This window comes from Primulina tabacum, chromosome 1 (assembly GCF_025594145.1).
Source record: "Primulina tabacum isolate GXHZ01 chromosome 1, ASM2559414v2, whole genome shotgun sequence".
NCBI lineage: Eukaryota > Viridiplantae > Streptophyta > Magnoliopsida > Lamiales > Gesneriaceae > Primulina > Primulina tabacum.
In genome coordinates, this window is record NC_134550.1 from 55,219,637 (window position 1) to 55,359,751 (window position 140,115).

Genomic DNA, 140,115 nt, shown 5'->3' on the forward strand with positions numbered 1-140,115 from the left:
TGGTTTGATTGTTCAGTTAAGCTATTCACTATATTGTTTTCAGCAGCGCCCTTAGCTGCTCCCCCCATATATCATCCTCAGTCTCTGACTTGAGCGTCGGAGGGGCTACGCCAGGACACCCTCCTGGCCCCCTCCTAACGGTCTTATTTGTGATTTCAGGCCCAGGGTAATTTTTAAACCCGTGTCTGGATTAGTGACGCTTGCGTGGATCGGACCCTAAATTTCTCGTGAGTATCATCTATGATATATATCGTACTCGGAATACAACGATAAATTAAAATCTTAATTTTCTTAATAATAACGTCAGCATCCGCCTTTTCGTTTTCAAAAATCGCCATATTCCTCTAGTTCCAAACACGGTATATCATTTTCTTGTTTCCTCGCTCAACTTCTCATCATGCATCCAACGACATTAATCGAATTCTACAACACATCAGCAAAAGTTCCGGAAGTAAATCCAACTTCTCCGACGATTTATCGACGACATTTTAAACAAAAATTGGCCAAGTAATAAGCGCCATCAGTTTTTCTAGTGTTTTATTGTACGATTTCTGTGTGGATGGGTTTTTGTTCGATTTATGTGTTTTCTATTTAATTAAGAGATCTAAAAATTGGGTTGGTGACGATTGTCCAATGCTTAACCGGTGGTTTTTAGAACACTGTGAGTAAATGTACACACAGATGGATGAGAATTGATTTGTCTGATTACAAAATTGCAACTACACTTTACAAAAATAAAATTTTACTTTATATAAAATTTAATTAATAGAAAACGGGAACGGTGCATGAAGCAAGACTTTATTTTGATTTGGTTCATGAAAACGAACTTGTAATCAACAGCTATTCCCTTCACGAATCTGCGGTCTGCAGCCCTCCCTTCTGAGAACGCCCTATTTCACACACACGAAGCACAGAGAAACACTCTCGAATTCGTATAACAATGGTGGGCGAAGAGAAGCGGCATCAGATGATGCAAAACCTGTTCGGTGACCAGTCAGAAGAAGAGGAAGAAGAGGAGGAGATCGAATCCGAGCACGAATCTAATCGACAGCCTGATTATGCTTCCGTGAGGATTTTATTGTATTTTTTTTTTGTCTAATTTACTCAATTGTTTTCTTTTCTTTGCTGTTAAACTGAAAAAAAGTTTCAATTTTACAATAATTAAAACGCGAAAGTGTCTTTGGCTGATGAAATTACTTTATTTTACTGAAATTGTTTTGTCAATGCTATTATGGGATGCGAGAATCGGCCTTCCTCGTGTATGGGGGTCTGAAAGTTTAAACCTAATTCCCTATTTATTTACGGCGAACCGATACCTGGATGCCGACTACTGTCTGCTTGTTGCCGCACAGGGTGGGCCTAACACTGGAAGGTAGGGCAGTAGACCTGTATGGTAAAACTCAAGGCGTAAATAATGAAAACACAAGTTTTTCCTGCAAAAGTTCCATAGTTTGTGATTTTATGATAAAAATTGCATATTGTAGCCTAGTTTTGCCTTTCACTATTATTTTAGTTCTGGCCCTGCTTGCAAGAGTGTCCATTTTTTGGTGTGGAATGATTATTCTTTTCGAAAATCCACTTGCGAACATTTATGTAACTTTTCTGCATCTTTTATATCAGCTGTTGATTCAAAAGATGTTAGTTTTGGATGTACATGTATGAGATTAAGCATGTACGATTTGTAATGTTATGGTTGAATTTCAGGTGAGTTTTTCTAACATATATATTGAGGATGCTATTCATGCAAGAATCTAAGTTATATTTTTGCTAATCAAATTCAATCTACAGTTTCCTTTTTTTCCATCTCCAAAATTCTGCTCCCACTCTGTCCATGTCCTGATTAAACCTTATGCAAATCTGTTACAACTCCATATAAGAAATCGTGCATAGATAGTTATCTTTATTTTACTCTCTGTTGGTCTGTGTTAATTGAGATTTCCTTGAATATAGAATTTCTTTAACATTTTTAATCCATAAATTGATGACACAAATGTATGTTGCTATTTCCCATATGTAAATGAGTTTTCTAATCTGACTGCATTGGAAGATGTGTAAATAATTGAACTTCAATGTTTGTTCTTTTTAAAAATTATTGTAGTAAATGTTTGGGGCCATTAATAAAGAACTCTCGAAGAAGATCTCAGAATTATGTCTGTTTCATAATTGATTAATATAATTTATGAAATATAATATTATTTATCAATTTCTATTTCTCAGTATATCATATTACTTTAATAGTCACAACATAACATACTGTTTGATAATTCTATCATACATACCACACAACCATATACCATTACTTGTAATGGTCAAAAGGTAAAATTATAATTCATCTTGTACTTGTAATTTTAATCCAAATCTGAATTTGTCAAATCAAACATATTATTCCATCAGTTATTATTTCATATCCGATCTAGTTATTTCAATAGTCCCAGAATACTTTATTCTTATATAGTCGTATCTCTTGAACCGAATGCAACATATTGTGATATTAGTTTAATTTTTAGGATGAAGTAGACGGAAGACCTAAAGGCGGAGGTGAAGGCCAGGGGGAAGCAGAAATTGAGAGTGAGGGTGAACCTCAAGATCTTGATCGTTTACATACAGAAAGTGAGGGCGAGAGAGACCAGAGCTCTCAAGAAGTTGAACCAGGCAATCAAAGGGAAGAAAGTGAAGATCGGTATTCGGAGAGCGATGAAAAGGAGCAATATGGCCAACGAGGTGTAACAAGCAGAAGACGTGATGCAGTTGACAGTGGATCAGAAAGATCTGCAGAGAATCATTTTGCTGCTAATGAGGACGATGAAGAGAATATGGCCCAGAGTCCCAGGTCTCTTGCTCATTGTCTACAAGCTCACTACTTTACAATTTTTTGTCGTTTATTATTTGGTTTTCCTTTCTGCATAAACTGGATTATAAACAATGCATTTCCTCTCATCTGCTTTGAGTGTTTCGAAACTGAGTTATCGTATCATTTCTTCAGTGCGATATTTTATATGGATGTATTCAAGGGTCTGAATTTAATGGCTTGGTGCAGATCACTTGGTGACGAGAAAAGTGATCAATTTTTACACTCTGCACCAGAGATACGGGATGTTTTTGGGGACTCTGAAGACGAAGAACAAGCAGAATATGAAGTTCGGAATCAGATTGAAGAAGGAAATGTTAGTATGAGAACTCATTTTGAAACTGTATTCTTTGTTCATATATAAAAAGGCACTTTAATTATAAATAATATACAGATGAAATGATTCATGCACTTTCCCTTGATATAGCTATCACCTGTGGACGAAGAGGAAAATTATGAGGGAGAGCTTAGGCCGGAGGATATGATACCTGATGAAGATGCACCATATGATTCTGAAGAGGATCATACCGATGCTAAACCTAAGGAAAAACCGGTTGGCCCCGCACTGGAGTTGGAGATTCCTCTACGCCATCCTCCAGCTGAGTCAGACAAGGTTTACTTATTGTTTTCTTTCCACTGGAAGCTGCTACAATTTGGAATCAACCAAATTATTTTTAGAAATCATGATTGGGATCTAATATTATTGACGTTACACTTACGGAGTCCAGTATTTCTGTCTGTCCGCATTACCAGTTGGTTTATATATTGATAGTTCGAATCATTTCATGGGGCATCTACTTCTTCGAGAACAACCAAAGACATTTTGGTGAATTTGTGTTGAAAAAGATGTGATGAGTCATATAGATTCTTCTGAAGCATTTACTCGAGCTATAGGATTCAATCAGCGTGTAAATTATTCAATTTGTGCATTCTTTCATAACTTAGGCTGGATGTCTCCTTGAAGTTATGTAGAACTTAACGAAGACATTGATGTAACTGAAATGACATATCGAGAACTGTGGAACTTTTGATACTAGTATGAAGGTAGGAAAGATAAATCCCTTTCAGCACTGCTATGATTTATGTCAAGTCCTCAAGATATGATCTGCTGAAAGTTGGCTTTTCTCCCGGTCTTCCCAATAATGAAGAACCTAAACTTGTTCACATTGCCCCCATGCAAACCCAAACTATATTTTGGTACTTGGTGGTTCATTGTACGTTTTGGTCTATTTGGCTAGAAAGAAATAACAGAATCTTCAAAGATGAGTACGAGAATGGTGAGCAGGTGTGGGAGAAGATCAGGTTCAGGGTGGCTATTTGGACGACCAATATTAAAGAATTCAGTCATTTGTCTGTTTCAGATTTGATTAGGGACTGAAATTTTGTTTTTGCATGAGATTAATATTGTGATGTTTTTCATCGGGTTGATAAACCCATTGTGCGGAATTCTCATCCGCTTATTATGTAAAACTACTTCTATCAATAAATAAAAGTTTCTTCTCAAAAAAAAAAAAAGTTTTGAATTAAGTATATTGTCTCTTTTCATTAGAAATTGGATAGCATTCTCATACAAAATTTATGGTTATGTTGGTTTCACTTTGATTTTTATTTCTGTAATTACTGATCTGGAGGTGATGTTGGTTCTAGTTTACCTGGACAATAGTAATAAACTCGAGGTATTAAATACATAGTTGCAGAAATAGTAATGAGTCTAATGACGATTCTACTATTGCAGATGAATATGATCAAAGTTTCAAATATTATGGGCATAGATTATAAACCTTTTGATCCCAAAACATTTGTTGAAGAAGATTTTTATGAGACTGATGAATCAGGATCGAGAAAGAGGATACGTTTGGAAAATAATGTTGTTCGTTGGAGGAAGTTCAAAAAACCTGATGGCTCCTTATCTGTAAGTAAATCCTTCAACGCTTTTTAGTTGTTCCCATTTGAAACATGTGCACATTGAATTGATGTTGTCAATGGTCGATACTCAAATATAAGTTCATCTGAGGAAAAAAAATAGTAACTCTGAATCCTATGAAATTGAAATTCCTTTTCTTTCTTTTAAACTTGCTTATAAATCAGTATAATTGATTTTAAATTCTTGCTAGATGAAAGCATTTGAGATTCATCTATCAAATTAGAACACTTATCAAAACACAACCTGACTATATCCACTCATTTTATTTATTTTATGGTAGTTTCGGGCAATGCATCACTGTTTACTTGGCTTTTGTAAATGAGACTCATACTACGATTGAATATGTCCACTGTTTTTTTTAGATTTACATTGACTTTATAGCTTCTAATTTAGTCCCCTATAATTGAAGTGTATATAGAAAGAGAACATTGTTGCAGATGATGTGTAAATCTTTTGCATGAATACTACAAGACACAAAATTGATTGCTTAGGTGCATGATGGTCATATGATCATGGAATGAATAGCAGACAACAAATTGGGATGCAAATTTAATTCAAATATATCCCACTAAAATTCATATTTTCATCGAGAGAGCCATTTTATACCATTCTGATATGCCATTATAAAGTTGTGATGGGATTGAATATTTGAATGTTGGTTAAAAGTCCTTATAATTATTGGAGAACAATACAAAAGTAACAAGTACAAAAATTAGTGAAAAATAAAGGTACCTACTTTTTTTTATGGTTCACATTTTGCCTGATGTAAAGAAGAAACACAAAATGCATAATATTCAAAATACTAAGAGGCTACAAGGCCCGAGCACCTGGCAGTGAAATAAGCATGTTGATAAGAAGTGTAGAAAAAAAACATAGTTTTTCTATTCTGATTAGTAATATCTTCTTTTTAAAAGAAAAAATGTGTACGTGTGTGAGTTCTGTTTTTTATTTCACAATGGAGAATGTACAAATATTTTTCAAGACTTACAAGTTGAAGGCCAAGGAGATTAGTTGGAAGGCAGAGCCTGCAAATTAAAACAAAATATAAATCAAGTAAATCTCCATAGTTTGTTGATTACTTGAATAAATTAGAGTCGGGTGGCTTTATTTTTTAACGTAAGCATAGACTTGTGAATTGGTGATTTAGTAATTGACAAATCTACACAGGATACCTTCACAAATAATTTTGAACAGCAATATTGCAAATATGTGAGCTCTGTTCATTATTTTATCTTGGATATGAATGTTTTTCGTATTTGAATTGCATTAACAATAATGTTGCTATATGTTTGAATTCAGTTTATTGTTGTTATGATTTCATGATAGAGTGATTATCTGTGTAGATGGAAAGCAATGCTAGATTTGTGGAGTGGTCAGATGGCAGCCTACAGTTGCTTATTGGAAATGAAGTGCTCGATATATCTAAGCAGGATGCTCAACACGAACAAGCACATCTTTTCCTTAGGCATGGAAAGGCAAGATTTTCATTTCTCTTGGCTTATTGTGCGTTGTCTCTTTATTATACCAATAATGTAATAATGGCGAAGCTATCGACAAAAACTTTAATAGGTGCACAGGTCCAGATGGATGGTATCTTATTTTCATTAGATATATTAATTTTTTTTAAGCATAATGCTGAGCCTTCTGTTGATTGACAATTCTTTTTCAGGGCATTCTCCAATCCCAGGGGAGTATTTCATCAAAAATGAGGTTTATGCCTTCATCGTTATCCTCTAATTCTCATCGTTTATTGACTGCTCTCGTTGATTCAAGACACAAAAAGGTTTACAAAGTCAAGAACTGCATCACTGATATTGATCCAGAGAGGGAGAAGGAGCAAAAAGAGAAGGTATATTTAAATAAACATCTGATGTACTTAGCTTTCAGCGTCAGATGAATGGCAAATATTAAGTATTACTTTGTTGTGTGGGTCTTTTTAGGCTGTTAGTCAATCAATCAAAGCTAGTGAACTTCTTAACCGGAAGAAGGAGAAGGTGAATCGTAAATATACACAACCTGTCCGCAGGGAACGACAACTTTCACCTGGTTTTCTGGAGGATGCACTGGATGAGGTTAGAATTTAGAGCATCTTTTCTGGACATGAGCTTACTTTTGTTGTTTTGCCATATCATGAATGCCTAATCAAACCTACCTCCCAATCTTATTGTGAAACAATTCTCTTTTCTGAAATTAGTTTCTATATCATTCTTTCCGTCATTAGGAGGATGGACGAGATTATTATGATTCAAGGAAACACCGTCGCTTTGAGGAAGACCTTGAATTGGAAGCACATGCAGAGAAGCGCATTATAAATGCTAAGAAGGTTAGCCAATCTGACATGAGTAATATGAGCAGTCCGGTCCCTTTACCTTTAATCACTCTATTTAATGTTATCATTTAATCTTGATTTTAACACTATTACATTCAGGGCCCAAAAGGTATACCTCATAAGTCGGCATTTCCAGCTGCTAAATCATCTCGACGACCAGTGGATTTCTCTGAAAGTGAGAAGGAGGAGTCTGAGTATGAGACTGAAGGGGAAGAAGATGAAGATTCTCCATTACATAGAAGGGGTGAAGAAGCAGAACAGGATTATGCCAAAGAAGAGGAAGAACATGAACAAGGAGAGGAGGAAGAGACTTACGTTGAATCCGAAGAAGAGGCTGAGGTAAGGGAAAGTTCTTTTCATGATAATTTTTTTTGCTTTAGCCTTCATATGTGGATGCAATATGGCACAAAATTTGAAATAGTTTTTGTTTCTCTTTTAGGGCTCTTCACCAAGTTGGCCCATAGTAAATTTATTTACACGTATGATATCCCGAGGATAAACTCATATCTGTGGTATCTGCTAATTTGTGAGGGTTGCTTCAATATTGATTAGACATACATGCCATCTATAAGTTCGGTCTTTCATATTAATTGTATGGCTGTTTCATCTAGTATTTTTTAAAGAACATAATATAAAGTTCTGTAGTACGATACAAGACTGTCTATTGCTTTCTAGAATTTGACAGTGGAATTCAGGTTCTTAAAAAGTCCGTAATCGGATATATTGTTATTTTCATGAGGCATATCTCATGGGTTTGGAAAATTCATGGAATTTGTAAACCAGCCGACCAATTTCACAGAGGATCCTGACTAAATTTATGGTTAGAGTTGGACCTGTTTGAAAATACTAATGGTGAAGAAACTCCATGTATCAACCGTTAAAATATTCTTTTTCTCGGAGATCTTAGGTGATGCAGTGACAAAGGACTGTTTGGATTTAAAAAACAGGCTATCTGTTTCATGTCGTGAACTATGAGCTAAATTGGTTGAACTTGAATAAAATAATTAATCTTGAGCTGCTAACTAATATATCACCTAAATTTCTTTTAATTCGTAAATAACCAACATGTAGCGGTACAGTGGTACTTCTTCAAAATGGATCAAGCTTGAAATTAAACACTGTTACTCTTAAGTCAGTAATTTATTTCCTAGTTTTTAATATTAAGATACTTGACCCTAATAATTGTTGTAGTTGAAACAGTGTAAATTCTTCATAGTGTGACAATAGCATTCCGTTATACCATTATAAATTTCCATTTGTCATCATGATACACCTTACCCATCCATTGTTACCGCGGTGATACTCATACCTGATATTAGTTGTTGTGAGCCTGATTTTTGAAATTTCCATTTTGTGACTTACATAGTTGTCAAAAGAGCGCCTCAGGAATGAGGTGCATCAGGTGCAGCCCTCTGTGAGTGCATACATCCTACGCGCACTGTCATGACCAGAGGGGTGTGCCAAGGGAAGAGGCGCATGCCTCTGAGAGTAGGCCCAAGGCAAGGCCTGGGTCTGTGAGACTGCTATATTTTTTATTTGGGCTGAAATATTTTATTATTATGATTTATTTATACAATAATATATTTTGGACGTTTACCATATTACTACAACAGATGGCCGGGAATGGCAACTTCAGCTAGTTGTATTTTGCAATCTCTAGGTATTTTAGTTTAATTTGTACTCTTTTATTTCATTCTCTTGTATATGTTAGTAAATGTTTACCATTTACATTTAAATCTAATAGTCCGAAAATTTGTTGTTTTTTAACTACCCTTTTTGCAAATCATTTTGGTTTTATCGGAGATTGATCTTAAGGGTAAAAGTCTTATAGATTATTTTTTTGTGTGAAATATGTAGCTTCTTTGATATATGTAATTTTTATTTTCATTTTTAATCCTGCTGCACCTCACATTTAAAAGGTATGTGCCTTGCTTCATACCTGGAGCTCCAAGACCTTACGGCACCTTGGTGCATGTCGTGCGATTAATAGTTATGGCGACTTATAAATTTGTAGTTTTTCTATTTTAGACAAGTCAAAGTAGATTAGATCTTTACAAAATAAATTTTTTTACACTATTAAAAATATTTTGGTAACCATTTACAGAAAAATTAAGCAGAAAGTTTAACTTTACACCAGAGTTTTACTGTTTGTGGTAGGAGGAAGATGGTGACTAATTGAAGTCGTTTTCTGTTGAATTTTTTTTAAAAAGCTTTTATACGCACTGATACATTGTTTTTGTTGATATCCATGGGATATCGCTTGGTTAAGATTATGCTGCACCTGGTAAGAACCCACTGTTTTGTACTAGGTGCATACGCTTTGCCACATTGCTTACAGTTTTTGATTGGGCCACCCACCCCTGTAGTGATAGGTCATTATCTTTCTTGTTTGACATTATTATTTACCAGGAGGTGGAGCAGGTCAATGGTTCTGGAGGCAGCCTTAAAAGGAAGGACATTGAGTCTGACGAAGACTCTCCTCCAAGGAAGGCTGCAACCCATCGGCGCATGAAAATGGTTTACGACAGCGATGAGGAATAATACGAGTTTAAATTCTGCAAGAAAAGACAACACGGTTAGTTTTTTCTGCTAGACGTGGTCTTACTATTTTAAAAAGGCTTTCTTTAGTGCGACACTTAGATGTTATCTTTTTCATTTCGACGAGTTTCTGGGACCTGCTGATTAGATTTGATTGTGCTCATTCAACAATTTACTATTTATGAATTTTGCAGAAAATATATACAGTGCAATATATAGTTGCATGAGGAAATGCACTCTCAAAACACTTACATATGCTTGAACGCATAATTGATGAGCAATTTTATGCTGGTTTGGTTTTTTCTTTCGAGATGCATCGAAACTATTAATGTGTCTGATATAAACACCACGAAATTAGAAGTTAAACTAGGACACTGGTAGTTATAGATGTCCTACACTTATAACAGATGTTGCCTTCTACTGTAATTTCTAAATTAAGAGTGGATTAGTTCTGAATTTCAATTGTTCTTTAACTTTTTTATTTTATTTTATTTCTACTTTTAGTGCCTTTTTCATGGTCTAAAATTTTCATTCTACTGCAGATAAGACAGTCCTCAATTGTCCCATGGAAAATTGCGTGCCGATGTTCTGTACCACCATCCATGTAATCCTTGATGAATATCAGTAATTATCAAGTTTCTTAAAATTTCTTCAAATTTTGCTTGTAGTTGGGGTAATATGTATATGATCCGCGGCATAAACAGTTCATCATTTTATGAGTTCCCGTTGATAAACATTCTGCAATATGATTCGGATCTGAAAAAAAAAATAGCCTGATGAATCACGTCGCCAAATTTATTTCTGTAGGATCTTAATTTGGATATCATGTCATGACGTAAATGCGCTTCTACGGATTGATTTTGCCTGTGAAGGGAGCGGTGTTCGACACCATTAATTTGAAAATCTTTGTTGATGAGGGAAGTCTGTTCTGGGCTTACCACCTTTGGGATAACTCCAGGTTGAAAATGTATCTACATCACACAATAACTTGGTTGTGTTAAAACTGTGCTACTTTTAAACTCGATAACACCTAGAGTTCAGTTCCTGTTTTCAACCCATGACCAATATGAGAAATGACAAGAGGTAAGGACCATATGGTTGGTAAACAAGTCCGAATATAGAATTGTGTTTCTATACCGTGAGGCACAGCAGAGACCAACGTATATTTTCGTTTTTCTAAAAAAAATCGAGCTAGCCGAAATGTTTTTCGTTAAAATCAAGTAAATATAAGATTAAAATGATTGAAATGAAAATGATCATGATAATTGCTTTAACTCGATAAGAACATACGTGAAAGGCAACTCTCCTAAGTCTGGTCCATTTTATTTTGTTGTGTCCGGTTTATTTATGTTAAAATGACGGTTTGCAAAACAATTAACCGGAACACGTTACCGAGTTGACTTGATTCGGTCAATTGGTTTGGTAGGATCACAAATTTTGATATCAAACATGCTCGACCTCTCAAATGTCATCTTGCTAGTGATAATTGATATGATATTTTTAGGTTGTCTTTAGATTTATGTATTTTGGAACGCACAGGTAGAGATAAATATCACCTTTAAATATTTGTGATATTGTTGTAAAGATATCATGAAATTTGAGTTCAAAAGAAAAATTATCGTGAAATTTTCTAATAACTAGACATAGCTGATAGAGGATCCACGTATGTTAATATCATAAAAAAGACGGAGAGTTGGTCGTGATAACTAGCTCTGCACCTCTGGCTGACATATACTTCTCCCCCAAACAATAGCATATCGACTTTGAAAAATATTTGTTCTATAAATTTTGGAAATCTAAATTAAACCTTTAATCTATCATGTACCATTCACGTTCTATTTGCTATGATTTAATCGATGGAAATCCCCAAGTGTGCAAAAAAGTGAATAGACTAGTAATTATTCTCTCTTTATCGACCTCAACTCAATCTATCACATTTTAGAAAATGTTTTGATCTTGAAACTGAGCTCGAATAATTTGACTTAATAGCCATTTTGATCATAGAAATATTGATTTTATTATATGTTTGATAGAGACGGACATTCAAACCAAACCAAACCAAACCAATCACACTCAAAATTTTGATCTTCAATACATACAAGATAAATTTGAGAAAAAATAGGTCGTCTTTCAAATTGCAAATGGAATTTGGGAATGACAATGATTTTTTCACCTAGTGACAAGAGTGACCTAAAACTAAAAATACTTAGATTTAAATATCACTTTTGTGGATAATATAGACTTTAGATAGGAATTCTCCCACCTCATACATAATTCATTGTATAAAAAAATTGGAATTTGAAAATAGCTTAGAAATGAGAAAACGATTCCATCTGCTTGCACCATACGCCCAAAAATATAACTCATAATTTTGCAAGTCACATGTATGATGGAAAAAGCAGTTGTAAAACGTCCCAACTAGTTTGCATCAGAATAAATATAACACGAGATATTAAAAGAAATGAAATTGCCCAGAACAGAAGTTCACAACAATTCTTCACTGGGCTCTTAAGGAGAATCCCAGCATATGACATCATCATACCTTTCACACCAGTACAAACAAAACGATTCATGACCATCATCCAAGAACACAAAAGGCAAAATATAAACCGTCACCGAACATTCACAAATGCAGAGACGATTGTTGACACAATAATGTCTCAAATATATAATAATACGATATAGAATAGAAATTCCTCACGGGACTAACTTCATGCCTTTTCTTTAGACTGATTTGAATTCAAGTAGATGTTGAGCACATTTTGGTTCAATCTTGAATCCTTCAATCCTGTAAAAAGTCCAGAGTCAAGAATTGCAAGGAAAAATATGACAGAAAAAATGACAGATTTTACTAGTCATGATGGACCAGGTATTCAGGCAACATTCCTCTTTGCACTATAATCAACAATTTGCTATGCAGTAGTTGGACTACTGAAAAATACACCTGTTAAATGAGCAGCATGAGGCAAGAGGAAATTCACAGAAGTGATGAAAGAAAAAGACCAAGGATCAACTAAGTGGACTAGTTTACCTCATGACTGTGACAACTGACAAGGCCAAATTATCAAACTAATGGCAGTTATTGACGATGACATACAGGCATGAATACATGTAAATATTTCCATAAGAATTAAGATCGCCTATGTCACATAAATAAAACAAATACTCTTGTTAGGTTCAGTCCCCTTCTTAAATTTTTAAACAGTACATTTCGATGGTGTATATGATGAACTAGAATGGCTATCTTCTAATTTTGCAAGTTGCAACCCCTTTGGTGAAATGCATGAACTTTCTACCCAGAGGAAGCTAGCAGGTTTATGGCTCCACAATTTCACAGATACAGTATACGTGCACTTTAAACAGGATGATCATTAAAGACATTTAAGAAATATGTAAGGGAATAGAAACGGACGAGACATACAGACAAGTAACTTAAACAGTAAGAGGCAGAAGACATTTTGCAAGGGAAGTTCTGGCGGAATTTGATACGTATCATATCTTGAAAAAAATCAGGTCATATATAACAGAGTATGTGTTTAGGTGCATGTTCCTTTCAATTTAGGGGTGACTTTCAACTATCTATGCACCAACAATGGATAACATTAAGGAATACCCAAAGAACAACACACGAATTTCCTTTCCGGTAAAAAGAATGCAACAAAATTACGTTTTCTGAGTGTTCAAGTTAAAATAACAAACGAGGAACCAAAATCTAATGCAAAGGGACATATATCATGACTGCAGCAGCAGTCACAACCCAGGAAACAGTGAAATGATTTGGTTGTAATGCTCTTAAGAACAAATAACAATTTTAGCCCCTTTGATTGTAATGCAACTCTTGACCCTTTTTTTATTAGAATGTATCATTTAGAACACCTCCAGTCTCCATCAACCACAAATAGCTGCAGCTCATGCAGGCATTGCTCATTGCACACTCAAATATATGATAAAGCCATCCGAACATGTCAGTACAGAACTTGTTGATGTCATATCACATGCATTTAAACTGAAATGTAGAGACCAGTTAATACAAATATAACACTGACCACATCTTATTCCTCACTGCTATCATACACCATTGCCATCTGGCGTCGGGTGGCAATTCTCCTTTTAGGGGATTCCTCGTCTGATTCAATGTACTTTTTTAGGCTACTTCTTGACTTCTTACCTTCTGCCTTTGGCTCCTGACGATACATTAATTTTGACAAGAAAAACACGAATTAAAATCGTAATTAGGTGCAGCAGAGAACTTTAAATTGTTATAACTTTACATGGTCATTGGCATATCAAATCATCAACCAATCAATGTTGGAGACACCAAGAAGCAAAGTTGAGCTCTCGTACATCCAGAAACGTGCTATAAAAATAAAAGATTTGACTTTTACAACCCTGGCTAGTGGGCTTCACAAAATTTAAAAAGAACGATGCTTTTATATCTATCAATTTTCCAAGTCTTGCTGCCAAAGGATGGCCGAAATCTACCCAGGCAAGAACCAAATTCACTAGTTTTGCTGGACAGAATGAGAAATTGCTAACCATCTGTAAGCCTTACATCTCTCACAAGGAGGATCCATTAACAGGCTCCTTGACTCTTTCGTTCGGACTTTCAATTCAGTAACATGCTTTTTAACGAGAACAGTAAGTCTAAATCATTGTCTCTTAAGTTGTCAATCAACTAATGAGAACAGTAAGTCTAAATCATTCACCATCATATGCGGCATAGTAAAATTAGTTGTCATCTCTTAGAAATATTGGAGGTTTGCACTTCTCATCAACTGTGTTTCAAGTTACTACATCTCATCTGTTTTCTTAGAGTCCAATACATGTGTCTTCTTTCACTTCCTCACAAGTGCCTCCAATCGTCTCTGAAAGTATTCAAATCAACGTAATGATCAAGGTTTAATCATATTTTCGATCTCTCAGATCCAAAGCTTTTCCACTAGTGGCCTCATTTGTAACTCAATTTATTATGTGTCATCAAACTTAATTTTGAAACTAAGAGAACTCGAGGAAACTATTTCTTCTACCACATTGATACAACAAGAAACTTATACACGGGTCATTTCCTGAGTTGGAGTAGACCACGATGACTAATAGCAAACAGCACTAACGGGATTTCTATTTAATTAAAAGCCTGGTCCGGGCCTCAAATCTGGTATTTGTAATAGTCCCCAAATAATATTCTGTAATAAAATAGACAATCTTCTCATCGTTATTTTGGAAGCAGGTCCGATAATCAGCCAAAATTCTTGGTATGATCTTTGTCTTCCACGTGCACTTTGAGGTGAGACATAGCACAATATAATGTTTCCATCTTCAATTGTCGAATTTCTGAGATTTAATTTTGGAAGTTAGGGAATGATTTCTCAGGTAAACTCCGGGATTGTGTTGGCTATAATAGGTGATTCAATTAGTTGCTTTATTGGGTTTTAGTTTCATTTACTACATTGACAAATCGCTGGAGGAATATTAGCTGTATTCCTAGATGAAGATCTAATTTTCTGGTTCCTAGTCCTACGTATACTTTAAACATACAATTGAACATAATATATGAAGAAAAAAAACTTCAGTTTCTCATATTTGGAAAAAAAAATTCCCATATTATTCAGAAATAAAAATTCAAAGCATTTTCAATGTGAAGTGCATATGTTTTCAAAACAGGTTAGAAATTCACATCCCGATCTTCCATCTAAAAAATCACATCCTTTCTTAATAATTCACATTGATATTTGGGGACCTTCTTGAATAGAAAATATAGAAGGGAGACATTGGTTCATTTCATTTGTTGATGAGCATACTAGAATCATTAACTTCATTCTCAAGAAGGAAAAATCTGGTGCATGTCAAATCTTTAAAAGCTTCAATGCTGTAATTCAAACCCAACTCAAATGAAAATCCAAGTGTTGGATCAGCTATGTAGCACGGATACCTTAATTTTTTTTTGAAGTATCGGATACGGATACGGATACGACACGCGGATACACGTGTCGGATACCTCAAAATCCGATATCGTTGACTTTGTTTAGGGTTGACCAGCCGGATGCATTTTGGACACGGCGAGGACACGCCATGGATACGGCGTGGATACGTTTTTCGGATACGTTTGGGCAAAATTGCAAATATTTAAAAGTTTTAGGGGTTAATTAAAAAAAAACTAAAATTTCTAGGGACTAAAAGGAAAATAATTTAAAATAAATTGGGCTGAGCTTTTAAATCCCTAAATACATTTGTCCATCTCTTTCATTCCATTTCTGTACAAGCGGCTCTCAACTCAACCGATATAGATGTTTGATTTCTTTTTACTTGCTTAAATGGATTTTGCATTTAATATTTTGTACTTAAGATATTATGATTAATGAAATATTACATCCATCTCTATAATTTTTACTTTTCAATACTAAATTTATATAAATATAAATATAAATAATATTTATATATATTTTAATGATTGTCGTATCCTAGGCGTATCGTGTCTTATATTTTCAAAATTTGACGTGTCGCCGTATCCGTATCATATTCGATACGATACTCGTACCCGTATCCATGCAACATACTTGGATGCTAGGAAAAACATGGTTCAATCCTTAGTTATTACATGTCAAGTCACAGGATTATCCACTAAGCACTTGTGTTTGTTGTCACGTCTCAACAAAACAAGGTGCCTGAAAAAAATAGGAGAGTTATCATGCTCATCACTCATATACCTAAACATTTTTGGGGAAAGTTAACCTTCTACAACATATATTATCAAATAGAATGCCATCTCGAGTACTAAATTTCCGAACACATATAATTAGCATTCTTGAAACATATGCACCTAGAATTTTGTCATACGATCCATTGAAAGAATTTGGGTGTTCTGCTTTTGTCTATGACGTGTGTATCATAGAGGTAAACTTGATCCCAAAGTCATCAAATGCATATTCTTAGGCTGCGTTTGGTTGCCTTGATTAGGTGGGTTTATTTTTTTTAACCTACCTAATCTCATGTTTGGTACGTTTTTTATTTAACCAAGTCAATCCCTCCTATGAATGATTAGGTTGTATTATGTGTGATTAAATAATACCTCTTTCCTCCACAGGATTATTAATCTTTCATCTATCCCTACTCTCTTTCCAATTTTATCCCTTCCTCCTTCACCGTTGTTGAACCACCTTGGCAGTCGGAACGCCGCCGTCGCCGCCGCCGTCGTCATCGTCAGACCGCCGCCGCAACCGGACCTTCGTCGGATCGCCACCGCACCGCCGTCGCCGGACAGTCGACGCCTCCTCGGTTGCCGGATCTACCGCCGGACCATCGCCGTCGCCGCACCGCCACGCGCCGCAGTCGCCGCCACCTCGGCTGCCGGATCTGCCGCCGGAGTGGAAAAAAAAAGGGAAAGGGCAATTTTGTCCTTTCATCAAAAAATTCAAAATTATCCTATACTTAAAAATCTTACCAAACATAATACTATTTTATACCATATATTACATTTCTACGACAATCATTTTCTTTATCATTTACATACTAATCATTAGTTTATTTTATCCTTCAACCAAACGCAGCCTTAAGAGTACTCACTAAACAGAAAGGATACAGATGTTTCTCTCCATCACAAGACATTCTACAATACAATGGATCTCACTTTTCATGAACAATATCTGTAATCCCTAACCTTCCATTTAGAGAGAAAACATAGGCAATGAATACCAGCTCTGGAATATCATTCCCGTTCAGTTACCCTTTTCATTTGAACCTTCAGTGATTCTAACAAATTCTATCTGAAACCATAGCCGTCAAATTCTTGAGAATAAATTAATAGGTGTTTAAAACAGAACCTTGGTTACATCCGTTATTCCACTGAACCGTCACATTCTCAAAATTCACTTGTCCCAAACTATGATCTTCATATTTATCCTAGGAGGAGAAAAAGCCAAGAAATAATGGAAAATCAAGCATAATCCAATCTAGAAGTCCAGGTAAAAAACAAGTAACCCTGAAAATTTTCAAGGTAACATCTTCGAACTTCCTATTAGTGAATTGCCTCTCGATGATTTAAACTTTCGATTACTTGAAGAAATGGTGTAAGATATTGTACAAACCACCCCGTCTAGCTTTTGTTTCCTATAAAAGTCTCTCACCAAGATATAATGCCTTTATTGGTAGCCTTGATCAGATCCAGGCTCCCAACTCCATTCATGAAGTTATTATTATTTTTTTATCGATTTACAAACCAAGATTGTTCTTGAATTATTATGAGATGTTTATTCAGTTCATGACAATCAAATTAACGGTAACATTTCAATTGAACATAAGGATGTTTAGGGTTTGAAATAATAAGTTTCAGTCAACATTGCACAACAAATATTTTTCATATAAACTGAGCTCTACAGAAGATTTCTAACATTTAAAGCCAATCCTTTCAACTTTAGTTAGCACAATGCTTTCATACTTGGACTACCTATTCTTTGGCCAATAACTCTCAAATCTAATAATTTCTCAACAAAACAAATTGATACAAAAGCTAGACATTCTAAGGTTCTAAATCCTTGGTCATCAGCCAAATTCGACAATGTATTAAAATTTTGGTCATTGAAAACTTCTTTGAGCATGAATGCCATCAACTACTTCAAGAAATTTTTTAAAAAATGAATCACCAAACTCCAAAGCCATCAGACGGGGGAACAAATATGGTAGCTTCATAAAAGATCCAAAAGTTCCATATTTCGGTAGTGTTTTAAATATCGTGGTAAAAATATTAAAAACTGGCCAGAGTAAATGTGGAGACATTAAAATTTAACAAATTTATAAACTCCGTGATGAGTTTATATTTAGGTATATTTATTTGAGTTAATTGATTGTGATTTTGTGAATTCAATGATTTGTTATTTATAGTTCCTCATATTAGTTTTTTATTAAATACAAGCTGAAAGTGATGAACTCGAGTTAAAATGGCGGAAAAAGAGACGCATTTGCATTGGTTCGGCATGCCGGAGTCACGCCGAAGAAAAATTACAATATAGAGTTATGGATTAAGCTATAGCCGAGTGGTAAAATGAAATAAAAACAGAGATTATGCTGAAACATGCTGTGAAGAAAACATCATGCAGTGTTAAGTCTTAAAAAGAAGAATTCCTATGCCTGTTATCAAATGCTATTTGAAGAGCCCAAGAAAGAAGAAAGACTTGCCCAGGAGAAAATTAAAAAGAAGAAAGTACCAAGTTTTGGGGCACCAACTTCTAGTCACACTATAGTTTCTTTCTTGGGAGCAAGACTTTCATTTTTTCGGAAAACTTCTTGCACGAAAATCTCTCTTCCCTTAGGTAGCTAGTTGTTTTTTTTATTTTCTTGTTCTTTGCTTTGATATTCATCAGATTAAATTTTTTTTGACAAATTTCATGACCTTGCGTGGCTAAATTTTATTTTCTTGGATGAGAAAGACAAAACCTTAGAAAAAAAAATATAACTTGTGAGATTTGATAATTGCACATAGTTTTGATTGGTTTATATTTTACTATCAATTGTTATTTTGTTTTTCATAATTTAAGATCATTCGTTGGAACCAACTAGTTTTCATTCATATAATCTACTGTTGAATTAGATATTAAAATTCATAATCGTTTGATCCCTCTAATTTGTTTGAATTTATTAACTCATAGGCAAAAAAAATTGACTAAATTAAATACAATTGCTTGTGTTTGTATTATTTAACTTCATCATTCTTGTTAGTTTTTAATGCTAGCGTTGAATTATATCTTTATCCTTTGCATGAGATTATTTAATTGGTAAGGATTAATTAGAGCCCGTATTTCTATTCAACTGATATAAAGGCCAGATATAAATTAAATTTCCAATGGCGATCTAATTAGTTTATTGTTGGAATTCAATTTTTATGAAACCTCATTTATTTTATTTTTATTGTTTCAAATGTTTTGCACATAAAGTTCACACCTCCTCATGGAATCCCTACTCATGCTACTACGTATTAATTAACTTGATTTGATTGGGCTATGTTAGGTGAGACACCTAATCGCTCAACTCCATCAGCTAATACCATTAAACGAGAATTTTTCTTATGTGAAACGATATTATATTAGAATAATAAAAGATAATAGTTACAAGGGAGAGACTAGATATCCGCAGGTACGTCAAAGATAGTTGAAACTCTTATTACATCAACAACATATAAAACTACCAATCCTTAACTAGACCTGATATCAAGAAATTCTTAAATCCTGAATGTTTCTTAATCCAAACTGAAGCCCTGAATCTGATTTTTTCTCAACATTCTTCAGTAGATTCTTCTGTATCATTGAAAATCATGTTGTTTCGCTCCAGCCAGATTGACCAAAAGATACAATGGACTGCCACACTAAAAAAATATTGCCTCTCTTTCCAATACCGCGACCAATGTCTAAAACAAACAATTCACGTCCTGATCTTGGGGCAACCCACACCAGACCCAACTCTTCCAAAGCTTTGGACCAAATAATAGTCGTGAATGGACAATGAATAAGCATATGTAATTCAATAATTGTGAAATATATTCTCAATCACCACCCACAAGGATGATCAAGCATTCTGGAGCCAATCAGAAGATCATGGAATAGCTTGTTCGACACATGACAAACTATCATCCATTAACATGGACGCTAGAATATAAATTCACCTCCAATTAGAGCACTTATTGATGATAAAACATAGTAAATACCTTGTTTCTGCCACTCTCTCATCGTTGACTAGAACATATTAGCCACTCATTAAACATAATTCTGTTTAGTATTAAGATATTTTCCTTTCTAAAACCCATTAGACTAGTTCATTAAACCAAAAAAACATTTCATGGTCCCTAACCAATGTTTTTCAATGATGAAATTTCATCATGGACGTCCAACAAATATGTTCCAATATATCATCATATATAAATAAAGAAATTCACCAACTAATAGCTATTAATTCGCTTAGATTTCCATCAATAATTGCTAAAAAAGCGTTAAGATAAATTTTTATTTAGTATACTAGAATTACTTTTCCTTTTTTAGTATTGCTAAATTTATTGCGCTTTGAATCTATCCAATCATTTTCCATTTCTTGCGGTTTTATTAAGGCTCGATTCATCCAAATTAACCATCTTAAATGTCTCAGAACATTGTGATTGAATTTTCAAATAAGACAAACATTCCTTTGATATTTTTGGGACAAAAGATGTTCTTTCCATTTTCCTGTGCAAAACTAATGCTCATGCGGAATTTTGGCATCCTAAACTTGAGTACGATATGTAGTGTTGCTATACTTGTCAGCATATTTTTCAGAAGGGAACTTTTCCGCAAACTTCCTCGCAACCTCACTTGTGACACTTTTCTCTATGATTTCTCTTAGCTCCAAAATTTCCTTCACGAGCTTCGGGGAATTATCAAAGCCAAAACATTGTCCACTATCTTGCATTTTTTTGGTTCCTAGTAATGTGATCTGGATCTAAAAATAAAATATATATTCATATTCTAGAGTTTATTTTTTCTTTTGGTTTACATTATCGTGTTTCTTTGCCTTGCCTCATGTTTTTATCCTTCCCTTCATTTTTCCACTTTCCTCAGTTGCGTTTAAATAGAAAATGAGGTTGGTTGTTTATCTTTTCTCGCCTTCCTTTTTTTTTAAGAAACGATATTTTATTAATAATATGGTAAGAAGAAATTACATTAGTGGACTAGTGGTCCATTATATCATGAAGTACATAACACGGAAATTTTTAACGATACACAAAAGCCTAATCTCGCAATATATCAAATATCGAGACATTCTTGAAGTCTTCATGAGTGCCGATCCACATAGCTACTGAGATCTTGATTTTTTCCCAACATTGATCTCTAGTTTCTTCCTTGTCATAAAAAATTCTTCTATTTCTTTCCAGTCATTCTATCCAGCATATGCATCGAACCGCGACTAGCCAAAAAGTTCTTCCCCTCTTACCAGTTAGTTGTCCTAAGTCCATAGCAAATAAATCCTTTGTTGACTCCGGCATGACCCAAACCAATCCAACTTTTCATCTTGTTTAAGAGACGGGCAACTTCAAGTTCCATGAATCTGTTCAGAGTCATAATGTTCCGAGCCATCCTCTGGGTCTTGCTTGCTTCATGATCTTATTTTATCTCGGTAATGACTGATTTTTTGGGGTTGATTGATGTGATTAGAATAATATCGGGTATCAATCATACCCCTATATCAACCATTCCAACCTTGAGATGTATTTGTCTCGTGAAGCCATTTGTTGATATATATACACCTTCCAGGCACCTAACTATCGGACAAAGGCAAATATTTTGAAAAAGAGATCGACGGCGATATTTCATAACAAACCAGCTTTAGGGCATTAGACACTTTAATTCTCAGGATTGCTTTCCTTTTCTTTTTTCTTGTAATCACCTTGAAGTTGGGGTATAATTTAATTCTAAATATTCACATTTTCATTTATTGCCGATTTAGGAAAATCATGTAATAATATGTCCCACCTTGATTGTGGATGAAATGATTAAATAACTAAAAGCTAAGACGAAATCCATCCCAAGACATGGAACTAACTAGTTTGGCATTCCATTTATTCTTTCCTTCGTTGTAATCTAAATACTATTGATGATAGATTTGATTTATCAGTTTCTTCAAAATCGATGTCTTCCTAAAGTACAGGCCTGTAAATCCAGAACAAATTTTCTTCATTGAAAATCGATGATATTTATTATTGCTTTCATTGCTCTTTTAACAAAGTAACAGAGCCGTGATGTTCTAAAAACAAAACAAGACAATTGGTGGATAGAGACCTAATTTCTGCCACTCCGGCCCTTATCTATTCATGGAGCATTATTCGATGGCAAAATTTCAATAGGAAGATGGTTTCTACACCCTTCTACGCTTTTGTTAAGACACTAGATTTAGATTTGTGCTTCCCATTTCCATTTATCTTCTTCCCCAACATCCAAACATTACTTATTACAAAAAATTTAGGAAGGAGAGGAAAAATATAAGTTCGTGCTTCATATTTCATTCCACTGTGTATGGATTTCGTGAGGAAGTTGAAAGAGGAGAAATTTAGAAGAGATTTCAATATTTCACAAACTATGGTTTTTTAGCCAACTCTGCCGGATCAAATTCCCTTTTTGTACCATCATAACTCCTTTAATGCTCATGAGTCATTTATTTCTTATTCATTTAGCATACAAGTCAAGATGAGCAGCACGAATCATCAACACGTGATCCTAAAGAGAACTTACTAAAGAAGAAAAGCACCAGTTAGCACTGATCTGTGAAGGAGAGTGGAATGTTTTATGACCAAGTGGCATGGAACACTACTCAACCAATTACAGAATAATGGAAGCCATGCAGAATTTTTGTGCAAGCTTGAAGCATGTGATGCTATAGCTTTAGGGGAAGCGCTTTGAAAATTAGAATTTCGTTCCTAACTAATGGCACTAAATTAGTTCGAGATTTTATTTATGCTTAGTTGAATTATAATTTCGTTCCCGACCAATGCCACTAAATTAGTTTGAGATTGTATTTATGCTTAGTTACAGAATATTATCGATAAAATATTTGATATACTAGTTCCATTTGTTGTAGAATGTCTTCTTAAATTACACGAAGAAAGCCCATGATTCATTCACAATTTCATCAATAAAATAGATGATGTTTATTATTCTTTTGATATTTTCACATGAGCCAATTAGGCTACACCTTAACCGAGAAAGGATAAAGTAAGATGATACAAATGAAGCTTCAGTCGGTGAGATTGGTGGTTAATGGGGGAGATAAGATTAGGTTTTGGGAAGATAGATGGTGGCAGAATTCCTCTTTTCAGAATCTTTACCCGTCTCTATTTCATATTTCGACGGTTCATAATCATCTTATTTCTTTCTTTGCACAATTCAATTCTTCATCCAACCCATCTACTATTTCTTGAAGTTTTTATTTTCCGCGGGATCTCAAAGATGAAGAGGCAATTGAGTTAGGTTCTTTGATCGAATCTTTAAATATGGTTAGATTGATCGAAGGTGCAAAAGACAAGGGGGAGTGGGTTTGGGATTATTCGGGGTTGTTATCAGTAAAATCTTTCTTTTAGTCCTTTTTTTTCAGATTCCAGTTATCCGTTTTTTTCTCTTTATCAAGCAAATTGGAAGGTGTCTATCCATCCAAGGTGTAAGTATTCTCGAGGATTGCAGTGCTTGGGAAATTACCATCGTCTGAGATGTTGCAGAAAATATTTCATTCTTGTTCTCTTTGTCCAAATTGGTGTGTATCATGTAGGCAAGAGGTGAAGACTCAGGATCATTTGATCATACATTGTCCTTTTTCAAGTTGCTTTGGTTTAAACCTTTGGCGGAGTTTGGCTTTGATTTGGGTATTGCTGAGATCAACTTGAGATCTATTCAAGGCGGTCTTGGACTGGGATTTGGGGATGAGGGACATAATTTTTTGGAATATGGTGGTTCACTGTTTGAGTTGGTCTGTGTGAATGGAGAGGATGAGGAGGATCTTTGAAGATAAAAAAGATTCGATTGAGCAGTGCTGGGACAAATTAAATTCAGGGTTTCATGTTGGAGTTCGAAGATTGAAAAGTTCAAATCGTTGTCGGTCTCAGATTTGTATAGGAATTGGGGTCTAGTACTCTGTTAATCTATTTGGACCGTGGATTTCAGTTCGTTTTATGTGGACCTTCGCTTTTTGTAATTCTTTTATTAATCAATATAATACTATTTCTTATCAAAAATTAAAAAAAAAATGAAGCTTCTGTTGTAAAGATGAAAAGTCTGCTACATTGATGTGCCTGCAAATGAAAAGTATTGCCGATAGCATTTCAATTCTTTTGCATCTTGACGTGTAGGATATTAAGTTCCGCATATAGTTTCTCACAGTCATATCCGTCAAGATCCAAGTTAGACATATGTCGTGGATGTGACAGTCTAGCTCATCTCTATGTGTTTCTACTTTTGATAATCCATGGACTCTTTATTTGCAAACACATATGGAAACTTGTCATGGTAATCATACTGGAAGCTAAGAATAAATAAACCCCCATAGTGAATAAAAAACAGAATGCATTTACTTACAAGCAAAGAGTGTACACAGAGACAGAGTAAGAGACAGTAGGCATTATAGAAGAGACTAAAAAGGAAAGTAAATTCATTTACGCAGAAATAGTAAACATTCAAAAAGTGTTCCAAGAATTTCCAGAAAGTTACCAATAAAGAAGCTATCGACCAGCCAATAAATTAATTTATCATCTTGCTGTGTCAATTTCATAGCTTTTACCAAGTTACCAAGTTCCACCATGCTCTATCCGAGGATAATTTCCTTTTTTAGGAGTTTAATAGACCTATTCACCGATAGTGATAACCGATTTGTTTCAGGTGGAGTTTCACATTTGACAACTCCCATGCAATAAAGATGTCAATTCAATACATAGCTACCAAAACCGAAAAAGTTCCACCACAGCAGTAGCAAAGCTTACGGACAATGTGACAATATCAATGTCATATGCTAATATTTCTAATTATTATTTAAATTCCATTTTACAAGCTTTTAAGTTTTAAAATGTATTATTCTTTCTGTTTTTGCTGTATAACCGCGTTCAAAATTTTAAAATGCAAATTTCATGTGTTGGGGAACTATCATACCCATTACTTGACTATTATATACCAACAAAAGTTTGCAACTGCCTGCGTATTCAAGTAACAGCAACAGCAAACTCAATAAAGGCAAGGACACTCCACATGCAAGGAAGCTAGCAATCAACGAGTTAAAAAATAAGGAATATCCGTAAAATAAATACGATGACAATAAACATATCTCGATTCCTGAGTTCTTAAAACCGACAGGTACTACACAGGAGAACTTGCACGAATATTTGTGTACCCATAGATGAGAGAACACTTTTAAAGAGATTCAGTCCTTACCGTAGCATCATCTTCTGAATCTTCAAAGATTTCTTCATGTTCCTCCTGGACTTCTTTGATCATCCAGTGTGGTATGGAACCTTCAGCCATTCCTCCTTTAAGTCCATCTTTTAACTCTGGCATTTCCCTTAAAAGATCATTTGGCCCCTAAATGAAGTTCAGTTAGATAGTATTCATGAAAGTGATCTCAATTTTAAGAACACGGAAGAGTTAGGAGCTATGAAGTAAATGAAATGCCTTTTTTGCAATCAATAGGCGCTTCTCTGCTGCAGCTTCCTTCTCTTGGTCCATCTCAAAATGGTGAAGAGCATCAGAGAGTTCAGGTTCATAATGATTCTGAACAAAAAAACACGGTGAACCAATAAGTATAAAGAGAAAACAAATAATTGAGCTCTATTTTAAATTTGTGCGTAAAACATAAATTTCCCCCCTTTTGCAGCTATGCATGGTAAGGGGCAAGGAAATGCCATGAATAAACACCATTTGAAGAGCTCGTTCGGCTAAAAGAAAATGGGATTTGGATTTGGATTTGGAATTGGAACTGGATTTGGATTTGGAAATCCATTGATTTACAATTCATTTTGTTGTTTGGTAAAATAATAAAATGTTACTTAAAAATTGCATTGACAGTTAAAATATTATTATTTGACATCAACAAAATTCTATATCACTTATTTTTTTAAAATATCTTGTTTGCTAATAAAATTTATGTAATTATACCTATATTATTTATGATGATATAGAAGAAATTTTTATTTTTGAAAAATAACAAGAAAAAACCATATTATTATTAAATAATTTTTTTATAAATTTAAAAATATATATAAAGTTCGCCACGAGGAATCAAGACCAAAATTTGATGAATTAGACTTTTAGTATAAAAATAATTGAGATTTTAAGAGGAATAAATAACTTATGTTGCATTTGGATTGATGGATTTCAAATCCATGAATTTCAAATATATTTTTATAGTTTTAGATAAGCAAAATCATAAATTTCAAATTCACCGATTGCATATTTATTTAGTATTTCATGTTAATTAGGATGAATTTCAAATTGGCATTTGAAATTTATTCAATTTAGTGTAATTAATGTGTAAATAAGTAAAAAATTTAAGAATTTGTTTATTATTAAGATTTTATAATTGAAATTCATAGATTTCAAATTATCTTTCCAAATGTAACCTTATAGAATTTTTCAAGAATAAAAATATTTTCATTTGATTTTAACATAGTTTTCTCAAAATATATAATAAAGAGCATGTGAATTTATTAGAACATATTTTTAGGAATATGATTTTTATAAAGTTCGAAAAATGGACTAAAAGTTTATGAGAAAAATATACAAAGTTAATATTGAAAATAATTTTTATTTTTTCCATAGTTCTAATCCAATGAAATCTCAACAATTTTGTTAGAATTTCATTTATTTTAATCAAATCCGATCAAGTATTCATTTTGAAGCTCCGTCTTCAAATACTTACAATGGTTTTTCTAATTCCAAATTCCAAGGAATTTTATTTGTTTCCATGTTACCTCACATAGGTCAAGGATCTTAGACTCTTTTAGAGTGCATAAGATTTTTCAATTAACAGCACAAAGAGTGACATACACGGGAGAGGGACTCAACTAAACCTCCAAACTGACACAACTACATGAAAGAAAAAGAAAAAGAAAATCAAAAGAACTAGAGGAAAAAAAAAATTGGGATCGAAAACTATGATTTTATTATAATAATAAAGAAGTATACAAGGAAAGCGAATGAGCAATCCGCAAGATACCTCACAATTTAGGGAAGAAACATGACAACTACACTACCGTCAGGAGCAAATAAATTTTCAATCCCTAATAGATCAGAGATGAGCAAGTGATTAAACTCTGGCATCTTTGTCGTCAAAGTCGCAACTCTGAATTTGATCTTTTCCGAAACGTCGTCCACCGACTCTGATTTGTCTGTGAATATTCTATTGTTGCACTCCAACCAAATTGACCAAAAAATGCAATGAACTACAAAGTACCAAAAGCTCATAATTCTTCTTCCGGTAAAAAATCCTGCCTCCATAAGAAACAAGTCATATCACTGTCTTGGAAAAATCCATTCAAAACCCAACTCTTGCAGAACTTTGATCCAAATACCACTCATGAAGGAACAATGCAACAATACATGGTCTTGATTCTCCTCTTGTTTCTGACATAAGCTTCGCCATTGTTGGCATAAGGTGTAGTCAGGCATCACAAGTCGGCAGTTTCCCCAAAGCCACGATCCACGAGAAAACTTGAACCTTATGCGGGATAGGTACTTTCCATATGTTAGAGTAGTACATGAATAAAGAAAAGTTGGAAACCCGACAGAAAGAGACGTAGAAAGAACTAAAAGAAAAATACTGGAAGAATCCCCCAACCATACCCGAACATCCTCTGTGCCCAAACTCAACCTAACTCTATCTAAGAGCCCTAAGAGAGTGCTGAACTCACCCAATTCGACGTCCTTTAACGCTCTTCTGAAACGCACATCCCATTGAATGATGGAATTACCCTGAAGATCGACGAACAGAGAAGAAGTGGCTAATCGGTTTGTTAATAGAAGAGGAAATCTGAAATAAAGATGGAAAACGCTCTTTGATCGACAAAGTCCCCTCCAACTATTCTCCCAAAAACAAATGAGATTCCCCCCTTTAAGCACCGCCATAATCAACTGATGACAAGCCATGTAAGAACGAGAGATAAATTTCCAAGGACTTCTAAAGGTCGAGTTCCTTGCCAGCCCCACATCCCACCCATTATCTTGAAGACCATAAATGCTTACAATTATTTTTTTCCACAAAGAACCTCTTTCTACTGAGCAACTCCACCACCATTTCCCTAGAAGTGCCTTATTCCTCTAAGGAATATTCCCCAAGCCCAGACCTCCCATGTCTTTAGGTTTACAAACTTGTTCCCAAGCAACGACATGGCAATGTGCCTCCCCATCGGCTCCGCCCCACAGAAAATCTGTCACGGCCCAGCCTACTTGTGATATTGTCTGCTTTGGCCCAAGGGCCTCACGGCTTTAAAACGCGTCACATCGTGCGGCGCCACTCACACTGGCTCTGATACCAAATGTCACGGCCCAGCCCACTTGTGATATTGTTCGCTTTGGCCCGAGGCTTCACGGCTTTAAAACGCGTCACAACGTGCGGCTGCCCCAGTGGAATTGGGAGCACATTGCTATGGATTTTGTGACACACCTACCTCGTTCTAATCGTGGTTGTGATGCGATTTGGGTGATTGTTGATAGATTGTCTAAATCAGCCCATTTTATTCCTTATGATCGTACTTGTACTTATAAGAAAATGGCAAAAATGTACATCGATCATGTAGTGAGATTGCATGGTGTGCCTGTAACCATAGTATCAGATCGTGATCCCAGGTTTGCTTCGAAGTTTTGGGGTAGTTTGCAATCAGCACTGGGTTCAAAGTTGGCGATGAGTACTGCATATCACCCACAGACAGATGGTCAGTCTGATAGGACCATTCAGACACTCGAGGACATGTTGCGAGCAGTCGTTATGGATTTTATTGGTGGTTGGCATGAATTATTGTCACTTGTTGAATTCTCTTACAATAACAGCTTCCAAGCAACCATCGGGATGGCACCATTTGAAGCTCTATACGGCAGAAAGTGTAGATCCCCGATATGCTGGGAAGATGTAGGGGAACGACAGATGTCAATACCAGAATTTGTTCAAGAAATGAAAGAAAAGGTTGAAATGATCAGGAAAAGAATGAAAGCAGCGCAAGATCGTCAAGCCAGTTATGCTAATAAAAGGCGCAGGCCTTTAGAATTTCAGGTTGGCGATCAGGTTTTCCTGAAAGTATCACCGTTTCGTGGTACTATGAGATTTGGGCGCAAAGGGAAGCTAGCTCCGCGTTATATTGGTCCATATAGCTTACGTCGAGAGCTTTCCAATCGTATATTCGCTTTCTCTCTCCCCGTAGCCGATCTTCTCCATTCTTCTTCAACATTTCGAAATTTATTTCGTCGATTGTTGCCGCACCGGTGATCGAAAAATTCAAGTAAATATACGATTGGAAAGATCTCGACGTAAGCTTTCCATTGATACCACTCTTGCTAGGTGAAATCGTGATTTCTGAAAACCCGTCTAAAAACGCCGCCGGCTTCGCCGTTGAAATCGTTGTATTCCGCCGCTCAAAACTAAAAATTAATTGAGGGGTTTTGTTCCTTATGTCGTAAGCTTCCTTTTGGTACCACTTTTGCAAATTTTCGAGAACAACCCATCGGCTCCGTTTTTCTGCGTGATTCCGGTCATCTTATCCAGCGAGTTTGCCGCCTGTTGCCGGTGAGCTTCGGTGTAGGCTTGATTTTAGCCACTGTTGTTCGGATTACAAGCTACCTCGGTGCGAATTGTTGCCCACGTGAATTTAATTCAATTTCGACTCAAATAATGTATCATTATTGATTAATTATTGGGTTATTGTCGTAGGTTCCAGAATTGTGCAAGTTGGAGGTATAGTCTGGTGAACCTAGAATTTATCGCAGTCGCTTAAATATTAGTTTAGCGTCATTTAAGGCTAAAAAGAATATTTTGCGACGATAAAATAGAAATAATTGATTTTAGGCATTTTAGTCGAATATTGAAATTTTAGGAATTTAAAATGCCTAAATTGTTGAAATTGGATTTTTGGTGAATTTAAATGATTATGGAATTTTTATATGATGATAAGACCATTTAAATTAATATTCAGGTGATTTATCTGAGTTGACATTTCCAGGACTTTCTTGAGGATTTAATGATATTTTGTGGTAAATTAAAGTCAGTTGAGGTACGTATGAACTCTTTTATTATGACGTCTATATGATGTGAAATGACGTTAAGTACTTTGTAATAAGTTGTGGCGTGCCTTATGTGCTTCTGTGAATACGTGATTGCATTCATGCATTTATTTGAGTTAATATTATTAGTACATAGCATTTCGAGCCTTGACTCCTTTGATTGCTATTGATATTGATATTGATCTATCGAGTTGTTGCGTCATCGATGGAGCGGGTGGGTAGGATTAGCACTCCTGATGACTTGCATGAGGGCTGAGCGGGTAGCTCCCGTACCCTCGATGCTACGTGCATGGATGAGTGGCGACTTGATGTTGCGTTGCTACGTTCCTGGCACGGGTGGCCACTGTTACTGTTGTTGATGCGATTCATTTGGACTCCGTTTGGTATCCGTTATCGATTGTTACCTTTCACGCATTACATTACATTGCATTGCATCGTATTTTACTTGATGTTATTTCATGTCGCCGCACGATGTGACGCGTTTTAAAGCCGTGAGGCCCTTGGGCCAAAGCGGACAATATCACAAGTGGGCTGGGCCGTGACATTTGGTATCAGAGCCAGTGTGAGAGGTAGCCGCACGTTGTGACGCGTTTTAAAGCCGTGAGGCCCTTGGGCCAAAGCGGACAATATCACAAGTGGGCTGGGCCGTGACATTCGCCGCACGATGTGACGCGTTTTAAAGCCGTGAGGCCCTTGGACCAAAGCGGACAATATCACAAGTGGGCTGGGCCGTGACATTTGGTATCAGAGCCAGTGTGAGAGGTAGCCGCGCGATGTGACGCGTTTTAAACACGTGAGGCCTCGGGCCAAAGCGGACAATATCACAAGTGGGCTGGGCCGTGACAAAATCCCTCATCAATTTTTCCATCTGTTTTGCCACCCGGATTGGCACTTTAAAGAGAGACATAAAATATGTTGGCATCGCGCTTAATGCCGACTTTATCAGTGTAAGACGACCACCTCTTAATATGATATGCTGGAATTAGGATAGTCAAGCAGATAGTTGACCACATTTTGAATGATATGTTTTCATATAGACTCACATTTCTGCAGTTCAGGTACTAATTTCTTGGCTAACTTTCGCAAGAATGTGGTTATTTAATGCATGCTATAAATCATGTTAACTATTCAGAAAAAAACGTAGAGGACAGGACTAATAATCCAAAACTGGTTTCCTTTACTTACCCCACAAACATATAAGTTTCTAAAGAGAAGAAAACATGCAAGAACGGATACCTTGTTAATTGTATCCTCCAGATATTCAGGTGCAAGTCCTTTCCCCTTGTGACCCTTAGCTTTGTACTTCTTCGATGTTTTTTTCTTCTTTCCTTTAAGTTGTCTATCAGCTTTCATAATTTGCTTTTCAGCCTGAAAAGTCATGGGAAAAAGGTAAAATCCACTACTATAATAGCAGAACAAAAATTCTAACTTGCATTTACCCTCATTTGTTCTTCTGCTAAAAACTCCGGGTCCACGTCAGTAACATACTGCTTCACTTTACTGCCCTTTTGATTTCGGGAATTAACCATAGCAGTCAAGACTTGATGGGAATTGGATGATAAGGATGAAGGCATAAACCTCATCTTTCTTGTGATTCTCCCCTGAGCCTGGTAAATTCCCTTCATAAAAGTAAAAACAGATAATGACGCGACTCGGCGATAGAAGTACAGGAAGACAATATTTTTTTTTGGACATGAAACGGTCATATCATTAAGGTAAAAAATAGAGCTACAAATACGCTGGCATGCTCAGGAAATCTACAAGGACATTAACCCCTTAAATCAACAACTAATCACCTGACATCTAACATACATAAATAACTCAAAAGCTCATACAATGGTGAACAAAAATCTGTATTTTCCGAAATATGTCATCAAACAAGGAACATCAAGATATGGCAATTACTTGATATCAGTAAGTTAAAAGCCCATGTATGTCACATAATTCATGTGTGAACAGATATGAACCCATGAGGCACCTTTTCATGCTTGAGCTTGACAAAAAGATGTGACTGAATGTCCTCTACAGCCTGCTCAGACACGTCAAAACTTTCATTTCCGATAAGCAACTGTAAACTCCCATCTGACCATGTAACAAAGCGAGCATTGCTTTCAAGCTGCACAAAAAATATATATTGACAGACAGATAAGCCTAATTTCTACGAATGTCATCTAGTGGGTTAATCAATAAATAGACATAACAAATTTTCAAGTTCCGCAAATGCAGAAAGAAAGCCAGATGCTTCAAGGTACTAAATAGACACATATCTTGAAACATAGTTTAAGGACGTACACAAAAAGAGTGCATAATATGTTCCTTTCCTGCCCCTCCCAATCCCCATGCTCTCCATATATGGTATTAAGTTTGATTAAATGTTTGATGACCTGGCCCCTTGAATCGCAATACAAGTTCAATTTTCAAAGAACTCATCCACACTATTGATTTCATAATTTTGAGCTAGGAGATTTGAACATGAGACACCTCAAAACTTATTCCTCGCTAGCTCGAACTGATGTATTACAAATGCATTCTTTAGCATTAAATTTTGAGACAAGATACCACATGATAACTTACAGATATTTTTCCACCAGGACCAGAAACTTGTCTCCATCGGATTATGTTGGCCGAGGGTAGATGCCGTTTAGATCCAGATGTATCAGTCACATAATAGTTCTCTTCAACATATGTACTGGGATCAAATGGTTTGGGGTCAACGCCAATTACATTGGAGATGTTAAATGTTGCCATCTGCAAAAAGTGAACATAACATAATGCAAAAACAAAAGGAGAAAGAAAGAAGAAAAATTGATCAGCAAATATTCTTGGCAGCGTGACATGTTCAAGTGCGGGTTTTTGCCAAACAGTCCTAAAGAATACAATTCATGTTTGGATGAAAGTAGGGATAATATAAAGTAGTCTACAATATGAAATTTCAATTTGGTGAAACTGATTCTCAGGCTCTTTTCTTCTCCAATATGACCAAATTCAGATGGACCAACAGATGAGAGTGTAATAATGTTGCCAGATAATGTGTTTCACCACATTTGAACAGGCACTGATCTTCATAATTTCAGACATGGAATTTTTTCCTTAGAACCGATAGCATTCAAGTAAAGAAGCAACGGGCCAACTTTGACAGGAAGGAAAATTAAACAAATTCTTACATTCTTTTCTACAGGGTAAAATGAAGACATCAGATTTGATTAGATTATGGAAACTCATTATTAAACAAGCATTATATCATATCTATAGAGGTTAATCATAAGAACACAAATTAGATAAGAATTTGAGTAAAGAAACAAATGTCACTGAATTCAATGAGAATAAGACGTAGTATAAACTATAAACCTTATCTGAGGAAGAAGAGTGAGGGCGAGAAGGAATCTCAAACACCAGTGGGAGCTTGTCGGCCGCATCAACATACTCGCCCTTGAAATTAGACACAGCATGTTCTGCTTGACACTTGTATGACGAATTTTCATTACGTGCAACATTGGCATAAAGTTTTTTGTCCACAGGTAATCCCTACATAAGGGAAAAATTTTGGAATATTAAATTTTCAATGTAATCACAGCATCATAGCAAGAAAAACAGAAACTGAAACTATTTTTTAGCATCTTATCTGACATTCTCAATTTTGTCAAACTGATTATGACCTCCATCCTCTGATTTTTCATCACTGCCAGTGTCCCCAAAAACATCACGCATGACTGAAGCTGAAAGCACTGCTGGATCCACATCTTTCTCATTACCAAGAGATCTACATTGGGGAAAAAAATGATACTGATATTATAAGCATCTAAGATGAATATTTACGGGCATACAGGATAAAACAAGCTAGCAAATCTGTAGCATGAGGTTTAGCAGAGAAATACAGGGGAAAAGGTAAAAAGATGAAGAGGATTCGAGTGTTATACAATATGGATAACATCCAAGATATTTCTTTTCAATTCATTGCCCTTACAAATACTAGATGAATATGAGCCCAAACAGTGAGAAGTGCAAAGAAAATACCATGAGCATGAACAGTGAAAAAGATTTCAAGGAAGAAAACAAATGGAAAATATATTTCATAGAGACGAGATGACGGAAAACAATAAAGATTTATGTATTCAAAATTACGATGAGTGAAATGTAATAGATTCCACTAAGATGAAAGTTTACAAATTTTAACACTGACAAAAGCAGGGATAGATATTTAATCAAAGACCTTGAGCTTTTTCCCTTACAATGACCCGAATTCTTTGGCACGCTTTCGCTTGGTAGTTCAGCCTCTCCTTGGCTTTTAGCTTGGTGTTCATTCTCAGGGTTGGGCACCTGGTCCTTTTCATGCTGAAGGAAAAAGTGGTTAATAAAACAACGAACCAAAACTAACAAGAAACATGGAAAATCATGGTCATAGAAGTTTGTTTATTGAAATCATTAAGGCATTGAAACCCAAAAAATTAAAAAAAATGACGACAAAACTGTATATGAGGCAGCAAAAAATTAAAAAATTATATATACGAGTATCACTCGAAGAGAACAAAGTCAATGTGTATATTGTTCACAAAAGGCATGAAAACATCATTTTTTCTAAACATTAATTTATAAATTGTTCATGCACGTCAAGATAACTAATGAAACTAATTCATACACTCCAAAAACTCCATGTACATCATGTGTCAGGGTTCCCAAGTGGGAAATGGGTTTGACATGCTGACTTGATCCTGCATGATATGGATCAAAATGAAACGATCGAGGCTACTACAACTGCTGCTGGGATTTCCTTTTTGGTTCATTCAAATTTTGATCCGCTAACTTTTTTTACGCCAACAATTAAAAAAAATAAATCAAGCCGTTTATTCACAAAAAAATTGCTCACAACAATAGTTTACAGAACTAAGCAAAATTTTTTAACTAATCCATGCATTGAATGAATTCCAAACAGAGAATGAAAGAAAAAATTACAGCATAAAACGACACAAATGCTTCACGAGTGAATTGGAAAGAAAAAATCCATTTAATTTGCAAATGCATGTAAATGATGATGTAGGCCGAAATCTGAAGTTTAATAAAAAACATAAGAGTTTTAAGTTTCATAAAAATAAGTTTTCAACAATATTTGGAACAAATACAACTCAAAGAATGCATGCATGAAATTCCAAAAACAAATTTAGGGATGAACGCCAAATGGATGGCTACAAAAAAAATTCAAACAAATGATGCAATGAACATCAACTGCTTGTAAAAATCATCAAAATAACCAAAAAAAAACTGCATAAAGAATAATAAAGAAAGATAAATTAGGGGATTGGATTTTTGAATAAACAATTATAATTCATTCAACATAGATTATCAATGAAAAATTTAACAAATAGATCCACTGATGCAAAGAGGCACTTCAAAAGAAAAATGAAGTAAACAAGCATTTCCTTTGTTTTTCATTCCAATTCAAAGAATCCCTCGCTCTTTCAGGATTTAAACTTGTAAAAACAAAAATTATTTGATACTTTTGAGTACAACAAAAATTAAAATCAAAATTCATATACAGACATGGCTTGACTGATGTGATTCATGTTCTGACTCAACTTTCTCATCTTCTGATTGGTCACCAAACAAGTTTTGCATGATCTGACGTTTCTCCATTTCTCCTATCATTTTATCTCGAGTAATTGATTCTGTGTAAGTTCGAAGTGACCAAAGGTGCTTCTGCCTTGAGTGTGCGGTTTATGCAAAGGATGTGAAATTTGCAAATCAAGTTGGCACTATTCTTGTAGAAGTGAATGGGAATATGAATGTGTCAGTGCTGTGCTGTATTTTTGGAGTTTTCAAAAAGACTAGGATTGTTGGTGAGTGTGTGCAAAGCTTTATCATAAATAAAACAGTTGAGAAAAAAGAATATTAGTCAGAGGTAATAAATGACAGATTACATTAATATTTTTGAGATTGCAGATTACATCAATTGTTTGTGAATGTAGTGTGGAAAGAACTTTGTGCAAGTCAATTTTGAATTCATATGTTCTAACATAGAGTTACACAACTGAATTGGTGACAACATGCATACACGTCATTTGGAAAACGTCTGCATACGTGACTTCTGATCATAAATTTAATTTTTTTTAAAAAAAAAATGAAAATGAATGCAATGTAAGTGTGTACATATAAGTAAATCTGTAAATGTATTTACAGTAATAAATAATAAATGCTCAGAGATTGCATGGATGCATTTGGGATTACAGCATTTAATTATTTTAATATGAAAACAAATTATGTTCATTATGTGTTGTAATCATGAATGAAACTATTTAAAGAAGTAAATCCAGGGAGGCGATTGCATTGATTTCATTTGAGATTTACTTCACTTGGTACTTTAGTCCTTTTGCCACTGACAAAATTGTATTTAAAGACAGCCCCCATACACTCAGCATCAAATTTCTCATTTATGTGTGAGCACTCTCCACTGAACCCATGCTCAAACCATAGTTTAGGAATGCACGTTTGTGATCAGTATGTGCAATCTAATTATTTGACCATATTCCCTCGCAAACATTGACTGTAAGTTTCTAAAAGGAGAAGTGTGGGAGAAAATCTGTGAAATCAAAGAATACATCGTACCATTTATAAAGCGTACCAAACCAAATAATGCTATCTAATCTAATCAAAATAAGGCCTTTGTTAGAATGTCTGACACTTGTAGTTGAGTAGGTATGTTGCTAAGCTTCACGACACCTTTCTCATCTTTCCCACTTATGAAATGGCGATCAATCTTAATACGCTTGGTTAGATCATGATGAACCGTGTTCTTGGCAATACTTATTGCAGCTTGGTTATCACATTTCAACTCCACTGTTTGATGACCTTCTAATTTCAGTTCCTTTAATAGTATTTGGAGCCATATCCCCTCACAAATGCCATTGGCTAAGGCACGATAATCGGCATCTGCACTGATTCTCGCCACTACTGATTTCTTTTTAGTTCTCCAAGTCACGAGGTTTCCCCATACAAATGTGCAATAACATGATGTGGAGTTTATGTCATTTGTTGAACCTGCCCAGTCTGCATCAGTGTATACTTGGATATTTCCTGAGGAGGCTTTGCAAGATAGTAATCCATTTCCAGATGATCCCTTCAGGTACCTTAGAACTCCATATACGGCATCCATGTGATTCTCAATCGGGTTGTTCATGAAATGACTGATAACGCTTACCACAAAGCCAATATCCCGTCAAGTGTGTGAGATATATTAGTTTCCCCGTCAATCTTTGATATCTTCCTTTATCAACGGGTAGACTATACTCTTTCATTTCAATTTTCACATTTGGATCCATAGGTGTGTCAACCGGCTTGCACCCCAACATTTCAGTTTCATTCAAGAGATCCAACGCATACTTTTTTTGAGAGATAGAGATTCCACAAGTTGATCTTGCCACTTTCATTCCCAGAAATGTTTCGAGTGTCCCAAATCTTTCATCTCGAATTCTTCAGAGATTAGCAATTTTATTCGGTCTCTTTTTTCTCCACGATTGCTAGTGAGCACAATATCATCCACATACATGATAATGACTATGATCTATTCTTCCTTAGAGTGCTTGACAAATAAAATATGGTCTGATTGGCACTAACTGTAACCATCTCCTTTCAGGACATTGCTGAATCTATGAAATCAAGCCCGAGGAGATTATTTCAAACTATAGATTGACTTCTTCAGTATGCACACCTTGTTGACAGTGGCTTCCGACTTAAATACTGGGGAAATATCCGTATAGATCTCTTCCAGTTTTCCATTCAGGAGTGCATTTTTTACTTCAAGTTGGTATAGAGGCCAATCAAGGTTTGTGGCAACTGATAAGAGTATACGAACAGTAGTGAGTCTGGATATAGGAGCAAATGTTTCTTGATAATCAATCACATATGCTTGCGTATACCTTTTGCTATTAGACATGCCTTGAATCGTTCAATGCTCCCATCAGCTTTATACTTGACTGTAAAGATTCACTTACATCCTAATGTTCTCTTTCCATATGGAAGTTAAGTGATTTGCCATGTATTATTTTTCCAAGGGCCCGTATTTTATCAAAGGCAACAGTCTTCTAGCTTGGATCTTGGAGAGCTTCAGAGATATTTGACAGAACTTGAACCTGATCCAAGTTAGATACAAGTGCTCGATATGCAGGTGATAATTTCTTAAGAGATACAAAGTTGCTTATATGGTGTTGGATGCATGATCTGATTTCTTTTCTTAATGCAATGGGCCTATCATCAATCCCGTTTTCATCAATTGTAAATGATGCAAAGTCAATTGTACCTTGGTCATTTTCCTTAAGATCTGGCTGCGAAGAAGAGTTATGACTACCAGATTGTGTCCAGTGTCATGATGATCTGTCAGTTGGAGTGGCCTTCTGCGAGAGTAGACATGATCAAAGAGTAGACATGATCAAAAGGTGGGATATGACTTTGAGGTTTGGAGTTGTCTTGTCGGTTGGTATGCATAGGATCGGATGAAGGATGGGCTTGAGAATCACTTGGTTCAAGATTTTGAGGTTAAAAAATGAGTTCAAGATTTTGAGGTTCATTCGATATCTGCTCCCCCTGAACCCAAGAAGCTGAATAAAAAGGTTTATTCTCAAGGAAGGTGACATCAATAGAGATATAAAATTTCATGTGACCAGAGAATATCATTTGTAGCCCTTCTGAGTTGGAGAGTAACCTAGAAAAAATGCACTTTTGGGAACGTGGATCTAACTTGCTTCGATTATGGGAATGAATGTGGACAAAAGTGGAGCAGCCAAGGACTTTGAGCGGAATATCGGTAAGTAAGTGTCCAGTTGGGTGCAACTTGAGGAGAGACTGGATCGGGGTTTTGAAATTGACGACGTGAGAGGGTATGCGATTGATCGAGAATGTAAGATTTAGTCAAAAAAATCGTAGAGCATTGGATATCATGATTAACATTGCTGACAAACTAAAATTGCAAGTGAGTTCAGGGACGAACAACTCATTGTGTAAAGATAAACAAGAAGATAAATTCACTGAGCCCGAGATTGTAGTGCAAGACCCATTAGCAATACATACTGATTTGGGCACTGAAAACAGGCGGTAAGAACTAAACAGTTCAAAAGTGCCTGTCATAGTGATCCGAGGCACCCGAATCGACAATCCAATACTGTGAGAAATCTGTTTGTGTAAGGAAAACAACAGGAATATCACCTCAAATTGTTGTGGTTTCAGTACCAATTATCGAAGTGGTGGAGGATGATGGCTGCTGGACAAAGAATTTCTGAAGCATATCAAGCTGCTCCTTGGTGAATGGTGGGCTTGGAGAAGGCTCCGATGCAGCAACATGTGCTTGACGCTCAAGAGCTGTCTTCCAATAAACAGGTTTACCATGTATCCTCCAATAGGTATCCAGATTATGGTTGGGCTTATTGAATTTTTTGCGCCAAAGAAGCCAGCCCCTTGTTTTCCCTTCGAAGGATATAAATATGGTGGTCCGCGAGCATCAGGAGCTGTAGGGCGTGAGTCGGAATTAGACAAATGTTGGCACTGAACTGCTAAGGCTGAATTCTCAGTCGGGGTAGGAGCATTCAGTGAAGGGGCCAACATCACCTTTCTGCGGCCTTCAACCTGCCTAACTTCAGAAAATGCAGCGCGGAGGCTTGGCAAAGATTTCGTCCTCAAAATCCATCCCCAGACAACATCCAAAGTGCTGTTGAGCCCGAGAAGGAATTTGAAAACTCGCTTCTTCCCGACAATGGCTCTGTAAATCTGCTAATCATCATGACATTTCCAGGCATGTAAATCAAACATGTCTAATTCTTGCCAGTAACGAGTTAGAGACGTGAAGCAGGTGGTGACAGATTTCTCCTCCTGTAGATCATGAAGGATAGATTCAATGGCAAAGATTTCTGACATGTTTTCTTTGCAGGAATAGGTCTCTCGTGCAGCATCCCAAATGTCTTTGGCAGTGCTATATGGGAGAAAATTTTCGCCAATGTCGGGGTTCATAGAATTAATCAACCACGACATAATCATGCTGTTTTCGGATCTCCATGCCCTGAATTTATGATCGTCGGAGTCCTAGCAGGTCGCCTTGCCCGTGAGATGGTCATCCTTACCGCGTCCGCAGATGAACAACAATATGGATTGTGACCATGGTAGAAAGTTACGGCTATTCAGTTTATGGCACGTGATAGAGAGAGGCGAAGCATTATCGCCCATGGTAGGAGTCGCAGTCGCAAAACCGGAATTTGCACAGGAGGAAGATGTCATACTGTACTTAGTGATCGGCGTGTGCTTACATCTGATACCATGTAAGTTTCTAAAAGGAAAAATATGGGAGAGAAGCATTTTTTAATTAAGAGTTTGATTTATTACATAGAGTTATCTGCTGTACTTTATTCAATCTGTGAAATCAAATACTATATTGTACAATTTATAACGCCTACCAAACCAATGAATGTTATCTAATCTAACCTAATCTATTTAAAATTTAAAAAATAAGGAATAAAGTACAGCAGATAACTCTATGTAATAAATCAAACTCTTAATTATCCAATGTTCAGTTATTCAACATTGACCAATATGGGTAGATGAATCATGTTGATTATTCCGTATTTTATGTCCATAACAGACCATTTGCTTGTATAAGGTTAGATAACGATTAGTTCCAAGAGGTAACACAAAGGTTTATAAGAAAAATATTAGGGCATATATGAATATTATAAGAATGAGATGCTGAAGAATAAAATCCTGAACTCTGGTCACACAAAAGACTTTGAACAATATACGATAATATGAAGAAGTATTTAGTGTTCTAAGTACCAGTTGATAGAAAAGGTATTGTAATTATAAAACAACTCATACAAATGACATAACTATGCACTTTAGCTAGCAGGCACTCTGCTTATCACCAGTGGCAGACACCGTCAACACATAATTTGGAGAAAAAATCCAACCCCTGGTTCAACGCATGGTCCAATTAAAAAAAACAATTAAAACTTGATGCCTTTCTGCTAAAAAAAATATGATTCAATACATACAATAAGCAAAATCCTTGTTTAAGGAAACTCATACCTAACTTCACTGCTTGAAGCGACGGCAGCAGTAATGGAACACACCACTGGAAATAGTAATTTCATAAGTACCCAACTATATTGTTCAGTTATTTTTAAAATTCATCATTTTAAAATTCCAGTTTCTTGAAAATAGTAGGATTCAAAAATCAAGAAGATTCTCATTTTTCAGTGAAAAACAAATTCAAGGTTAATTAGGATGAATGGTCAAGTCAATACCAGTTTAAATTGCACGAAAACTGCATTTGTAGTTAGTTAAGGTTAGATGAAATTCTCTGGACTCTTCCAGAAGCATGGAATCACCTTAAAGAAAATTCAAGGCTGAATCCAATGTTATTCCATGGATAGTATAGGACGGAAATATTGATACCAAAGTATTCCATGTAAACGAAAATATGTTTATGTAATGTACTCCTCTTTGCATAGACTTGTAAGCAGGATACTGAGGCTACACATTTCAGAAGTAAAACGTTTCTCTAAGTTTGCATAAGACATAAAATAATACACAGTCAAGTACATTTGGATTGTCTCATGTTTTCGGTCGCAATCCATCTTCAAAATAATTATGAAAAATCATAACTAAGAAAGACTAGGTAATTTGCTACATCATATCCACAACCCCTGATTACACCCATCCATTGCATGAAATTCTCTATACTATATCAATATTTCTAGTAACAGAACACTTAATTTGAAAGGCAGACCAGCAGGCAGCAGTCCAGCACCGAACAAAACCGTTTTCCTCCACGCACACACACGATCAATATATTTATCGATTTCATGATTTAAATTATATTCCAAACTATTTTGTCCAACACAACTCATACGATTAAAGAAAACCTCATCTCATCACACTTTACAGAGATCCTGTCACGATAATGAAATATGGGATGGAATTTGCAGTACCACGATACAAAATAATAAATACGAACAAAGTAACAGAAAATAAACAAATGGGTCTCCATGAAAACAATTGAAGAGGGCATCATCCATACCTAATGATTGAGAAGGAGAGAAAGTGGAACCGCTTGTAGTAATATCGCGGCACTCGAAGTTATGCCATAACAATTTCGCCATGCTACTGGGAACGAATGCTGCAAAAGGGTAAATTTAAGGTGTGGATAACAGCTGCACTGAAAGCTAATGAAACCGAAACAGATGAAGGAAAGAAGAGAAGACGACGCCGAAGGATAGGAAGATATGACTATTTTCACTTTCACGGGCCATAATGAGGCTCCACGCAGTGTGGCATAGGAGCAGCAGAGACATGACATCATATTTCCGATCAATGAGCTGCAGCATCTGATCTTGATTTACTCTAAACGACCATTAGATTTTGCTGTTTTAATATGAAAACATAATATGTACTACCTACTTGGCACACGAGGTGCATGCGTATACAATTTTTTTTATAATTAATTATAAAAAAAATAAAATTTGACAAATCTTCGAAGGACTAAAGTGCTATTTGAATAGTTATAATTTAAAACAAAAATAAAAAAAATGTTTTTTGAGATTTAAAAAAATAAAAACAAATATATAATTTTGTTATAAAATAAGGGTAAAATTGGGAAATCAAAAAACTTAACAACTTCTTTATCTCTATTAGAGAGATTCTTATAAGAGATGCGTTTCACAAAATACGATCCTGTGAGATCGTCTCACACAATTTTTTCATGTGTATATGTGTTCATATATACATTGATTTTTGCACGCCTTAAAATTAGAAAACAAAGAACACAAACATAGAGAGGAAAAGTTTTGTTGTTATTTACAATATTCATGAATTAAATATTTATTTTGCTTCAAGTTATCTATTTGAAAATTAGTAATATTTTTTTATCATTTATTATATACACGGTTAATTCATGATTTATTTTTTACAGTCTATTGAAAAGAACTACTACTTCAAAATATAAATATTAGAAAGAAATAAAATAAAATTATAAATGATGGATTATTATAATTGATTTGAATAATAAATATTAATATTTACTCTTTTAGAATAGATGGGAAAGTTTAATAATCGAGTATTTTAAAGAGTATGTCTTCTGTGAGACGGTCTCATGGATCTTTATCTATGAGACGGGTCAACCCTACTGATATTTACAATAAAAAATAATACTCTTAGAATAAAAAATAATATTTTTTATGGATTACCTAAATAAGATATCCAGTCTCATGAAATTGATCCTGTGAGATCGTCTCACAAGAGTTTTTTTGTATTTTAAATAAAGCAAAAAAGACTTTACCAAGTGCAACATAACGGTTTTTAACAATATGTGTGTATGAATAAAAATTGATTTGGATTTGGGATTGGATTTTGACTTGAAATTGAGATCTAACGATTTAAAATCCAATTTTTATGTTTGGTATAAAAGTTAAATATGATTTAAGAACTGAATTTTGATAGTTAAAAATAATATTATTTGACATAAAAAATCATACATCACCCATTTTTAAAAGCTTGCATAATTATATTTTTGTAAATATTGATGTACTGTCTATCATGTTATAAAAAGAAAAAACTATAATAAAAATAACAAAAAAATCATATCATTATTAATTAATTTTTAAAAAAAAATCGAAATAAAAACATTCACGAGGGGTTTTGATCAAAATTTAATAAATTAAACTTTTAAAATAAAAAATAATGGAGTTTTTATTAGTTATATGACTTTTTAAGTATAAAATATTTTTATTTGATTTTTATATAAATTTATCAAAATATTATATATGCAAACTATAATAAAACGTGTGAATTATAATACATAATTTTAAGAATATCATATTTTATTAAGTTTAAAAAAATAATATAAAATTTATTTGAGTTAGATATAAAAATTTAATATTTAAAATGATTTTTATGTTGTCCATATCCCATGAAATATCTTTTATTTGGCAAGCATTTCATTTAGTTTAAAAAAATCCCATCGAATATCAATCAAGTTTTGAAATATCATGTTTCTTAACACTTAACCTTGTGTTAACTATTGAAGTGAAGTTAAAATTAATTCATAATCTTTTGACTTATAATTAAATAATATATTGAATAAAAATTTTAAATTTGAAATAAAATAATATTTTTTATTGATCGAATAAATTATTTGTGTAATGCCCGAGATTTTAATTACTGTAATCTGAGATTAATCTAAGATGATTTCTGGGTTAATTAAGGTAAATATGGACGGTATGGATTAGACTGGGAAAGCCGCAAAATATGCGCGAGGTGATAGGTAGCACAAGTAAGAACTCCGGAGAGTTCGGCGCACATGCGCGGCAGAAGGCGCGCATATGCGCGGGTGGTGGAATGCACGAGATAGTAGGTCTCGCGCATATATCGCGCATATGCGCGAGCAGTCCAGCAGCTGATTTCCGGATAGAACTTCCCGCGCATATGCGCGCGGCATGCAAAACAAGAACAAGCCACTTGCCATAACCTGGCAACGTGTGTGTATATATATATATATATATATATATATATATATATATATATATAAGAAATAAGTTTGCATTTCAGAAGAAGGAAAAAGAAATAGGAGTCGAGAAAAGTTTCTGTAAATGCGTTGAAAATCCTTACGCCTTTTGTGAAAGATCCGCCGGTCAGAATTCCAATCCGAATACAGTACTGTGTTCTTATCGACACAAGCTACAATTGGACGTAAGTTTTGTTACGTTTTGACATGCTTTGAAATTATGGCATTATTAGAATTGAATAGGATTCATATATAGTGTTCTTGCGACATCAGACATTGTATAATCGAAATCGGATCGAAGAACAGATACCGTATGAAATTGTTATGATTTTCGGAGTCGATTTGATTAAGAATCGATATCAGATTTGTATTATCGTTGAGATTATGATTTGTATCGATACTGATTATGAGTTCTGGTACTATATCTGTGATGTTGGGACTGACGGGGTTATCGAGATTGTATTATTATGCCGTCGAAACATCCGTAAATTGATATTGAGCAGATTCGGTATTGGTTGAGATTGTATTGTGGTACCATATGTCGATTGGCATTGATTATATTATGTTTTGATTTGAGTATTGATCAGAACAGGTTTTGAACTGAGTTATATACTGAAATTTTATTTATTCGATTGTCATTATCAGATGGGATATGGACAGACTTGAATTCGGGACTTCGTCTTCGTCAGACCGAGAAGATAAAGGTATAAATTAATGTTGAGTTGGGATTGCACAACTCGAGTGAGGTTTGGACTTGAGTTTCCCTAAATCACATACTATTTGTTATTATTTGCATTGACTTGATTTGATATGTTTGTTCTATGGATTTATAGAGAGCATGTGTTAAACGATTCTCGACGAGTAATCTTGGGACAGAAGTGCCTGATAGTGGCGGGATCGCCACGGGCACATTGCACGATGTCACAAGATAGTATAGGAATCTTGGGACAGATGTGCCTGATAGTGGTGGGATCGTCACGGGCACATTGCACGATGTCACAAGATAGTATAGGAATCTTGGGACATATGTGCCTGATAGTGGTGGGATCGCCACGGGCACATTGCACGATGTCACAAGATAGGATATTGGTGATAGGGCCACAGTCCATGACGGTTAGGTCAGGACTCTGGATATTTGGTTATATCGACGTAGATAGAACTGGAGTCTTTTCTATTACTGTTGGTCGATATAGGAATACCCACATCTGGAAACCGGGATCCCTAGACGAGGATTGAGTCTAGTCTGAGTCGTGGAGTCACGAGTACGATTGACAGTTTATATTGATTCATGTCGATTTATGTTCCTGATGATGATATATGTTTACAATATGATTTATTCTTAATATGGATTTATAATCTGATTTGGATACATGTTATGAATGTCGGTTATATGTGTTTATATTGATTATATTATTGCATGTATACATGATTTATACTGAGAATGTAATTATCACCGGAGTTATCCGGCTATTGTCTTGTTTGTATGTGTGCATGGCAACAGGTGAGATAGGATCAGGGTCATGAAGAGAACGAGGCTGGACTAGATAGCGTGGAGATCCGGACTCCAAAGCAACTTAGAATTCAGCACTAATATATAGTTGAACCTAGTTGAGTTCTTGTAGATAATACAAAATTTGTATGTTTATGTTTAATATGTAATTTGAAGTAACTAACATTATGTTTCCGCTTTGTATTTTAAAAAAAAAAAATTAAACCCTGTTTATAATGATTGATTGATTCATTCCTAAGAATGATTAAAATTGGAATTAGCGTCCGAGTCCCTACAATTTGTCTCTCATAAAATTAACCCGAAACAATCTAACAAAAGTTTTCGTGTTAATTTTAATACTATCCTGGCCCCAACCCCAACAGAGAGAGACCTTTTTAGTTTTAAATAAAGCTATAATGATGTTTTTCAAGAATGTCCATCGCTTTTGGAGGAATTTTTCTTATTTCAAGAAATGGTGGAGAGATTTTTTACGCTGCCAGCCACTCTTAACAATTTCAGCGGTTGGTCTTGGAAACTAAATATTAGCGAGTTCGACTACAGCGAGAGATGAGCGGAATAATTTGAATGTATGTAACTTACAATTTCCTTCCTTGTAGAGTAAACAAAACGTAACCCGCCCATGTAAATAGATCAACAAGGCTTGAAGTTTCACCCGCTAGAGATCGTCAGCTGTCTCCACACCAATGTACGGGAGCAACATAAAGTTGACACCGACTCAGGGTGGAAATAAAGTACAGTAGAAAATGAAGGTAATGTTGCTGCAAGATTAAGTTTCGCCTCTGCCAAATGACCATTTTTGTGCTTTGGACCTCCAATCATGCAAAGTTTCAGCTCAACTATCAAGTGCACCAAGGGCTTTCATGTCCTCTAAGAATGCGGTATATGAGTCATCAATACTTTGGGGCTTTGTTGCGGAAGAGGATGTAATGGATTCTTGTTTTTTCGCGGGTGATGCTATAGACCGGTTTGTGGGTAAAACAGCTGATGATTTCGACTTCGGTTTTGGGAGTGCAGACTCTCTCCTCACACGTACAGAGGCAGGAACCTGAAAAAAAAGAGAGAAAAACTTTTAACAAAAAAAGAGCATTGCATGGTTCACAAAGGCAAGATAGGGGAAGAAGCAGTAATCCTCCCACTAGATCATAAAATTTCAAATTTTCGTATATAATATTTTCCCCGAAGTAGAAGTTCTACTCTCCTCCCTCAAGAACACAAGTAAAGATCATTCAAAATTCTTGGGTGCTGTACACATGGCTAGAGATTCTCTATCCCCAATTTTTATGAGCAACGCATATTGGCATTGGACTTCACGCTAATGAATACAAAAACGCTCCACTTTTGTGCATACCCATTTACTCAAAACTCGTCGGTTCACAATTATCCTCAATACTTAATACTGATTACTAAACTGTGAGGACACATTATTCTTATTTGACCTTTTTAAGGAATGCAATATATTTATTTAACTAACAGTGAATCGAAGACAAACTTAAAACACAGAAACGTGAAAGCCCTCTGTGCCTATTAATTTTTACCCCATCACCTGAATATCAATACAGTTAGAGCACGGGTCTGAATTCCATTTTCCTTTAACACAAACCACTCTGTGCTAAAAATTAGTGAGATTCAGATTCAGAACTCAATCTTAATCCTCAAGAAACCAGCTTTGCACATTATTTTAAAGCAATCTATTATAATCATTAGTATCGGTTACTATATGGTACATTTAATTAATCTCTTGCAACCAACAAATACTTTACACTACCAGGAACACTTTAAGTGAAACTGGTACACGATGGGTGGGGGTTGGGGAGTAAGGTAGATTGATTGCATAACGATTGATAACATAATGTGTAAAATTCAGCAACGATTGAGGTCTCTCCAACATTTACTAACCAGGAGTAGACCGAGTGTGAAACCAATTTGATCTATTATTGAGATGCACATATATCATCATTCATGAATCTTGCACCAGCACCAGCACCAGCACCATATTCAAAACTATTTTGAATTGGTAATAGGCAAGGAAAAATTAGTAGAGAAACTCACCATAGCTGTAAGCTCGGGGGTATGCTGTGCCAGAGGCTTCTTTACAACAGTTGAAGCAGCAGATTTAACATAAGATGGCTTCTGAGGAGCAGACATTCTAGCAATAAAACCATCTTGTGCAATGGGAGGTGGGCCAGGTGGAAGTGGGGGTTGCATCATTAGTGGAGGACCAGTAGGAGGTCCAAAAGGTGGCATCGGTAACAGTGGCACCATGACTCCAGGTGGAACAGGTTGTCCGGCCATTCCAGGAGTGGACAGAGGAGGGCGCATATCATTTGGAGGCGGAGGTGGTGGAAAGCGCAAAATTCCTGAAGGTGGTACATCTGGCTGTGGCTGCAAATTTAGGTGCATGGGAGCTCCAGACACTAGTGGTTGTTGCCTTATTGATGGTGGTGGAGGAACCATATTTAGAAAATCTTTGCCCTCGGAACTAGCTTTTATCACAGATTCAGAATACGAGCTTTCCGGTTGATTATTTCCAGACTTCGAAGACAGCCCTGGTAGTGGAGGAGCTGGAGGAAGAACAGTAGGCATCTGAGAGAACCAGAACAAGATAATCATCAACTAAGAAAATTATTTCACAACTCAAGTAATCCACCAATTTTTTTAGATTAAGGCTACGTTTGGCATGGATTAAAAAAGGAATTGGATTTCAAATGAATTTATAATAAATTCCATTTCGGATTTCGTCTAAAACTTTAAATATTATTTAAAAATTACACATGATTAGAAATAAACATTATATGATATTAAAATGGTATCATTTTATGTACGGTATTTTAAATTTCATAGTAAAACACAACTATTACATTATAACAAAAAAATTAACATTAATTTACGTAACTGTGTCTAACAATTTTTAGATATAAATAGATCAATTTAGAATATGATAATTATACGAACGGTGGTATGATATATATTAATATAATCTCATGTAAACAGTAAACTGTATCCATAATAAATAATCATTTACACATCCATAAATATAGATTTAAGAAAATAAAACCAAATCATTCAAAATAATTTGAAAAAAGAATTGATTAATATGAATCAACATGTGGTAAAAAGAAAATATAAAAGGCTCTTGATATTCATGCAGGGGTCATTATTTACCAATGCATATAAGAAAATCACTTCAGAAAATAAGAAGAAATATCATGTTGTTGACTGTTTATTTTTTTTATAAAACAACTTAATCAGGGTGACTTTGAGAAAAAAAATACCAGAATTTGATATATTGAGTCTTTTATTATTAATACAGTAGAATAAGCTTTAAACGAAAAAGGTAACATACAGAAATCTCGGGATATGAAAATATGTTGAATGTGCTATGAAATAATTTTCACGAAAATAGATAATAACGTCTGCATGAATTGACAGTATCTATTTTGATGGGAAAAAATGATATTTTATACGATTGAAGAGTAGACAAAGAGTTTAAAGTGAATTAAGTTAGAAGTATACCTGATTTGAATTCATGGTGGTTGAATCATCTGATTTTGCCGGCTTCTCACTACCAAAAGTACCAGGAGGAGGTGGTTGAAAAGATTGGTGAATAGGTGGGGGAGGAGGAAGAGGAGGACGAACAGCAAGCAGTTCTTTTGGAGGTGGTCCGGGTGGAGGAGGAGGAGGCAAAGGCGGTGGAGGCAATATTGTGGTAACATCTACATTTGCATGCTTTGGAGGCATAGGGGGTGGCGGTGGCAAAGGCAAACCCGCAGGAACAACAGAATCATCTCCAGAATCTAAATTAGAAATGGGCAAAGGGGGAGGTGGAGGTGGAAAAGGCGGGACTGATAACAGAGCATCCTCTGACTCGGGATTTGATGAAGATGTGATATTACTTGCTGAAGCTTCTGGTAAAGGGATCCTGGGTCCTGCAGTTCAAAATAAACATAAGAATCTAACATGTAGAGATTATGGATGAGGTCGCTAGTAGGGAAGAAGAAATATGTTGTGGTACCAAAGAAAAAAATAACAATTAACATACACCTGGATGACATGAACATTGAGTAATATAAAGTAGAAGAACAAAGAATACCTATGGATGACTTGAACATTGGTGGTTTTCCAGGTGGAGGAGCTCCAGAAGGATTTAGAGTTGGGTGATAATACACAGAGTCCTGCGTCAATAAATCTATTTGTGTGGGGTCACAGATCAACAAAAAAGTTTGTAAACCAGGGAAAACTACGATAACTTACTTCAGGTCTAGGATGATTGACTCTTTCTTCCTCTTCTGTAGTCCGCCTTCTAACAGGCCCCAAATGGCTAGAAAAGAGTAGCATAACAGAACTTTGAACTAAGAATTGATATGAATATCCATATGTAAAATAAAAGAATAGTTTTATGAGTAAGACAAGGGAAAACTGACCTGAACATAACAGTTGCTTCACCTTTTTCCTTTGATTTATCTTCGTATTCCTGGTCAACAAAAGGGAAATTATACTATTAATGTCACTTTATACTGTCCTCTAGCTTTATACACAATATACAAATTTTGAAACACAAGAGATATCACTAATGTCCTCTAACTTGATATATAGTATAGATAGATTATTGCACAAAATTTATGCAAAACTCTTAACAAGAATGTATATAATTGAGCAGCAAGAGTAATTTTTCTAGCGAAGCAAGCTAAAATGCCCACAGATATCATAATGGCAGATATGTTTCCAGCGAAAAAAGTTTTCCATAAACGTGTAGGCAAAAAAATGTTCGAGTGTTTGATATTGCATTACATTCTAGCAAGTGAAATATGTGCATGCAGTCATCGCTGAATCAACACCTTGGTATTACTTGGCACATCTTGAGCAGTAAGGTTGGCTGTGTTTTCATGATGAGTAATACAACTTGAAGTTCCAATATAATCTATTTTTCTAAAATCATCAATTGTGGAAAACATGAAACACAAATTCATTGTTTATAATGCTGCAGAATAGATTAATCTCGGAGACTATAATCCTACACGATCGAATTTCTTCCAATGTGCATACAGTTTAGCAATCACCTTTCTCTTCTTGATCACAAGATTCAGTGTATCCTCAAGTTGCCGCTTTTTGTGCTTTCTAGCTTTGTCCAAGGCTCCATCTGCTTCTGCAGAATCAATAGAACACAGATCAGGAGACCATATAAAATCAGATTTTTCTCTTAGGGAAAAACAAAAATTCTAATAGTCTAGAGCATCTCTCTCTTCCCTTTCCTTTCTTTCCTCCAACCCTCTCTCCGTCATCACTCAAACTGATCATGTGTGATACACAGTGATACAAACAAAGTATGCAGAATGTAGACCTATTCCTGGACCAAACATAGAAGTGACAAGTGTTTCATTTAACTAAAACCATGGTTTGAACTCTTCAACTGCAGGACCTAGAAGCAGCAACAACCATATCTTCAGCACACTAGCACTAGCATGTGAACAGACCATTATAATGACAACCACCAGTTCAACAGTATGTCTCAAGAAATTGTGTTCTTATAGAAGAAATAAATGACAAAAAAGGGAAAACAAAAAAGAAATTTAGGCAAAAGAAGATGATATAATTATACTTGCAAAAGAACTGGGCAATCACATCTTCTACCACAAAAATTTCACTGGCTGGTAATTAGTCTAATTATAAATTTTATGGAGATGCCATCACGCTGATTCTAAAATCACGTACACCTGAGTTAACTAGTGCTACAAAAAATTGTGAATAAGGAGGCAGAGTATAGCTTGTTGCTTTAATAGAATCTTTTCCAATAAGATTTACCCAGCTGAAAGACCACTTTTCTCGTGCAACAACAGTGGATTATGCCACAACTTGGCATACTGTGATAGCTAAAGTTACATAGTTAATTATGTGACAGAGTGTAGTACTATACAAAAGCAAAACCTCATGACTTACTCATCGCTTCCAGCTTTTGAATTTGATCTCTCAGCGACTCGGGATCCTTCTTCAAGATTCCAACTTCTCGCACCTTCTTCCGTTCCTTTTTATTCTGTATAACAACGTTCTCATCAACTTCAGTCAGTTGACAGTGCCCAATGAAGATTCATATTAACTACAGTTCGTAAAATCCACCATGGGAGTATCAAGGGAAGTGAAAAGGCAGGCAATCTCCGCGAATAAAAAATTATTAAAATCCTAGTATTTTTTTTTTTTTGAAAAGTAAACGATCACGATAAACTATAATCTTGATTAACAAGAGCTAACCATGGGTCCATAACCAAAAAAAATGAACCACTTCTAAACCATCAATTACAAAAATTTCCTTAAAAAACGAATAATTCTAACTCAATATGCTCGTGCCTAAATTTTCTTACTCAGGTACCCATCAATTCAGCTTCGAAAAATTCCAATTAAGGCCAATTTCGAAATTTAAATAAACAAAAAACTTAACTGAGCAAAAACTAGAATCCTGAAGGAAAAAAAACAGAGAAATAGGGGGCAAAAAAAAAAACCCAACTTATTCCCAATAAATAAGTATGTAAATGAAAGGTAAAAAAACAAAATCACAGCGCGAGATAACCCACCCGCTTCAATTCCTTTTTACGAATCTCTTTCCGATAGGCATCGGTCGGATTCATAGTTTTTCCACCCTTCGTTGTCTTCACCATTGCGACGCTTGTTCGCTGATTGCTTTAATTATCCTTTCTCCACTTGTTTTCCTTTGGTTTCTGGTCTCAGGCGACGTAGTATCCGGCCGAGGCTGGGGAAAGAGGGAAAATGAGTATTTGGCGAGCTGTAAGCGGCGGTTTCGGGTTTTGTTTGTTGAGCTGGTTTCGGGTATCCAAGTTACCATTTGGGGTGGATCCAAACCGTCCAATGGCCCATTTTTTAAAGGCTCCACTCAACTTGGATTTGTTGGACCATCAAGGAAAAAGGGTAAATTGTTTTTAAATATTCAATTTCAAAATTTGGCTTTGGGGTTGAAAGAGATTATTTATTCGCACTCTCATGATCCACCAGAGAACTTTTCTACACTCTCTGCCCCACAAATCTTCTCCGATGTAAAAATTAGGTACAAACAACTATTTCATATATGAATAAAAAAACATGTGTGTTCAGTGTATAAAAATATTTGACCAATATATGTTTTACATTTCATCTTTTTAGAACTAAAGTGTAAATAGTTGATATAATATTTTTGTACCTAAGTTTCTTAAATTAGTATTCAAACATGTATTATAATAAGTGTTGATATTAATAAAATTATTTCAATTTAATACTCAATATCTTATTTTATGTCCCAGATCCGAAAAATTTAGGTACTCAAATTTCATATATTAATAATATATTTCAAATGTTTTGCATTGATTTTCATCAGTGAAATGACACGTGGACGCAGAGAGTGCATAAAAAAACTGTGAAACATATATTGCATAAATATATTTTATCTGAAAGTTTGGATCTGATGATTTAAAAATACTTTATCCCTGCAAAAAACATGCGGGTGATCTTTAATTTATTCAAGAAAATATTGATAAAAATAATATTCCATTCATCATCTTACTCGTGCTACTTTTAATAGATATCTGATTGAAATACTTGTAACAAAGAGCTCCATCTCTCCCTTCCGAAATCATCTCTTTTTCGAGTTTTCTCTTGTCTTATAGCATTTGAGTGCTTAGTTATATAATATTTGTGATGTGTTTGTTCTCCTGTATTAAGAGAGTGTTCTCTTTGAAAATACAGTGAGTGGTTGTACACCGTAAAATATTATAGTGAAATTATTTTCATCTTGCCCGTGGTTTTTACCCTAATAATTTTTAGGGATTTTCAATGTAAATCCCAGTGTCCAGATTATTTTTTATTTTCATATTTATTATCTCGCATTACCGTACGTGCAGGGGCGGACCCAGGATTCAAAATTACCTGGGGCTGGCTCCGTCCCATATGGTATTTAATAAAATAAATAATTAAATAAAAAATTTAAAATAAAAAAAATGTAAACATTGACTTCATGAAAACATAGAACAAGAGTATTTAATATTTAATACCTTCAAAAATATGGAGCTAAAACACTACTGAAGTTGTGCTATTCGATTCTTTTTAGAATAAAACTCATTAATTATTAAATCGTTATCAATTTTTTCAACCAAATCTCGTTCAATGTAGATTATCATAGAATCTTCGAAAAGCTTTGCTTCCATTTTGTTACGAAGAGCTGTTTTAACAAGTTTCATTGCTGAAATTGCTTGTTCCGTTGTTAATCCAATAAACCTCGAACAATTATAATTATTCCAAAACAATTGCGAAGTTAACATTTGACAATCTTAAGGCATAATATATTTAAATATAAAATTTTTACAGCCTTATAAGTTCGAAAATCCTATTTACATAATTCTGAATTTTTCAAAAATGACTACAAAATTCCATAAATTCGCATTGATATTTTCCATAGCATCTAAACATCCAAATAATTAATAATCAACATTAAAAATCGTCAATCTCCAATATAAAATTTGGAAATTCAAAATAATGCTCAAATAAATTCAAAAAAATTATAAATACATCAATCGGCTCAAATATAGTACTTACAATCAACAATTTAATATATATCAATTATCGAAATTCAAAAAAACCAAAATACCCAAATTTCGAAACTACTAAAATCTGAAATTACCTTTAAAATTCGAAATATAACTAAGAACAACAAGAACGAACTAACAGTAAGATTTCCTCATGATTTTCGGTGAAAACGGCGACCGATTAGCTACGGCTGATTTTAAGACGACAAAGAAACTTCGAAATTTTGGTATTAAAAGAAAGCTTATGCCATGAGTTTTCCGAATCTACAATCGATTTTGAAAAATAGGCGATCGATGCTGAAGTTACGACCATTTGAAGTAATGAAAATTATGATAGTTTGAGAGAAAATAATAGAGATGAGGTATGAGACAAAGTGAAAAATGAGAAAAATAGATTGGATTTTGAGGCTAATCAATAAATTTTTTAAAATAAACCATATTTAATTTTTTTTTAAATTAGGTGGGGCTAGAGCCCAACCCAGCCCCTAATATACCTCCGCCCCTGCATACGTGAGACCAACAATCTTTGGTCCGATGGGTTAGCATGCATGAGTGAACTTTATGAGTTAGTATGAACCGTAAAAAATAAGTAAACTTTATATTGATATAATTATTGCTATATAATTATATGCTTATTAGAACAAATAAACATTGCCTAAATTCACATATTTTTACAAGCCTTTCGAAATCTTATTGCTTTTTTCCTACTGTCAGACAATTAATGCATTACGAACTATATCCAACAAATTTGATTGATAAAGTGATTTCGCTAGGCTTATGATAAAATAAGCTTTTGAATAAATAAAGCTTTTTATATTATTCAGACAACGTTGTCTCATAGACTGCGTGGCTGCAGTTTACTCGAACCGAAATAATATATACAAATCATGTCTCACATACTCTGTTCGACAGTAGAAAAAAAAAAACAAAAAATACTAATACGAGCGACTTTTTACTTGATAGATGTTTATATTCACGTTTATTTAATATTTTGACGACATTATTTGATTATATATATTTGTATCATTTAATGTTTTGACTCAAGCTCTACAAAAAGTCAAAAATTTATGTGAGACGGTGTGAGCAGATATCTTATTTAGGTCCTATAAGGAAAATTATTACTTTTTATTGTGAATATCGGTAGGGTTGATTGGTCTCACAGATAAAGATTCGTGAAATCGTCTCACAAAAGACTTACTCTACATAAAATACTTAAGGCAAATCCAAATACTGTAATAAGCACACCTTGTATAAGGTTACTCAGTACGAAGGAAAAGATAGCTTAACTATTCAGGGAAGCGTCCGTATGATCGCAAGCAATCGGATAATCACCAAATATTGGGTTTTGTAAATAAATAATACAAAAATTTATTATATATTATTTGATCTATTACTCAATGAATATAAAAACCAATTATATTTGTCCAAAATATTTAAAAATTATTTTTTATAAGAAAACTCAAAGGGCCTGTTTTGAAATCGCGATACCTTGGAAACTGAAATAAACTGGCAAAGTTGGAGTTTTCAATTTTCAAACCTTACTTGTATAACAAAAATGATTTACTTTTTACTTTTTATTATGGTAGATTTTAATATATATTTTTGTATTTTTTAGATAAAAAAACCCACCAAATATTACATATTAAAAAAATATATTCAGAAAATTCATAAAATAATATGACATCTCCAATACCCTTTTCTTGGAATATTTACACCAATAAATCCGTACGGTCAAAATCCAGTAAATTTTTCTTGATATAACTTTTATCATTTAGTGAAGTGATGGTTGGATTATAATATAAATTCTTAATTTATTCTCAAATTAAAATTCACCGACTCTATAATTTTGTTTTTCAAAAGAAAAAATGGAAAGACTATTTATAAATATAGATAAAAGTTTTCTGAAATCTCAATGTTTATTATTGGATAATGTCCCATTATAAATATTCTAAAAAATCAACTTATTAACGTTATTAATTATCGGAAAGTACTAGAAAAATGTTTATATGTAATAGTTAATATGATATAATAGATTTTTTGAAATTAAATAAAATATTTAATTTTAATAAAATAACATCGTTTCTCTCATGTTGATCCAATGACATATAATGTCTAATTTTTTTTTCTATAAACTTATATGTTGAACAATGTGAAAAAAATCGAATAACGGAATAAATGAGTTTTTTACTTTAACTTTGGGATTTGATGTGCTAATTCGTAATAATATGCAAATCACGCTGAACATTTAAACATACTGAACAGTCCCATATGACACACTCAAAATAATGCAACTAAAACAAAAAAATATCGACTCTCGAGCTCTTGATAAACGCTCGTCCCGATAAAAAAATTAATTATATTTTGACAAAAATTTGTGTGAGACGGTCTCACGGGTCGCATTTTGTGAGACGTATATCTTATTTGTGTCATCCATGAAAAAATATTATTTTTTATGCTAAGAGTATTACTTTTTATTGTAAATATCGGTAGAATTGACACGTCTTATAGATAAAAATTCGTGAAACCGTCTCACAATAGATCTAGTATTTATTTTATCATGCAATCCATTCATTGGCCCAACCGAATAAATATGGGTTTTGACATAAGGGGACATGGTTGTAAGATTGGAGGAAAGGAATATCAAAGATATAGAAAGTGAGTGTGCTCAATTCACGAGGTTTCAGCTCGGTCTCTCGTCTCTCGCTCACGACACAGGTCAGCACTTTTTCTCTCTCTACATTTTTCAAAAATCTCCATGTTTATTGCTTCGAATCAGTTTCACAGAGATTACATTGGCTTTCAATGTTTTTTCGAATAAACCGTTTTAGATCTTTCTGATTGTTGTGATGAAAAAAAGAAAATATCAGTAGCGACATTGCGTAGATTTCTTTTTTGTATTTTAGATCTGAGCTCGTTTTTGTAGATTTTACTGCAACCAATACATCTGATAATTTTATTCTGCTAAAGAAAACAGTTGATTTGGTTGTGAGGTTCTTGGTTTTGTTTATAATTTTGATCTAATTAAAATTATCTTGTGATTTTAGCAGGATTTTTTTTGGGATAATTTGAACCAAACCTAGAATGGGTCGAGGAGTTAGCAGTGGTGGAGGTCAGAGTTCTTTAGGGTACCTTTTTGGAGATGGTGGAGCCCCTGCCCCAAAATCTACCACAAACATCGTGGAAGCTCCTCCTCGGAATCAGGCTCCAGTGGCTGCTCAGGCGATACCAGAGAAGGTTCCTTCTGTTTCTGATAAGCAAATTCCAGCTGGCATCCATGGAAGCCAAACGAACAACTATCTCCGAGCCGATGGCCAAAACACTGGCAACTTCCTCACAGTATGCTTATAATCCGATATCCCGATTGTTATTGTTATGCATTGGTTTTTTACTTAGTCGCGCCGCATGCATGTTTAGTGGGAAAAATGACTCGACAAATTCGTACTTATTAGTGTTACTTCCCAGAGTTGAACAAGATGTAGGCACGCCACATGTGATTCCAGGACTATAAAAGTTAACCAGTAAAATCATCCTATTAAACCTTTTTTATATGCAATAGCACACAAATAAAGAACCAAGGAAAAATCATACTCGAATCGGATCTTTATTCTTTTCTCTTTGATTATTTCTCTTTGATAATTTACACTTTTGAATCGTGATTTTTTTTCCTCTCACTGCAATTTCTAGACACTATTTCAATGCTACTGTCATACCATGAAAATTGACAGGATTTTTGTCAAAACTCATATGAATATGCTAACCATCTTCATTGAATCCATTATATGCTATTAATACTATATATCTAAAATCATTAGGCTTGCATAATATGCTTTATTTTTCCCTGTCCGCTGAAAGTTGTCTCCCCCAATATTTTGCTCTTTCATAAATCTCTTGTTTGGTTATGAAAAACTCTCTTCTTATTCCATCCTCTTTGTACATACTGGTGTTTGCTCTTTAGGATTTAATTGTGTAGATTGTGTCACCATCTCGCTACTCTACTGATCTGGTTAGATTGTTGAAATTCATAATAATTTTTTAACTTTTCTGGTAACAGGACCGACCATCTACTAAAGTCCAGGCTGCCCCAGGTGGTGGATCTTCCCTTGGATACCTTTTTGGAGACGGCTCCAAATAATGCCTTTGTCTCAGCACATTCGAAGTTGAGTTTGTGATTTAGTGTTCGTCTCGTCGTCTCGTTTGATTCGAGTCATTGTCAGTATGTTCATCTTAAATTTCATATCTGACACTGTGAATCGTTATGTAACCTAACTTTGTTGTCCTAAATAGAGGTTGTTCGTGAGCATTTCCTTGCTTCATGGACAGCTGTTTCTTTATTAAAGTTCTTGTCCTTGTTTGTGCCAACTAAAATGTGTGAGTGGTGATATGATTGAATTTCATTACATGCTATTGTTGCTCGTGGATGTCGTTAATAAGGTAGACAAAAATTTGAATGCGCCTCTATACTTAGGACTACTTCAATTAAATTAGTAAATTGTTTTTCATTATAGCTACACATATTTCGGGTGAACTGCCTTCAGGATCTAGTAGTTGTTTAATTTTAATTGAAAAGTTGACATGATATACTTTTCGAATGGAAACCACATTTTATGTACATATAATGTATTTGTATGATAGAATTGCACAAGTTGTTGTATTGTACCCATTTCCTTCGTACACTGATGTGCACCTCATCCGGAAGCCACATAAAATTAACTGTTAATCAAAATCTTTAAAGAAAAAAAAGGTATACGTTTGTGTTTCAAATCTTCACTAAATAGGTGAAGAAGCTATGTTTCTAGGACACTTGCAAACACCAAATATAGCAGAAGTTCAACAATTTCATCAGTTAATCACTAGGAAACTGATCACGATCAAATGCATAGAAAGACCCAAATCATGGAACCTGCAATCTTTAAAAATGTCACGAGATTTTTATGCGCGGAGTGGGTAAAGTGGGGTTGGTATGCATCAGGTTGGGGAAGCTGGCATTCATCGCCATTGAAATATATCTTCCTTGGAAATCCCCAGCCTTGCTTAAATGTAAATGTATCTTTGTCCTTTAAAAGTGCTTGAGTATGAACATATCCCAAGGGTCCGGCCTCCATCAGCAGATCATTATAAAACTTCATCCCATAAAACATGCCTGTATCATCTGCAATCAATAGAGCACCACTCAAATTTGTCAGCAACGAAATGGAGTAGGCATGCCTATTCGAGTATATGCACAATTTCAAAGGGAAATTCGATTAAATCGAGAGCGATCAATTACTAATGCAAGAAATCTCATGCACTAACCTGTTCCCTAGAAAATGCCTCAGCTCCATCAAATGCAAGATATATATGAGGAGTTTTATCCACAGTCGAGCTAAAGATATGGCATTCTTCACTGTAGTGAGACCAGAAACGGCTCCACATCTCTTCGTGTTTCCATCCATGACGCAAGCTTCCATCTCAACAGTGCCGTTGCTGGTCAAAATGTACCCTTTGCCAGCATTAAAATGTGGATTATTTTCAAGTTCACGCACCTGCTTCATTCAACGTATGTAATCAATCTAAATATCCAAAACAACCATCTCCTTATTTGTCCATGACAAATTGATGACTAAAAACTTGCAAGAACCTTGTAAATTTTGAACTCCCAACATCATGCAGTTCATTATTTTTTCACCAAGAATACATCAGAAGCAAAAAAAAAAGAAGACATACACAGAGGATGATAAAAAAATTTGTAAGTACATACAACGAGTTCGACAACGTCCAACGGTGTTTGACCAGCTTTGAGAGCATCGACGCCGATCTGGAGGCAATAGTGAAGGGCAGCTTCTCTGGGCTTCAAGCGTTCCGGCGACATCGAACGAGGGATGCCACCGGCGCCGCCGTGCAGTGCTATTGCCCAACCACCCATCGCCACAATCACCACCTCGCGCGAACTGGAACACCTTGGGAGTGTGTGTTTTTAATGCATTGGTAGGTGGAGTGGAGTGAGTGAATTTGACTTCAGTTCGTCTTTGTTTTTGTATGATTTATCCGTTAGGTAATAATATAGTGTAATTCTCAATCTGATATCAAAGACATGTTACTATTTGACCAGAGTCCAATATTCTATGTCGGACTGATAATCAGATTTTGTATCCTTAAATATCCCACATTTATTAAATTAAATAATTGAAAATTATATATACTAATCTAGATAACTGTTAGATCAATTTTTCATGATTTATTTTGTTGTTGATAACGAAGAAAGTTATTACTGCGAAAATTACATGAATCGACCTGTCCGGTCAGGTCGTGGGGGCCTGGGGGCAATGCCCCCAAAAGCTATTCAGAATCCACACAACCTTTCATAAAGGCTAAGACAACTATTTGGAAACAATATATTGTTTCATGATGCGTTTTCATGAATTGGTGAATTGTTTTATGAAGAGTCGCGTCTATTCTGAATCAATGTTTCATTTATATATATATATATATATATATATGACATCATTAGTTCTAGAAAAGCATTCAGATTCTGATTTGATTTAGTCACATATAAAAGTCATAAAATCTCCATTGTATCCTGAGAGAAATTTTCCGTATCCATGTGACTAAAGCGATGGAGAAAATATTTTTTAAAAGAAAGCGTTGCAAACATGCCTTAGAGTTCATTCACATTTTTCGAAATAATCTCACAACAAATAATTTGTCTTGAGTTAATTTTTGAGTTAAATTAATCTTAACGAAAACTTTTTTTAATCTCTTTTCTGTCGGATCATCTGATTTTGTATACTTAAATATCTCACATTGATTGATTAAATCATTGAGAGTTGTATATATGAATTTAGATAATATATTTTGAGGAAATTAATTTTTTTGAAATTTTTTTTTACTATTTTTTGTCGGATTGTCATATTGATAATCCGATTTTGTATAATTAAATGTCTCATTTCATATTGATCATCCGATTTTTTATAATTAAATGTTTCATACTGATTATATTAAATCATTGATAGTTGTATATATGAATAATTTTTGAGTTAAATCAATTTTAAAGAAAACTATATATATATATATATATAATTCTCCATTTATTTCACAGGGAATCATTTCCTAGGTTCCGTGCTCATCGATCAATCAATGAATTAATATGTTGGGCCTTTCAATGGCGACATTGTCTTGTTACATATATGAGATTTCGTGATGTGACGAACGATTTTGATTTTTTATAAAAAAATATTGTTACAATTGCGCATTGGATATGGAATTTGGTTTGATATAATATAATTAATCGTTCATCCTATATTTGATTGTATGAACTTCAAAGATATTTTCTTCTAATTTTATGAATTCCTCAATTTCTGAAATTATTTCAAAATTTACAACAAAAATATTTTCCACTATCTTATTAAGTGTATATATAGTCGTCTAAAAATTTATTGAATTTATTGTATTCTTTACTTATCCGAATTTAAAACAATTTGATTATTATTTTTAGGCAAAAACTTGTGTGAAACGGTCTCACGGATCGTATTTTATGAGATGAATATCTTATTTGGATAATCCATGAAAAAATATTATTTTTATGCTAAGAGTATTACTTTTTATTGTGAATATCGATAGGGTTTGACCCGTTTCACAGTTAAAGATTCGTGAGATCGTCTCACAAAAGCGCTACTCTATTTTTTTAATATTTCTCAAATTTCTTGCATCCTAAACCTATTTTCACACGTTCCTTTTGTTATTATTCAGCAAAAAATGGGATGGAACTCCACAATGATTTTTGACGCATGAAAACATGCAGTGCATGCATGTAATACACACTTAAATCAAAAATAAAATTTTCTCATATTTTCATATCTTTTTTCCTTAGTGTTTAATTCATATAATTATTTCAAAAACTTCACATCCATCATATCTTTTGATCATCAATAAACTTTTTTCTACTTTGGTTAGGATTTTTTTTAAAAAAATTATCAAAATAGTGAAGCCAACGTTCTCATGGATAGTTACCTTATAAATCTCCACATTTGACTCACATCCCATGTTTACAAAATCATAACCGACTCTATTCTCCACACTAACTCCCTTTCAATGCTTAATTTCATCTCATTTCAAATTCAAATTTTACAAAAGATCTCACCAATTCCCTCTTCATAGCCTAAACTATATCTCATTCATAACTAACAGAGACAAAACCACCTAAAGCAACGAACTACAAGGATCATGAGCTCACCTTGTACAAGGCTCGTTCGATGTCGAGTAAAAGATCTGGCGTCATGTTTTAACACTTGCAGATTTCCCTTGGGTAAGATTTTGCAATTCAAAATCATCAAATTTTCTTGTATGAAAAGGATCATTTTGTTATTGATGTATGTATTGCATGCACGTCTTAGCTTACGCTTATTGGGTTGGTTCAAGTGGTTTGTCAATCTTGATCCTAGCTAGTTCAAACATGGAGTTTTCGCAAGAAACTCATATTATTTGTTTCGTGTATTTAGACGAAGAATCATCTGATACTATCCGTAGCACGTTCCCTCAAATGCAAAACGCAAGCATGAATGCCAACTCGAAATGTTCGAGTAAAACACACGATTCGGGTGTGAAAACTTCGGTTGCAAACAAAATATGCAACGAAGAAGAAAAATATGAGTCAAATGCTCAACGTTTGACAGCAAATAGTACTACTAATGACAATGAAGTCGAAGAGGGAAGCAGAGATCGAAAATGGCCGGAAGAAGATTACATAGTTTTTTGCTTTAGAGAAGATGGAGCTATCCATTTGATCAATGAAAGCAAGCCCTCAAAAACATATGGTGACAACAACAAAAAGGTTAGTTCCTCACAAATATAAACGCAACTCGGAGAATTCGATGCTTCCAAAGTGATTGGCGGATTTTATCTTTATTTCACTCATGTACTGTTTGATGATTAGTGCGAGGAACAACGGAGCAATGAGATGGAAAGTGAATGGCCTGAAGATGAAATCAAAGAGATTGACTCTGCTACCATTGTGGCCAAGGGATGCGAAGAAGACTCTTTCGAGTCTTGTAACTCTAACCAATCTGATACTAGCGCAAACTCCTTCTCCTTCCCAAAGTAAATCTCATCCCACCATTTATTATATGCATGCACATTTATCATTATTGAAATCTTTTGCTCAATTTGGTTTGATCACATTGCAGATTGGGTATCGAATGGACAGGGAGTCCCGTTCACATGCCCAAATCGGCCGAAAAACACGAGGCCGCAAGTGTGCTTCTTCACTGCTGCAGATTCTAAACGAGAGCAGCACCCGATTCAGGTCACGACGCGATAATAAGCTGGCCTGCATGTTATATGTAAATTGTGGGGTGTTTGGTATTCACTACTTCAATGTAATGCAACTAGCTCGTTTCATCTTACTTTCCTTTTGCTTTTGTTTGTAAATCATTTTGTTGGAATGCTTAGACAAATTATCGTGCTTAGAGTCTAGCTAGGGTGCATGAAAATTCAATGCAAAATATGATCTTAAATAAAAAAATCGACTTTTTGGCAATTCTGAATTTCCATAAAATCGAATAATTTCTTTTTCTAAACAGTACTGATGCAATTATCAGATTCATGTTGGCTAGTTGTCTAGATTGGTAGTCTTTGAGACTCGATTAATATGTTGATTAAAACATCTTTGGAAAAAAAATTAAAATGTTGGCAAGCAATTGCTAATTTTATTTTTATTTTTTAAAAAGAACTGACTGAAATATTTTAAAATAAGCTCTTAAAATCATATTAATTTTTCTAAAAATAAAACCATAGTACCAGCTTAACCTAAAATCTATTTTCCCACTATTTTTTAATTTCTCACATACTAAATCTGTTTCTATTTCCTGTTTTTTCTTTTCTTGCTCTCAATGACTTATTTAACTTGATCAAAATAAAATAAAATATAAGAGTATAAAATTTATGTAAACAATTTATCGACTTCATAAACTTATAAATTCTTAACGATAAATTTAGCAAAATAGACTCATCTTTTCTTAAGATGTTAAAAACGTAACAAAGGTGGAAATATGAGTTATATAACCTCACCATTTACCCAAATCCCTCAAATGGCTTTACACCATCAAATGTAAGATATTATATAGGACTATATTACAATCATTTCGACAACTAGACTAAAATACGTAAGTTACGAGCATATGAAGAATTTGGACACCCCATGGAGTTGGTCATTTTTCCCAATATTCATGTTCATTTGAGAACAACCGATTGCAGATGAAATCTAGCTTTGGCAGCAGCAGCAACAGATTCATCGTCTTGTTTTTCTTTTGCTTCTGCCACTGCAGCGATATACGCTTCCCTTGCCGCTTCCAGTTCCTGCATCTCTATCTCAGTCAAAGATTCCTGCCCATTTTGAGGAAACAAGCAGTAAATAGCCATCCACGCATATTCCAAGGCATTAAAAGTTTATGTAGTCCATACTTCCACATTTAACAAGTAGCACAAATGAATTTCACATATACAAAAGGTTTTTTAAGATCTCTCACACATAACTAGTAAGCTATACTTTGATGTCAAATCTTTCAATGCAAATAATACTCACTTAAATGATGCATCAAGCTTATACATAGCAATATATTGTTACATTTCATCTAATATCCCCCTATCCCTACACACCCTTACAATATTTTAAAATTTTAAAATAAAGTAAGAAAAGGAAAAGGATCTGAACAATTATAAAACGGGTGGACAGTAAAAGCATAAAAATTGTGCAAATATAATGCACTTGTGCAGACAACTTTTTTAATTTGAAACATGGAACATAGATTCGAGAACAAAAAAGTGGAAATGGGGGAGGGGTGGTCAGAAGGAGAATCATGCTTATATTTATAAATAACTTACAGACTCAAAATTCTCTTCAAGAGAGTGTGAGACAAATTCATAGTCTCCGTCAGAAAGAGTCAAATCAGTCCTTGCCAAGCCTTCGATTAAGGACATGAAACATGAAATTTCTCCTTCTACATTTGTTAGATCTCCCTGAAGCTTCTCTACTTTTTTGTTGGAAGTCATTGCCTCCCATTGTAGTTTTTCCACAGCAGCTTGTTTGTCTGCTAGCTTAATCTGTAACAATATATATCCCACTGAGAATAGAGAGAGATGATAAAGTAAATACATCACATGTCAATATACGGTATACCTATGGTCAGACAAAAAAAATCACTACATCGGCAATCAAATTTTCAGGTAGGAGATTTACATATGATAGTTTTTTTATCTAACAGCAAGTTTCAGATGCAACATTACCAGTATTAGAATGAAAAATGGAGAACCATGGAGAAGCACACGAGAATAAAGTGTTGAATCACTGTACCTGCTCCCCGATGATTAAGTTTAACATGTGTAGCACAACAACATATTTGTATATCAGCACATCCACAGTTGGCCACATCCATTCAAGTATTACGCAATGACCATGTTCCACTTAACAAGTTTCGCTTAACCTCACTATATTCCAATGTAGTATTCGCATATGCACATTTATTCTCGATTAACAAGACCTAGACGAGCCATAAATGAAGACTAAAAGGATTGATTATTTGGTGTGGCTCGCCTCAAATATTAAATTTTGGGTAGGGTCTTAAATCTTTGGAGACGGTTATGTGTCATCACAAAAGAGGGTCCTTGGTACGGATGATTAACATATATAATTATATAATTACATATAAAAGGCATTAAGCTGTTTGTTTTAAAATTGTTATTAAACATTGTTTAAAATCACCCGTTTGTAGGAGGTCATGGTAATTTTAGCTGCTTAGATCAGGGTGAAGCAGCCGCTGGACAAGTTTTGAGATTATCATATTGTGACAGTTTTGATAGGAAATAGCAAAATAGAGAGAGAGAGACTAATGGAACCATTTTTCGGATATCTTATAAATATTGTCTACAGAAACAAATAAAATAAAATCTCGATTTTACATGGTCCGGTTATGTCTATGCCAAATTTGGCCAACAATTACGCATGCTTGGGAGTTATATTGAATGGGGTGTGGATGAAAATGCGAATGGAAGTCTTCCAAGCAAAGTTAGTGAGAAATGAGCACAGAAGGTAACGTCTAGAACATGAAATGTTTTAGGGAAAACACTTTTTGATAAGGGTACATAGATTCAGAAAAGATAACAAGGTGCTCCGGTACAAAAACTTGACAAAGTAATGAACTTAATACCTTTGCATCAGAGAGCTGTAATTGTGAGGATTTAATCAGCGAGTCCTTTTCTATAACCTCATTTTTTAGATCTGTGAACTTCAAGTGCATTGAAGTCATCTCACTCTCCAAAAGCTCTGCTGATTTCAGAACTTCATCCTTTTCTGATAATTGCCTTTTTAGATCCTCTAGTTGGTCCCGTAATGCCATCAGTTCTTCTCTATCTTTTTCAGATAGTAACGACCTCGAGGAAAAAATCGAGAAGTTGTCATCGCAGCGATCTTGGTTATTGGTTGTATTTTCGTTTGGCTCCTCCCTTTGTTTTTTAGTTTGCAGAGCACTCCTACCTGTTTTCTGCGGCAAATATTATCAAGAGTATGCATTGCAATCCATAAAATTTAACTCACTTGCAGCTACGAAAGGTAAGTCAAATTCATGATGGGAATGCTTCATAACGAGAACTAGCAGACGTTATCAAACATGGAATTTAACAGCCATTTGGAGTTTAAGCATCAAAATCCTTTCTCTATTTATGTTTGTGAGTGAGTGTATGTGAGCATGCAAGGCACAATGAAGACAAGAAGTTTAAAAGACAAAATTATGTGAAAGCCTTCGAGTCTAAATATTGAAAAAAGTTAATATTCTTTGAGGGGTAATTTATCCAAAGTCATAAAGAACATATCACCCAACACCACTGAAGTTGGAAGACTAAATGCCATAAACCACGTGGAATACTTGGAATAGTGAATTACTTGTGCCAACGAGATAGCCAAGAACAACGGAGTAATCACATTATCATCGAACCACTGGAAAAATTTCGCTTTCTCTCGTCTCGTTACTTGATTATTTGATTGCTAGCGTCTCGTTACTTGATTATTTGATTGCTAGCGATTTTCCTAAAGTTGAATAATTGTGCATTGATTTAATCTGAGAAAATTATAGTGAATAAAAAAATTGATCTTGAACCGAGTTCACCTTCTATTCTAAAGTTTATCAGCATTTTTCTGAAGTTGAATACTTGTGCATTGATTCTTTGCCATTATTGATTGCCTCAGCAGCCAAGATTACCGTTGGCAGTGGATGGTTGACAAGCACACTAAGAATAAATCTCATCCACTATTTCCATCATAGTAGCTAAAATTTTCAAACTCTTGGGACCAAAACGAAGTAGATCGTGGGTGTTTTCGGATAGATGTACTTGACAACAAAGCCGTAATAATTTTGAATATCTCGTGTATGGAGTCATTTGATCTTAATATCTCAAACAAATTGCCTTCCACAACCCTTAAAAAATTAACAAATGAATTTACCTTCTTGTAAAGGGATTCTCTAGACGGAGTCTTGGTATAGATCATTGAAGCCTTTCTGGTAAACGAAGAATTCGCTTTCCGGTCCTAGCGTTTCAATTTCAAACAGGAAAAATACAAATATACAGTAAACACATCTCTCCAAGTTTCTCGAAAATAAAATAAAAAGGAAAGAACTGAAACGCAGCGGTTTTCTTACAATTAGAGACTGAACGAGAGGAACCATCTCGACAAGGTCGTTAAACAGAACACGATCTACATTGCCGGTGGCGGAGGCGGTGGCGGCAGCGGCGGACAGAGAGGAGAAGGTGCGACTGAGTGAGGAGTCGTCCACGCCAGATAGCCATGACGCCGAGTCAGGACCGAACCCGGCGGTCTCTTGTAAGTCTACCAAATGCTGCTGCTGAGGTTTATACATATTGCTCTTCAATGGTTACAGCAAAAATAGAGTGAAGTGAAATGCGTATCAATTCTTCGATTCAGAAGTAGATCTGAAAATCGAGGATATATTTATTCCAATTTCCCGAAATTAATTTGAAATTTGTTTTTTTTTTTAATCTAATTTGAAATTATAGAAAAAATTTATATATAAATTTATTTTAATAGGTCAATCATCTTCACATAATTGAAATATTGAGAGAAAGATGCAAATATTTCTTGAATTTTATCAATTTTTTAAACCAACTTTCTAAAACGCAACTCAATTACACGATTTAATGAGTTGTTTGTCTTCTTCATCTTCATTGTACAAGTCAAAGCTATGGGAAGAAACCACCATCGAGTCCGAAGCATGTAGAAATGCAACCATTTAAGGTCTTTGATTTTTCCGTCGTATGGTAGCAACAAAAAGGCTCAAATTAAGGTCGTGATACCCGAAAAGAAAAAATTTAAATGTACGTTGTATTATAGGTGCACGTTGAACAATTGTAAGTTTTTTCGATGATGTAGGCCCGAAACATACTCATTGATACCGAATGGTGGTGAAGACGAATGTTTGGTGATTTCAGAATGGAACGATTACAGCGATTTCAATAATCCTGAAACTCTGTTCAAGTCTCCCAAATATGGCGAAGATAACTCCAAGGGGTAGGAGATTATGCAAGATCCATTTATCATTGGTTATGTGCACGGTTCCTGGGTTGTCTTAGTCTTGATGTTCTTTGTGCTCATTGGCCTTCTTGCTAAGTAGTAGGGTGCTTATGTAATGGGGTTTATCCTCTGTATGAATCAGTGGCGGAGCTAGAAATATGGCTTTGTCCGAGCTGTAATTTTAAACTCTAGAATCTTTTAATATTTTAAATTGATCTACTCGGGCTAATATCATATTGTTCCAAAATTTACATAAACATTTTTTTAAAAAAAATTAGAGCCACTCGAACTAAAGCCTGGGTAAAAGAGCATGTGGCTCCGCCCCCTGTATGAATTGATTATGTACTGGAGTTCTAGTAAGGGTAGAAGTTTGGTGTAGTAATGGAAGAAATGTACTAAAGCATGTATTTGGCTATGAATTATGTTAGATACTATAATGTATTTTGATTATCAAAAAAATTAAGTTTCTCTTCGTTTTGTAGCTAGTAATTTAACCATTCAGATTTATTCCATTAATTTCCCTTCACAACTTTGGCTCTCGAAGAGTTGAACATGCATGCGTGATGCGGCGTCATCTGCAGGATATATATTTTATGCTACTATTTTAATGTATAAACTTGCCTGCAAATATATTAAGAAAATAATTGAAAATTACATACAAATTTTTATTTTATTCTTATCTAATTCATTCAAAAAATGTTTGATCGTATAACAAATGTTTGATCGTATTATAAATCTTAGTTAACAGAAGTATATTAATAAAAAAAATGACACTAAACATACAAAATTGAACCGTATATATGAAACTACGGGAAAAAAATTCTATATAATTGAAACGGAAAGAGTATAGTTTTGAATATTAAAGATCATTAAATTATATTACTAAGAAAAATAATGTTTTATAAAACTGAAGGGTTATTATAATATCAAAAAAATAGTGAGTTCCAAAAATATATACATATCAAGACATCGATATAATATGAAATTTTAAAAGATATATATTTAAAAAGTTAGTGCAGACTCGTACTTCTTTTTTGATTTGGCAATATGTTGTTCGACTGCTTTAGGTAAGGAATCCGATAATGTTTGAATGGGCTGAGAAGACTTGGCCGGATGGTGGTAGTGGAGACATACATACATACATACATACATATACATACAAACATACATACATATATATATATGTTAGCAATCAAGTTGCCCTAGAATTCCTAACATGCATTACATTATATATATATATATATATATATATATATATACCAGCGAAAGCAATCAAGTTGCCCTAGAATTCCTAACATGCATTACATTATATATATATATATATATATATATACCAGCGAAAGCAATCAAGTTGCCCTTTATTTGGTTAAAAAATGTCTTGCACGAGGTACCCAACCATTGTCACTCAACTATAGTTCGAACTTATCATCCACAGCGACAATAATTTTATGATTTACAGCGTTAAACCTGGAACACAATTTTTATAGATTCACCCCAAAAAACCGGCTCAGCTTGCTTTGGATTTCCGAGACAGGATCGATACCCTGGCATGAAAAAAGGGGAAGTTAGAAGGGTAAGGCGATCGAGATGGTCGTACCAACATAGGCAGACCAAGGAATTGACCAAAAGGACAGCGAAACTGGTTACTCTCCCATTTTTAAATTCACCTTAATAATAACCAACCCCTCCAAAATCAACTTTTGATAGCTTCTCGGCATCGTTTCCGTTCCCTAAATACAAAACCCGACCTGCAAGACCAAGATAATCGTAGTTCAGACACATAATCACAACGTAATTCGGAGCAAAAGTCCAGTCCAAGAAAGTAGCAAGAGCGTACTTAGATTATACAACGATCCAACAAATCACAGGTTTGATGAACTAAACTGGGTTTCATTCATAACTAGATGATCAAGAGAAAATGATGTATGGGCATTTTCCATAGAAGTGGAAAATACATAAGGGAACAAACAAGTTCAACTCGAGTCAAGATTCTAACAACGTCTGGCCTCATTCTCAGCAGCTCAGAAAACCTTTGAACTTTAACTCGAGCTAGGTTGTTTACCTATTGATGCTTGACATAGTTTAAACAATAGCACCACACGCTGTATCACGACGCCAAATTGGGCAAGTTATTAATAATGAAGACAATAATTCAAAGGGTAAATATCATTTATAATTTTCAGAACATGTAATTTACATGAGGTCATGAACATCATATTAAAATAATTACATCTCACAAGATTTCAAGGTGGGAACTCTATCTTCAGATTTAGGACCCACAGACTTCACTAGTACATGGATATAATGAAATAACAGTTTACAGGCGGTAAACAATCAATCACATAAGGAACATTAACACAATGAAGCATATGAATTGAAAGTCAGCTTACCGTTTCTTCTTACAGCAATCTCTCGTATTCGCCGAACAAGACCACTTATGGGATCATTGAAGATTTTTGTCTCTAGATTCCCTTCCACATACAAGATAGAACTACGATGGGTAAAACTCAATCAAATACCAGAACTCAAAACAAATATGTAATTTTATGAAATGGGGGGAATTGGAAAGGCTGGATGCAGGGAAAAATAGAGCTGGTGGAAAACAAAGAAAAAAAAAGGGGTTCCTACTTGATTTTCATGAATCATGAGTAAATGCTGTGTGAGCTGAAAGAAAATTACTCCATGCTATGCACAAAGGTGATGTGAGTCGAAAATAAATCAGTTCAACTGTGCATGAGAGATTGACTTCTCCATTGCCACGAAAAGTTGCAGACCAGTTCCTCGATTTAAAACTATTTATAGTTTCACATAGTAATAGAATCAGTACGAATGACATCTGCACACGCAGGCTTAACAATCCCTTGTACCCTAATTAAATTGCATAAACACAAGAATCAATATAAAAAATTCTTGAACAGCTTATTTCAAACTACAAATCACAATCCATCCCCATACTTTTCATTTCTTGGAGCTCTTCTCATAAAATTTCTGATAATTGAAAACAATTAACATTTTCCATTTGCACACAATGCTCAGAGAATGCACCTGTCCACAGACCCAAGTTTTACTAGAAATAGAAAGTTACCCGGGAACAAAATTCTTCACTGCAAGTTCTCCCAATCTCTCGGGATATAATGAAACTCTATGCCACTGCACTGCGCAACGATTTGCATAGTCCTTGGGTTCTTCGTTATCCAAAGGCCTCCTGTTGTTCCGGATGCCCCCAGTTCCAATAGAGAGCAGAGTCACTATCCTCCCACTCTTTAATTTCTTTGGTATAGGAGCCTGTCCCAATTGCCCGATCAATATTGCCTGCTTTTCAAAATCCAAGCCCAGATCAAACATCACAATAGTCAACCTGTATGGACTGACAATTTTGTAGCACAAATAACGTAACAAAATCTTATGCATATAACATTTCTTAACACACTACCACAAGTTATGCTGGTATACAGTCACATTACATTGATATGTCGTCTGTGCTTAATAAATGAGAAGAGACATGCATAATTTTAATGAGAGAGATCAACACTGCCCAAAACCTGATCAAACTAAGCCAGGTCATAATACATAGTAATCCATTCAATTGAGCATTTGACAGAAAGGGACAACTAGTTCAGCTATGCTGAGTCCATAATTAAGTGGCCATTTATCTAAATCAGATTCCAAATCCCAAATCCAACATATGTATCAACTGCATGCGTACAGCCCCGTACAGGCATGAAAACAAGAAAATGATGCGTTGCACCAGAAAGACTTGAAACGGCGTTAATTGAACTCGAAATTGCTGTGCAGGGTGTAGTTTTTTAAAAAAATGATCTTTTCATGTTACACTTGGAAAGGGTCATTTTTAAAAAAATGTACCGACTGAAAATGAAAAACAAGTAACACTATTAAAAAAAATACCTTGTAAATTCCCAAGTCCAAACCGTTTTCGAGGGTTCGCTCAGTATTGCCCGTAAACTGCTGCTGCTTTGATGAGGAAAGATGGGCCGTTTCAAAATCAGAGTCAGAATCTGCCTCTGTCTCTGCAGATAGTAGATTTTTTGTGCAGAAAGAAACGAAAGGGGTGTTCGCTCTTGCGTTGTACCTGGTACAAATTCCACCGCAAAGCTTTCTTGAAAGTGAAGAAGCCATTGATTTGCTGCGTATCCCCTGTCTCCTCTTGAGCTTAAACCCTAGTGCGTGTTGGATGAATCAGCTTTTTTTTTTTTTTGCACATTTTAAAAAATTGTATATATACTTACATTAATCATAATTATATTATTTTTTTAATTTTTGTTCACTGTTTATCTTCAAAATGTATTTAATTTTACAAATTTCTCCGATTATAATATGGAAATATTCAAATTATATATTAGAGGAGATATAATTGGAGTTTACACTGTGGAATTGGTTGGGTTGGACGCAATCGCATTAGTACAAACAAGTCAATTTTATGAAACAAATATTTTATTATAGATATCCATAAAAAATGATTTATTTTTATGTCAAAATATTATTTATTATTGTAAAAATGAATAGAGTTGACTCGTCTCACAAGTAAAGATTCATAAGACCATGATTTACTATAAATATGATGATTTTAATGTCATTTAAGCTATTTTTCAGCCTTCGTCATTCACCTTTGATTTTTTTTAATAGGAGACGTGACTCTTTTGTCGGAGGGATGCTGATCGTGTATTTCATGAAGTTGCACCCAGTTGTTTACTTAAATCTCACAATATTGATGCTATTCACTTATCATTATATACACACACATGTATATATATGTTATTATTTTTTAGAATAAGTCTCTTGTGAGAAGGTCTCACGAATACTTATTTATGAGATAAGTTAATTCTTTTGTCAAGCATATAAATAGAACATTTTCTCATCTAAAGAAAAAGTGATTCATCATTTGATTTTTCAAGAAAATTTTCGAAATAAAATATTATATGGTTTCTCAAAAAAACCACCCTCAACCGAAACATGAAATATTAACATCTTTGGTGATAATTAGAATAAAACAAATCTAGAGCTATGTTTTTTTTTTACTTTTTCTATTCGAAAATGAAGGCGAGATGAATCATATTCGTTTGTTTTTTGTTTTTTGTTTTATCTAAAGATGGCTACCGCTCTAGGGGTGTAAACGAACCGAACACGTTCACGAACTTTTCGAGCCGGTTCGAATAATATTTGGTTCGAATTCGAAATTATCGAATTCGAGCCGAACTCGAACATATTCGAATATTTTTCGAATCGAATTCGAGCTAAAATTATATTGTTCGATTGTTCGCGAACTGTTCGCGAACTTTAGCATTATATTTAAAAAATAAATAAAATATTATTAAGTATATATATATATATATATATATATATAATGTTCGAATATATATATATACATATTATATATAATATATAATATATATAATATTATTCGAGTTCGAATTGAATTCGAACTCGAGTCTCAGTTCGAATCGAAAATAATAAAAGTTCGAGTTTCGAATCGAGCTTCGAATATGTTTATTCGAATTCGAGCTCGAGCTCGAATACTGAAAATTTCATAAAATTCGATTCGATTCGATTCGTTTACGGCCCTATACCGCTCTAATTGGACCATCCAAATGTAAATTTAAACAATCATAAAACTATATACGACAATGATCCGTGTTAAATCTATGTTGAATAATAAATATTTTATCCATAATTTTATGTTATAATCTTTTTAAGATTGAAATAATTTTATTCTATTATGATATATTACATATGAAAATATATAATTATAACTTTTTGTATTGAAAATTAATTAAATATAAAATTGATAGTTTTTAACTTGTGATAAAAAATTTTCTGCTCATGAATAAAGTTGAAAAGTATTTTTAATGGTAATTTGTAATATTTTTAATTTTATATTGAATAAAATTTAAAAATAATATAATTTTTTGTGGGTTCAACGGGTCAAACTCATATTGAACATGCTATACTTATGAGGTGGATATCGGGTTTAGTCAAACTCATCCCTGCACAAATCTTCTATTTGAGTTATTCATAAAAAAATATTATTTTTTATGTCAAAAGAATTACTTATAGTTATAAATATGAGTAGAGTTTACTCGTCTTACTGATAAAGATCTATATACCGTTTCACAATATGTCTACTATAAATAAAGTTAGGATTTTTTTTTGTTCTAACTGGCAGTTACAATATAATTAAAATAACTTAAATGATATATAATATATCAAATAATAGTTTCGATATTTTAACGAAGAATCTAATTTTCAAAATAAAATCGGTATATTAATTTACTGATTATACTTTACAAGACTTAAATAGGAGACCTTGTTTTCGACATTATATGTATATACTTAATAATTTTCAATGGATTAATAATTATTGTCGGTTATCCATACTATCTATACTATCTATACTATATTATTAAGTATGAGACATGATAATAACTACCTAGAGAGTACACCAACTTTTCTTTCAATTTTACCCTTATATGATACTACTATTACACTTTTGTTTTTTGCTTCTTTTTTTTTTCAATTTCAACACACAATCTTCCAATTTTACCCTTATATGATACTAATATTACTATTTGTTTTTTGTTTTTTTTTTTTTCAATTTCAACACACACTATATTTTTATTTTTGTTATTTCAACAATTGAAATATCAATTTAGTCCTTCCATAATTTGTCAAATTTCACTTTAGTCCATCGATAATGATATAAAAAATTGTACACACACGCATCGCGTGTGCAGAGTAACTAGTTCTAATGAAACTATAACTAATCTGAAAAATAATGTATGATAATATATTTTTGATATTTCACGACATGAGTAAATATTAGTATGAGAGTAACACAAAATTTTATCATGTGACATAGACGAAAACTAAGAAACTTTGATAAATGTTATATTTAAGCAAGTTTTTCGTAAGTCGTAATAATATTTTTTTCCATACATAAAATGTAATAGTAATTGTCGAATTAGTTTGTGTTCATGTTTTATTACATAGACAGAATTTTTAGAAAATACGGTTTATACATCACACATATGAGATATTAGTTGTTATATAACAAACACATTGATTACACTAATATATATAATAAGATATATACAACATAAAGTAAATCCAAACAAAGATAATTATATTTATGTTTTATATCGGATAGAGATGACAATGAGTCGGATTTGGGTAAGATTTCATATCGTCCGTCTTCATCCAATTGGGTATGCAATTTCATCAACATTTTCATATCCCGTATGAAGATTGAATATACATATCCTACCCAAATATTCTACACAAAAAGTCTGTAAGATGATCTCATAGATTATTTTTGTGAGACGGATGTCTAACATGACCCGATCAATGAAAAAAATATCATTTTTATGCTAAAACTATAATTGTTCACTTTAAATTTGTATTAGGTTGACTCAGTCAAATAAAAATAGATCAATAAGACCGTTTCGCAAGAAATTACTCAATATTATATTAACAACTATGGAGAAAATGCAAAATAGGGAAACTTCTGTAAATAGTGGACAACATGAGTGGGTATGAACATTCAGCGGGAGAGTTGTATTCCCCGCTGTGCAGAAAAAGAATATGCTATTTTGTAGATGAATAGAAGGCACAATTATACGGATTTATATAGATAATTCAAGACGTATACAAAAATTTATCGATGAAAGCCCTTTATCGAAAAAGCTAGATTTAAGTACTCTACTACTTATTCAAAATTCAAATTCACTAGCTGAAATTCTTTATTTTTGGCTCAAAGTCGTGGTCTCCATTGGACTCCACTTGAATGAAATGATTTGATTTAAGAGTAAGTCTTTAATGAGAAATACAAAATATTTACATTCATGAGACGAGTCGACCCGTTTCATAATTGCCGTGAAAAAAAGTAATATTTTTTCACGAGTAGGTCGAGTCGAAGATGTGTCTCATAAGATAGACAAGTGAGACCATCTCACTTTTGTGTTGGTTTAAATATATAAATATGATAAAGAGAAAATATTTGTTGGGATTAAATGCTTTTATTTTTCAAAAACTTATTTTCTCTTTTTATTTCTATTTACACGAATCAATTGTGGTTCGATCAATGCCTGTAGACCCAATCTTTTTAGAGGTTAAAACTCTATTTTTCGTTCTCTCTTAATTTTTAGGCAGAAAATTTATTCCCATACGCCCGAATCTAGATACAATTATTATCATTTTTATTATTAATCTAAGAACAAAATTTCCTGTTCATAAAGTAAAATATAATCAAATTGGTAAATATTGAAAATTGCCCTTACCACTCAGTTAATGAGCCAAGAATTTACTTTATCTCACTTTGGCTCCACGAAAGTAACATAACACATCCTTTGTCTCCTTAGATTCTCTTTTCTTTTTAAAAAATAAAATAAAATAAAAAATATGTGACTGGTCAAAAGACAGATCTTACAGAAGTGAATTATGATCTTATTTTCCCAATCCCGAGATAGTGGGGGCATCTCTCTTTTTAGCTTTATTTACTCTTTTAATAATTATATAATTAATTATTAAATGTGAAGAAAAGACAGAGAAAATAAAATAGAGTCAGAAAACAAAAGGGACAAATCAGATTTAGTCTCTGATTGGCCTTACCAATCTGAGGTACATTTCAGACATTTTTTTTAAAAAAATTTTTGTTAATGTTTTGAAACATATTTCTTGTATTTCCATAAGTGAAAATTATAGTAAAGAGAATATTGGCATTTGGTATTTCTTCAGCATATATATTTGCAAGGGAGGTAGCTTTTCCAAATGTGAAAAGTTAATTAATAACTTATTATCTGGTGTTTTATTATGAATCCATCATCGTTAAATATTGGTTTGGAATTTTAATAATAATAATAAGTATATATATGTATAGGACTTGGCATCCTCATTAATCTCCACGAGTTCATAGGATAATGAATAACGAGAAAATATCCACCAAGAAGCATTTCCAGTGGACAACAAAGATCAGCAATATTGAAGAGAAAAGTGATAAAAGCAATGTGTCCAGCTTTTTCCTCCAAGAACCACAGAAGATATTGAAATCTTCGTCCAAGAAACATGATCAGAACGATTTCACAGAGGTGGAAGCAGGAAAATCTTGTCGTCCAAGGAGAAAGAAACTGCAAGCTGCATTCGCTGTTTCCAGGCTGCAAGCCGTGCTAAATTCCTTCATAAGAATTCGAGCATCGCGGCGACTAGTTCTGGGAACCCTTTTCGGAAACAAGCGTGGCAATGCGCATCTGGCTTTCCAGAAGGATGCGAAATCAGCCCCGAGTTTGTTGGTTGAACTCGCAACACCAATAACAGGCAAGAACAAACAATATAATATATCATGCATCGTGAATATACATACGTATGTAAGTCCATGTATACATGTAACTCATGTTAGTTTGCCTTATCAATACTTTGCAGTAATTCAGCAAGTAAAGCTCGAGCTCAACTTAAGTGTTGTTCAAAATCTTGCGATCTATATGTTCGGATCTTATGTATGTATACTAAGAACATATTCGTAATTCAGCAAGTAAAGCTCGAGCTCAACTTAAGTGTTGTTCAAAATCTTGCGATCTATATGTTCGGATCTTATATATGTATATTGTATACTAAGAACATATTCCTGGATTTTTTGATAGGGTTGGTCCGAGAGATGGGTCCGGGACTAGTTCGTATTGCCTTCGAGTGTGAGAACAGAGGTCGGACGAGTCAGGCTAGTCTCTTAGACGAGCCGGCGTGGAGGACTTATTGTAACGGGAACAAGCTCGGGTTCGCGACGAGGGTGGAATGTGGGGAGAAGGAGTGGAAGATATTGAAAACCGTGGAGCCAATATCTATGGGAGCTGGTGTTCTAGGAAAAGAAAAAGAAGAAGAAGATGCAGTGATATATATGAGGGCTAAATTCGAAAGAGTTGTGGGAACTGCAAATAATTCTGAGGCTTTCTACATGATCAATCCCGATAACAAGACTGCTCCTGAACTTAGTGTTTACTTTCTCAGAGCGTAGTTGATGTTTTGTTTTTTAAAAAAAGCAGATCTATTAATTTCATTTACATCGCTGATCTTCTAATGTCTTTCATGTAATCTGTTCTGACTCCAACGTTATAAAGAACCTAAGAACAAGTGGAAATTAGGTACTTTAATCATCGTACGCAAAATGTGTGTTCTTTAGATCCCATTTGTTATGTAGTAAATCCCCTTAAAACTCTTGTTGGATCTCAGTAAATAGCTTATATGTTAGTGTCAAAAAGTGTCTGTGTGCCTAAATGCTTAAATCCCAGGTGGATAACAATTAGATATGATACAAATCAAGAACTTAGAATATAAAATACTTCATGTTATCCTGTTTTATCTTTTTGTTCAAAATCATTCATTCTTGAAATCCATAAAAGTAAGTCTTCCAAGGCCTCGGGCCGATCCGTTCATCTGTTATTGAAGCCGAATAGCCAGTCCATGACGGGATCTTGTATGAACCAAGTTCTATTCTGGCAAGTAGAGGTGGAAGGAGAATAGTTGGTGTGTTTCATAAAATCCCACATCGAATGAGGAATCAGATGAAAACATTGCTGATGGTAATATAAATTGAAGGAAAATATAGAAGCTTTATACTTACCTGGACGGGGTCGATGGGCGATCATGAAGGCCCATGGCCTAGGACGGTGACCTTCATTGCACTTGGAAGGGGCACTTGCCTAAGGTCGATCCAAGTGGTCGAACCTACGTCGTAATTTGTGATAGAGTGGGCCTGCGTTCGCGCGGCCCCTGCCAATTTTAGTGTTAAAAATTTATTTGTCAAACTGCTTACACTGAAAGTGCTTTCCATTTTTTTATGTGTTCTATCAACATTTTCTTCCTTATTTAACGAATCTTGATTGTGGGCACACGATTCTTTAATTGTGAATTTATGGGCCAACCACTAACTACTACAACCTATTTTCTTCATCGAGCCGAAGGGTTGGGAATTTAACAGACGGAAACTACGATCCCACATCGGAAGATTATACAAGAAGTTGGTGACTCCATCGTATAAATCAAGCACTGAAGCAACTAACCGACTTTTCACACCTTTTACTAATTACTAATTACTAATTACTAATTACTAATTACTAAAGAAAACCGTGTGTTCCTTGTAATTCAAACAGCGCATACACTACTCTTTGGAGGGTTCTTTTCTTTTGAAAAGTCCCTAGCATGAAAATTATTTATTCTAACGATTGTTCAATCGGCAATAGTTAATATTTTGGTAAATGAAAAATGAAAACCATATTTGTGTAATTGGCACTAATTTCCTCGTAAAATGGGTTTATGGGAGGATAAATATTTTTATAATAATTTCTTAATCCATATTAAAGCTATATTTTTTAAATTAGTCTAAATATTATGTTACATAGTTTTCTATTTTTATTTATCATTTTCACATCCCAATTAACTATTACAACTCAGATGAGATTAATTTTTCAAAAAAATAAATGAAATTTTGTTTCATTATATATGCAAAAGTTAATTGAAATATTATTTTCATCATTTTCGGATTCTGTTACGAATTTACACTATTTTCATTTTTTTTATTTTTACTGATTTTTAATTAGCTATATTTTTTATATTTAAAAAAAAATAAGAAAAAAATGAAGAAAATGAAATAAACTTGTTTCATTATGCACTTTGTTGTTTATTTATTTTAAAACAGACTTCAATTTATCTTTTTATCTGACAATCAATTTTGATAGAAATTACTTATTATATTTTTAGACGTTTATATATACGTACATAGTATGGTTATGTTATCACGAATCTTTATCTATGAGACGGGTCAACTCTACCGATATTCACAATAAAAAGTAATACTTTTAGGATAAAAAATAATATTTTTTCATAAATGATCCAAATAAGAGACCCGTCTCACAGTATATGACCCGTGAGATCGTCTGACACAAATTTTGACATTAATTTATGTCTTAAACACTGTAATAAATGAGGGTTTTAATTAGAAAATATTGTCTAATAAGTTTATTTCCTTTTTTTTTTAACTTTCCCTTGCAATCACTTAATACAATGACACTTTATTGCCACAAATTTCAGGAAAACCATAAATAAGAAGATTGTAGCATCTACAATTAACAACGATTTGATATAAAAACTACCAAGTTTTGTAGCCATGGGAACTAATAAAACTGTTAGTTCCATAAAAACTGTTAGTTCTTCTTTCATGAAAATAATTCAAATGGTGTAGTTCGTACTTCTAATCTTGTCATGGGTGTAAGGAAAGCAGATCGCGTCTGATCAATTGGGACTGATCTTCAATTCATTCAGCTCATGAAAATAATTGATACCGGCTCTTGAGATGTCTCTAACTCTGCAATATTTCGGTAATTTGGCGAGAAAAACCAGGCTAAAAAGTCGTCACGGCACGAGGCACCAGGAAAACGAAAATAATAGTTTAGCAGCAGCTAAAAGCTGTTCAAGATTTGAAGATGAAAAAAAAGAAAGCAATGATTTGAGATATGAAATTCTTGATCATGGAGTACCTGTAGAAGCATAGAAGGGGCTGCAGCACCAGCAAGAAAATGGCTTCGAGTCTTTCGTCCAGTTATTGTAGCGACAGAAGGGCTGTTAGCTGCCGTTATGTCCCAAAAGGTTCTTTTCTTGGCAGTCGGGGCAGGAGACAGAAAGCGATGAGAAGGGCACTTAGAGTCGCCTTTAGTTGGTTCCTTCGCCTTCAATCTTGATCGGGTGATAACCCCTGCCACCCCTTCGCCACCACCCACTCGGCTTAATGCTTCAACTTTCCGTGAAAGCTCGTTAATATAACCATCCTTTTGTTTTATCTGCAATGTGTGATCCTTCTTCAACCTCTCTATTTCTGCCTCCAACGCCTTTACTGTTTTCGAAAGGTCTCTGACAGATTCAGTCCCGACTTTTTTCTTCGATTCAGGTGTGAAGCAGTTGTTCTCCAAGAAAAACGACCTTGGTTTTCGTTTTTCGTTTGGCTGACACGAGGATGGAGCCGGGGATAGGAGAGAAGAGACCGTGGAAGGGGTGGGTGAGGAGTTTAAGGCTAAGTTTTGTGCTTGGATGGTTAGCAGCTTTTGTTGTTGACGAGCCAACTCCACTCGTAATTCTCTGTTTTCTTTCTGTAACTCGAGCAACAACTTGGCTTGATCTGTTTCGGAATCTGGTATTTGCATTTTCTCATTTACTTCAGAAGCCTGCAACCAAATAACAAACTTTGTAAATATTTTGAAAAGTGGCTTTACTTGGTGCTAGGTGTTGTCACTGGAGAAGTTTGTGTAGACATAAAATTGATGAAGAATCAAGACAGAAATAAAAGGGACAAAAATCAAAGAATCGGAGGAGAAGAAAAAGAAAGAATAAGAAGATGTACAATGGACAATTGAAATCATTAAGCTAAAGCAGCTTCTCCAACTACCAACTACATGGAGAAAATTACTTAAAAAACAAAAGTTTCATTAGTTATTTTCCTTCTTGTCTTTTTTTCCCTTTTTTTATGGGGGAGGGGATTAGTAGAACACATGCAAGAAGCTTAATATTTGAAGGCTGACCTTTAAACGGATCTCTTTGGCTCGATCCGCCCAGTGAAGTGTGTTCTGTGTTTCCCCAAATGAAAAGCTACTTGGACCAATATTTGCAATCATCACTGTATTACAAGCTCCACCAAGGGAGTCCTTTAACAGTTGAGTGAGCTTCGAATTACGATATGGGATGTGTTTTTTACCCTCAACGAGGGCATTAATGCAACTGCTCAAGGCAAGAAGTGATTTATTAATATTGGCACCCTCGAGAGATCTAAGGGTTCTCTGATCAGTTGCGATAGCTCTCTCTGAACCTGCTAGATCAATAAGTGAAATCTTTCCTATTCTGTTGACAACATTGTTTAGAGCATCTTTTGTTCGATATTCAACATTGACCTGAAGTTGTATGGCATATAAAAGCAATATTAGCAAGCAGTTTTTGTTATTAAACTCTGCAAAAGGTAAGGATAAGAATCACCTGCAGTATTGCATGTGATCTGGAAGAAGTTTCATTTGCACGAGTTGGTTCTGTTGTACGATTTAAATTCCCTTGCTGAAGTAATGCCATTACCTATAATTTTTTTGGGGAAAAAAATTTCAATAACACATTCCATGAACTTCGGTGAAGAGAAGCCTTTAGTTGATAACGAATCGAGTGAATAAGAAAATAAATACTTCATCTGTGGAAAATGCCCTATATTGAGTAAGACCTGCTGCCAGAATACCCTGAAAAGTTTTGCACAATATTTGGTCAATAAAGAAATTAAATAGTGATATGATTTTTATGTACATTCAAGGATAATGAAGTATTTTTGTCCACTATACTTTTATCTCTGATTCACACCTCCAACAAGAATCTATCTCTGACACTCTTTCCATTGTTTGTAAAACAATGACCAATATCTAGAAGCAGAGAGGCCTTCGGAGCCAGAAAATAAATATGGGAAGGAATTAAATATGATGGCTAAAATATAAAGAAGTAATTTTTCATATTTTCAAAAATCAAACCTGCTTATCTTCTCTGAGAACTAGAGGCCTTCCGGGGGACAGTAAATCTCTTACAGTTTCGTTATAGACCTCGAGGTAAGATAGATTGACTGCATGATGTCCATCAAAACTCCTTTGCCTTATTTTGTTGAAGAGATCCTTAATAGCTAAGACCATCACCCCCGGATTCTCAACCGTACCAAGCATTGTATAAGTTTTTCCTGCTCCTGTGGCACCATAACAGAAGACCGAGCCATTTCTTCCCTGCAAAACAGCTTCAACAAGTTCTTCTGTTCTGAAAAATTAAAATCATATTAACGTAAAACATTTTGTCCATAAAATTCCTATAAGGAAAACGGATATCCAAGACCACAAATTATAATATGAAATAATCATATGACTCAATGTAGGTATCCTTCCAGGAGATAAATGATGAGTACGAAGCATAAATCTAGGATCAAAGAACCATTAACATGAAGCCGTAATGAGGAAGAAGACATTACCACCCCCTGGAGACTGGAGCTACATTGTAGTTACCAAAAAGCATTTCAAATTAGCATGATTTCTTCGGTTCTTCTGGTCGAACAACTAAAAAAAATTATTTACATATCATAAACAAACAGTATTACACTAGGATTACCATTGGAGATTGAGGTCGTTAATTACTCCAAAGTTTCTCAACAACCAAGGAAAAGTAAAAGTACCCTCGGACTATTTGTTTCATGCCATCTGACAGAAGAAATGAGTTTTCTGGATAGATTAAAGTTGGAAAAGATTTGAATAAAAACGTATAGGATTCCCATTCAGTAAAAAGGAACAAGAAAATTGATACAATTCAATAATTAAATAAAGTCCATGTTTAGCAAGAATTGTATGCATTTGTTTTTTTCCCTGTTAAAAACAAATAACAATTTTACTTAAAAGTTCAACAAGTTCATGAAGCACAAGGACTCCAAGGCACCATTCGTGTAAGTCATGTTTCATCAAAGGCAAAGATGAACAAGATGTGTTTTATAATTGGAGGAAATCAGTGAATATCAAGAGGAATATGAACAAGAAAATCGATTGTTATAATGCATGTCAGAAATTAGATACAGTCCGTGTTTAAGCTCGAAATGTACACATTTCTTTCATTATAAAACACAATAATATTACAAAACATCATAAAAAGGTCATTCTCTAATTTCTCAGTTAAAAAAGAATGATTAGCAGCTACTCTGCCTTTAAGCTTCTGACGATCAATAGCACCAAAAGAAATGAAATCAAGCAGTTTCCGACCATGATAATTAACTGAGGTTCATTTCGAAACACAAGAAAAAGGATACTTGAAACTAATTTTGCTGACTCGCAGCAATCTTATGAAAAGATAACGAAATGGATTATAGAAGAGATTATCATAGTTTAAGCGCTCACGTTGTGCAGTAAACTTCCTGTTGGTTAGTAGACTCCGGAAAGGAAGCATCAAACGTGAAGTGTCGTCCACGGACCCTCTTTAGCCTAAGGTAGTCTTTCTCATTCGAGAATTCCGTCAAATAAACATCTCTTCTATTCACGATTCTCACACAACACTTTGATCCAGATTCCTTTTCCTTCTTCGACATTGGCCTCAACCTCACAAACACAAGAATCCGGCTCACCCCGCCTCTCGTCTTCTCAGCAAGATTCCCCATTTCTTGGGTATTTTCCTTCTTAGCTTCTCTTAACTCCACATTAGGCCCCATCGAGAGTTTCCTCACCACTGTACTCGACCTTTTTGTCTCCTTAAAATCATCAATAACTGGGCGTGGTGGCAACTTATACGGCAAATGAGCACTAAATGCGTACTCCCTCATCACATTCTTCAAAATTTTGTTCTCTTTCTCATCTCTCTTGGAAGAACCAACGAGGTCGACACTCGGGTGCGTCAAAAATCGAGGCTCCTTGAGACCCCGTTTCTGCTGCTCGTACAAAAGGGTCAACGCTTTCATCTTCTCTTTGAGGCCATGGTGCGGGTTTACACCCATCTTCTGGGTGTATTCTTGTGGATCTTTCTTTGGCGCTCTGCTTCCTCTCCCTTGATTCCCATCATTCTGTGATTGGCTGCTCGAATTCTGTGATCTTGTCGATACGGGCATCCTACACAGAGTGTTTTCTTGATCAACGCAGCTGGGAAATTAGTAAGTCGTGACAGAGAATCAAGATTGGTTGTGATTTCGGTTCGGGGTTTTGGAATTCGAATTATGAACAGTAGATATGAAAGAGGTTGACGGTTAGGAAAGGAGATGTTTTTGAACTCCAGAGTGCAAGGGGGATCATGCTTGTAACGGTCGGAAAGTATCAGCTGGGTTGGGTCAGTGGCCCATCAATAAATATTAATTTTCTCGGCCCATTTTGCAAAATCCAAAAACACCATAAATTTTTTTATTTTAACAAATATCATATATAATGATATAAGAATATTTTACTAGTGAGATGTGACGATCGACGAATAACAAGATAATAAATTAAAATCTAAGTGTTACACAACTATTTGTAGCTTTAATTAGTGTAGAATTTGAGTTAATATTGAATAATACAAGTATATTAAGTTTTAGAGTAAGTCTTTTGTGAGACGGTCTCACGAATCTTTATCTGTGAGACGGGTCAACCCTACCGATATTCACAATAAAAAGTAATATTCTTTGCATGGATGACCCAAATAAAAGATCCGTCTCACAAAATACGACCCGTGAGAACGTCTCACAAAATTTTTTGCCAAAGTTTTATTCACACCAAATCGTAAAAAAATGATTAATTGATTTAAATTTGATGCGATGGTTAAATGAGATAGATAGTAAAATATTTAAAAGATCAACCTAAAATATACATCAATATTGTTAATTATGTTAAATCAAATGGATAAATTTAAATTTAACCATATTAGACTCTGCAATATTATATATTTATTTTTTCACATTAAAAATATAATTAAAAAAAAAAGATTACACTCAAATTTCTTATTTTATTTAAAAACTGTTTTATGTTTTTCAAAAATTAGTTAATATAAATATATATTAAATAAAAAGGGAAAAAATATTGTTATTCTTATTATATGTTTGGAAATAAATGATATATTCGAGACGAGTGAGTATTAACTTTTACATATTGATTTTTTATTTTTTTTAAATGAATATGTAAAATTTATAGAACAGAAAAAAAGGCGAGCACCCCGAAATCCCAAATCCAGCAAAGATGGGAGAAGAAACTGAGAAGAGATTTGAAGCGATAATGAACAAACTATTTGCTGCTCCTCACAAATCCAAGCTTAACGCTGCTAAGAAGAGGTTAATTTCCGGTTATTTATTTATTTTTGTAAGCGTTTAGCATCATAGACATGCGCATACATTCATTCAGCTCGAATTTTTTTCCTGATAGTTTTTTTTTTTTTGGCTATCCAATTGATTTTGCTTATATATATAGCTGAACGTAAATTGTATCTTATCAATTGGTTTATTTGATCTCCTATTTTTCGTGATCTGGATGCACTGGGCGATGTTTGGGATACATGGGATATTCGGCTTCTTTTTAGTAACAAGGGTATTGAGATATCATTGTAAGATAATCTTGTTTCTATGAGTTCGGTTTGAAAAACAGAGTGTTTTGGCATGTAGTCCACTTGGAAATTCAGCGGGGTCAAATTTCTTGTGTTGCTTGTATTTTGACCAATAAAAAAAGATTCAATTGAAGTTTTTGATTTCATTTATCTCCCTATTGGTATAGAATTCCCCACTAAATTTTTATTTCACAAGTTTCCAAAATAATTTGTTTTTCCATTTTATTCGATTTTCTTAGCAAACAAAATCTTAATGGCATGCTATATTTTTATTGGATACGTGCAGTATACATGGTGTTCAATCACTACGAGGGAAGAAGCGCTGGAGTTCAGCATCTGCGGGTGTGAGTTATGCTGGGAAAGTGGTGGATGAGTCAGAAAGCTCCATTTCAGCTACGGCCGCATCAGCTCAAGCTTCACTGTGCAGGCCTTGGGACAGTGATGATTTGTTTCAGAGGTTGTCAACTTTCAAGTCCATGACATGGTTTGCCAAGCCTAAGGTTTTACTTGCAAGCTCCTTGCCTCTGATGTTTATAAGTTTTCTCACTGTAATTCAGAAATGCATGCTGAATCTGTTTTTACTTTTCCATGTTTCAGCTAAAAAATTTTGGAAGTCTGCTATATACACGATAGGCCATTGCTTTGGATTTGGCCTATGTGGATATCAATTAATTGAAAATATTGCTTACTGCTTGACATGATTTAAATCTTGATTGCCTTCTTAAAATTGGACACTTGTCTGCTATTTTTTTAAAATAGTTTTCTTTGGAATCTATCCCAAAGCCAGTCAGTTGTTTATGGTTTTCTTTGGAATCTATCCCAAAGCCAGTCAGTTGTTTATGCTATACAGATTATTTTTATCATGGAAAAAATTTTAAACATATAAATAAGTTGTTGATGTGATTAGCAGGCACAAGTCTATGCATATGTTTAGTTTGGATTAATGAGGGTGGGTAGTATCTTCTTTCATTTGATAGATCACAGTACCTCATATTTGAGAGAAGATCATTACCGTAACTCATCACGAGTTGAGACGTAAAATAACACCTTTAAAATCGATGTCAATTGTCACACAACAAAGAGATTTAAGTGCAGCATGTTAATTCAATATTTCACTCAAATTGATCCGCAGAGGGTTCTCTCTGTTGTTTTTTTTTTTACCAAAAATGTAGGTTGTTGGTTGTAACTTCTATATCGACTTTGGATATGCTGGCTAAGGTCTCATCCTCTATACATTTCTTGTTATTTGAGAAGTTAAAAGGTCATTTTTAATCACATATACATGCATATGAAAATCAATTTGCTATTTTAATCTCCTTATTTGTCGTGAAGTACAAAATATCAGACCATTACTGGTAAAGATAAGAGATCAAATATTTTAAAGTGTTCTTACACTGTTGAGATGTGATATTTTATTTCATGTGATGTATGTTTTTCTATGATGAATTATATTTCCCATATTCTGTTTCCTTGCGTATTTTATAATGTATTTAAATTCATTTTAAAAGATTATGATGTGCTATTTTAGGCGGTCAGTCCTGTGAATTGTGCTAGGAGAGGCTGGATTAATGTAGACATGGATACCATCGACTGTAAATCATGTGGAGCTCGTCTTCTCTTTTCTACACCAACAGCTTGGTCACTGCAACAAGGCAAGTCATACTTATCTTCCAAATAGCTACTTTACTGTAATATTATCCTTCTCTCTGCTTTTCCTTTTATTTCAAGGAAGAAATTATTCAAGAGGATGTGGAAAAAACAAAACAATGCACTGACTCCTTTGTCTGGTATTTGATGTGCGGACTGTGGACAGTTGAAAAGGCAGCCATGGTATTTAGCTTGAAGCTAGAAAGTGGGCATAAACTATTATGCCCATGGATTAACAATTCCTGCTCTGAGGAACTTGCTCAGTTCCCAACTGTGTCAAGGGATGATTTGATAGAGGATTACAAGAGGCGATATGATGTACTATCACAGTTGACAGCTCTTCCCATCATTTATCCCTTAGCTGTTGATAACATGAGAAACCCAATGTTGGAGAACTTTCTGAGAGAATTTTCTACTTCAGTGCATTTGGTGCCTGACGAAACTTCCGGGAAAGACTATGTTTCGGATGAACCTGATTCAATTTCCTCTGTCTCATTTTATCAGGTTTGCTTCTAACCTGCAAGAAAGTACTAAAACTGGTTATATGATGTCAAAGTATTTCTGAGTTTCAGATAAAAAAAGTTCAATAGAATGTATAATCATTTAACAAATTTCAATGTTTGAAAAGTTTTTCGCTAACAAAATCCAAAAGTTTAGTGTCTTCACTCTCTCTGCTTTCAGAAGACTTCATTCATCATTGCAAGTTACGATTACTACGTTACTTGGTGAAATACAATATCAAAGTTCCACAAAAACTGGTGTAAATCCTGCCTATGTGAATTTTGAAATTCTTGATAGCCGTTGTAAAATTTCACCTTTTTTCATTGGCAGATATTGAGCTGTGTTCATGTGAAGAACTTGGGTGGAAAGAAAGTAGATTGTAGTTATCAAATTTCCCTCAAAATTATGAATTTTTGTTTCTTCTCGGCTGTTGAGTAATCCTGATATATGGGTCACTGGGTAATAACTGCACATGGTAGTTCAGCTATGTTACTGTATGCTGATACCCAACTCCGTTCTTATCTATATGTGCTTGAATAATCATTAAATAATTTGTCTTTTCATGAATAAAGTTATATTATGTGTTGTGAACTTGCATTGAAATTGTTTCATGGAGAGTGATAACTTTTGGAAGTACATGCAGGCGCAGAAGCTCATAAGTTTATGTGGCTGGGAACCTCATATGTTAACTTACATAGTTGATGTCAAGGATGCGGAATATCAATCTATAAGTGATACCAATATCATGGCTAGTAATGGCAAAAGGCAAAAAGTTAGTGTTTGTTCTTTGGTTAGCGGTAATGAGGATGCAAAGGCCTCTACTGAATTTGATCTCAGTTCTGTTGTTTTGAATTGCAATCTATGTGGTGCCGTTGTTGGATTATGGGCTTTCTGTAAAATTCCTCGTCCAGTGGAGTATGTAAGATTAGTTGGATTCACAGAAGTTTCTGGCATAAATGATTCTGCTTCTGGTCAAGTAAGTGCACCAGAAGGTTTTTCAAACCACTTGATTCATGCTGGAAGCAGGGAAGGCATGACAGATGCTATTACCACTGCTTCCACGTCTTTAGGCGTCACGATTGCAGGTGGTCCTCCACCTGCAATGCTGAATTATAATGCGTCCATATCTTTGCCTGTAATTGGCAAGAGTTTGATTGCACGAATCCCAGTGCAAGCTGAGTCTAAGGATCAATTAGGTATTAAGGAGTTGTCAAAATTGGGTAAGGGCCCGTGTATATCAACCGAAAGGGTAAACACTGCTACAGATGGAACTCTTGGAGCCACTGGAGCAGATGCTATTGTCACAAATTCATCAGAAATTCTTCAAATTGCGGCAGAAGATTCTAGTTTAAATGTGAACACGGTGGATAATGAAACTGAAAGAACAAATGTGGTTCAGTGCGTTTCTTCACCTGGAGAGTTTTCTCGGCAAAAGCCGGAGGATGATTTCACTTGTAAAAATGGTGTGGCAAGCAAGGGTAACAAAGAAGATGCGGTTGAGGAGAGAAATTATCAACAAGATAACTATCAGAGTAAGTGCCAAGATTGTGGTGTATCAGGGGCATTTATAAAGTATAATTCTATTACCATTAATAGGTTTATTCATATCTTAGTCTAAGTCTTTTAATTCACAATTCCAAGGTGAATCTTGTGTTGTGTGTCGCTTTCATTATAGCCCTTTATTCAATAGATGAGTTTTTTTTTAAATCTTAAGTAAGCTTTTGGCAGAGATAAAATAAAGTCATACATCATAATGTAAGAATTATTGTTGTCCTGCATTTTATTGATTGAGCTGCCAAGTTTATCTTGTTTATGCTACCAAGCCTTTGATGGACATGGTCTTCCTCAAAATTTAGGACCAAGTATACTTAAAATTTTAGGATTGAAGAGGCTTTGATATTTTACATTTTGTGCTGTAGGTTTATATACATTGTTTTCGCTATGATAAGGTTTCTAATATTGTGCATGCAGGACTAGAGCCAAAACTCCCATCAGTTGACAAAACATTGAAGTTTGATCCAATCAAGCAGCACAGACACTTTTGCCCCTGGATTGAGTCGACTTCTAATTTTTCTCCTGGATGGCTACAAACACTATCTGCTCTTCATGGGAACAAGGAGTTCCCTTTTTCTTCTCTCAGAAACGTGGCTGAATCTGCCGTGATTGAGGTAAAAGAAAGGCAATGTGCGAGTACTAAAAATACAATTGTTAAGATGGTGATGGTCTGATAGCCAAAAGAATTAACCTGTGTAAATGGTTTATCTGCTAAAAAGCAGAAGGTTATCATTCTCACAGGAGATACTTTCTGGAAAATGAATTAAGGATAAATACTACCATTTTTGTTATTATCAGTCAAAGAGTAATTATGAACCCCCTATACTGTCAGGGAAGCATCAATTACCGACTCATTACGCAGGACGAATTTTAGGAGTTTATCTCTTGAGATCTATTAGAAGTTTTTTATGGACAATAAATCTAGAAAGATTTCAAAGGCCAATTTTAGTCAATATCGGAAGCAAATCGAAGAGAAATATATATAGAACTTGGGGAAATCTATGATGGGTTTTGGATGGGTAAGATTCGGTGTGTCTGGGGTGACTTGAAGTTTTCAGGATAACCTCTGTCCAGGGAGTGACGAGTATCAAGATCTTTTCAAAATGAAAAGAGTTGTCTATTGGTGTGTGAAGGATGCTTGGTCACGGAAATTTGTCCCCGTGTATGTGATTGCTTTCCTCAGTTCTGAACTGGCGCGGGACAATTATTGGAATTAGAAATAGATAGGGATTGAAATGGGAGCGAATGAAGGAAGATGGGGATTTGTCATTTAAGATGATTTCTGCTGGTTCAACATCTATCTTTTGATGTGTTTGTTAGGATTTAGTAGAAAATACAAATATTAAGTTCTAATAAACTTACATGAAGTGAAGAAATTAAGAAATCAATAGGACGTTGATTTTTAACAGAATATGATTGAAAAGAGAGACCTATATAGCCAACTCCAATTAGCTCATGACTAACCCTTGGATTATGATGATTTCGATTGATGTTCAAGTGCAAGAAATAGTGCAACATGAGGTGTTTTTATTCCCTTGAAACAGTACCCTTGTAGTGTTGTATTTTCATAGTGAGATGGTATTTTGTCCAACAAACATGGAACTAATGCTGAGAAAACCACCACGCTTGAGGAATTATTCTTTAGTGCCTTTGTTGCAACTTGCGACGTTTGATATAGTCTTTCCCAACAAAGCTCCCTTCTTTTTCTTGTTATTCCTTTCTCTCGAAGATACATTATCCCAACCTCAGATTATTTGAAATTTTGACTGCATAATTTTCAGGGAATGTCGTTATCCCATGAAGTGCGCAAAACTTTTGGTTTATCATTATATGATCTGATTGTTTCTATTGTTATTCCTGTGAAGGTGGATGATCCAGTTGCTTCTGTCAGAAAGCTTTTTACATCTCCGAACGAGAAGAGGACTAACCTTTCCATTGAAAGGTAAAGAATGATATTCTACTTTATCATGATGTGTGGCGTGCAAACATTTGAGTTGAATTTTGGCAGATAACATTGCATCATTTCTTCATTTCTGTACTCCAATTCAAAATGTGGTCACATTTTAAGGTGGCGTTCATTCGATCGGTGCAAATGATTTTGTTTCCCTAAAATTATGAGTTCTTTCATCCCAGTTGAAATGTTCCTTCATTTGGCTTAGCTTTGGTGCATAATGTGCTGTCAAGTTTAAAATCAAGTTGTGCCAGAGCCGGAGACCGGAGCCGGACACCGATTCGAAAAATTTGTCCGTGGTTTACTTTTATAGTTCTGATTCTATTGTGGTACTAATAGCTGGAATAATAACAATCTCGCTATTATTCATAAAATGCAAGCTTACTTGAATGCAACAGACCTAAAATGACCGAATAGAAAATTAACATGGCCTAAGATGAAACATCTAAAAAACAATTTAAATGTCGATTCTCATTTAGGAGTTCGGGGAGAGTCTATGCTACTCTGGGAGCCTATTATTGGCACGTGTTTCAATGTTCATTTTCTTTTTTATTTTTGGCTTTTTTTTTTCTCTTTCATTTTATTCTATTCTTGTTTTAATATTGATGTAATCAATTTTCCTCTTCCTTTACTATTTTTTTAGTATATTATTTACTAATTATTATCTGTTTATTCCTATCAAATTATTTGGTTTGAATGTCTACTTTTAATTATTAATATATATATGTATATAAATAATATAGAAATTTAATTTAGATAGTATTAAAATTGAAAACTCTAAATGATGAAATTTTAAAATTAAAATGAATTTATGATTACTAATAAAAAAAATATTCTAATTCCTTCTAAATGTTATAATTATCCAAAAAAAAAAATGCATTGTTTCTTTCAAATTTTTTGTTAAAATAGTGCAAAAGCATGGACAATGACGTGTCAATGACCTCTTCCCGGAGTTGCATAGACTCTAATTAGTTTCGCAAATTAGAGGCCAAATATTTTTTTATTTTTCAAAACTATAGATTATATGTCTCCTAGCTAACTCCTAAGCATGTTTTAATTTAGTGATTGATATGTATATTTATGTGTTTTTTTTTTAAATATTATATAGGGTATTTTATAGTTTATAATAATCAATTTTTTTAATAAAAAAACTCAATTTTTGCATCCTTGAGAGGAATTAAGAAATTCGAAATAGTTTCATAATTCCTTTGGGGATGATATTCAAATAATAATAATAATAAAGTATTATTATTATTATTCCTTTGGGATGATATTCAAATAATAATAATAATAAAGTATTATTATTATTATTCCTTTTGGGATTAAATAGCGCAAATGAAATAACATTTTGTCTTTTAACAATATCGAATCTTTTGTTATTTTAATATAAATATATTAACAACGATATTTTTTTTAAAAATAAACCATCTACATTAAGAGTAGATATCTTGTGAGACGGTCTTATGAATCTTTATCTGTGAAACATGTCAACTCTACCGATATTCACAATAAAAATCAATAATTTTTCATGGATGACTCAAATAAGAGATCTGTCTAACAAAATACGACCCGTGAGATCGTCTCACACAGTTTTTGTCTTGCATTAGATATGCAGTGGATCCTGTATTATAACTTTGGGCTATAAACAATGGAATCACATGCGAGAAGACAAAGTGCCCATGATTCGGTAAACTCTATCGAGCCAATTTATTCGTCACTTGATTTGCATTTCTTTTACAATGTTGGATCTTCACTTCCTGGAATATGGAGCAGAGGCTACGGATTTGTTCGGCTATTGGTTCTTCTGGAGAGAACTCAGCTTGTTCGATGATGGCTTGGACTACCTGGGTTGTTTATTTATCCTCAACTATGTCAATTCAAAACCTTATTCGAGAAAAAAAAGAGTATATAAGAAAAAATCAGTAATCTCAGTTTACGGACAAATAATTTTAGATTAAAATAATTATTTATTTAATCTCATTTCTTTTTCTTTTTTTTTTTGTCGTAGTTAAAAGAATTCCTTTCAGAGAAAAAAATATAATTAATTTTATATACCTACTCAACAAAATTAAAAAATTGAGGCACTCATCTGCCCCACCTTGGTTCCGTCATTGCTCTCATCGTTTTTTGGATTTCAGGGGAAATACGGAGGAATGCATGCGATCTTATTAAAAAATTTCTTAGAATTTAGTATTTCCCGAGGCTCGTGGAGCGGGAAATAAATTTAATACGAAAATTATATTTTCTTTCACAAAGCCTTAACGAATGACAGTGTGTTGGTCTCTATTTCGGCAAATATCAACCTGGAAGCTTATCTGGAAATTAAAAGTGCCTACAAAAGTAAGAAAAATATTCTCTAGAGACTCTTCGCCTCTTGCTTACCAACAAAGAAAGCTCTTTTGTCTCCAAGGGTGGATGTGGTTTGAGTGGTGTATGCTTTGTCGTCATGAGCCAGATGATGACTACTTCCATGCACTGGTTGCCTGCCCATTTGCAACAAATGTTCAGTGCCTCACGTGTGTAGGTAGTAATATCCAAGTCTCACATACCATAACTGAGTGGTGGAACCAAGTTGTCAATCGACAGAGAGCACAAAGATGTACTTGGCAGAATCGAAATGATGTTGGATGGAATGGTAAGAACAAGCAAGCAACAACTATTTTCCAATCATCACTTCACCTCTATTCGCAATGGCATGTGGTTTCTATGTTTTCTGCTTATCAATATCGACCAACACAACATCTTCAGAATAGAAGTCGGCAGCCTCCAACAGAAAATTTCTTCAAGTGCAATATAGATGCAGCGGTGTTCGATACCGCTGATCATATATGAGAAATTCTCAAGGCTTGGTGATTGATGCGATGCATGGTTCATTGAGGGGAGGCTTCACTTCCACCCTTGCGGAAGCTCTAAGCATTCGAGAGGCCCGCAGTTGGATAAAGAGGGAGCATGTCTCGCATGTCATGGTGGAATCTGACGTTCTGGTAGTTATTGAGGCTGAACAATCTTGAGCCTGATTCCTCTTCTTATTATCAAAGATTGTAAAGTTCAATCCAGGGATATACCATCTTGTCTTGTCTTTTTTTTTTCCCCGAAATCACACGTTCGTCTGCCTTCATTTGCAACGTAAATATCACACACACACACACACACACACACACACACACACACATATATATATACAATGTACGTGCATTGCACGTGAGAAACATATGTTGAAAGCGTGCTGATTTGAGCGAAGAAGTATGTGAACTTTTAGGAGTGCTCGGAGATCTTTTCAAGTACGCAAGCAAGCTGTTATGATTCAAATGTGAGCTGAAAAGAACTGCTTCTGCTTGGCATACTCTTCCGTTAATATAAACGATTTTCTTAACGGTCGGGAAGGACATAGCAATGTTAACCTGAATCTCTGAACAGATGAGTTGATGTCGTATTTATGAGCATTAAATGTTCTTTAATGAACGCATTTACTCTTCCTTTTGCTCAGCACCGTTCTGAAGTGCTTTTCCTGAACAGTTCCTTTTATAGTAACTGTATTAAGCATCAGAAAATGGCGTCTATACTTGGTCTCCTTAATATATTTAATTTTTCTAATTGTTTATATATCTTAACGGGATCATTTGTGTACACTTATCTTGAGAAAAATTCATTGCATTTATAAAGTTTGAACGGTAAATATAAATTTATAGTATATATTTAATTTGGAAACTGAATTCATTGTATGACAAACACTTCTTCCATTTCTATTTTTTTGTGTAACCCAAAAGAGTTAATATTTTTTCTCTTTTATCTTCTCCAACTCACCGTAAAAAGTTAAAAAAATATTTATATCTAAAAAAATATTTTTTTATTGTTTTTCTTGTCTATATATTTCGTTATATGTGAACATATTTTATACTTCATTGTCTTAATTGTCATATATTTTTACTATATAATTTGTGTACATTGAAGATGAATAAGTTCATTTTATAGTTTTTTATTACCTGAACTTAGTTTGATATATTAATATGTGATATACATAGATATAAGAATTTTCAAATTCAATTTATTCACAATGATTTTTCATAACAAATGTCAACTCAAAATAATAAAAATTAGAATTCATAATTATTTTAAATATGATATAAAAATAATATGTAGAAATTTTTTTTGACATTTTAGTTGCAAAATACAGTGATAAATGCTTGTATGTGCACTATTTTATTGTGGCAATTATAAATTTATTTAAATATCTTATTTCTCACTCTATGATCAAAATTTGTTTATTTCTTATTTTGATTATCGACAAATCCAATATTTCATTTAAATATTTTTGTTAATAATATTTACATGAGTTTTATTGTATATATATTTATCCAATTTGAAAGGGATAAATTATAATTCAATATATAATAATATTTGAAAACTGTAGAGTGCTTCTAAATTTAAAAATCGAGTAACATGTAAGGGATCCATTCAAAACTAAAAGTTGGTTCAACCTGTTTTTTCTAGCTTTACAATCGAATAATATAGGATCGAGCGTTTGTCGTTTTATCAAAAACTATAACGTATGGTAACTATGCAAGTCAAATCTTTAAATCACATAACAGCTCAAGTGCCTATCCATCGTGGACAATTATTGTACCAAACAATCTATCTCCTAATAATTGCACCAATTGCAATCAATGAAAATCAAAGTCGCGATCTTGGCTATGATACCAATTGTAAGCTCAAGAGTTTACTATTTTATCAAAACCTATAGATTATTATAACGGTGCAAATCAAATATTTTAAATAGTACAATAGCTCAAGCGCAACATTTCAATTACTCTACCCAACATAATCAATTATTGTACTCAATAAATAAGTTTATGCAAATAACCTTTTACTATATCATATGAATTTATAAGACATTTGAATATAATATATACTTGATATTCTACGTAAGTGGTAGAAAAAAAATTATTTTTCATTAATTTGAAAATTTATATTTAAAAAAAAAAGAAAAATCAGAAGATATATATATATATATATATATATATATATATATATAACATGTTGACAAAATCCCGAAACTCAAATTGAAAGTTGAATTTATACATTCATATTCATTATTAATTCTACTCTTTAATTTTAATAGATTTAACATGTTTATCCACTAAAAATATTGAAAGAATTGTTTATACAATTTAATATAAAAAGTCAAAGTATATCATTTTCTGATTCCGAATAACAATAACATTATTATTACGTTACAATGATAAATTAATTATTATTTTTAGTTTATCATCACAGTCTTTACCTCAATAAACACATTTTCGAATGTAGAATGTTAAATTTAAAATTAACATTGGATAATTATAGTATTAATTCTAACATTCTTTTTTTATTCTTTTAAATACATTACTTTTTCTATCTTCAAATATATTAATCTATTTATTGTCGTATACAAAGTATAATAATTATTTGATTAATTGATCACATTTAAGATTATATGTTTATAAAAAATTCTAATATATCTTTAAAGACTAATAGATGATGAAATTAAATTTGAAATCAAGAGAAAAATTAAGAAAATGTAGAACACTACAGTGCATGAACTTTTGCTTTGTACAATGACAAAACATAAGGTGAGACCAATTGAGATACTTATATATATATATATAAGTCTAATTCAACTTAGCTCATTATAATATTTTTATTAACTCACTTTGTCCTTCGTTTTTACTTCACTAACTTAGTAATGTGACTCATTCAAACATTAATTTTTTATTTTTTTAGTACATAGTGGCCTCCACTCTCACCGAATTCAATCTTTAGAAATCGGTATTAGTAGTTTATAGGTGATAGACAATTATTTAATTTTTATTTTCTGTCTTTGATTAATTGTGTAATTTTTTTATGTTCTACCTAATTCATTTTTAGAATTTTTATTAAAATTTTATAATCATGATTAGAAGTGTTGCACGCATACAATATAAAATTAATATATTTTAAAATGTTAATATTGAAGTGTCGAATAAATGTATTAAATCATTATTTAAAAACTTTTAGAAAAACAATATACATCATAATTAAGATTTAAAGATTAATATACAACTAAAAAATTGTGATGAATATCTTATAAAATAAATGGTGTTAGCCCAAAAATATTAAATATGATTATTGTAAATGAATTTTTCTTAATAAATTAGAAAATTTTCAGCAAATACGCTGAATTAATTAGAATGTTTTCAATATAGTATGTTGATAAATGTTTTTTCATATGAATTAGTGATTGAGTCCTTACGAACATTTTAAAAAATGTGTCTTTAGTTATAGTAACAGTGTCTTATAATTTAAAATATTAAATAAAACAAATTATCAAGATAAAAAATTAATTAGGAAATTCAAGAATATGTGATTACTCAATTAGTTTAATTGACACGCTCTTCATTTTGATTATTTAATAGATGTTAAATCCACAATAATTGAGTTTGATAAGAATTATTGTAAAATAAAATACAATTATAATAAATTACTTGATTGTATTTGTAATAAAATTTTGTATATTTCATATATGTTTGATTTATTTCATTTATAAAGTTGAAATTTCATATATTATGATATAAGATTTGTGATACATCTTAACATCGATAAATTCATTAAAAATTTATATATTAATTTTCACTACCATATAATTCTGGTTTCGCCCCAAACTTTTTGTATTCGTTTGTTTGAATTTATTGTTCTTCATTTTACAAAGATTCATAATATGTCAAACATGAAAGTGAATATTAATTTAAAGATATGATAATATTTATATATTATAATAAATATATTTATCCCTCATGATACTAATAAAACTAACTTAAAAATAATATGTTGACGAACATATTGTCAGGAATCCAAAAATACAACTCAAATGTCAACTTTGACACTCAATTTTGACCGACTGACAAAATGTCTCGACCCACAAGTTTGGACAAGATAGTAACATCACAATTTTAAAATCAAAATGATATTTTCTATTTTATAACAAGAATTCACGATTGAAAATCGATAATATCAGATATTTAGATATTTAATATAAACTTGTGCGAGCTCATTTAGGCTCACCTTTAAATGAGTCGACAGAATTTCAACCCAACTCACTTAAACTCTTTGGCGGTACAGGCCAACCTGACAGACTCAACCCAAATTGACGGTTCAAATCACAATAATCTTTTACCATGTTTTATTTAAACAAATTATAAATATAAACCCCAAAAAAAATTCGGTTGCAAAAAGCTTTAATTTAAACACATAAATTCTAGCAAAATGTCAAATGAGTACATGAAAAAAATTAATAAGACACCAAAGAAAATTCACAATTCGACAATGAGTTATTTCTAAACTTTAATTAATTTAATTTACATAATGAAAAGATAAATACAAAATCTAAATCATTGAATTAAAAATAACATATTATAATGTGAGTATGGATAAAAAAATCAAATACTAAGTATTATAATGAAAAGATATCATTTGATAAAAATGACATATTATAATGTGGGTAAATATAAAAATTAAATACTAATAATCACACATATTTAAAATATGAATAAAGAGAAAGAAAAGACACATTTTTACATAATGAAAAGATAAATACAAAATCTAAATCATTGAATTAGCAATAACATATTATAATGTGGGTATGAATAAAAAAACCAAATACTAATTTATATAATGAAAAGATATCATTGGATAAAAATGACATATTATAATATGGTTAGACATAAAAAATTTAAATACTAATAATCACACATATTTAAAATATGAATAAAGAGAAAGAAAAGACACATTTTTACATAATGAAAAGATAAATACAAAATCTAAATCATTGAATTAAAAATAACATATTATAATGTGGGTGTGCATAAAAATACCAACTACCAATTTATATAATGAAAAGATATCATTGGATAAAAATGACATATTATAATGTGGGTAGACATAAAAAATTAAATACTAATAATCACACATATTTAAAAAATGAATAAGGAGAAAAAAAGACGCATTTAAAATAAACAATTAATGTAAAGTAAGCAATTAATAAGGAGATATAAAGTAAGCAATTAATAAGGAGATACATGTAAATTCACATATAAAGTCACACACACACACACACACACACACACATATATATATATATATATAAAGTAAGCAATTAATAAGGAGATACATGTAAATTCACGTATAAAGTCACACACACACACACACACACACACACACACACACACACACACACACATATATATATATATATATATATATATATATATATATATATATATCAATGAAAATCAAAGTCGCGATCTTGGCCCTGATATCAATTGTAAGCTCAAACGTTTACTATTTTATCAAAACCTATAGATTATTATAACAGTGAAAATCAAATATTTTAAATAGTACAACAGCTCAAGCGTAGCATTTCAATTACTCTACCCAATATGATCAATTATTGTACTCAACAAATAAGTTTATGCAAATAACCTTTTACTATATCATATGAATTTATAAGACATTTGAATATAATATATACTTGACAAAGTCTAATATATTTTTAAAGACATTTAAGATTATATGTTTAGAAAAAAGTCTAATATATCTTTTTTTTTTGACAAAGTCTAATATATCTTTAAAGACCAATAGATGATGAAATTAAATTTGAAATCAAGAGAAAAATTAAGAAAATGTAGAACACTACAGTGCATGAACTTTCGCTTTGTACAGTGACAAAACATAAGGCGAGACCAAGTGAGATATTTATATATATAAGTCTAATTCAACTTAGCCCATTGTAATATTTTTATTAACTCACTTTATCCATGGTTTTTACTTCACTAACTTAGTAATGTGACTCATTCAAGCATTAACTTTTTATTTTTTTAGTACATAGTGGCCTCCACTCTCACCGAATTCAATCTTTAGAAATCGGTATTAGTAGTTTATAGGTAATAGACAATTATTTAATTTTTATTTTCTGTCTTTGATTAATTGTGTAATTTTTTTATGTTCTACCTAATTCATTTTTAGAATTTTTATTAAAATTTTATAATCATGATTAGAAGTATTGCACGCGTACAATATAAAATTAATATATTTTAAAATGTTAATATTGAAATGTTGAATAAATGTATTAAATCATTATTTAAAAACTTTTAGAAAAACAATATACATCATAATTAAGATTTAAAGATTAACATACAACTAAAAAATTGCGATGAATATTTTATAAAATAAATGGTGTTAGCCCAAAAAGATTAAATATGATTATTGTAAATGAATTTGTCTTAATAAATTAGAAAATTTTCAGCAAATGCGCTGAATTAATTAGAATGTTTTCAATATAGTATGTCGATAAATGTTTTTTCATATGAATTAGTGATTGAGTCCTTACGAACATTTTAAAAAATGTGTCTTTAGTTATAGTAACAGTGTCTTATAATTTAAAATATTAAATAAAACAAATTATCAAGATAAAAAATTAATTAGGAAATTCAAGAATATGTGATTACTCAATTAGTTTAATTGACACGCTTTTAAGTTTGATTATTTAATAGATGTTAAATCCACAATAACTGAGTTTGATAAGAATTCTTGTAAAATAAAATACAATTATAATAAATTACTTGATTGTATATGTAATAAAATTTTGTATATTTCATATATGTTTGATTTATTTCATTTATAAAGTTGAAATTTCATATATTATGATATAAGATTTGTGATACATCTTAACATCGATAAATTCATTAAAAATTTATATATTAATTTTCACTACCATATAATTCTGGTTTCGCCCCAAACTTTTTGTATTCGTTTGTTTGAATTTATTGTTCCTCATTTTACAAAGAGTCATAATATGTCAAACATGAAAGTGAATATTAATTTAAAGATATGATAATATTTATATATTATAATAAATATATTTATCCCTCATGATACTGATAAAACTAACTTAAAAATAATATGTTGACGAACATATTGTCAGAAATCCAAAAATACAACTCAAATGTCAACTTTGACACTCAATTTTGACCGACTGCCAAAATGTCTCGACCCACAAGTTTGGACAAGATAGTAACATCACAATTTTAAAATCAAAATGATATTTTCTATTTCATAACGAGAATTCACGATTGAAAATCGATAATATCAGATATTTAGATATTTAATATAAACTTGTGCAAGCTCATTTAGGCTCACCTTTAAATGAGTCGACAGAATTTCAACCCAACTCACTTAAACTCTTTGGCGGCACAGGCCAACCCGACAGACCCAACCCAAATTGACGGCTCAAATCACAACGATCTTTTACCGTGTTTTATTTAAATAAATTATAAATATAAACCGCAAAAAAATTTCGGTTGCAAAAAACTTTAATTTAAACACATAGATTCTAGCAAACTGTCCCATGAGGACATGAAAAAAATTAATAAGACACCAAAGAAAATTCACAATTCGATAATGAGTTATTTCTAAACTTTAATTAATTTAATTTACATAATGAAAAGATAAATACAAAATCTAAATCATTGAATTAAAAATAACATATTATAATGTGGGTATGCATAAAAAAACCAAATACTAATTTATATAATGAAAAGATATAATTGGATAAAAATGACATATTATAATGTTGGTAGACATAAAAAATTAAATACTAATAATCACACATATTTAAAATATGAATAAAGAGAAAGAAAAGACACATTTTTACATAATGAAAAGATAAATACAAAATCTAAATCATTGAATTAAAAATAACATATTATAATGTGGGTATGCATAAAAAACCAAATACTAATTTATATAATGAAAACGATATGATTGGATAAAAATAACATATTATAATGTGGGTAGACATAAAAAATTAAATATTAATAATCACACATATTTAAAATATGAATAAGGAGAAAAAAAAGACAAATTTAAAATAAAAAATTAATGTAAGTAAGCAATTAATAAGGAGATATAAAGTAAGCAATTAATAAGGAAACCAAATACTAATTTATATAATGAAAAGATATAATTGGATAAAAATGACATATTATAATGTGGGTAGACATAAAAATTAAAAACTAATATTCACACATATTTAAAATATGAATAAAGAGAAAGAAAAGATACATTTTTACATAATGAAAAGATAAATACAAAATCTAAATCATTGAATTAAAAATAACATATTATAATGTGGGTATGCATAAAAAAATCAAATACTAATTTATATAATGAAAACGATATCATTGGATAAAAATAACATATTATAATGTGGGTAGACATAAAAAATTAAATATTAATAATCACACATATTTAAAAATGAATAAGGAGAAAAAAAAGACACATTTAAAATAAAAAAATTAATGTAAGTAAGCAATAAATAAGGAGATATAAAGTAAACAATTAATAAGGAGATACATGTAAATTCACATATAAAGTCACATGTTTATATATATATAATAGAATAATAGATATACAGAAACGTTGTAACAACGACACCTATTTCTGAATTTCGATAGAATAATAGATATACAGAAACGTTGTAACAACGACACCTATTTCTGAATTTCGAAAAACATGTTACATTAAATTTTCTCAATATATTTACCCTTTTTCAACTATAAAAAATTTGTTATATTAAATTTTTTAAAGATATTTATGCAATATCTTGTGACGAAGTTTTCAATAAAAATCTTATCAAAATTTTATATACGAATCCCTCTTTATTTATATATATATCGTCATATATTCTATGAATCCAAGTCGTGCGAACCAAACAAGGAAACAGCCATCCCCTGTTTCCTTTTCTTCGTCTTCACTGCAACCTCTGAAGAAATTGGGTGAGTGAAGATGGCTGCTCCTTCGCTAATGGAGTCCCTTTTCCAGAGATCATTGGATGACCTTATCAAATCCATGCGTCTCACCCCGCCTTCCACTCTTCCCGACTTCATTTCCAAATCCATCGATGAAATTCGTCGCGAGATCAAATCAACCGATCCCTTAACCAAATCAACCGCCCTCCAAAAACTTACCTACCTCCACTCCCTACACGGAGTTGACATGTCTTGGGCAGCTTTTCACTCCATCGAGCTTTCCTCCTCACCTGCGCATTCCCACAAACGCATTGCGTACCTCTCTGCTTCGCTCTCCTTCGACCCTTTTACTACGGATGTTATTCTTCTTCTCACCCATCAGCTGCGGAAGGATCTAACCTCATCCAATGTACACGACGTGGGTATTGCTCTTTCCACCCTCTCCTCTATTGCCAACACTGATTTGTCGCGTGATTTAACTCCCGAATTGTTTAATTTGCTTGCTAGTGGTAAGTTTTTAGTTAGGAAGAAAGCTACGGCTTGTGTCTTGAGAGTCTTCGAGCAGTACCCGGATGCGGTTCGGGTTTGTTTTAAACGGGTAGTAGAGAATCTTGAGTGTAATGATGTGGGGGTGTTGTCAGCGACTGTGGGATTGTTCTGTGAGCTCACCGTGAAAGAACCCAGATCATATTTGCCTTTGGCACCTGAGTTTTATAAGGTTTTAGTGGAGTGTAGGAATAATTGGGTTCTCATTAAGATTTTGAAGATATTTTCCCTGTTATGCCCGCTTGAGCCCAGGTTGGGCAGAAGAGTGGTGGAGCCAATTTGCGAGCATTTAGAGAGGAGTGGAGCGAAATCCTTGGTATTTGAGTGTGTCCGGACTATTGTTGCTAGTTTGAGTGGGCATGAATCTGCATTGAAGCTTGCAGTTGGCAAAATACGAGAGTTTTTGTTAGATGATGATTCAAATCTCAAGTATCTTGGACTGCAAGCACTTGCCATTGTTGCTGAGAAGCATTTGTGGGCTGTTATGGAGAATAAGGAGGTTATAGTTAAGGCTTTGAGTGATATTGATGTTAACATTAAACTTGAGGCCTTGAGGCTTGTGATGTCTATTGTCACCGAGGATAATGTTGCGGAAATTTGCAGGATTTTGATTAGTCATGCACTAAAGTCTGACCCAGAGTTTTGCAATGAGATTTTGGGGTTCATATTGTTGACTTCTTCAAGAAATTTCTATGAGATAATTTTCGATTTTGATTGGTACGTGTCATTTCTCGGGGAAATGGCAAGGATTCCACATTGTCAGAAAGGGAAAGAGATTGAGGACCAGCTTGTTGATATTGGCATGAGGGTTAAGGATGCTAGATCTGAGCTTGTTCATGTTGCTCGAGATTTGTTGATTGATCCAGCTTTACTTGGCAATCCATTTATCCACAAGGTTCTATCTGCTGCTGCTTGGGTTTCAGGAGAGTATGTCGAGCTTTCAAGAAGTCCATTTGAGCTTATGGAAGCATTGTTACAACCACGGACTAGTCTCCTGCCACCATCAGTAAGAGTTGTATATGTGCAGTCCACATTTAAAGTGCTGGCATTCTGTTTGCATTCATATCTCTCATTGGACAGAAAAGATACTTCACTATCGACAGAATCAACAGATTACCAGGTTAGTTCTGATGTTGTAGCAAGCTGTTCGTTGCCTAATACCAAAATGGATGGAAAAATTGCGGTTATTGCTCCTGACTTGACTTCTGCAGCTTCGTCAATGGCACGTCATCTAACTCGTAAATCTATGATGGACCTGGTACAGCTTGTTGAATCCAATTTGGGACCCTTGGCTTTTTGTGATGAAGTAGAAGTGCAGGAGAGGGCAAATAATGTTCTTGGTTTAATTAAGTTCGTGAAATCACATTTGTGTGGCTCTTTAGACCAGCTTGAAGGAGATAAAATGAATGGAGAACTTGAAGCTTTGGAAATGATTAAGTTGACTGTTGATACATTTTCAGAGGAGCTTGGTCCAGTTTCAGTTAATGCCCAGGATAGAGTACCTGTACCAGGTGGCCTGCAACTTAAAGAAAACCTCAGTGACTTGGAATCAATTCTCAGTGATTTTAAGTTACCAATATCAACTTCATTTTCTCTTGTAAAACCTTGTTCGACGGCGAAAGATGCCCCTAGCATTCCCGAATGCCAGAATAAGGATGAAACTGAGTCATCAACTGAGTCTACTTCTTTACTTGCGGAGCATCGGAAGCGTCATGGGCTATATTATCTTGGCTCACATGATAAAGAAATGATCACCAGTGACTACCCACCTGCTAATGAACCGACACTAGATGCTACTGATGAAACAGAGGGTCTTCTCAAGCTGGCTGAGCAATCAATTGTCACTAAGAAAAAACCAAACCAATCAAAGCCAAGGCCCGTGGTTGTCAAATTGGATGATGGTGAAGGAACAAATGACACCTCTGAAAGACCGGAGTTGAAGAATGATCGTATCTCTGGTGCGGTGCAAGAAGTGCTTTTAGGCAATGAAGCTGTACCATCAACTTCAAAAAGTAAATCTTCAGACAAAGCAGGTAAGAGACGGGAGAATACTAAGTTTGTTGTTGGAATACCAGGATCAAGAAATATGACGACGAATATTGATGTAACTGAGCCAGTTTTAGCTGGTTCAAGAAGACAAAAAGATCATATTCATGGTGAAGACAGAAAAGATCAAAGTTCCATGAAGGAGAAAGAAAACGATCAGCAAAGCGAGCAGAAAAAAGGTTGTCGACGTGGTAAGCACAAGAGTCGGCAAAGAGCAGAGGTGGAAGTAAATATGGAAGCAAAATCACCTGTAATCCCAGATTTCCTCCTATAGCATGGTTATATGACCTTTACTTCTGAGTTTTAAGGTTAGTTTTGCTGTATAGATGTATCTACACCCATGTGGATTTGGTTGTGTAGATTCTTTTGATTTACTTTTCACGAGAAGAATTTTTTCTTAAAAAAATGAATTTCAAAGGTTTTTTTATTCCTAGATGTGTAGTAAAACATGAATTTGGAAGGAATTGTGTTACGTTGGCCCTGATTTTGGAGATGAATCCTGATTTATACAGTGGACAGATACGAGGTGCCTGTCGCCAGCTTTAGAACATTGTGTGATAACTCGGTTTCTTTTTTCACCTTTATGTTTCTATATTGATATTATTCCCCATGGTCTAGTTTTGAGTTGAGTGATACATAATTAGTTGCGTTGTGTAATCAAGAAAACGAACCCACTTGTGAAATGATTAGGCAGTCATTGTGATAAGCAAGTTTCTCTCTGTGCTTTTAGTATAAAGAGAAACAACATGCTGTAAACTTGAGTCGACAGTGAGATGCTGGTCTTAACTCTGCTAGAAGGCATTGTATAGCAAGGAATTTGCAGAAATACAATCGGGTTCAGTTTGATTCGAGCCGGTTTGATGTTGGCTCATTCAGGATCCAGTCAAGGCTCAATCAAGCCTTCATCTAGCTTCTAGCGTTTGAACATGACATTTGAGTCGATATAGTCGTGAGTTTGGCTCAGCTTGTACCCTCCGATTCTTGATGGCTTTCAGGACTAGAAAAATCATTTAGCCTCAGCCACACACGACGGGATGCGGTGGGTTTACACGAGTCAGTGGCCAAATCGATGAGTTAGATACAATTTTCAAATGAAAAAGGTGAAATATGTTTAATAGAATAGGATGCATGCACGCTAATTGGTTGTTAATATATGAGATGATCAAAAGCTTTTCTGTTTTTGGTTTTGTTTTTTGGTGTTTTATTTGGTAGCCTATTCGAAAGTATAGAAAATAACTATGATTTAATTTCATAAAAACTAAATCAATCCAACCTAAGATAAGATAATCAAGTGAAATTGTCCTTAATTAGGAAGCACATTATTTAATTGATGTGATTTATTAGATAATCAACACACACCTAAATGATAACACTACTAAGTTTGTTATATCTATCTTTCTTTTTTTATCACTCATAATGTTCATATAATTTCATCATCACATGCCATATTGTTGTGTGTAAATGTCCTAATATCAAATGCCGATATTATATAATAATATCTTAATTCTTAAAATTCAATATTTTAGAATGTATTATGTGCGATGATCTTTGTACATATTTCATGAACGCATACGTAATTCACGAATATAGTATAAAGAAAAAATACACCAAAAAAAAAAAAAGAAGAAAAAAAAACATAGAGAAATTAGAAAGCCAATAGTTGACCTGATACGCACACCCACGTCAATAGTGGATACAAACTTGAAATAAAGGCATTTATGTGCGCATGAAAACGGTCTCAACTAAAAATTTGTCCACATGAAATGCCTTCCCTCGAAATAAGGAAACAAAGCAAAGTCTTGGACGTTTGAAATCCACTTGGCACTCTTTTCTCTCACAACTCTCCATCTCCCTTTTTAATCACTTCTCCTCTTAATAAAAACTGTTTTCTTTCATCTTCCAAATCTTACACATATTAAGTAGGTGTATTTTTTGCCTTCCACAAGTCAATGAAAAATGTCTCTTTTTGTGCTTATTCTTTAAGATTACGAGTGATGTAAGCTAAAACTATTACTAGTTTGAGTTTCGGATCTTGGGAAATGGAAAGGTCAAGCTTCTTCTATGCCACAGCATTCTTGAAAACTCTTTTAATTTATGAAATCATTAATGATAAAGGATATATAAGCTTTTGATCAATACCATCAAAAGTTCATTTTTCTTGATTCTTGATTCTTGATCTCCCTCTCCAAGCATTTGGTACGTGTTCATCTCCATTGATCAGAAATGAAGAACAAACATGAAGAAAAGCAACAATTGATCACAGCCGTTAGTCTCCTCAATTCTCAAGGCTACCTTCATAATCTCATTATTTATTTCCTCTTCTTTGGTTCCGGTTTAGTCATTGGAATCATTCTAAGTTCCTAGTCTAAAAGAAATCCCACTTGGCTCGCAACGGAAGCGATTCACCGATGACATCGTCCAGTCTTCTTCATTATCCATATTATCATCGCCACCACCGTCTTATCCTCCTCCTCCTCCTCCTCCTTTGCTACCGCCTCCCCCTCCTCCTCCAACAACCGCGCTGCCTCCTCCGTGTCCACAACCTCTGCCTCCGATCCCAGCAGGAAGAATTGGGCTGAAAGATTATATCAAGCCACCAATTGCCATGCATGACATGAAGGAGGAGGAACTGCTCTGGAGAGCTTCGATGGTGCCCAAGATTCGTGAATTCCCATTCAAACGTACACCGAAAGTCGCTTTCATGTTTCTGGCGAAAGGGAATTTGCCGCTGGCTCCTCTATGGGAGAGATTCTTCAATGGCCATGAAGGGTTGTATTCCATATACGTGCATGCTCAGCCGTCGTTCAATGGGACGATGCCGGAAGATTCGGTGTTCTATGGCCGAAGGATTCCAAGTAAGGTATTAATTCATTTCTTTCTTTCTTTTGTTTTTTTGGCCAAGTTTTGAATCTTCCTAGCTAGGTTACAGCATTTTTGGTTCCAACATTATTGAATATGAGGATGAAGCTCCAACATATTTTATTATTTCGAAATTATAAATTCGAGCTTAAATTATTTTTATATAATTTTTCATAAGTTTTAATGTTTTCATTTGAAAACAAAATTGGACGTCTTCATGAGTTTGATCAAAATATAATTTGAGTCTATGCTTAATAGATCAAAATGATTTATTTTTCGAGTTTCAACCCGAGTCAATACAACAACAATTTCTAATAGAAAATAAAATGTTAATAGTAATGGTTAAGATTGATACTTAGATCTAACTCAACTCCAAAAGTTAGTTCAAAAGAGGACAATGAGGTCAGGCCAAGATTGAATGGAGACACCAATGGGTTATCCAACTATGAACAAGCCTCGGATATCATGTTAACATTGAGACTTGAACTTAATTCAATCTCAAAAACTAGTTCAAGTTGAGAGAATTGTCCAAATCCATGTATACAACTCACATGAATTATATCCAACCGATTGAGTGTAATTTTAAACTATAGATATACTCAGCTAAAAACATTGGTTTTTATTAGATATGACATTATTGATATATTCGGGAGTTAGATGAGTGTATGTGTAGTTTTAAATTTATAAATAGAAAATTATAACTAGATGCATACAAATTTGCAGGAAGTAGAATGGGGAAAATTCAACATGATCGAAGCTGAAAAACGACTTCTAGCCAACGCATTGCTGGATATAGCGAACCAACGGTTCATTCTGTTGTCCGAATCTTGCATTCCATTGTTCAACTTCGAAACAATCTACGACTACCTGGTCTACTCGCACACGACATTTGTCGAATCTTACGACCTGTTGGGTCCGGTGGGTCGGGGGCGATACAACAAGCGAATGATGCCACACGTGACATTGGAACAATGGCGTAAGGGCGCCCAATGGTTCGAGATGGACCGGGAGATGGCCCTAGAGGTGATATCTGACCACAAATACCACTTTTTGTTCAAGAGATACTGCAAGCCGGCTTGCTATTCGGACGAACACTACTTACCCACGATGCTCACGATGAAATTCCCGACGAGGAACGCGAACCGGACTTTGACTTGGGTCGACTGGTCCAAGGGTGGGCCCCACCCGGCGAAATTTCTGCGGCTCGACCTGAACGTGGAGATGCTGAACCAGATGAGGACGGGCACGGAATGCGTGTACAATGGGAAGCCTACCAATGTTTGCTACTTGTTTGCCAGGAAATTCACCGCAAACGCATTGGATCGGTTGCTGAGATTTGCTCCAAAGGTGATGAACTTTTGATTGATATGAAATAGCTATTAATATTAATGAGTACATATCGTTAACGTCCACAAGATTTTTATGTATGATTTATGGTATTTGTTCCTCGATCGATGTAAGAAATTTGGCTGGAAATTTTGAATTATTATTGTAAAAAAAGTAGTCACGAGAAAACAATTTTGCTTGTATAACTAGACTTGCAGGCAAACCTATAAAATATAAATAGTTCACTGCATCATGAAATTATATCTGTAAAACAGGTCTACCCGATTTATATTTGCATTGAAAAGTAATGTTTCAACAGTAAAATATTATTTTCCATATGTCGAAATCTAACAAATTTTATATTTTCGTTTGGTATGGACATTTTTAAAGTTTTTTTTTTCTTTCAAGAAACTAAATAATTATCAATAGACTAATATTGGACAAATAAGTATGAAATATCTATTAATGAAATTTAAGTTTGCACAACTTAATGTGCGAGCATATTATTGCAAATTTAGGGAGTGTTTTTAATAGTTTTATTTGAAAGAAGTGATTAAACTTATAGGTTACAAAGAAGCAAGAAAGAAATCAGAAATGAATAATGTTTGAAAACAAAATTGAAAAATTGAAAATATGAAGTTAGTGATGTTTGATAAATAAGTGATTTTGATAATAGCTTTTTATCATAATCATTTTTGTAAGGCCCGAGATGTTATCAATTTTATGAGACCCCGAAAAGAAAAAATATTATTGATGGCATTTTTGTAATTAAGTGGAAAAATACTTAATTTAAATTTGATGGCAATTTTGTAATTAAGTGGAAAAATACTTGATTTAAATTTGATGTCAATTTCGTAATTATTGAGGGCTGAATTGCAAATAGTGAAGAATTCAGGGGCTAAAGTGCAATATTGGATTGAGTGGGACACTTGTCACCACCATACAACTTGTTATATACATTTGCAATTCCCTTTAAATCTTCAACAAAGGAACCGAGACTTACATGAATGGAAAATTCCTCAAGCTTCATTTTGTCTTAAAAATTTGATTGTACAAGATCCGGTTATCCGAATTTTAATCCGAGCACAGTTTTGGGATCCCCTCGTCAAGAGCTACACAAGGACGTAAGTTTTATTAAGTTTTATCTTGATTCAAAAATATGATGTTGGAGAAATTGTGATTTGATCATTATTAAGTGTTATGAGAATACTAGACATTGCATATTCGAAGTCAGATCGAAGAACAGATTGATTATAGAATTGTTATGAATTTCTGATTATATGGACTGAAAACCGGACAGATTTAGATTATTGATTGATTACAGATTGTATCGGATATGGGTTATGATTTGTAATTGATATTTGTTGATATGGTATTTACGGAGATATTGAGATTGTGCCGTTATGCTGATGATTTGAATTAAATTCAGATTAATCAGATTCAGTATTGAATTGAGAATGGAAGGTTGATATTATTATTCTCGATATGTCATTTCAGATTTACAGAGACAGTCTTGAGTTCAGAACTTCCGTTTCTTCAGATCGAGACTACAAATGAAAGGTTTAAGTCAATGTGATATTGGGAGATCGACTCAAGTATGATATACTTGGGTTTCCCTAAATCACATACTTATTGTTGTTATATGCCTTGATTTGATTTTATATGATGTTCTATTGATTTATATGAAGCATGTATTAGACGAGTATTAGACGAGTGATCTTGTGACAGAAGTGTCCTGAGAGTGGTGGGATCGCCACGGGACACATTGCACGATATCATAAGATAGTGTATTGGCGATAGTGCCACAGTCTGTGACGGATAGGTCAAGACACTGGATGTTTGGTTATATCGACGTGGATAGAATTGGAGTTTCTTCTATTACTGTTGGTCGATATGGAATGCCAACATCTGGAAACCGAGATCCCTGGACTAGGATTGAGTCTAGTCTGAGTCGTGGAGTCACGAGTGTGATGAATAGTTTGATATTAATTTTGTTTCAGACTTTGATATATATCTGATATCTGCTTCATGCTTTATATTGATTATATGATTGCATGTTCATTGATGTATACTGGGATTATATTCTCACCGGAATTATCCGGCTGTTGTCGTGTTCGTATGTGTGCATGACAACAGGTGGGACAGGATCAGGGTCGAGGAGATGACGAGAGATCATGATTAGAGACCACGGACTTTGATGTTGCTATAGATAGGGTTCGGACACGTGATACCTAGTTGTTAAACCCTAGTTTGAATGATTGTATATATAGTACCAGATTTGTACTTTTATACTGATATGTATATGAAGTTGACTCCATTACGTTCCGCATTAAAAAAAAATAGACCCTGTTTATTATAATTGATTAATTAGTCCCAATGATGATTAAGAACATGATTAGCGTCCGGGTCCCCACTAATTTTTGTAGAAATAGAATCAACGAGCTTTTAGATTTCAATTAAACTAATTAGTAGTTTTCATAACTGTGTAATATGAACTAAAACAATATTTTCATAACTGGACTGATGCTCGAACTATTCCATTTTAAAAAAACAGTAGAAACGGTTTAATCGGATGGTCGGACTTGAATATTGTTTTATTATATAAATATTAATATAATATAATGAATAATATATTTTAAATTTTAAAGCCTAAAAGATATATATAAATTGAAAAAAATATACATTTACCAAAAGTTTAAAAACTAAATAACTATATAAATATAATCAAAATAATAATTATAGTTATACATATTTTTAAAACAAAAAATTATTTAAATAAATTGTTACTAAAATAATATTTTTAATGAAGTTCAAATTTCAAATAATCAATTTATATATTTTACCAAATATTAAATTTAATATTTGAAAAATAAAAAAATTAATTTTTTCAAAAAATAAATAAAATCGAAAACTCGGTTCAATACCGATCCTACTGGTCCTATTGGTTGACCGATCAAACGGTTTTTAGGCGATGTTCATATCGGACCCGTGATCGAGTATCAGTCAAACCGACCGGTTCGGCTGTGAAAACAGCTAAAACGTACTCTTCTACTGGATTGGTTGCATGAGTCATATGGACCTCTTAGTTCTTTAAAACAGTGATAATTTCCATGTAATTATCTTGTCAAATATGAGCGACTCTTGGCGATATCTGTACTTATCAACAAATTGGTCTAATTTAATATTGAGTAGATCTCTTGTGAGACAATCTCACAAATCTTTATCTATGAAACATGTCAACCCTACTGATATTCACAATAAAAAGTAATATTTTTAGCATAAAAAGTAATACTTTTTCATAGATTACCCAAATAAGAGATTTGTCTCACAAAATACGACCAGTGAGACCGTCTCACACAAGTTTTTGCGTTTCGTATTAATCTTTCGATGGTTTCGTACAGTAATACTTTCAAATTTTAGTATATTTAAATTATTTTAAAATAAAAAATTGAACGGATTAATTGAAGGATCAAGTAAAAAAGAAAAAAGGACACGGGCTAGAATTATATTTCTTAAAACAATAATATATATGTATATATGTTAAAAACAATTGATTATTGTATATATTAGTTTGGACCTAATAAATTTGTCTCGTCTCGAAATTAAAAATAAATGAAATTTTTTACTAATAAATGGAAAAAATTTGTGTGAAACGGTCTCACAGATCGTATTTGTGATACAGATCTGTTATTTGGGTTATCAATTAAAAAGTATTATTTTTTATGTTAAGAATATTACTTTTTATTGTGAAGATCGGTAAGGTTGATCTGTCTCACAAATAAAAATTCGCGAGATCGTCTAATAAAAAACATACTCCTGATAAATTATGCACACATGTCCTATATATACAAATTATTTATATAATAATATAGATATGTATATACGGTGTCACACGTTTATCAGATCCAGTGTGTTTTGTGTGGGAGTGGACTTGTAAGAGTTGACGTCGAGGTGATTGCGTCACCACCTTCCGACCTGTTCCCAACCCCTCCTTCCGACCTTTTTCCTACGTCGTTCCACGAAATTTCTGACAAATATTATCTCGAATATTATATAAAAACATCACTTTAATTATTTATTTCGTAAGCCTCAAGTCTCTTATTTTTTGTGGGGTCTTGATTACTATTAATTCCAACTCCCTTATATATAAATCTGCATATGGGTTGGTTTCTAAATCAGCTAAGTTATCAAAATCCGATCTAGTTCAGTTGGTAGACACTGTACGTCATATTTTTGACAAATGGCTGCGAAACGGCTTCGTGAAGACGGCTCTGACAATGATCAAGATCAAACGTCGAAACTGAAGAGGATGAGAGCCGGACGATCTTTTGCTTCGTATGTACAAGAAACATTGTTGTTTTTGTTGTTGTTTTTGCTGAGGACTGTTGTTTTATGTAATTTGAGTGATGATGACAGGGTAATACGAGAGGTGGTTATGAAGAATTTCTTTGACAACATGTGCTCAACTTTGGAACCGTTGATTCGCAAAGTGGTGAGTGTGTGTCAGTGTGTATGTATATATATATATATATATATATATAAGCTCATGTTATTTATGACCCATTCTTGATTTAATTACGTTTCTGCAGGTAAGTGAAGAAGTGGAAAATAGACTGAGGACTCGTCGGTTGGATTGGATCCCGAGATGTCCTTCCAGTGCCATAGGAAGACTTGATCAAAATGAGGATTACTGTCGAATACCAATGAACCTCAAATTAAGATTTACAGAAAGGCTTTCGCTCCCGATATTCACCGGCACCAAGATTTTGGACGTCCACAACAACCCTCTTCAAATAATCCTAGATGGCCACGATCATCATCAATATATTCCCCCTTGCTCGTCCATCAGGGTCGAGATCTTGGTCCTCGATGGGGACTTTCTCGGTACTAGTGATAACGATACATGGACTGAACATGAATTTTCTCGGTATATCGTGAGGGAGAGAACGGGGAAACGGCCCTTGATTGCAGGGGAATCGAAGGTTAACTTGTGGAGTGGCATCGGTGTGGTGGGGGACATCGAGTTTACGGATAATTCGAGCTGGATTCGGAGTAGGAGATTCCGGCTTGGGGCTAGGGTGGTGAAAATCCAAGGTGGGAACAGCTCGCAAAATATGAGAATACGTGAAGCCGTGACCGAACCTTTTGTCGTTAAAGACCATCGCGGTGAACGTAAGTATTATTGTGTTAAACTTAATTATTCCTTTTCTTTTTTAATATATATATATATAGACAACCTCTCTCCTATTCATTATTTGTGGGAACCAAATGAAAATATGGGTAATTTGACCGTTGACGGTATATTTTTTGATAAATATAATGTTATAAATAAATCAACTGTGCGCAGTGTACAAGAAACATCATCCACCAGTTTTAGAGGACGAGGTTTGGAGACTGGAGAAGATAGGAAAAGGGGGAGCATTTCATCAGAAACTAGCATCTGAGGGTATTCACACTGTTCAAGATTTCTTGAAGCTTTCCATGGTTGATTCCACAAAACTCAGAACGGTAAAAAAAAAAAAACAACTTTTAATTTATTACAACTTTAATATATATGCCTGCGGCGTCGCGTGAATTGATAAATTTGGACGGTGCAGATAATGGCAGCAATGTCGGACAGAATGTGGGAAGCGACCTTAAAGCATGCTAAGACTTGTGTGATGGGCACCAAGTTGTATAGATGTCATGGGGACAATTACATCTTGACCATCAATCCCATATGCCAACTGGTCGAGATCGAAATCGAAGGTCGAATTTACTCGGAGAGCGACTTCAAAAGAATACAAGGGGTGAGAGTATGTCACATAATCTAATATGGATTCAATTCATGAAAAAAAAAATTACATGAAACACTAAAGTAGCTAGACAGCGTTGTGAAACAATTTTCATGCTTTGAAGCAGGCCTACGTACAACGTTTGGTGAAAGATGCATATACAAAATGGAATTGCTTGGAGGAATTTGATAGCCAAGCCCACAACACAACACAACTAGTACTAACCCACAAAGGTTCCACCTTCTACTCTAGCTTTTAACACACTGTATATACACATACATACATATATATATATATACATACATATATATATATATACATACATATATATATATACATACATATATATATATATATATATATAGGTTATTTCTTGATTGAATGAAGGACGTACAGGTGAAATGGAGGGGGATTCATACAACTGTAGTGAACAAATGGCGATAAGGTGCTACGGAGGGGATGCGTACTTAACGAATGGAACCTGCGAGGTGGACACGATGTCGAACAATGAAGAGGGGGAATGGGCTCTAAATTCAGGGTTCTATATCGGCAATTGAAGTCGTGAAAGCACTTTGCCAACTACTAATTATTTTGTACATACATTATGTTGCATGCATGTTTGTGATATCCGATTATTTTCTTTTGTAATCTTGATTTTCTATTCAATTTCCGTATGTACTCAATGTGTAGGCTACTGAAATTTGATTCGCTAGTTGTTTATAATCTGAATTCGCTATTTAATTTTTCCGCTTATACACAGTGAATTTTGTGCAAGTGAGGCTATGTGGCTCACTTATATGCGATAGACCAACACATGTAGCAAAACAGCCTCGAAATTCCCATGTAAATAAAAGAACAAACAAATATATATGGGGTATGTATTGTGTGAGATGGTCTAACGGATCTATATATGTGGGAGGAGTCGATTTAATTCATATCCGGTGGAAAAATTAATACTTTGGATATAAAAAATATTATTTTTTCATTGTAGGGTAAGAGACTCATTTCACAAAATTGATTCGTGAGACGATTTTGTATGAATTTTTGTGATAAATTTTTTACTTGTATGAGATCGTCTTAGTAGTTCAATTTTGTTATTTTTACTCTATGCATGGATCAGATCCACATATCTACTCCTTTTTTTGGTATCAATAGATTATAAGGTCATCTCCAGCCTGTTACTCTGTTGTACAGTAACTCTCTAAGGTTTCATGATTGGTATATTGAGTGAAATAAAGTAGGAATGAAATCAACTTTAAAATGAAATGATAGGTTTATTTTATTCAAATGATTGGTACCAAAAGAATGAAACAAAAATGGATGAAATTATTTTTATCAGAGTTTGAATAGTATCTATAACTTTTGGCATAGTAATAATCTCTTGATCCTAACAATTTATATCAGAGTGAGGTAATGAGTTCAAATCTTCAAAGAATCAACGTTAGGTTGAGCGTATATGATTGAGAGTAGTACTGAGATGGATGACTTCTTGGAAAGTTCTTGTGCGTCAAACTATCGACGTTGTGCCTCTTGATCTAGATAGCTAGGTGAGCCGTAAAATATTGATGCAAAATCTCAAGTAGGTGCACTCTACGGTGTCACGAGTATAACGAAATAAAATTGCGCTTTGACTAATATCGATAATTTTTTATCTAATGATAAACACTTGATTCTAATAATTATATTTATCAATATAATAAAATATATTTAGTTGTATATATAATTTATTTATTGAAGTGGAATTTTATTAATATATAGTAATATTATATTGATAAATCAAAATAATTTTATTTTCTTAATATTTTTTTTAAAACATATTATATTTAAATATATTTTTTATTTATTGAGATATATTTGTATTTAATAATTCTAACAGTTTAAGATTATATTTATTTACCATAATATAATTTGTAAGAATATCAATATACTCTTTTTTTTAAAAAAAAATTAATCACTAAAATAAATAAAATAATGTTGAAAATAAAAATTTGTATTTAACCGACTTTTTAACAAAAACAAAATTGGGCTTGAAATCAATTTAGGTGAAGAGTAAAATTAAAATAGAATTTTAAGTCGAATCATATTGCAATTAAACTATTTATAATATTGCAAATTGCCTATTGATCAATAGCTCCTGAATTAACATATATATGTCTTTTTGGTAAGAAATAAACTCTCTCTTTTTTTCTTTTTTCTTTGTTCTTTTTTCTTTGACGGTTCTCTTGTACGTATGAGAGTGTTTTGTTGTGTGGCAGTTGGCTGGGAAGAGTTGACCATGATCACTACTTCCATCCCTCCTCCTTACCATATTCTACGAAACTTCTCATGAAATTGATTATCGTATGTATGTATAGCCAGCTTCCAACGGGGGATTATCGTTAATTTTACTTATTCCACGACTAAACACGTCGTAAATACATAATTCCGTTGTTACTATAAAAGTTATAATTCTGTGTTGTTGATAGAAGTTAGGGTTGTGATTAATTTTTTCTGACAATATTTGAAAACGACAAGCATATGTATGAACTAATGAAAATACATATGCAAAATTGTCAATACTTGAAAACTGTCCCTATACTTTACTTGGTTTTTTCTAGATGCGATATTTGCTGCCTATTATGGTCAATATTTCAATGTGAAAGAGTGCTTTTTGTGATAAGAAAAGTGCTTTTGAAATTGGACTGTTCAAACCTAGTGATGGCCAAGATCTGAACTCAAAATTGATATATATTAGGTATGAAGACGAATTCGACGAGAACTCGTGTGAGACGGTTTCACGTGCCATAATTTGTGAGACGGATCTCTTATATTTGGGTAATTTTTTATGCTATGAGTATTACTTTTTATTGTGAATATCGATAGAGTTGACTCGTCTCACAGATAAAAATTCGTGAGATCGTCTCACAAGAGACCTATTCAACACATTTCATATATGCACAACTTCAGGATCGGAATATTAATTCAATTTATTGTTCCAAGTATATAATATTACAACGGTATACACATTTAAAATACGCCATAAATATGTTATATACAAAACCTAATTAATTAATATATAAAACAAAGTAATACATTAAGAATTGTGTAGACGGTATTCTATTCACATTTTTAATAATAAGATAGCAAGTAAATTTCATTAAATTCAGTTTTATATTAGATTAAACAAAATTTTAATTTGTTAATTTTGTTTAAAATTCGGTAATTTTGAATCCTAACTAAATTAGGATTATTTCAATTATTATTTTAAATTATTGAATTGTCAGAAAAAATTTAAACCTATAAGTGTTACTGAGTTTAATAAAAAAAAAACAAAAATTTATGTGAGACGGTCTTACGGGTCGTATTTTGTGAGACAGATCTCTTATTTGGGTCATACATGAAAAATATTATTTTTTATGCTAAGCGTATTAATTTTTATTGTGAATATCGGTAGGGTTGATCGGTCTCACGGATAAAGATTCGTGAGACCGTCTCACAAGATACCTATCATAAAAAATAAAAAAAAAACTTGGATTGAAACAATCATTTTATTTGGTTTGATTTATTTATTTATAAAAATAAATGTAAGAGTTAATAATATTATTTTGACGCAGTCATATCAAACATTAGCTTTTATAAAACTGTTAGTTTATGTATACATAAATAATATCATAAGATACAACATTAGTTTGGAAAATTTTCAGAATAATAATTTATAGCATGGACTCACACAATTTTTTTAATTTTTTTCACTAAAATACTCAATTCTAACATTTTTATATTTGAAATAACTTGATGGTCTTATTAATTGTGTCAATGAAGAATGTAAGTTAATCTTTTAAATTACTAGTCTTTTATTTAGAAATTTTAAATATTTTAAAAGATAAACTTTTATAAATAATAAAAATTTGGAAAATTATTAAAAACTATTAATTTAACCATCAAAAAATTAAATGGAAGATCCACATTAATTTAATTTTATTCATCATTTATTTTCTCGAGGAAGTGGGGAACAAATATTTAAGATTTTTGTGTTTTGGAAAATCCTCAACTTTTAGTTGTTGATTCGTTAAATAAATCCTTTTAGTTGTCGACTATAAACTATAAATATGTTTATATTTTTAATAGATAAATACATCAAATTTTTCTAAATCAAGTTAAGATTATGTACCTTAATTTTATTTATTTTAAATTTTGTAATCGCACATCTAACCACCACCACACAAAATATTTATTTTTAATTTGATAGATAAATAATGGGAAACAGTGTGAATGATTTAGGGTAAAAAAAATCTCATTAATTTTCCATGGAGTAAGTGTTGGATCAATTAAGTTCTCGTGATTTAACAAACTGAGCCAAATTGAACCAAAAATGAGCTAAACTGAAAGGATTGTAAGACAAAATCTTTCTGAAGTCTAACTGATATCAAGGTCTACCGACCTGATAGCTGAACATCAATTGGACTAGAAGATAGTTGTGTAAATGAAGAAACATTCTCTGAAGAATCAGTTAGACTACTCAAAATAGCCGGATTATTGGATAAAATATTTCGTACTAACAGTCTCTAAATTGTCTTATGTGTTTTTTAAACATAGATTTTGACTCAGCTTCTTCTTAATTAATTGAAATCCAGAAACTGGTGGGATGTTGGTCATGCTTATACAAAAATGATTATAGTAACAAATTAGTATTATAATACATTATTTATCGAATACAGCTCACTTCTGATTTTCAGCTTTTCAATTTTGTTTTAAAAAATTACTCACTTCGGATTTTTTTTCACATTTCTTCATAATCTATAAATTTAATCACTGTTTTAATACCATAATCTAGTGCAAACACTCGCCTAATTTGATATTAGCTTATGATTATGTCACTTATGATATGATCTCACGAATCTTTATCTGTGCGACGGATCAACTCTAACGATAAACACCATAAAAAGAAGCATAAAAAGTAATATTTTTTCATGGATGACCCAAATAAGATATCAATCTCACGAAATACAACCATGAGACCGTTTCAGGTAAGTTTTTGACATAGCTTATCACAACCCCCTTCATTAATTTTGTACCATTTAACTTCTTGTGGTAGATTGTATAAATTATTTACTAAGGGCAGGAAAACCATGAGATTACACTGAAAACCACGTGAGGCAGGGAGTTAACACGGGAGAGACCTGTAGGTTTCTTTTCTTTGGCATGCACTAGCATATAAGGAAAATTTCATTATCTTTTACACATTTCGGTTCTATTTGACCTTCCAATGTTACCTTCCTGCCTTTAGGTGCTCGAGCTCGAAGCAAATGAAGCTTCTGGACAAAATGGTGAGATTCTTCCCGAGATACAGGAGTCACCTACATCGTGGCATACAATTATTATTGAGCAGAGGCAGCAGACTATCAAGTTGTGGGATGTTTGCCATGTCTCAATCATTCACAGGACACAATTTTATCTGCTATTCAGTGGGGATCATGCTGATCAGATATACATGGAAGTGGAGCTTAGACGCTTGACATGGCTGCAGCAACACCTAAACAAACTTGGAAGTGCAAGCCCCGCTCGTGTGGGAAACGAACCCACAATCTCTTTATCATCCAGGTTCATCACTGTCTATCCTAAAAACGAGCTTTTTTAATGATGATTATTAAGTTAGAAGCTTCTGATTTCAAATTATCTAATACGTCATTCAGCATCAGAGCGTTGAAGCGTGAAAGAGAGTTTCTTGCAAAACGGCTAATAACACGTTTGACGACCGAGGAAAGAGATGCCCTGTACATGGTATGGGATGTACCATTGGAGGGGAAACAACGAAAAATGCAGTTTATAAACAAGCTCTGGACCAATCCATATGATTTTAAGCATGTGCAAGAGAGTGCTGAGATTGTTGCAAAGCTTGTGGGGTTCCACGAAGGTGGAAATATCTCAAAAGAAATGTTTGAATTGAATTTTGCGGTCCCATCTGATAAAAGACACTGGTTTATGGACTGGAATCAGATATCAGACCTCCTTCACTTGTGAAAAACTTCAATCTCTGTACTCATAATCCCAGTTTAGGTTTTCTGTATACAAATTGAGGCTCCCAATTTTTTTAGTTTCTCTGTGTTTAAATGATGTCTGTTGTACCAACAACCCCCCTCCCTTTTACTTTAATTTAGTGTGCACTAATAGCAACTACAAATATCATTCTCTTAAAAATATATTAAATCCTTGTCAAATATATATATGTATATACTAATCGCTCTTTATCCACTCCTACCATCTCCCAATAATAGTTTCGGGTAGCAGCAAATAAACTACTTAGGAATGTGCACCCTTCTCCTTTTTGCCAAGATCCTGCAATTATTATTATTTATTTTTTGTTTTTGTTTTTTTTTTCCGGGTTAAGAGAGACCACCAAAATTAAGTGATCCGCAATGTCCGTAGCCAGAGAGGGATGGTCACTCCCTTCCTTCAAAGTTTCTCACCCATGTGTATTTTTTTATAGAATCCGTATAGGATTAAATGGTATTTCGCCTCTAACTTTTGGTACTGTCAACGGCTAGAGCAAATGTACCATACAATTAATACATTGGTGAGTTAAAGGCTATCTAGAGCCACACCGGTGCAATATTTTCGAGAAGATTGAAGAATGTAGCAGCTTTAAGCCTGATCCTAGAAAACATGGAAATTACCTGATTCAAGGTACCAAAGTTGTGTCTCTGTTTTGAGATTGACAGTCTTTTGCAAGGGAAAAAAAACGTACAGGAAAAAAAAAAAGGAGGGAAAGAACCAACAGTTTGGAAGTGTGTTTGCATTAATCTCGACTTATGGAACTTTTCAAACAAATTTGAATAAAGAGAACATTTTCCAATAAATTAAAGATTCAGTTTCAAACAACAAGATGGTGTTAAATTTAGGGACAAAGATTCAGAAATCCCATGATCAACGAAAAAAAGTCTATATTGCAGTTCCTGAAATCTGTACAGATTAAACAAAGCAGCGGCAAAATTTATGAGAGCTGCCAGAGTGTGACGGCTTAGATTTGAGAAATGGCCGCAGTTTTACAAATGGGACAAGTTTTTTTCTGCATCAGCCACTGCTTTATGCAATCAATATGGAAGGAGTGTCCACAGTTCAGGTTCCCTGTCTCCTCATCCTTTTTGCATTCCTCCTAGTTTATATATTCATTAACGTAGGTTAGAAAATCAGATAATATTTTCAAAAAACAGATTTAATGTTATTGATATATGTTTTAAATGATCTAATAGTTAGGACAAAATTTATACCATATTTATCCCAATGTCACACCTAAATAAAGAGGCTGACGGAAAGAGAGGTGGTAAAAGTTTTAGCCCTATGAACCTTGTATCAACCATATAGATCGTTGTAGCCTAACCAGTAACCACATAGTTTCTGTGTAGGGATGGAAATGGGGCGGGACGGGGTGGGGCGGGGCGGGGTCATACCCGTCCCGATCCCCGCATTTTCGGGTTCGAGGAATCCCCAAACCAAAAACTTCGGAGATCAACTTCCCATCCACGTCCCCATCTCCGTTTCAAAAATATTAATATGAGAAGACGATGACGGATTCGGAGATTTTCTCAAACCAAAACTTATTATTATCTATCATTATTAGTGATATTATTATTATTATTATTATTATTAATACTTTAAAAATAATAATATTATTATATTATTGATACTAATAATATTATTATTTTATTATTGATATTATTTTCGGGGCGGGTTCGGGGATGGGGATAGTAATCTCATACCCGCCCCGAACTACATCGGGGATTTAAAAAAATCTCCGAACCCGAAAAAATCGGGGATCCCCATGTCTAGTATTTCACTATATTTCTTTTATTTTAAATTTTAAAAATGAGCAATTAAATAAATAAAAGCTGTTGAAAACAAGGAAAACCATGTCTATACATAGTACCAATACCAGAGACCACAAGGCTAACCTGGCATATACTGCATTTCTTTTCCATTTCGGTGGGAAAACGTGAGGTAAAACTGTTCAACATTCCAAGCTTACTACTCCTCAGACAGTGAGTTATCTCATCTTCTCTGAGACCAGTGTTCACATAGCCAATACTGTCACCGAGTTCCAGTAATTCCTGTAGAGTCCTGTGGAAGTTAAAATATCTATTGGGGGCATAACATTCAAATATTGGTAGCGGCTCAACAATATTAAGCAAAGCCAAGTATGGAGCCACACTTACCTCATATGACATGCTATCAATATCTAGCCTCATATCCCGGTGTAGATCGAGCACATCAGGACTCCCTTCTGTCAACAAACTACTTTGGAGCATTACAATCTGCAAACCACACTGATACTTCTTAAATTCACAAAAAAGTCTTTTTTCATCATCTTTTTCAGTTACAACCAGAAATGCTTGATAGGTCAAGTTAGACAAGATTCAAGCCAGAATCACCCAGTTAATTCATGTGTGAAGCAGAACAATAGAAGTGATTTATGGCTTGAACCAGATTTGGTGTCTTGATGGGTTGAACTGGGTTTTCAATTAGAGGATTAAGCAAAACTGGATTCATTCATACCAATTCAGTTCTAGTTAGCTACCAGACTTGATCTGTTTGAGGTGGAAATCAGTATATCCCCAGAACTGGAATGATTCCATTGGATTGGTCTGGATGCCTTGAAAGTTGAAACCCACTTCGAAAACTAGAGGAACCATTACGTGACAGGCCTCTAACTTTAATATTAACTAGCTTTCAACTCCACTGAATGGTATGGACATCAGATTTTTCAGCCAAGAAACACAACTAAACTCTAGTTAGCTATTAAAAAGTGAAGTAAGATGTGAGATATGAGATACCTCTGCGTCAATTTACATATCTCTGGCTTGGCTATTTTCTTATTCTTTCAATCCACTTTACAAACCAACAATCCATACCATTTGGTTGTAGGGGTTGTACTGCTTAATTGTTGAGCTAACAAAATTGTTTTGGTTTAAACTAGATAATTGTTTATGCCACAAAATATTCTACCTGATCACATATACCTCGAGTAATTCTTGTGTGGGTATAACTTTATTTTCATTGATATGCTTCAAAGGTACCAAAATACCAACAATCGCCAATTAAGTTTGTCAACTCAAGCCAGTTAGTCGATCCCATAGTGGGGCATTGCCCTCACTTAGTTCCAATGACTCATGAGGATCCACATACATTTTTTTATGTGGTCCCACATGTGTGACCTACTGTGGATCAATACCATCATTGTAGGTTGAACAAATCTGCTCAAGCCTTGCCTAACACTCTCTTCCCACATGTGGGACCACATAAGAAAATGTATGTGGCCCATTGTGGATCAATACCATCATTGTAGGTTGAACAAATCTGCTCAAGCCTTGCCTAACACTCTTCAGCTGTATGATCGATTTTCTGTAGGCAAACAGGTTGATCAAACATTCTGTTCAGGCTTAAGGATTTGATGCAAGACTATGTCACTATATTTGTTAGGAATTTCCAGCTGCTATATTCATTATATTATGAAAAACAGTTATTTTGAGATATTGACTCTTGCATTTGAATTTTGGCAACTAAATGATGTATTAATAAGATCTCAAGGCTTTTTATCATAGCAGAATGATGCAAAGGCACGGCAGATCCAGCAGTCACAAATCCATTATATGTACTTAGCTCAAAAGCATCCTTTATTTAATTATACATAAAAATTTAAGGTACTCGACAACTCGACACGTGAGTGTATATGTTTTTGAAGCCCTTGGAAAAGATGGTTTACTGATCACAACTAAGCCTATCAAAGTAATTTCAGTCACAACATCCTCGATCTCATAAAATTAGGATGATGCTCAAATTAGACAAACCTCAGCAAGTCCATCTCGGAAACCATTTCTGACACGACGGTTATGTCTAGATCCAGAAACATCAGAACAGAAGCGTGGAATTTCTAAGGCCACATCAGGATCAAAGAAAGGGATATCTTCTGAGCTCACCATTCTCCTCATGGTAAATGATGACCGCTGATAATTCACAAAAACTAAATAAATATCAGTATAAATTCATCTCTAAAGTGACAAGGTGGAGTTCATCATTTAACATCATAAAGCTGTTTTACAGGACAAAATCAAAAGAACCATTCAAAGAAAATCAAAAGAACAAAAAGAAATCCAATTATAAAGGTTCATAAAAAGGTGAAACGAAGCAGGCAGAAAAATTCATTTGAGATATGGGATCCGGTTGATGATCTTCGGGATATAGATTGACCCAAAAGTTATTACCCAGTCTTCAAGTTTAACACAAAACCTTAGAAATGGTAAGGATGCCACGCCAGCAGAATTAGCTTAAGATTTAAGATTACAAAAACATATATCAATCACATGATGTGTCCCAAAATTATCATTTCAGATAAATGCTAGACCTGTGACTATGAGACAATGACTAGTAACTAGTGAGTCCCCATGATATTAGAACTGCAGGCAGCACCCTAATGTCAAGAACAGTACTCAAACAAAGAATAAAAAATCTATCTTGTGAACAAATGCACATAGTCAAGTAGTACTAGATAAAGAACAATGGGGAAATCCCAAAACAGAAACAGAGACACAAGAAAACACCCAAAGAATTCACCTTTAGCTGATATTAAGCAGAAACATTCCCCATTTTTCAGAAATATATGGAACCACAAAAATAAATGTAAAGAAAACGTAGAGCAAAGAAAAAAGCACGAGTACCTCCCTCTGACCAAGAATAATCTTGTCGACCCCATCGATTTTGCCTCTGGTAGACACAGAAGGAGGCCGTCTCGAAACAACACAATCAACAGAAGCAGCATCGGTGGTTAACCCAATCCCAGGACTGCACCAAACATCAGGCGCACTCACACAACTTGAAGATAGTGCCAATGAAAGCGAGGATTGGGACAAAGGGTTAGCATTATTGGTGCCAATATTAGAAACATCAGAAGAGTTGTTACAGAACAGCTTGCTGCCGCCGCTACTTTTCTTGGTCTTGAACACTTTCCTTTTCACTTTCTTGGCTTCCCAGTTGGATGAAGTTCTAATGGCTGCAGGAACCGAGACCTGTGAAGAGGCAGTGCAGCCTAGTCCTCTGAATGTGGAGGAAGTGAAGTTGTTCTTCTTCTTAGAGGTAGAGGCGTCAATTGTGGTGTCGTTGGATAAAAGAATCGAGGAGATGGTGGGTTTATAGCGAAGGGAATTTAGATCTGTCTCTGGGTTTGGGTTTCTTGACCTCCTGTACTTGGGGTAATCGGCCATGGCTGAGTTTTGTACAGACCAAAGCCAGGAGGAGACTACGGAATTTGGGAGAGGAATAGAGTGGCTACGTAATCCCAAGAATATTATATTGCTTTGAAAAAAGAGAAATGTTCTGTGCTTTAAAAAAGAATAAAACAAAGAAAGAAAAATGGTCTACTGTGGTTGAGAGCGAGAGAAAAGCGTTTGCTTTAGGAGCGTGTTCGTACAGTATTTGATTTTCGTGTAATTGACCACCTCTTAAAATAGGATTTAAACAAAAAATTATCAAAATTGATTGACAATAAGTTGTGTGAGATGATCTCAAGGGTCGTATTTTGTGATACAGATCTCTTATTTAGGTCATCTATGAAAAAGTATTACTTTTTATGCTAAAAGTATTATTTTTTTATTGCGAATATCGATAGAGTTGACCGTCTCACACGTAAACATTCTTGGAACCTTACGTACTCTAATTGATTTGACAATTTCGGAAATAATCCATAAAAATAGTAAAATGATAATTAAATAAATAATAAATAAATAAATAAAAGGCCGAGGAACCATTTCTCGGATTCATGTAATCCTTGATTTTACTTTTTTAATAAAAATATTAGACATTGATTTGTTTGATAATAACTTGTATTTCTCGATTTTCTCGTATGTCATGATGCATTATGTTTTGTTTGATAATAACTTGTATTTCTCGATTTTTCTCGTAAGATTTTGGTATTTTATTGTCAGTTCAATTTTATCTTTAATAGTCAATATTTTTTTTATTTCTGTTTAATATTATAAATATAGCTTATTTTTTTAAACAAAACTAGTGTTATATGTGCTTCAAATATTTTTGATAAAAACAAAGGTGACATGGAGGACCCCAATCCATGTGGACAAAAATTTAATATTTAAATGAATTTATAATAAAATATTATAGAGTCTTGTATCAACTTGTTATTTTCAAAAAATAAAAAATATAAACTAATTTTTACATGAACCTACTGAGGACATGGATTCACGACATGTCATTTTGTTAGATTATCAATGCAATTAACTAATTCAAAAAATAAAATAAAATGTTGATATAAAATACGAATCATGATATTGATTTAAACCAAAAAAAATTTAATCACATAAAATTTTAAAAATATTAAGGAGAAAGTCATTTATAGTTGAGATACTGTAGTTTTTAAACTCAAGACTTATATGTGGATATTATTTGTATTATATTTTATGTTATTTTAATTTATTTATAGAATTGATTAATAAAATAAATTATGAATAATATCAATTATATAAAAATCGAATGAGATCCTAGTAGATGATGTCCAGGTAGATCGGTGAGTTGGGTGGGTGGAGCAATCTACCGAGCAGATATGTGTAATTTTTCTGTGAAGATTTTGACATGATGGGATGAGCCCCCGGGTGGTCTGGTCTACCTTGGTAGGATGACCTCGAGTGGTCTGACATGCCTGATGGATGAGCTCAGGTGGTTTGGCCTGCCTTGGTAGGATGACCTCGTGTAGTCTGGCATGCCTTATGGATGAGCCCGGGTGGTCTGATGTAGTCTCCCGATTGGTCTTGCCTGCCTTGGTGGCATGACCTCGGGTAGTCTGACCTGCCTGATAGATGAGCCCGGGTGGTTTGGTCTGACTTGGTGGGATGACCCAAGGTGGTCTGGCCTAGTCTCCTATGTGGTCTGGCTGGCTGGTGGGATTACCTCGAGTAATCTGGCCTATCTTGACAGATGAGCAGCCTGGCCTGTGAGTACCCTTGATGGGGTAAGACGAGCTTGCGTCGGACGAACTGCACACACTCAACAAGAAAATGTCAGGTGGGGCGCTGGAAGAATTTCCGGTATGGTCACTCATACGCTTAAGTCAGTACTAAGGTTCGCTGAGTAGATAGATAATTTATTGAATACAGTAGAATGCAATATATATTTCCCAAATGAGCAAACCTAGGTATTTATAAAGGGAAGATGACCTCGATTATAGTGCATATACACTGTTTTTTATTAGACATATGCCCAAGACATTTCTTCTTACAGCTGCTCGTGCCCTGTCATCTTACAACTGCTCATGCTATGTCCTTGTCAATAGACATGGCAACTCATACTGTTCTGGTCTTGTCATGGACACTGATTATCATGCTAATGATGTGTGGTGACCAATACTAGTTTGGGTGACTTGAACCCTAGTCGGACTAGATGAACCTTGGCCGAACTAGAGAACCATATCCGAGCGAGAGGACCCTGGCTAAATTTTACACATGCTCTACTCCTATGAGCAAATTAAAATCTGGCTCGTTTAAGTTTTTTTTTCCTGTTCGAGTCCAAAATGACTTGTGCCCTTTCCAAGGCATCATATATCATCACTTGTATTCTTATATAAAAGAGAATTGTTATTTATACTCAATTTTGTGTTATATATATATGTTTTATTTAATGTATAAACTTTATGCATATGTGGAATGCAAATAATAAAAAAAATAGTGTAAATAACAATTCCACATGCATGATATAAACTACTATCGAACACAGACATATACATTGACATTTATATAACTTTATATTTTTTTCAGAAAAATAATAATATTGGCCAATTCTCTTGATTCCTCGGAATGTTATACTTTTTAATATTTGTAATTTTGTTATAGTTTATTAATTTCGTGCCCAATAAAGTATATCGTGGTCGCATCCAATTCTTTGTTCTAAAGTCTGTAAAACAGTAAAAATAAATAAAAAAATAAAAAAAAAAAAGAAGAAGAAGAAGAAGAGGAACACAGTATTTTCTTAATTGACGGAAGTGACACCTTTTTAAAAGGCTAGAGTATTATGTTTTATCGGTGAAGACGCAAATGTGACTATAATATAAAATAATGATTATTATATATATAAATCAAGATTATGATAATTAATATATCAAGTTGATTCATTAAAATTTTGTTATAGTTTTAAATTATTATTTTAATAACGATAATATAATTATGTTAAAAATGTAATTTATAGAGATAATATATGGATTTTTTAAATTTTAAAACGGATTATTATACGTATGAAAAATATTAATAATCTAAATAAATAAAATATAATCATAAGAACTAATCAGTGTCACAATAACCACCAAAGACATCAAATTTTATATATTATAATAGATATATAGTTAAATTTCAGGTATTATTATATTTTCAAATAGTATATTGGATGACGTCAGTATTTGATTTTATTACTAATAAATATTTTATCCGTTGTCTTAATAGAATATGTCGGCATAATGATTATAGTGTGCGAGTATTTTGGAGTATATTATGCCATTTTTATTATCATAAAATTAAAATATAAATTATATGCTAACAAGTAATTGAGATATTACTTGGGGATCGGGTTTTACTCTTGTTGTATATTCAATGATCAAATATGTGAAATCTATGCGCAAACTCATTAAAGGAAAAAAAAATTGAGTGAGTATCTTGTTTTAACGATTTCATTGATCTTTATCCGTGAAACGAGTTAACTCGGTTCATCTTTACAATGAAAATTAATATTTCGACATAAAAATTAATAATTTTATGGATAAGATCAGATTTAATATTTATCTCATAAAATTAACCCGTGAAACAATCTCATAAGAATTTTTGTATTTTTTTTTATAATGAGAGAATAAATCTATATCCCAATGTTAGATGAACCAAGTCATAACGAATATTATGCAATGATTATATAAAAAGATAGAAACATCGTTTAAATTGAGATGACTATGATTTTATTTATTAACGTAGGTAGAAAACCTTCTCGAATTTTTTATTTTTTTTTCAATTCAAGAACCATTTTATGGTGATATCTTTCTTTCTTTTTAAAGGACATGTTATTGTTCTAAGATATGCCGTTCATGGTAGGTACCCACCATCAGTGGGGAGTCGGGAATCCGATTTTACCCGGGTTATAATTTTAAACTCTAAAATCCTTTAATATTTTAAATTGATTTACCTAGAATCATATCAAATTTATCCAAAATTACACAAAAATTTACATATAATTTTTTTAAAAAAATTTGGACCAGCCCGGGTGAAAAGTACTATGGCTCTGCCCTGCCCACTATGACCACACATAATCCAATTGAAACAATGCAAAGTGCAAACTACTCACCACAATTTAAAAAAAAAAAATTCTTGTAATATGGTCTTACGAGTCAATTTTGTGAAACGAATCTCAAATTAGAGTCAACCAAGAAAATATATTATATTTTATATCAAAAATATTATTTATTATTATATGTATGAATATGATTGAACCGTCTTCACAAAAAACAGATACATTGTTTCTTTTAAATGTAAACTAAAGACAAGACCCAATTTTCTTGTTATTAATCTTCCATCCTTTTCTGATGTAGTGTACAAGGGTGAATATGAGGTTAGAAAATTAGAGGGGACTAGCTTGTAATGAACAAAAATCTGCGTGGTCCCTAACCACAATACACAACGTGACCAAACAAATCCAACCCATTTTTGTAATGAATCAGGCACGTAACTGAGGTGGGGTCTTCACTTGATTTGTTGAATCATGCTATAGCCGAAGACTTGGATATTCAAATTTTTGATAACGTTCAGTCGAGTTAATTCGGAAATCGGATATGCCAATTATTATAATTTGACAAGTTAAAAATGGTTTACAACTTTCATTACAACACGAAGGCATCGACATCGCACTTGAACATTTAAGCAAGTGGATGAGATAAAGATGTGACAAAATGATGATGAAACTCGCAAACGTTGTTTTTCGGTCAAAATAGCGATTTGTTGTTTGTTAGGAGTAGAAATTGCGACCTAACAACCCAATACATGGTTGGATGGGTAGCAATGTTCCAAGATTCATTAAAAGGCTACACATGATAAACTCATAAGAACTTCTGATTGATTTATTTATTTTTTAAACGAAATAAATTAAAAGTGCGAAGGATTAAGGTATCCGAAAGTACTAATTTTACACAAAAGATGTTCTCACGAATCAATTTTGTGAGACATATATCTTATTCGAGTAATTCATAAAAAAGTATTACTTTTATGCCAAAAATATTATTTATTTTATTATTGTAAATAATGGACATGGTTGACTCGTTTCACAAAAGACTTGCTATTAATTTTAATATTTGGAGACGAATAATTTAATACATCTTGGAGAAGATTGATTAGTTTTAAAAAATAAAAGAAGGCCGTGACCGTGGAATAATTTTTTGATTAAAATCATATATCAAACTTTTATTGGGGCCAACAGAAAATGGATCGCAAGTTTATCAAAGCTTTAAATTGAAAAAGAGTCCCATAAATAATTTGATGGTTTCAAATTATGACTTTTTCTCGAATATTATTACATGTATTGTATTTATTTTATTTATTAGAATGCTAGTATCGATTAATTTTATATGGTGTCATATTCATATTCTGGTACTAACAATGTAACCCATACGAAAATTCGACACTAACCTATCCAATTTCGATTCATTATCATCTCGACTACGAAATGAGGTAGGATCTTCGAAATGAGATAGGGTCAAAAAGGATCCTACCCCGTTGGACTAATTCTTCGATTCCATGAAATTGTAAAGATATATTCCAAGTGACGAACTGTGTTTTTTCAAATTTTCGAAACTGTCCAACGTGAAGAAGCTCCATGTGTCAAGGACATACCCTTTCTTTTAAATTTTAAATATTTTTTTAATCTATCATTAGATATTTGAGAAGTAATTAAGAAATCATTAAATAAATATTTAATCACAGTTATAGTGACTTTGAAACAAATTAATCAGCTAATTATTTTTATTAGGTATTGGTAACTTTCTGAAAATATGCTTTACTTTTGTTTTGATTTGACAGAGTTGTTGGTGCAGTCCTTGTGGACCATGATGGCATGTGTTTGGTGAAATGGAAAAAAAAAAAATTAGAGAAAATTTGTTTTAATATGAGATTTTTGTATTTACCATCCCCACTTTAATATTATTTAATGAATTTGACATTTATCATTATTTTATATTATAAAATAAATGTCAAATAAATTAATATTTTATTATTTTAAATAAATTTTTTTATCCAACAAACATAAATTGAATTAAATAAAAAGTCATTGTGTTGCATCAATGTATGCATCATATTTTTTGAATTAATATAAATAAAAATCATTAAACATATATATTTATAAAAATAAGTAAATTATATTCATTGTTTTTTTATTAATTTAATAATATTCATTGTTTTGTTTTTTTTTTATAAATTTAATAATATTCATTTTATTGAATAATCAAATATAATTGAACTTATAAACAGAACAACAATAAAATAAAACTTCATGAAATACCAAACAATAATGTAATCATATTTTGCTAAAGTTTTCTAGCTATGTTTGTTATTTTATAAAATTATTAATTTATGTTCATTTAAAAACAAAAAAATTGTGTTATTGAAGGGGGTCGTAGTTTTATACACGGGTTTTCCGAATTATCTTATTATTTTATTGAAATTATTAATTTAACACGCTGTTATAAGTCTAGACTGAGTAAAAATTTTATTTTAAAGATATTATTAATTTATCAAATATTAATCTATAGAAATTTTACTATATCACGATAATTGTTTCTTAGAAACAACAATAATTAGAAATATATATTTTTAATTAAAATACTTTTTGACAGTCTTTATTAAAACAAAAGTCGATATATAGATTTACTTAAAAACATCATCTATATATTTTTTTAAAGTTTTATTGAAGACCATTCTAAACATTTACATACTGGTCAAACAGCTACAGATAAAAGGCTCACACATCTTTATTTTTTAAAATCCACTTTTTAGAAAGAAAAGAGGATGAAGAAAATACTGTATCTCATTTTTTCCTCTATTCTGAAAGTGAATTAATGAATATGCAAAGTTTACATTTATGGAATTCATAACTTTACCCTTATGTAATAAACTAATCATAAGGTCTCAAATTAAATAAGAGTGTGTTGAGAAAATAATAATAATAAAATATTGTTAAATATGAATATATGCTTGTGTTATAATAATATAAGTTTTGGTGATTTAACAAAGCTGTTGATCCGACGGATAATTACAGAGTTCAATTAACTGAATTGAAGAATAAAACTGAATATTATTAACAAAATTTTTCCAAGAGTCTGACTGACTATCGAGCTAAACTGATAATGTAAGAGGGATACTGATAGACAAACTGATATAAGGACAACCGATGGAGTCTGACAGTTTATTTCAGTCGACCAGTCAGCTCAAATCCAAACATTTTATGAAGAATATGAGTATACTTAGTGATTAAGAATCATAGCTCAACTGAAATATCAGATAAAGTTTTTCGTATCAACAGTTACTGATTCTCAACAGAATGTCAGAATTCACGCGCACTATTAGAACATAGACAAAAAGATGATGATCTAACAACAGAAACATCTGTTTTTTGAAATAGATATATGATTTACAAATATTACCATCATAGATGAAATCTATAAATATATCAGTTTGACAAGCCTATTAAGCTCACAAACTATCTGGATGTTTTGAAATAACTTTTAAATTTATTTTCGATCATAGCAGATTATATATTTAAGACAAATAAGAAATAAAAGTAGGTTTTTTGTAAAACGGTCTTACGAATCTTTATCTGTGAGACGGGTCAACCATACCGATATTCACAATAAAAAGTAATACTCTTAGCATAAAAGTAATACTTTTTCATGAGACCCAAATAAGATATTCGTCTCACAAAATACGACCCGTGAAACCGTCCCACACGAATTTTTGCCAAAAAAATAAAAAGACTTTTATAATCAGGAAGAGCGAGTATACAACAAGCACAAGATTTCCATAGTCACGGAAAAGCTGACATAGCTTTATACAATAAATAATTATCAAGGAAACTTGCTTTCACTTTCTTTTTTTTTAGACAAACTTGCTTTTACTTTTGTGTATAAAATTAAATAATATTGTGACAATATCATTGACCATGCATCATGACAAGAAACCATAGACTCCATAGCTTTATAAATACTCCATCCACGCATGTTTTACACAATAATTGGTGATGCTGATAAATTATTAATATTAAGTTTTTCAAACAAATAATTTTTTTGTTGAATATTTCTTGTGTTCATATGATATAATTGAGCTTGCACATACACACACATATAGATACAACTGGCTTATAATAAATCAATTGAATATATGGATGAAGATTGTGATTACTTGTTCAAAGCTGTCCTAATCGGAGACTCTGCTGTCGGGAAATCCAATCTGCTCTACAGATTTGCAAAAGATGAATTCTATTTGGACTCGAAACCAACGATTGGAGTCGAATTTGCTTACCGAAGTATTAAGGTTGGTGATAAGATCGTCAAGGCTCAGATATGGGACACCGCCGGCCAAGAAAGGTAGTTTACTAAGCCGTTCGTCGTCTTCTTTTTTTTTTCTTTCTTTATGTTATACATAGATAGATTAATATATGTTTTTGTCTGGCATGAATATCAAGTTTAGCCCGTCATCTTTGTGTTTTTGTAATTTAATCATTTTTCGACGTGACACACAGATATATGTTTGAATATAAATTTGTATGCCATTTTTTCCCCATAGGTTTAGGGCGATCACGAGCTCTTACTACCGAGGAGCCCTTGGTGCCCTACTAGTCTACGATATAACAAGAAAATCCACGTTCGAAAGTTTGAAAAAATGGTTGAAAGAGTTAAGAGAATTCGGCGGCCCGGAGATGGTGGTCGTGCTCGTGGGCAACAAATCGGATCTACTGCATTCAAGAGAGGTGAATCTAGAAGACGGGCAGAGTTTGGCGAAGCTCGAGCAAGTTTCGTTCATGGAAACATCTGCTAAAGAGAATTTGAATGTTGAAGAGGCATTCCTCCACATGATCCATAGGATATATGAAATCACAAGTCACAAAAGCCTTGAAGCCAAGACAAGTAGTCGTGAATCCACAGATTTGAAAACCCTTCAAGGGAACAAGGAGATTATATGCATTGATGAGGTATCCGCCACCAAACAACCTAGTTCTTGTTGTTTGCATTGAGGCAATGTTCTAACTCAATTTGCTTTTAAGGCATGCATGTCCATTTTTTTTTCCTTTTACCAGCTTGCAGCCACATAAATTTTAGAAGATTTGTTTGACCTCATATCTTCATACTATTTTTTTAAAAAAAAATGGCTTGAGAATCTGTAGCCGCTATCATTTGGTATGCATTGAGTAAACTGCAGGTTAACGTAGTAGCTTGCAAACCATGCTAGCTAGATAAACCACATTGGACAAAATCTGTATGACAGGTTTGTCTGAGAAAGTATCGACAAGAGGATCAAATTCATGATGGTAATCAAACACTTGTTTACTTTACCAACTCGAACACCTTCGTACTCTTGATAATACCATATTAGAATGACTTTCATTAAAAACTCGAGGTAATTAAAAGGGTACATATATCACTTATATTTATATTTCAACAAACACAGACAAATGGAATTTGTGAGCACATGATGACAATGCTGATAATCAGTAGAATGTTCATGATGGTGCAATGGAGACTTTTTCAAGCTCTATTACATATTCAAGGGTGGCAAATGGAGGGATCTTCACGGCTTCGCAGAATTCTGCTCCTTCTTCGCCGAATCCTAAGCTTGGCGGGACGATAACTCTCCTCTTCCCACCTGCATTCATGCTTCTCAAGACATATTCTATTCCTTCACATATTCCTTTACTGTAAGGCCTTGATCCCATAACAAGTGCCAATGGTCCCTTCTTCCTCTTTCTGTCATTAATATCATCTCCAAATGTATCCAGAAACACTTGTCCGGTGCTCTGTTCACTCCCCTTCACATTCATCACCACCAAATCTCCCGGTCTTGGACTCGAACCGCCCCCGACTCTAATGTCGTAATACCTTGTAACATCCATCAACTAGTTATTATGATATAATCAGTGGCGACCCAACTGGAAAATAATTGAAATTTTATGACCAAAAAATATATAATCATGTACTCTACTCCCAACATCCCTATCTCTCCCCGTTATCAATACAGGATCATGAAGCAGCTGAAGTAAGGTTCTTCCTTGCCTAGAGCTACCCGGTATTAATAATGCTACGAATTAGTTTACGCATCCTCTTAGCTATTAATTATTCCACCAAGAGTAATGTGTATGTACATACAAAAGACCCATCCAGAACGTAGGATAAATAATTTCCAGTATGTTTGGGAGTATGTTTTATTATTTCCTAAAATATTCATTGTATATAATACAGTAAACTTTAGATTTAAAATTATTAATGCAATGTATATATCGTGATGGTAATTTTTTCATTTTCCATGCCGCTACTATATGTACGATGTTGGACAATAACTTACTTTATGCCATTGGGAAAAACCACCTCTTCTTCCTTGTCCACATCTCTGTGAAAGTAAATGAAACTTGTCATCATAGAGTACATGATCAAGAATCAAACATGTATATATAGGATAATACCTCGTGTTCAGTTGTTGTTGTGAAACTTCGAAGCGAGTCTTGATTTGTTCGGAAACAACACCAACTGCAAGAAAACCAGCCCATGCAAGACCGGCACCAATGCCAAACCTCCTGGTTAAGGTGGAAGCAATCCAGTCAGTTGACTCTGCAGTATTGGTTTTGGTGGCAGCTGCAGGTTTAGGAGACACCACAGCCGCCGGTGGTGGTTGTGGCGGTGGCGGGGCTGCCGTTTGTGGCTGCGAAGATGATGAGTTGGGTGTTGGGGTTTGTGAAGATGAGAAGTAGATATTTGTAGTCTTGGGGTGAGACAGAAAGGGTGGGGATGCAAAGAAGGAGGCCATCGATTCTTGCTTTGTTTCAACGATTTTTCTAATTTTTCTTTTAGAAAAAGTGATGCATATGAAGAGAGAGAGATTTTCTAGAGTACCTTATCCCAAATGCATGGCCATATCTTATCCTTAATATTCTTTCTTTTTTAGGCAGAAAAAGAATTTTTTAAGAGTAGAAAACGGATAACTCATTCAAATTATTGTTGCTCGACCATAAATTTTTTATGAGTGGAAAAAATAAATCACTTTCTTGAAAATTTCTCCACTAAATCTCTATTTTAGTCCTAAATTTAATCTTTACACAAACAAAAACTCTTACGAAACCATCACACAAGTCAATTTTATGAAAAAACATCTCATACCTGATCGACCCATAAAAATATATTATTTTTTATTT

General features: G+C 33.7%; 17 protein-coding genes, 1 long non-coding RNA gene and 1 other non-coding gene across 28 annotated transcripts; 11 read left to right on the forward strand and 8 right to left on the reverse strand.

Moving 5' to 3' along the window:
• Positions 1–761: 761 nt before the first annotated feature.
• Positions 762–10,500, forward strand: LOC142551304 (protein LEO1 homolog). Its single transcript, XM_075660471.1, has 12 exons — positions 762–1,066; positions 2,508–2,830; positions 3,038–3,164; positions 3,276–3,461; positions 4,584–4,760; positions 6,116–6,247; positions 6,442–6,621; positions 6,713–6,844; positions 6,994–7,095; positions 7,201–7,440; positions 9,511–9,676; positions 10,182–10,500. Exons 1-11 carry the CDS (start codon positions 941–943, stop codon positions 9,640–9,642), a joined length of 1,857 nt encoding a protein of 618 aa, XP_075516586.1. The 5' UTR covers positions 762–940; the 3' UTR covers positions 9,643–9,676; positions 10,182–10,500.
• Positions 10,501–12,067: 1,567 nt separating this feature from the next.
• On the reverse strand, positions 12,068–42,777 carry LOC142551311 (protein LEO1 homolog). Of its 3 annotated transcripts, none has more exons than XM_075660500.1 (12): positions 42,442–42,777; positions 34,622–34,724; positions 34,020–34,152; positions 33,741–33,917; positions 32,967–33,140; positions 32,371–32,508; positions 31,832–32,011; positions 31,629–31,760; positions 25,797–25,895; positions 25,560–25,706; positions 13,686–13,823; positions 12,068–12,427 (listed from the first exon to the last, which is right to left on the reverse strand). In XM_075660500.1, the coding sequence occupies exons 3-11, from the start codon at positions 34,098–34,100 to the stop codon at positions 13,692–13,694; spliced, it is 1,260 nt and encodes a 419-aa protein (XP_075516615.1). In that variant the 5' UTR covers positions 34,101–34,152; positions 34,622–34,724; positions 42,442–42,777; the 3' UTR covers positions 12,068–12,427; positions 13,686–13,691. The 3 variants fall into 3 exon arrangements, with proteins under 3 accessions (XP_075516615.1, XP_075516608.1, XP_075516598.1); XM_075660493.1 differs by having other exon boundaries at positions 34,603–34,724; positions 42,442–42,776; XM_075660483.1 differs by lacking the exon at positions 42,442–42,777 and adding an exon at positions 38,680–39,474 and having other exon boundaries at positions 34,603–34,724.
• A 4,138-nt stretch (positions 42,778–46,915) lies between these two features.
• Positions 46,916–53,282, reverse strand: LOC142551329 (protein EARLY FLOWERING 5-like). 2 transcript variants are annotated; one of them, XM_075660512.1, is made up of 9 exons: positions 52,996–53,282; positions 52,367–52,460; positions 51,490–51,575; positions 50,854–50,903; positions 50,684–50,750; positions 50,523–50,604; positions 49,946–50,358; positions 48,482–49,015; positions 46,916–47,477 (listed from the first exon to the last, which is right to left on the reverse strand). In XM_075660512.1, the coding sequence occupies exons 1-9, from the start codon at positions 53,077–53,079 to the stop codon at positions 47,265–47,267; spliced, it is 1,623 nt and encodes a 540-aa protein (XP_075516627.1). In that variant the 5' UTR covers positions 53,080–53,282; the 3' UTR covers positions 46,916–47,264. The 2 variants fall into 2 exon arrangements, with proteins under 2 accessions (XP_075516627.1, XP_075516633.1); XM_075660518.1 differs by lacking the exons at positions 52,367–52,460; positions 52,996–53,282 and adding an exon at positions 51,771–51,804.
• Positions 53,283–58,024: 4,742 nt separating this feature from the next.
• On the forward strand, positions 58,025–59,405 carry LOC142551339 (protein SPIRAL1-like 1). Its single transcript, XM_075660531.1, has 2 exons — positions 58,025–58,329; positions 59,045–59,405. The coding sequence occupies exons 1-2, from the start codon at positions 58,075–58,077 to the stop codon at positions 59,123–59,125; spliced, it is 336 nt and encodes a 111-aa protein (XP_075516646.1). The 5' UTR covers positions 58,025–58,074; the 3' UTR covers positions 59,126–59,405.
• A 306-nt stretch (positions 59,406–59,711) lies between these two features.
• On the reverse strand, positions 59,712–61,038 carry LOC142519903 (isoaspartyl peptidase/L-asparaginase-like). Of its 2 annotated transcripts, none has more exons than XM_075622925.1 (3): positions 60,731–61,038; positions 60,286–60,515; positions 59,712–60,142 (listed from the first exon to the last, which is right to left on the reverse strand). In XM_075622925.1, exons 1-3 carry the CDS (start codon positions 60,893–60,895, stop codon positions 60,139–60,141), a joined length of 399 nt encoding a protein of 132 aa, XP_075479040.1. In that variant the 5' UTR covers positions 60,896–61,038; the 3' UTR covers positions 59,712–60,138. The 2 variants fall into 2 exon arrangements, with proteins under 2 accessions (XP_075479040.1, XP_075479034.1); XM_075622919.1 differs by having other exon boundaries at positions 60,286–60,518.
• Positions 61,039–63,523: 2,485 nt separating this feature from the next.
• LOC142513603 (protein BREAKING OF ASYMMETRY IN THE STOMATAL LINEAGE-like) lies at positions 63,524–64,360 on the forward strand. Its single transcript, XM_075619732.1, has 3 exons — positions 63,524–63,799; positions 63,902–64,065; positions 64,152–64,360. Exons 1-3 carry the CDS (start codon positions 63,524–63,526, stop codon positions 64,246–64,248), a joined length of 537 nt encoding a protein of 178 aa, XP_075475847.1. The 3' UTR covers positions 64,249–64,360.
• Positions 64,361–64,931: 571 nt separating this feature from the next.
• Positions 64,932–68,981, reverse strand: LOC142551348 (protein MICROTUBULE BINDING PROTEIN 2C-like). Its single transcript, XM_075660544.1, has 5 exons — positions 68,655–68,981; positions 68,459–68,542; positions 67,170–67,502; positions 65,848–66,066; positions 64,932–65,349 (listed from the first exon to the last, which is right to left on the reverse strand). Exons 1-5 carry the CDS (start codon positions 68,871–68,873, stop codon positions 65,197–65,199), a joined length of 1,008 nt encoding a protein of 335 aa, XP_075516659.1. The 5' UTR covers positions 68,874–68,981; the 3' UTR covers positions 64,932–65,196.
• A 1,904-nt stretch (positions 68,982–70,885) lies between these two features.
• Positions 70,886–73,754, reverse strand: LOC142551355 (single-stranded DNA-binding protein, mitochondrial). Its single transcript, XM_075660556.1, has 5 exons — positions 73,451–73,754; positions 72,630–72,856; positions 71,935–72,035; positions 71,212–71,292; positions 70,886–71,088 (listed from the first exon to the last, which is right to left on the reverse strand). The coding sequence occupies exons 1-4, from the start codon at positions 73,679–73,681 to the stop codon at positions 71,213–71,215; spliced, it is 639 nt and encodes a 212-aa protein (XP_075516671.1). The 5' UTR covers positions 73,682–73,754; the 3' UTR covers positions 70,886–71,088; position 71,212.
• Positions 73,755–78,158: 4,404 nt separating this feature from the next.
• Positions 78,159–80,321, forward strand: LOC142519915 (protein MIZU-KUSSEI 1-like). 2 transcript variants are annotated; one of them, XM_075622944.1, is made up of 3 exons: positions 78,159–78,175; positions 78,435–78,868; positions 79,192–80,321. In XM_075622944.1, the coding sequence occupies exons 2-3, from the start codon at positions 78,475–78,477 to the stop codon at positions 79,557–79,559; spliced, it is 762 nt and encodes a 253-aa protein (XP_075479059.1). In that variant the 5' UTR covers positions 78,159–78,175; positions 78,435–78,474; the 3' UTR covers positions 79,560–80,321. The 2 variants fall into 2 exon arrangements, with proteins under 2 accessions (XP_075479059.1, XP_075479051.1); XM_075622936.1 differs by lacking the exon at positions 78,159–78,175 and having other exon boundaries at positions 78,383–78,868.
• LOC142521166 (U1 spliceosomal RNA) lies at positions 80,158–80,318 on the forward strand. The gene has a single exon (XR_012814087.1). It is a non-coding gene; the product is annotated as a U1 spliceosomal RNA (small nuclear RNA).
• Positions 80,322–81,594: 1,273 nt separating the features above from the next.
• LOC142551364 (kinesin-like protein KIN-8A) lies at positions 81,595–86,413 on the reverse strand. 2 transcript variants are annotated; one of them, XM_075660573.1, is made up of 7 exons: positions 85,483–86,413; positions 84,091–84,364; positions 83,758–83,808; positions 83,561–83,653; positions 83,113–83,478; positions 82,078–82,758; positions 81,595–81,941 (listed from the first exon to the last, which is right to left on the reverse strand). In XM_075660573.1, the coding sequence occupies exons 1-7, from the start codon at positions 86,181–86,183 to the stop codon at positions 81,900–81,902; spliced, it is 2,208 nt and encodes a 735-aa protein (XP_075516688.1). In that variant the 5' UTR covers positions 86,184–86,413; the 3' UTR covers positions 81,595–81,899. The 2 variants fall into 2 exon arrangements, with proteins under 2 accessions (XP_075516688.1, XP_075516682.1); XM_075660567.1 differs by lacking the exon at positions 81,595–81,941 and having other exon boundaries at positions 81,949–82,758.
• A 799-nt stretch (positions 86,414–87,212) lies between these two features.
• Positions 87,213–95,836, forward strand: LOC142551376 (uncharacterized). 4 transcript variants are annotated; one of them, XM_075660610.1, is made up of 8 exons: positions 87,213–87,371; positions 87,927–88,140; positions 89,169–89,292; positions 89,454–89,791; positions 90,432–91,320; positions 91,760–91,956; positions 93,208–93,284; positions 95,818–95,836. In XM_075660610.1, exons 1-8 carry the CDS (start codon positions 87,280–87,282, stop codon positions 95,819–95,821), a joined length of 1,935 nt encoding a protein of 644 aa, XP_075516725.1. In that variant the 5' UTR covers positions 87,213–87,279; the 3' UTR covers positions 95,822–95,836. The 4 variants fall into 4 exon arrangements, with proteins under 4 accessions (XP_075516725.1, XP_075516699.1, XP_075516717.1 ...); XM_075660584.1 differs by lacking the exon at positions 95,818–95,836 and adding an exon at positions 94,901–94,940; XM_075660602.1 differs by lacking the exon at positions 95,818–95,836 and adding an exon at positions 93,476–93,610.
• Positions 95,837–105,052: 9,216 nt separating this feature from the next.
• LOC142551398 (AP-3 complex subunit delta-like) lies at positions 105,053–108,265 on the forward strand. Its single transcript, XM_075660621.1, has one exon. The coding sequence runs from the start codon at positions 105,150–105,152 to the stop codon at positions 107,976–107,978; it is 2,829 nt and encodes a 942-aa protein (XP_075516736.1). The 5' UTR covers positions 105,053–105,149; the 3' UTR covers positions 107,979–108,265.
• Positions 108,266–109,927: 1,662 nt separating this feature from the next.
• Positions 109,928–112,175, forward strand: LOC142513619 (glycosyltransferase BC10-like). Its single transcript, XM_075619733.1, has 3 exons — positions 109,928–109,973; positions 110,062–110,564; positions 111,287–112,175. Exons 1-3 carry the CDS (start codon positions 109,928–109,930, stop codon positions 111,923–111,925), a joined length of 1,188 nt encoding a protein of 395 aa, XP_075475848.1. The 3' UTR covers positions 111,926–112,175.
• A 3,815-nt stretch (positions 112,176–115,990) lies between these two features.
• Positions 115,991–118,404, forward strand: LOC142551404 (protein SAR DEFICIENT 1). The gene is made up of 7 exons (XM_075660634.1): positions 115,991–116,224; positions 116,306–116,381; positions 116,479–117,061; positions 117,237–117,397; positions 117,487–117,678; positions 117,791–117,896; positions 118,060–118,404. The coding sequence occupies exons 1-7, from the start codon at positions 116,130–116,132 to the stop codon at positions 118,218–118,220; spliced, it is 1,374 nt and encodes a 457-aa protein (XP_075516749.1). The 5' UTR covers positions 115,991–116,129; the 3' UTR covers positions 118,221–118,404.
• Positions 118,405–122,817: 4,413 nt separating this feature from the next.
• On the forward strand, positions 122,818–124,787 carry LOC142551420 (uncharacterized). The gene is made up of 2 exons (XR_012821572.1): positions 122,818–123,243; positions 123,336–124,787. It is a non-coding gene; the product is annotated as an uncharacterized LOC142551420 (long non-coding RNA).
• LOC142551412 (uncharacterized) lies at positions 124,475–128,997 on the reverse strand. Its single transcript, XM_075660644.1, has 5 exons — positions 128,352–128,997; positions 127,485–127,640; positions 125,853–125,951; positions 125,592–125,747; positions 124,475–124,795 (listed from the first exon to the last, which is right to left on the reverse strand). Exons 1-5 carry the CDS (start codon positions 128,892–128,894, stop codon positions 124,661–124,663), a joined length of 1,089 nt encoding a protein of 362 aa, XP_075516759.1. The 5' UTR covers positions 128,895–128,997; the 3' UTR covers positions 124,475–124,660.
• A 7,955-nt stretch (positions 128,998–136,952) lies between these two features.
• Positions 136,953–138,003, forward strand: LOC142551436 (ras-related protein RABA6a-like). The gene is made up of 2 exons (XM_075660675.1): positions 136,953–137,299; positions 137,499–138,003. Exons 1-2 carry the CDS (start codon positions 137,094–137,096, stop codon positions 137,944–137,946), a joined length of 654 nt encoding a protein of 217 aa, XP_075516790.1. The 5' UTR covers positions 136,953–137,093; the 3' UTR covers positions 137,947–138,003.
• Positions 138,004–138,299: 296 nt separating this feature from the next.
• LOC142551425 (peptidyl-prolyl cis-trans isomerase FKBP17-2, chloroplastic-like) lies at positions 138,300–139,820 on the reverse strand. Its single transcript, XM_075660663.1, has 3 exons — positions 139,390–139,820; positions 139,272–139,316; positions 138,300–138,808 (listed from the first exon to the last, which is right to left on the reverse strand). The coding sequence occupies exons 1-3, from the start codon at positions 139,728–139,730 to the stop codon at positions 138,433–138,435; spliced, it is 762 nt and encodes a 253-aa protein (XP_075516778.1). The 5' UTR covers positions 139,731–139,820; the 3' UTR covers positions 138,300–138,432.
• Positions 139,821–140,115: the final 295 nt, after the last annotated feature.

Excerpts from the sequence above, each read along its gene's own strand:
- LOC142551304 (XM_075660471.1), top strand. The coding sequence starts at position 941 with ATGGTGGGCGAAGAGAAGCGGCATCAGATGATGCAAAACCTGTTCGGT. Across the intron at positions 3,165-3,275 it reads ATCAGATTGAAGAAGGAAAT|CTATCACCTGTGGACGAAGA; the intron begins GTTAGTATGAGA and ends CCCTTGATATAG. Across the intron at positions 6,622-6,712 it reads AGAAGGAGCAAAAAGAGAAG|GCTGTTAGTCAATCAATCAA; the intron begins GTATATTTAAAT and ends GGGTCTTTTTAG.
- LOC142551311 (XM_075660483.1), bottom strand. Across the intron at positions 33,141-33,740 it reads ACTCTTCTTCCTCAGATAAG|ATGGCAACATTTAACATCTC; the intron begins GTTTATAGTTTA and ends CACTTTTTGCAG. Across the intron at positions 25,707-25,796 it reads GCCTATTGATTGCAAAAAAG|GGGCCAAATGATCTTTTAAG; the intron begins GCATTTCATTTA and ends AACTTCATTTAG.
- LOC142551329 (XM_075660512.1), bottom strand. The coding sequence starts at position 53,079 with ATGGTGAAGACAACGAAGGGTGGAAAAACTATGAATCCGACCGATGCC. Across the intron at positions 52,461-52,995 it reads GTAAAAAGGAATTGAAGCGG|AATAAAAAGGAACGGAAGAA; the intron begins GTGGGTTATCTC and ends GTTGTTATACAG. Across the intron at positions 50,605-50,683 it reads TCAATCATCCTAGACCTGAA|GACTCTGTGTATTATCACCC; the intron begins GTAAGTTATCGT and ends TTATTGACGCAG.
- LOC142551339 (XM_075660531.1), top strand. The coding sequence starts at position 58,075 with ATGGGTCGAGGAGTTAGCAGTGGTGGAGGTCAGAGTTCTTTAGGGTAC. Across the intron at positions 58,330-59,044 it reads ACACTGGCAACTTCCTCACA|GACCGACCATCTACTAAAGT; the intron begins GTATGCTTATAA and ends TTCTGGTAACAG.
- LOC142519903 (XM_075622919.1), bottom strand. The coding sequence starts at position 60,895 with ATGGGTGGTTGGGCAATAGCACTGCACGGCGGCGCCGGTGGCATCCCT. Across the intron at positions 60,519-60,730 it reads TGGACGTTGTCGAACTCGTT|CAGGTGCGTGAACTTGAAAA; the intron begins GTATGTACTTAC and ends CGTTGAATGAAG.
- LOC142513603 (XM_075619732.1), top strand. The coding sequence starts at position 63,524 with ATGAATGCCAACTCGAAATGTTCGAGTAAAACACACGATTCGGGTGTG. Across the intron at positions 63,800-63,901 it reads ATGGTGACAACAACAAAAAG|TGCGAGGAACAACGGAGCAA; the intron begins GTTAGTTCCTCA and ends TTTGATGATTAG. Across the intron at positions 64,066-64,151 it reads AACTCCTTCTCCTTCCCAAA|ATTGGGTATCGAATGGACAG; the intron begins GTAAATCTCATC and ends ATCACATTGCAG.
- LOC142551348 (XM_075660544.1), bottom strand. The coding sequence starts at position 68,873 with ATGTATAAACCTCAGCAGCAGCATTTGGTAGACTTACAAGAGACCGCC. Across the intron at positions 67,503-68,458 it reads GAGAATCCCTTTACAAGAAG|AAAACAGGTAGGAGTGCTCT; the intron begins GTAAATTCATTT and ends TATTTGCCGCAG. Across the intron at positions 66,067-67,169 it reads TACAGCTCTCTGATGCAAAG|ATTAAGCTAGCAGACAAACA; the intron begins GTATTAAGTTCA and ends ATATTGTTACAG.
- LOC142551355 (XM_075660556.1), bottom strand. The coding sequence starts at position 73,681 with ATGGCTTCTTCACTTTCAAGAAAGCTTTGCGGTGGAATTTGTACCAGG. Across the intron at positions 72,857-73,450 it reads TGGACTTGGGAATTTACAAG|GCAATATTGATCGGGCAATT; the intron begins GTATTTTTTTTA and ends TTTGAAAAGCAG. Across the intron at positions 71,293-71,934 it reads GATTGCTGTAAGAAGAAACG|GTCGGGTTTTGTATTTAGGG; the intron begins GTAAGCTGACTT and ends TTGGTCTTGCAG.
- LOC142519915 (XM_075622944.1), top strand. The coding sequence starts at position 78,475 with ATGAATAACGAGAAAATATCCACCAAGAAGCATTTCCAGTGGACAACA. Across the intron at positions 78,869-79,191 it reads ACTCGCAACACCAATAACAG|GGTTGGTCCGAGAGATGGGT; the intron begins GCAAGAACAAAC and ends ATTTTTTGATAG.
- LOC142551364 (XM_075660567.1), bottom strand. The coding sequence starts at position 86,183 with ATGCCCGTATCGACAAGATCACAGAATTCGAGCAGCCAATCACAGAAT. Across the intron at positions 83,809-84,090 it reads TTCTCAGAGAAGATAAGCAG|GGTATTCTGGCAGCAGGTCT; the intron begins GTTTGATTTTTG and ends AAAACTTTTCAG. Across the intron at positions 83,479-83,560 it reads GATCACATGCAATACTGCAG|GTCAATGTTGAATATCGAAC; the intron begins GTGATTCTTATC and ends ATACAACTTCAG.
- LOC142551376 (XM_075660584.1), top strand. The coding sequence starts at position 87,280 with ATGGGAGAAGAAACTGAGAAGAGATTTGAAGCGATAATGAACAAACTA. Across the intron at positions 89,792-90,431 it reads CCTCTGTCTCATTTTATCAG|GCGCAGAAGCTCATAAGTTT; the intron begins GTTTGCTTCTAA and ends AAGTACATGCAG. Across the intron at positions 93,285-94,900 it reads ACTAACCTTTCCATTGAAAG|ATATGCAGTGGATCCTGTAT; the intron begins GTAAAGAATGAT and ends GTCTTGCATTAG.
- LOC142551398 (XM_075660621.1), top strand. The coding sequence starts at position 105,150 with ATGGCTGCTCCTTCGCTAATGGAGTCCCTTTTCCAGAGATCATTGGAT.
- LOC142513619 (XM_075619733.1), top strand. The coding sequence starts at position 109,928 with ATGAAGAACAAACATGAAGAAAAGCAACAATTGATCACAGCCGTTA. Across the intron at positions 109,974-110,061 it reads ACAATTGATCACAGCCGTTA|TTCCTAGTCTAAAAGAAATC; the intron begins GTCTCCTCAATT and ends AATCATTCTAAG. Across the intron at positions 110,565-111,286 it reads GCCGAAGGATTCCAAGTAAG|GAAGTAGAATGGGGAAAATT; the intron begins GTATTAATTCAT and ends ACAAATTTGCAG.
- LOC142551404 (XM_075660634.1), top strand. The coding sequence starts at position 116,130 with ATGGCTGCGAAACGGCTTCGTGAAGACGGCTCTGACAATGATCAAGAT. Across the intron at positions 117,398-117,486 it reads ATTCCACAAAACTCAGAACG|ATAATGGCAGCAATGTCGGA; the intron begins GTAAAAAAAAAA and ends TGGACGGTGCAG. Across the intron at positions 117,897-118,059 it reads ACTAGTACTAACCCACAAAG|GTGAAATGGAGGGGGATTCA; the intron begins GTTCCACCTTCT and ends AAGGACGTACAG.
- LOC142551412 (XM_075660644.1), bottom strand. The coding sequence starts at position 128,894 with ATGGCCGATTACCCCAAGTACAGGAGGTCAAGAAACCCAAACCCAGAG. Across the intron at positions 127,641-128,351 it reads TTATTCTTGGTCAGAGGGAG|CGGTCATCATTTACCATGAG; the intron begins GTACTCGTGCTT and ends GTGAATTATCAG. Across the intron at positions 125,952-127,484 it reads TCCGAGATGGACTTGCTGAG|ATTGTAATGCTCCAAAGTAG; the intron begins GTTTGTCTAATT and ends TGTGGTTTGCAG.
- LOC142551436 (XM_075660675.1), top strand. The coding sequence starts at position 137,094 with ATGGATGAAGATTGTGATTACTTGTTCAAAGCTGTCCTAATCGGAGAC. Across the intron at positions 137,300-137,498 it reads GACACCGCCGGCCAAGAAAG|GTTTAGGGCGATCACGAGCT; the intron begins GTAGTTTACTAA and ends TTTTCCCCATAG.
- LOC142551425 (XM_075660663.1), bottom strand. The coding sequence starts at position 139,730 with ATGGCCTCCTTCTTTGCATCCCCACCCTTTCTGTCTCACCCCAAGACT. Across the intron at positions 139,317-139,389 it reads CAACAACAACTGAACACGAG|AGATGTGGACAAGGAAGAAG; the intron begins GTATTATCCTAT and ends TTACTTTCACAG. Across the intron at positions 138,809-139,271 it reads GTTTTTCCCAATGGCATAAA|GTATTACGACATTAGAGTCG; the intron begins GTAAGTTATTGT and ends GGATGTTACAAG.